Genomic DNA, 144,179 nt, shown 5'->3' with positions numbered 1-144,179 from the left:
CCAGCTGGTGGGACACCAAAGGCCTTTCCCGCCAGCTGGCGGGGCGGAAATCAGTCCGGCACAGGCCTAGTCCCTCAAGGTGAGGGCTCGGCCACTCAAGATGCAGAGGGTTCCGCACCTTTGGGGCGGCGCGATGCTGGACTGATTTGCGCCGTTTTTGGCGCCGGTCCGCGGACATCGCGCCGATTACGCAGAATTTCGCCCCAGGTGCGGACGGCGCCAGCGAGAACCTGTCGTGTTGGGCAGGCCGCTCGGCCCATTCGAGCTGGAGAATCGCCACTCGCCCGTTACCAACGGCCAGCGGTGATTCTCCCAGCGGCCAGCGGGGGTGGGAGAATCGCGTGCGGGCATCGGGGAGGCGTGGCGTGATTGCGTAGCGCCCGGGCAATTCTTCTACCAGGCGTGGGGGGGGAGAATTCCGCCCCCAATGCTTCCCAGGAGCATTATAAAATCAAGTTAGATGTTGAGCCACATAAAGTGTAATTCAGGCAAACAGCCAAAAGCTTGGTCAAAGGAGCTTCTTAAAGGAAGAAAGCAGAGAGATATATGGAGGGAATTCCAGAGCTTAGGGTCCTGGCAGCTGAAAGGCGCAGCCACCAATGGTGGAGCAATTAAAATCAGGGATGTGCAGGAGGGCAGAATTGGAGGAGTGGAGGTATCTTGGAGGGTTGTGGGACTGGAGGAGATTGCAGAGATAGGGAGGGGCGAGGCCATGGAATGATTTGAAAACCATTGTGAAGATTTTAAAATCAAAGCATAAAAATGTACAGCCTTGTTCCCTATTAAAATAGAAATTCCTATTCTCGTACAGGGTTCAGCTCAATTTCGTTATGGATTATGGAGTATTGTAAGGTTACAATAGAAACGCAAGGGCAGGAATTTCCAGCCATTCCTGTCAGTGGGATCTTCTAGCCCCGCTGACGATGAAACCCCGCCGCAGGTTTCCCAAAGGCAGGGGGTGGCCAATACAACAGAAAACACTATTGACTAGATCCTGCCACTGCAAAACTCACGCAGGGTGTGGATGATCCCACCATAGAATCATAGAATTCCTATGGTGCAGAAGGAGGCCATTCACCCCATCAGGTCTGCTCTGACTCTCTGAAAAAGCACCCATCTAGGCCCACTCCCCTGCCCTATCCCCGTAATCCCATAACCCCAGCTAACCGACACATCTTTGGACCCTAAGGGGCAATTTAGTGTGGCCAATTCACCTAAACTGCACTTCTTTGGACTGTGGGAGGAAACTGGAGCACCCAGAGTAAACCACGCAGACATGAGGGGCAAATGCAAACTCTACATAGACGGGTTAGCCCTGCTGCCTCACGGCGCCGAGATCCCAGGTTTGATCCCGGCTCTGGGTCACTGTCCGTGTGCAGTTTGCATATTCTCCACGTGTCTGCGTGGGTTTCACCCCCACAACCCAAAGATGTGCAGGCTAGGTGGATTGGCCACGCTAAATTGCCCCTTAATTGGAAAAATAGTGAATTGGGTACACTAAATTTATTTACAAAAAGCTCTACATAGACAGTTAACCAAAGCTGGAATCGAACCTGGGACTCTGTTGCTGTGAGGCAGCAGGGCTAACCACTGTGCGACCGTGCCACCCCCTAAGGTCAGCATCATCATTTGGCTATTTTTTTGTAGGTTTTGAGGCAATCCTGGTCTATTACTTAAAGGAACTGTAATTACTATATGACATTGCAGTTGTGAATAGGTGATCATCATTGACAAACATAAAAGCCAGGGGCGAAATTCTCCGGAAACGGCGCGATGTCTGCTGACTGGCGACCAAAACAGCGCAAATCAGACGGGCATCGCGCCGCCCCAAAGGTGCGGAATGCTCCGCATCTTTGGGGGCCGAGCCCCAACATTGAGGTGCTAGGCCGACGCCGGAGGGATTTCCGCCCCGCCAGCTGGCAGAAACGGCCTTTGTTGCCCCGCCAGCTGGCGCGGAAATGACATATCGGGGCGGCGCATGCGCAGGAGCATCAGCGGCCTCTGACAGTTTCCCGCGCATGCGCAGTGGAGGGAGTCTCTTCCGCCTCCGCCATGGTGGAGACCGTGGCGGAGGCGGAAGGGAAAGAGTGCTCCCACGGCACAGGCCCGCCCGCGGATCGGTGGGCCCCGATCGTGGGCCAGGCCACCGTGGGGACACCCCCCGGGGTCAGATCACCCCGCACCCCCCTCAGGACCCCGGAGCCCGCCCACGCCGCCTTGTCCCGCCGTTCAAAAGGTGGTTTAATGCACGCCGGCGGGACAGGCAATTTATCGGCGGGACTTCGGCCCATCCGGGCCGGCGAATCCAGCGGGGGGGCCCGCCAACCGGCGCAGCCCGATTCCCGCCCCCGCCGAATATCCGGTACCGGAGACTTCGGCAACCGGCGGGGGCGGGATTCACGGCAGCCCCTGGCGATTCTCCAACCCGGCGGGGGGTCGGAGAATGACGCCCCAGAGATGGGGGGTGGGATTCTCCGATATTGCCGCGATATCCGCCGATCGGCGCCAAAAACAGTGCGAATCAGTCCGGCATCGCGCCGCCCCAAAGGTGCGGAAGTCTCCGCATCTTGAGCAGCCGAGCCCTCACCTTGAGGAGCCAGGCCCGCGCCGGACTGATTTCCGCCCCGCCAGCTGGCAGGAAAGACCTTTGGTGCCCCGCCAGCTGGCGCGAAACTGACTTTGCCGGGCGGCGCATGCGCGGGAGCGTCAGTGGCCGCTCACGGCATCCCCGCGCATGCCAATGTACCACGCTTCGGGACATCCTTTCCTGCAGCGTACACGTGAGAACACCATTACACGTGAGAACACCACCCACCAGGTACGCGGTACATACTCGTGCGACTCGGCCAACGTTGTCTACCTCATACGATGCAGGAAAGGATGTCCCGAAGCGTGGTACATTGGCGAGACCATGCAGACGCTGCGACAACGAATGAACGGACATCGCGCGCCAATCACCAGGCAGGAATATTCCCTTCCAGTCGGGGAACACTTCAGCAGTCAAGGGCATTCAGCCTCTGATCTCCGTGTAAGCGTCCTCCAAGGCGGCATTCAGGACGCGCGACAACGCAGAATCGCCGAGCAGAAACTTATAGCCAAGTTCCGCACACATGAGTGCGGCCTCAACCGGGACCTGGGATTCATGTCACATTACATTCATCCCCCACCATCTGGCCTGCGAAATCCTACCAACTGTCCTGGCTTGACACAATTCACACCTCTTTAACCTGGGGTTACCCCATCTCTGGATCTGTAATGATTTAATCACCTGCTAATGCTCGCATTCCAAGCATTGTCTGGCATCTTTGAATTTGTCTATATATGTGTTTCTGGAACAGACCTCTTCATTCACCTGAGGAAGGAGCAGCGCTCCGAAAGCTAGTGATTCGAAACAAACCTGGTGTTGTAAGACTCCTTACTGTGCTCATCCCAGTCCAACGCCGGCATCTCCACATCAATGCACATGTTACCACTGCAAAATTTTTTAAACATAAATTTAGAGTACCCAATTTCTTTTTTCAATTAAGGGGCAATTTAGCGTGGCCAATCCACGGAGGCATCTTTGGGTTGTGGGGGTGAGATCCACGGAGGCATGGAGAGAATGTGCAAGCTCCACACGGACAGCGACCTGGGGCCAGGATCGAATCCGGGACCTTGGCGCCATGAGGTAGCAGTGCGAACCACTGCGTCACTCCCTCCACTGCAAACTTTTGCCAGTACGTTATAGCGAGGAAAAGAGACCCCATGAATTGTGACTCATTGACAAATTTGCACTACTTCACCGTTAGCTCCGATTTTGATTTGCACCATAGAACATAGAACATAGAAAACACAGCACAGAACAGGCCCTTCGGCCCACGATGTTGTGCCGAACCTTTGTCCTAGATTAATCATAGATTATCATTGAATCTACAGTGCAGAAGGAGGCCACCCGGCCCCCCGAGTCCGCACCAGCCCCCGGAAAGAGCACCCCACCCAAACCCAACACCTCCACCCAACACCAAGGGCAATTTGGACATTAAGGGCAATTTATCATTGGCCAATTCACCTAACCCGCACATCTTTGGACTGTGGGAGGAAACCGGAGCACCCGGAGGAAACCCACGCAGACACGGGGAGGACGTGCAGACTCCGCACAGACAATGACCCAAGCCGGAATCGAACCTGGGACCATGGATCTGTGAAGCAATTGTGCTATCCACAATGCTACCGTGCTGCCCTTAAGAACAAATAAATCTACAGTATATCATTTTCCCGTAATCCATGTACCTATCCAACAGCTGCTTGAAGGTCCCTAATGTTTCCGACTCAACTACTTCCACAGGCAGTGCATTCCATGCCCCCACTACTCTCTGGGTAAAGAACCTACCTCTGATATCCCTCCTATATCTTCCACCTTTCACCTTAAATTTATGTCCCCTTGTAATGGTGTGTTCCACCTGGGGAAAAAGTCTCTGACTGTCTACTCTATCTATTCCCCTGATCATCTTATAAACCTCTATCAAGTCGCCCCTCATCCTTCTCCGCTCTAATGAGAAAAGGCCTAGCACCCTCAAACTTTCCTCGTAAGACCTACTCTCCATTCCAGGCAACATCCTGGTAAATCTTCTTTGCACCTTTTCCAGAGCTTCCACATCCTTCCTAAAATGAGGCGACCAGAACTGTACACAGTACTCCAAATGTGGCCTTACCAAAGTTTTGTACAGCTGCATCATCACCTCACGGCTCTTAAATTCAATCCCTCTGTTAATGAACGCGAGCACACCGTAGGCCTTCTTCACAGCTCTATCCACTTGAGTGGCAACTTTCAAAGATGTATGAACATGGACCCCAAGGTCTCTCTGCTCCTCCACAATGCCAAGAACTCTACCGTTAACCCTGTATTCCGCATTCATATTTGTCCTTCCAAAATGGACAACCTCACACTTTTCAGGGTTAAACTCCATCTGCCACTTCTCAGCCCAGCTCTGCATCCTATCTATGTCTCTTTGCAGCCGACAACAGCCCTCCTTACTATCCACAACTCCACCAATCTTCGTATCGTCTGCAAATTTACTGACCCACCCTTCAACTCCCTCATCCAAGTCATTAATGAAAATCACAAACAGCAGAGGACCCAGAACTGATCCCTGCGGTACACCACTGGTAACGGGGATCCAGGCTGAATATTTGCCATCCACCACCACTCTCTGACTTCTATCGGTTAGCCAGTTCGTTATCCAACTGGCCAAATTTCCCACTATCCCATGCCTCCTTACTTTGTGCAGAAGCCTACCATGGGGAACTTTATCAAATGCCTTACTAAAATCCATGTACACTACATCCACTGCTTTACCTTCATCCACATGCTTGGTCACCTCCTCAAAGAATTCAATAAGATTTGTAAGGCAAAACCTACCCCTCACAAATCCGTGCTGACTATCCCGAATCAAGCAGTGTCTTTCCAGATGCTCAGAAATCCTATCCTTCAGTACCCTTTCCATTACTTTGCCTACCACCGAAGTAAGACTAACTGGCCTGTAATTCCCAGGGTTATCCCTAGTTCCTTTTTTGAACAGGGGCACGACATTCGCCACTCTCCAATCCCCTGGTACCACCCCTGTTGACAGTGAGGACGAAAAGATAATTGCCAACGGCTCTGCAATTTCATCTCTTGCTTCCCATAGAATCCTTGGATATATCCCGTCAGGCCCGGGGGACTTGTCTATCCTCAAGTTTTTCAAAATGCCCAACACATCTTCCTTCCTAACAAGTATTTCCTCAAGCTTACCAATCTGTTTCACACTGTCCTCTCCAACAATATCGCCCCTCTCATTTGTAAATACAGAAGAAAAGTATTCATTCAAGACCTCTCCTATCTCTTCAGACTCAATACACAATCTCCCGCTACTATCCTTGATCGGACCTACCCTCGCTCTAGTCATTCTCATATTTCTCACATATGTGTAAAAGGCCTTGGGGTTTTCCTTGATCCTACCCGCCAAAGATTGTTCATGCCCTCTCTTAGCTCTCCTAATCCCTTTCTTCAGTTCCCTCCTGGCTATCTTGTATCCCTCCAATGCCCTGTCTGAACCTTGTTTCTTCAGCCTTACATACGTCACCTTTTTTCTCTTAACAAGACATTCAACCTCTCTTGTCAACCATGGTTCCCTCACTCGACCATCTCTTCCCTGCCTGACAGGGACATACATATCAAGGACACGTAGCACCTGTTCCTTGAACAAGTTCCACATTTCACTTGTGTCCTTCCCTGCCAGCCTATGTTCCCAACTTATGGTGAAATTCTCCCAGCATGCCTGCAGCAGGTTAGTTGGTGGTAGGAAGCAGGGGTGAAATTCTCCCCCAATGGCGCGATGTCCGCCGACTGGCGCCAAAGACGGCGCCACTCAGACGGGCATCGCGCCGGCCCAAAGGTGCGGAATGCTCCGCATCTTTGGCGGCCTAGCCCCAACATTGAGGGGCTAGGCCGACGCCGGAGGGATTTCCGCCCCGCATGCGCGGAAGCGTCAGCGGCCGCTGAAAGTTTCCCGCGCATGCGCAGTGGGGAGAGTCTCTTCCGCCTCCGCCATGGTGGAGGCCGTAGCGGAGGCGGAAGGGAAAGAGTGCCCCCACGGCACAGGCCCGCCCGCGGATCGGTGGGCCCCGATCGTGGGCCAGGCCACCGTGGGGGCACCCCCCGAGGTCAGATCGCCCTGCACCCCCCCTCCAGGACCCCGGAGCCCGCCCCCGCCGCCTGGTCCCGCCGGTAAATACCAGGTTTGATTTACCCCGGCGGGACAGGCAATTTCTGGGCGGGACTTCGGCCCATCTGTGCCGGAGAATTGAACGGGGGGTCCCGCCAACCGGCGCGGCCCGATTCCCGCCCCCGCCCAATCTCCGGTACCGGAGACTTCGGCGGGGGCGGGATTCACGGCGGCCAACGGCCATTCTCCGACCCGGCGGGGGGTCGGAGAATGACGCCCCAGAGAACCCAGCAAGTCGGAAACGTGCAGGAATAAAAACTATTTGCAATTCTCCCAAAGGCAGGTTAATGGCTGTCTGATGGCATGAATACTATTGCACTTCATGAATGCTCATTAAAAGAGCTGATTGCTAAAATCTTGTCTGGTCTTCCAATCTTGTGCCACACTAGCAGGAAATCACCTTGGCACCATGCTCGTTTCAAGAAGTGTGATGTGCACAAGGTGGACCTTAATTCACTTGTGATTTTGATGTAAGTGTAACATACCAAGCCTACCAGCCATAGCAAAATGCCGCTCCTGTTGTGCTGTCTCACTCTGCTGGGGCAGATCGGTTTGTGTTCTCCAGCTTCATGCCAAACTGGTCTTTACAGACTACACTGTGCTGCAGGATTCATGAACCTTCCACTCCACTGGTCCAAAGATCAACTCTGGGTAGGTTGCCAGGTGAGTGGGGGTTGGGGAGTTGGGAGGGGTGGGGGGGGAGGGCGTGGGGGTGGAAGCTGACGAAGGCAAGAGGGCAATGTGGAAGGAGCTCTGTGTGGGGCATGGAAGGGTGAGCTGGCATGATGGCAGGCAGATGTGCAAGGAGGTGGTTGAGGATGATGAACAATGGAAGACAGAAGGAAGATCAAAAGGAGGGAAACTGGACACTGACAAAGCTGCTTGAAGCACTCACAAGCAATGGGTTCAAAGGGATGCCACATCATTTACAGGAAGGGAATGTCAGAAGACCTCAGATGGGGTGGGGAAAGGTCCACATGGGGCATGGGTACCTCGCAGGTGATGGGCCCGGAGGAAAGGTACAGACCTTTTGAGGCTGCCAGCCTTTTGCCTCTGGATTCGGGACATTCTGTCTGGTCTTGTGAGGACAGGTGGGCTGGAGAGAGTGATATGAGTGTGCTGGAATGGGATTTAATTAAGGCGTCACGATCTTTGAACCCACCAGTTGATACCAGGCAGACGGACCAGCTGCTGGCCCACCAAGTGATTCGGAGGCAAAGTCGCCTGTGTATAATTAATTACCTTACCTTCCAAGTGCAGAATCTGGCACAGGCTCCTGTCACTTTGGCCAGCAGGAAAGGTGCTGCTGGAGCTACCCACCACCCCACTTTAAAATAAAAATGGAGAATTCTCATTGTACTTGCATGCTGCTTATCCACTAAACTCATCACAGCTACGTAAGTCTAGTAATTAACAACGTATATATCCTTTCAACAATGTGATAATGGATAATAAATGTTAATCCATTTATCTTGCCCTGATAGCAAACAATTATAAGAGTAGTTTCATTCCTTCAGCTTTTGAATGGAATACTGGTGGTGAGAGACCAATCTAGGTTATTAAAAAAAAAATCCCTCATAATGTTTCTAAAAACTATCCAAAAAAATTGAAAGCTCTCTATAAAACCTATGGCAGAACCACTTTTATTAAAGCAAAAAGTGTTTGACGTAAGGGTACTGATGTGTTGGGTGTTCTGGATCACATACAGGTCACCAACACTTGAAGTAGTGCAACACTATTTTATTAAAAGGTTAACCATTTGAACAGACTTGAACTGTGGGTAAATACGATACCAGCTTTAACTAAAGACCTTTGCCTTGTCCTAACCAGTTGATGCACTCAGCACATGGTGAATGTCTGTGTTGCAGGCTGTGAGCTCTGTGCTCCTAGCTAGCTGCTACTCGAATGAGCGGGAACTCTGATGTCCTCTGTCTTTATAGTGCGTGTGCTCTCACTGGTGATTGGCTGCGGTGTTGTGTATGTTGATTGGTCCCACTGTGTGTCCATCAGTGTGTGTCTGCACCATGATATACTGGTGTATATTATGACAGGTACCATAAATAAAATTCAATTAGTGCAGGAAATTCAGTCAATGTTGCAAGGCAATCAAAAAACTAATAGATCGCTGAGGCAAATGGCCCAACCAGTGGAAAATCAGTCTGCAAATAATGCAAGAGACTTGCAATGCACGATTCCCAGAGTTGTTCAATCAATATTGTTGAGTAGCCACAAGTGTGGCAGTGGTGATATTTTTATAGCTTTATGAACAGAGACGATTTAAAAACCTGCGCCAGAATTTGTCCCATCCTGAATCGAAATTGAATGGAGGCAAGACTCAAGGTGACCAATAGGCGGCACGGTAGCACATGGGTGGCACGGTAGCACAATGGCTAGCACTGTTGCTTCACAGCTCCAGGGTCCCAGGTTTGATTCCCAGCTTGGGTCACTGTCTGTGTGGAGTCTTCACGTTCTCCCCGTGCCTGGGTGGGTTTCCTCCGGGTGCTCCGGTTTCCTCCCACAAGTCTCAAAAGACGTGCTGTTAGGTAATTTAGAGATTCTTAATTCTCCCTCTGTGTACCCAAACAAGCAGTGGAATGTGGCAACTAGGGGCTTTTCACAGTAACTTCATTGCAGTGTTAATGTAAGCCTACTTGTGACAATGAAGATCATTGTTATTATTATAACTGTCCCTCATTTTATTGTGCTGTTACATATCTGAGTCCGTTATCTTGTGACAAGCTGTGACTTAAGGGGCGCCATTCTCCGCCGGCGGGAGTCTCCGTTTTGCCGGCGCCCGGGGGTTTCCCGACGGCGTGGGGCTGCCCCACAATGGGAAACCCCATTGACCGGCCGGTGTTACGGAGACTCCCGCCGGCCGGTCGGGGCAGAAATGTGGCGGGGCGGGTAGGAGAATTTCGCCCAAGATATGCGCTACAAAGTTTTGGATGACCTCAAGTTTACCGAAGATAGGATATGGGAGACCAGCCAGGAGAGCATTGAGATAGTCAAGTCTAGAGCTAACAAAGGCACGGGTGAAGGTTTCAGTAGCAGATGAGTTGAGGCAGAGGTGGTGTCAAGCAATGTTATAGAGCTGAAAATAGGTCTTCATGATGGCAGGAAAATTAAGTCCTCAGCTCATCTCTGGATCTAATGTGACACTAAGGTTGTTAACAAACTGGCTTGAATTCAGACTGTTGCCAGAGTGAGAAATGGAGCAGGAAGCTGGGAATCAGAGTTTGGAGCAGTGGCTGAAAACAATGCTTTCCCGACATTTAATTGGGAGATGTAGATGTCAGATAGACAATCGAATAATTTAGCAATAAATTGGGGTTATGTGGTGCATTGTATAATATCGAACAACAATGTAAATTTCTGTATCAGAAATATTCTGCAAACCAGCCTTGCAACGTGACGTGACACATATGTAACACCTTCTGAATTAAATCAAATATTGCTTGTAAATTCATGCAGTATTCAGTTTACAATTTAAATTAATTGTTGAAGTGTCTATTTCAAGACTTTTTGCCGCATGAAACTAATGTGTAAATAGAAAGTTGACATTAGTGACACAGCTTACATGTGTACTGTACTGCTGCACCACTGTCTAAAGCATGAACATTTCATTATCCTATGATCTTGGAAATTGCTACCACCTTGTATATTTATAATCAAATAACATTTTATGCATTTTAAATCCTTGTAACAATGGACTAGATCATCCTGCACAGTACTGCAGGTGACTAATGGAAGAAAATCGCATGGTAAGGCCTATTATCCAATTCCTGCTCAGAAGCACATTTCCAGTAGCGTTTTACTTTTAGCTTCAGTGCCCACCTTATCACTTCCTTGCTGCAGGCAAATGATGGCAGTGGGTTCATTTGTAAAGAGCATTTCAGGAAACGTATTGTGCCAGCCCACAGGCACTTCACGGCTGAACATTTCAAAACACTGAGAACAACCATCATTACGTTTTCAGTATAATTTTAACTTTTTTTTTTAAAAAGTATATTTAAGTCTTATTTTCTGTTTCTGAAATTTTGTTTCATTCTTATTCTTTCATTCCAAAGAATAGTTAAGAGTTTTGAAAATATTTGAATGTATTTTAAAAATTGTTTTCACAATGTCACCCAAAATTTAAATTTTAAATTTGGGCCTGAGGAACTATTGACATTTCCTTTGGGTCTCCCCTGGTCATCTGCTTTGAGGAGGATAAAGAGAAGGACTAGAATGCCTACCACACAGATGCCAGACTGAATATTCACCTTACACATACTCTGTCTCTTACACACAGAACCTCTCTTCCCTCGCTGCAGATTGAGGTGGGATCACTTCAAGGTGCCCCGTCAACAATGCTTCAGAAAGAAATAACAGAGGTCTATCTGCAAGGAGCCACGGGCATAACAGTTCCCGAGGTAATTTTCATCTAAGGAGCAACCAGAATTTCTGTTAAGTGAATAATGACACTAGGATCTCCCTTTAGCAACAAACACAATGCATTTGTTTATTCATGAGCAGCTTTCCCCTACAAAGGGTTTGGAGACTATTCTGCTACTTTCTGATGCACATTATCACCCAAAATCATTCTGCAAATATCCTAACAGTGATATAAACAACGTCTCAGAAAAGGAATCTAACAAACTGCTTACAATTTAAGACCATTAAGGTTCAATTTGGTGCCTACTTCTTGTTTTACTTCAGACCCAATTTATTTGATTTTTTTCAGGTCACTGAGGCTTCAATTTTCAAGATAGCGAGTGATCGGATTAGATTGACGAACAGCTCACCAAGCCCAACGCTGGAATGGCCAGAAGGTACTGCATTGCCTTGCCTGAGACTAAGTCCTCGGACAGCATTTCAGGTAAGTACCAAGGGTCCCAGGGTGTGGAGGGTAGGAGATACCCTGAGATGTGGTGGAGAGGGGGTGGAGGTGGGGGCTTTCAAAATATACATCTATGTATACAATGGAGCGCAGACAGGCAGTGATTGACACCCAGGATGACCAGAAAGCACACACAACAGAGCAGCCAATCACCAGTCAGGGAACGACCACTATAAAGCCAGAGGGCACCAGTTTTCCCGCTCTCTCGGGATTCAGCCTCTGAGACAGTCAGAGTTAGTGAGCTGGCCAGTGCAAACACCATGTGGTAGCTAGTAAGTCTGGTTAGGCTAGTATCAGGCCTCCAGTCAAGTCAGCATAATGTCAACCCACAGTTGAACATGTATAATAGTTTAGATGTTAAATAAAATCGTGTTGTATCTTACGAAGTGTTGGAGGTCTGTCTCTCGCTACACTGCATCAAGTGCAGTCCACATCGACCCAGCCTACCCAACACATCAGGGGCGATCGCAGTGTCGGACGGTAGGCCAGGGAAAGGGAGGGCTAGAGTTCCCAGGTGCCTGGTGGTGCCCCCAGTCTGAAAGGGCCTTACAATTGTGGCAACCCCTCTTCTTCCCTGTGATCAAAGCACAAACTTTTTCAGTTTCCCACTTTTAGTCATCGGCATCCACCAACCTATAAATTGAAGCTGAGTTGGAACAGCCCCTTAAATAGGGGATGGATGGGCTTCCAGTCTGAAGCCCGATCCACCCCACTGTAAAATTGTACCTGGGTCAAGATGGGCTCCATCCTGGAAAAAATCGCCCCCACCTCACAACCCCCCCCTCCCCAGGAGGGGAAGACCTGGAAGGGTAGCGTACATTGTGTGGGGGCGAGTATGAAATTCTAGCCTAACAATCTGTGGAGAATGGAATTTGTATGAATATTGTCTATGTACACCTCCAAGAGCCTTTTGGTAAAATTTTGCACAATAAATAATAGTGACAATAAAAGCACATGGAGTTGGAAGCAACCTCATGACATGGGTTGGCAATTGGTTGGGAGCTGGAAGACAAAAAATAAGAATAAATGGAAAGTTTTCTGATCATGATAAATGATCGCTTGTGTTCCTAGATTATGCCCTCTATTTTTGAAAAAGTGATTTTTCAACTGACAGAAAATTTTGCAATTTAAACTGAGACACAGCAAACTGCTTAGTTTTAGCTGCTTAAAAATACAAAGCGACATTCCAAGGTTAAGGTAAGAAACAAGCAAATCGCCCTCAGGGGAGTGTGAAGTGAGAGATATTTCTTATAGTCCAGACACCCATCGCAACTTGTAGCTGTCTAAGTAAGAGGCTATAAAAAATGTAAAGTACTGGACATTAAAGCAGTGGCTGCCATGGACAGGTGCACCCAAAAACTCTTGGAACCTTTCAGTGGGTGAAGCGTTTCAAGGCAAAACTGCCCAACCACTGGACAGAGATTGCAGGTGGCACAGAATAGCCCGCAAAGTGGCTTCAGCAGAAGAAACAGGCTGAGGGCTCTCTCTCTCTCTCTCTTTATTTTGCAGTAAGCATGTCACCTGGCTCGTGAAACCTACCAGCTAACCAAGATATCATAATTATTGCAAAATCTTGTACATCTCACCACTCTCAAGAAACAAGCTTACTTAAATTGGCTATCGTGCTTAAAATCGATTCCTCTAGGGCAATCAACATACATTTAACAGTTATGTAATTTTACCTTTTTTCGTTCGACTTGAACTCCGCTTAGTTCAGATGTGCGTGTGTGTGTGTATGGGCCCAAATGATTGCATGAGAACTGAATGCTTGACATTGCAGTTTTACTACTTTTCTTGGGTTTAGTGGTTAATAAATGTGCTATTCCTTTGGTTGAAGAAAACCTTGTTTGATTGGCTCCTTTGCGGAACAGCTTAGAACATAGAACATAGAACAATACAGCGCAGTACAGGCCCTTCGGCCCACGATGTTGCACCGAAACAAAAGCCATCCAACCTACACTATGCCATTATCATCCATATGTTTATCCAATAAACTTTTAAATGCCCTCAATGTTGGCGAGTTCACCACTGTAGCAGGTAGGGCATTCCACGGCCTCACTACTCTTTGCGTAAAGAACCTACCTCTGACCTCTGTCCTATATCTATTACCCCTCAGTTTAAAGTTATGTCCCCTCGTGCCAGCCATATCCATCCGCGGGAGAAGGCTCTCACTGTCCACCCTATCCAACCCCCTGATCATTTTGTATGCCTCTATTAAGTCTCCTCTTAACCTTCTTCTCTCCAACGAAAACAACCTCAAGTCCATCAGCCTTTCCTCATAAGGTTTTCCCTCCATACCAGGCAACATCCTGGTAAATCTCCTCTGCACCCGCTCCAAAGCCTCCACGTCCTTCCTATAATGCGGTGACCAGAACTGTACGCAATACAAATAGCGTACAGCTTAAATAGTTTTACATTCCGATTTGGAAAAACCCTATCCTTCTGCATAAGGAACCTAAACCTTTGTGCTGACCAACCAAGGAGGTTGAATAGAGGAAAGCTAGTTTACCCTTTCTCACCTGGTTATAAGACCATTGGAGCATGCAATCCCCTCCACCGTGACAAAGTGACAATCCTTGAAAAGGTTCAAGAAGTATATATTAGCCTTGCAGGTTCACCAGAATGATATTGGGGCTTGAAAGCTGAATTATAAAGACATAACATTTTGTAGTCTTTTTCGTTCAGAAGATTCAGAGATTATCTGGTTGAAATATTTTCTATTGTGAAAGAATTCAATCGGGCAGGTAATCTATTTCCTCTGGTCATGAAATGCAGAACAAAAGGGTTAGGGTTAGGGTTAAAATGATCCAGGCCATTTAGGAGTAAAATTAGGAAGCACCTCGTCACACAATGGACAGAAATTCTCTCTGTCAAAAAACTCTGCTAGCCCAATTGAAATTTTCAAAAAAACATTCGCATTTTATTAGGAAAGCACACTAAAGGTATTTACCTATATATGGAGTTGAGCTAATAATTTGCGATTTGATTTTTGTATTTATTTATAGGCATGGCTGATAATGTGATGCCATTTGAATATTTTAAATCCTCTTCCATAATTATATTCTAATATAATTTCCAGTATTAAATATTCTAGATTCCTAATCCATTTTTTTCATGTAGCTAATTTTGTTTAACTTCACAATACTCAGCACATCATCCAGCAGTTGATCGTTGAAAAGAAAGGGCCTAGGTCTGAACTAAAAGTTGTGAAGGTGGAACAGCTTTACTGCTGCAGAAGGCTATATCCTCAGCATAGATTTGTGATTCTGATTCACTAGCATTAAATCGGAGCGAAAATGCATTTGGCAGTGCAGATTTGCTCTTTGTGCTGCCATTTCTTTTTAACACCAAAGGGCTTTGACTCATATTTAGAGTCATTATTAAGTAAGCAGATTAGCTGAAATGTCAACGATCATCAAGCCAGTGTGCTTTGCTTCGAATTTGGCAAATGCTTCACAGCTTAAAGCCTGCAGACAACAGCATGTTCCCTGGTGCCCTCATGGGAAGTTTGTTTGGTTTGCTCCCATTGAGCTGACCGACAAAGGTCATCTAGCTGCGGATAAGAATCCACCCTTCAGTACTCATTCAGCAGAAAATTGCCAAATGAAAGGTGAACAAAAGTATTTCAGTATTTACAGTAAAATATTTGAACTGGCTTGTCCCTTTGGTCAAAAGGGTCAGGAGTTAAGACATCTGTATCTTCTTTTAAAATACAATCATATTGTAAATTTGGTTTTGATTTCAATTCTGTATTCCTATTGCACAGCCTAACTTGTCTGACCCAGACACTGGGTGCTGGGTATGTACACCCTCCATTACGAATAGCTTGATTAGGCCACTAACATGTTTATCCTGGAAATCAGAAGCTGATTGTTGTCTGCTCTAAGCACCCCTTCTAATTGGCAAGATAAGAAAATAGGTTTTGTGCTCTCGCCTTGTCATCTAATGAGGTTTCAGTCATTCTTTTTTAAAGATTCATACTGGGACCAATTTAGAGTTTAAGGAATATAACTTGACAGTAGATATGCTGCTCAATGAATACCTGGAATAAAGAACAAGAACCGTCTAATTAGGATTTGAGTCAGCTTCCAAAAATAAGGGGCGGGATTCTCTGACCCTGAGGCTAAGTCTCGACGCCGTCGTAAACGCCATTGCGTTTTAGGACGGTGTCAACAGGCCCCGAGGAGCAGTGACCCTGCGCCGCACAGGGGGCCAGCACGGCACTGAAGTGCTTCACGCTGATCCAGCTGCTGATATCACCGTCAGAACGGGCAGCGCGGATCCACGCATGAGAGCTATGGCCGGCGAGAGTTTGCGCATGCGTGCTAGTTGCATTCTCCGCGCTGGCCCCAATGCAACATGGCGGAGAGCTACAGGGGCCCGGCGCGGAAACTGGGACCTCGGCTCTGTGAGACAGCAGTAGAATTCTTTTTCTGGAACTCCTTCGGAGAACGTATTGCATTACTTATTTTCTACTAGGGTTGTGGGCTGGGCTACCAGCCTCTTCTGGTGTGACCCATGTGGTGTAACATCTTGAGAAGAAAGAGAAAATGCTGGAAAATCTCAGCAAGACTGGCAGCATCTGTAGGGACAGAAAAGAGCGAACGTTTCGAGTCCGATGACTCTTTGTCAAAGCCTCATTGTCGGACTCGAAACGTTAGCTCTTTTCTCTCCCTACAGATGCTGCCAGACCTGCTGAGATTTTCCAGCATTTTCTCTTTAGTTTCAGATTCCAGCATCCGCTGTAATTTGCTTTTAACATCTTGAGAATGCTGGTTGTGTGAGCATCGCCTCTGAGCATAGAGGGAACTGAAGTGGTGTTTTCAGAACGTCAAACAGCCTTACCAATTGATGCTTTGAACATTTTCCAAACATGGATCACACAGATCCTTTCCATAGATTCGCTTGTTATTTTCCTACGCTTAATTATTCAACTGTGTAAGGAAACCATCACTAGCATTATGTTAATATCAGGCATCCAACCTACAGGTAAGAGAATTTTGAAGATCTTTTTCATTTACACCAGCATCGGCATTTATTCTGGAGTGTTTCTGGAGGTACTGTGGAACGTCGTTAGATTCACAGGGAATGTCATGGCACTCTTATAAGATGGGAGAGGATTTGGTGACTTGTTCACACACTCGCTGCAACAGATAAGAGTATGATAGTTGCTGTGGCCCTGGGTCAGTAACATGACAGGGAGTTGGAACAGAGGCTGGAGAGAGGGCAAACTCTATACAAAGTCCTCTGCCAACCTAGAGCTCCATCTTGGACATTGACAGGAGGCTGGCTGGCAAGGCAGCCAATGTTCCCAAAATCTTTGCATGCATGTCGATCAGTGCTTTCCTGAATACCACCAAATTGTTCTCCCGATATGAGGTGGCACATGAGCCATCCATTATCCTTCACCTTGAGAAAAAAATAAGTTGGAACCAGTTGGGAATATCGAGTGGTCAAGATAGATCTCTATTGAATTAACTGGTTTGAATGGGCAGTATTGCGAGTAACTGCAGATTAGAACTGGAAACCAGTTGATATTCCCAAATGGCCTAGCCCAGCGACAATAACTGCAGCCAATTGAGTCTCATTGAGATCAGTTGGCTTGTTTAGTGATTCAACTGCAAAAAAACGGAACAGCCAGCACTTCCGATGGGGATCAGTGTTGATTCCACCTGCTCAGCTAGCTGACTTCAACTGCAGCACTGAATTTTACTTGAACCAGTTAAATTCTGTTGGAACCAAGTTGGCAGGCAAACTAGCACAAGTTGGAATTAAGTAAAGCCAGTTGACATCTAGCTGCTTCAATGATTCTTTGAACTTGAAACCATGGGCGTCATTCTCCGACCCCCCAGAGGGTCGGAGAATGGCCGTTGGCCGCCGTGAATCCCGCCCCCGCCAGTTGCCGAAGTCTCCGAAGGGAGAAAAGTCGGCGGGGCGTTAATGTCGCCGCTGCCGTCGGAGAATGTCACGGGTCTGCGCAAGGCAGCCGATTTTCGGCCTGCCGATATTCTCCCTTCCGGATGGGCCGAAGTCCCGTCGACGTGATGACCGTTCACGTCGACGTAAATGCAACCTCCTTTTCATCGGCGTGACCCGGTGCTCCAGGCTCACGCGGGCCAGCGTGGAGGTGAGTGACGGCCTGGGGGGTTGGCTCTGGGCAGGCGATGGCGTGGCCGCAGTCTGAATGCGTGAGGAGAGGTGTGCCTCGGGTTGTGTGTGTGTGTGTGTGTGTGTGCGGCCGGGGGGGGGGGGGGGGTGGTTAGAGTAGGCTGGGCTCCGGGGGAGTGCCGGGAGGGGGTCCGTGCCGGGGTGGAGGTTGGGAAGGGTCCGTGCCGGGGTGGAGGTTGTGGGGGGGTCCGTGCCGGGGTGGAGGTTGGGGGGGGGTCCGTGCCAGGGTGGATGTTGGGGGGGGTCTGTGCCGGGGTGGAGGTTGGGGGGGGGGTCCGTGCCGGGGTGGAGGTTGGGGGGGGGTCCGTGCCGGGGTGGAGGTTGGGGGAGGGGGTCCGTGCCGGGGTGGAGGTTGGGGGGGGTACATGCCGGGGTGGAGGTTGGGGGGGGGGTCCGTGCCGGGGAGGGGGATGGGGGGTTCGTGCCGGGGTGGAGGTTGGGGGGGGGGTCCGTGCCGGGGTGGAGGTTGGGGGGGGTCCGTGCCGGGGTGGAGGGTGGGGGGGGTCCGTGCCGGGGTGGAGGTTGGGGGGGGTCCGTGCCGGAGTGGAGGTTGGGGGAGGGTCCGTGCCGGGGTGGATGTTGGGGGGGGGTCCGTGCCGGGGTGGAGTTTGGGGGGGGGGGGTCCGTGCCGGGGTGGAGGTTGGGGGGGTCCGTGCCGTGGTGGAGTTTGGGGGGGGTCCGTGCCGGGGTGGAGGTTGGGGGGGTCCGTGCCGGGGTGGGGGTTGGGGGGGGGTCCGTGCCGGGGTGGAGGTTGGGGGGGGTCCGTGCCGGGGTGGAGGTTGGGGGGGGTCCGTGCCGGGGTAGAGGTTGGGGGGGGGTTCCGTGCCGGGGTGGAGGTTGGGGGGGTTCCGTGCCGGGGTGGAGGTTGGGGGGGGGTCCGTGCCGGGGTGGAGGTTGGGGGGGTCCTTGCCGGGGTGGAGGTTGGGGGGGTGGTCCGTGCCGGGGAGGGGGATGGGTGGTCCGTGCCGGGGTGGAGGTTGGGGGGGGGGTCCGTGCCTTGGTGGAGGTTGGGGGGGGGTCCGTGCCGGGGTGGAGGTTGGGGGGGGGTCCGTGCCGGGGAGGGGGATGCGAGGGCAAGTGAGTTGGTCCACCTGGCCAGGTGACAGCCTCCAACAGTTGGACCCATGCGGTCCATGCCACCTGGCTGGGGGGAGGAGGGGATATGGGCAATGATGACATGTCGTCGTTCCCCTCCCCCCCCCACCAGGCCGTCATGTTTTCCGATCATCCAGCGATGTTGGCCGCCGTGGCGGCAGCCGCTCATGTCTATGTTGCCCTGGATGATGAGGAGGAGGAGCGTGCCAGAGAGGCGGAGCAGGCTGCCGCAGAGGGGCAGGCGGCAGCCGCACTGGCTGGAGGGCCACCTGACCGACAGGACGAGGAGGGGGAGGAGGTCGTCGCGGCCCCACGGCAACGGAGGCACCCGAGGGCACCCCGTGTGTACCGGCCCCGCCAGTCATACAGGACCTCACGGACCGGGAATGCAGGAGGAGACTCTGGATGAGGCGGGAAACCGTGGCACACATCTGCCACCTGCTGGCACACCTGTCACCGCGTGGCACTGGCGGGGCCCACCCTCTCCCCATGTCCGTCAAGGTTACGGTGGCCCTGAACTTTTATGCAACGGGGTCATTCCAGGCACCGAGTGGGGACCTGTCCGGCATATCGCAGACATCGGTGCATCGGTGCATCCGGGCAGTGACAGATGCCCTATATGCCATGGCGCACCGCTACATCTGCTTCCCCGTGGACCGGGCCAGCCAAGATGCCCGGGCCGTGGGCTTCTCTGCCGTGGCCGGGTTCCCCATGGTCCAGGGCGCGATCGATGGGATGCACGTCGCCGTGCGGCCACCTGCAGATAACAGGGCCGTGTTCACCAATAGGAAGGGGACCTATTCGATGAACATACAGGTGGTCTGCGACCACCGCATGATGATCCTGCACGTCTGCGCCCGTTACCCAGGCAGTGTACACGACTCATACGTGTTGTCGCGGTCATCCATCCCCGGCATGTACGAGGGACGCCATCCCCGGCTGAGGGGCTGGTTGCTGGGCGACTGGGGCTACCCATTGCGATCGTGGCTGATGACGCCTATACGGAGGCCACGCAATGAGGCGGAGAACCGCTACAATGATGCCCATGTAGCGACAAGGGGAGTGATAGAGAGGTGCTTTGGCGTGCTGAAGATGCGTTTCAGGTGCCTGGGCCTCTCTGGGGGTGCCCTCCAGTATCGGTCAGATAGGGTCTGCCGCATCATTGTGGTGTGCTGCGTCCTGCACAACGTAGCCCAGCAGAGGGGCGATGTGCCGCAGGCAGAGGAGGGCGGAGTGGAGGAGCAGCAGGAAGAGGCCCAGTCCTCCCCAGATGAGGGGGATGGGGGTAATGGTCAGGGCAGACGGGGTAGACACAGGCGGGTGGCTGTCCACCGTTACCGGCTGGCCCAGCGGGCACGGGACAGACTGATAGCCGCCCGCTTCACTGACTAGATGGGCGTGGGAATCGGGTAGTATGGCCACAGACCGCACACCATGGCAACAGCCGACCACCCACACCCCCCACCCATCCACCCACCCAGCACCCTCACCCCCCTCCCCAAGCCCACCCACCCCACCCGCATGCACACCACCCCCACCCCCATTGCCGATCCACCTGTGGCACAACGGGCCGGGCTCACACAGTTGCGGGTGGACGCGTGTCTATTACAGGCCATGGAGGATGATGACAACCCGCCCTGCGGTGAGCACCTGGCTCTACATCGTTGGACTATGTCTGACCCATGGCCACAGTACCACCATCCACCCGGACCATCCCTGCATGCGGCTGTGACACTGCAGCGCACGGTCCCGTCCTCTGCCCGGGGGATGTTGATGGCGGCCCAGGGGGAAGGGGGCAGACTCACCTGGGGCTGAGGTAAGACCACCCCTCACACACACACTTGCGCTCAACGTACATGACACCCCCGCACGCTTTGGACAGAGCACAAAGGCAGCTTCTGTAGGTGTAACATTGACTTTAATAACCAAAGGAGTTCATGCACGTGCCCTAGCCCCTAAAACTCATCTGTGCCCTGCACCCATACCAACTTACTCAGTGTCTAATTGTTTGGCCTTACGGGCCCTTTGACTACGTCTACGTGGTTCCCCAGACGGTACAGCAGAACTGGAGGTGGACTCCTGTGATTCCTGCCCTCTGACACGGGATCCCTTTGGCGGCCGTTTCCTGGGGCGTCCTGGCCTAAATGGGCCAGGCTGCGGCCCGGGCGACTGGGATGGCGAGCTGCCAGCCTGTCCTGCCCGTTGCCCACCCGATGCACCTGGGACGGAAGGGGGGGGGAGTCCGAGGTGTCGCGGTGTACCGGGACCTCCCCTACAGGTGGAGCCGGGACGGACCACATCACCTCCTCCTCCCTCGGGGTGCCCGATGGCCCCCAGGCCTCTACATGGGTGGGGGATGCGAACGGACTGGCCATCCGACGCCCCCTCGACATCTGGCGCTGCCAGTCCTGGAGGCCCGTGCTGGTATCGACAGGGGTCTGCAGGTTTGCAGCCATGGAGCCCAGGGGGTTGGCAAACCCTGTCTGTGACAGTGCGACGCTGGCTCGCACATGGCCACTGGTGCCGATGCCCTCAGCGATGGCCTGCAGAGACTGGGCCATGGCCTGCTGAGACTGGGCCATGGCCTGCTGAGACTGGGCCATGGCCTGCAGAGACTGGGCTATGGCGTTGAGCGCCTCTGCCATCTGGCGCTGGCACTGGCTCATGGCCTCCTGTGAGAGGGCAGCCATTTCCTGGGCCACAGACGCCGCCTGCACGGAAAGCCCCAGGCCTCGCAAACCGTTCCCCATGTCTGACACCGTCGCACCCATTGCCTCCACCGCGGACGCCACCCGTGCGGTGTCAGCTTGGGTGGCAGGCATGACCGGCACCACTCCCAGTTCCTGGACGCGGTTGGACTCCTCCACCTGCGACTGCAGCCGCCGCAAGCCGCCCGTCACCCTCTTCGCTAGTCTCCGGGTCGGTGGTCGCATCGGATCTGTGTGTGGGTGTGGTGACTCCAGGAACCCGGGATCCATCTGGGCGGCAGATGTTCGCTTGGGCTGGGCTGCCCTCCGACCGCCCGGCCCCTCTGCTGCTCCTACCTCCACCTGCTGTACCGGGACGGTTGTGTTGTGCGCACCAGTGAGTGTACCAGACGCCTCATCACTAAAGTGCCCAACCGAGGTGAGTGTTTCTGCGATGGTGGAGGGTGTTGGTGACAGCAGTGGCGTTGTGTCGTGCTCTTCGTCCCACTCTGAGTCCATGGCACTTTGGGGTGGGGGTTCGTCTCCACCCATCCACTCTGAGTCACTGTCCGGTATTTTGTCTTCCTGGGTAGTGCTGTCCCGGGTAGGGGTGTCCTGGGCAGTGCTGTGCCGGGTAGTGGTGTCCCGGGTAGTGGTGTCCTGGGTAGTGGTGTCCTGGGTAGTGGTGTCCTGGGTAGTGGTGTCCTGGGTCGTGGTGTCCTGGCTCGGATGTGACGGGGGCCTGTGGCTGCCCCCCTAGTCGCTGGGTGGTCACTCCCACACGTGACGGGGGTGTCGTCTCCCTGTTGCTCCAGGTCTCTCCGTCTCCCGTGGCCTCCGAGGGGCATCCTGCGGGCGTCGCATGCTGGAGGGTGCGGGTCTCTCCGTCTTACGTGGTGTGCGAGGGGCATCCTGCGGGCGTCGCAAGCTGGAGGGTGCGGGTCTCTCCGTCTCCCGTGGTGTGCGAGGGGCATCCTGCGGGCGTCGCGTGCTGGAGGGTGCGGGTCTCTCTGTCTCCCATGGTGTGCGAAGGGCATCCTGCGGGCGTCGCATGCTGGAGGGTCCGGGTCTCTCCGTCTCCCGTGGCCTCCGAGGGGCATCCTGCGGGCGTCACATGCTGGAGGGTCCGGGTCTCTCCGTCTCCCGTGGCCTCCGAGGGGCATCCTGCGGGCGTCGCATGCTGGAGGGTCCGGGTCTCTCCGTCTCCCGTGACCTCCGAGGGGCATCCTGCGGGCGTTGCATGCTGGAGGGTGCGGGTCTCTCCGTCTCCTGTGGTCTCCGAGGGGCATCCTGCGGGCGGTCTGCATCTGCGGGGATGGGTGCCTGGACGTTTGGTCCTGCGATACACAATAAAGCATGCATGGTTAGACATCAGGCAGTGATCAGGTGATACGGGGGAGGGGGATATAGGGGAGGGGGGATATGGGGACGGGCTGTCGGTTGCTCACTTGCTACTACGCCCCCGACCTCTGCATCAGCAACCTCCCGGTCGTCAGTTCCGCCAGCCAGTTCCAGGGCCCTTTCCTCGTGTTCGGTCAGTGGCCTCTCATCAGCGGGCCCTCCTCCAGTCCTCACATGCTCCCTATTGTTGTGTGCACGCTTATCCTGTGGGGGGGGGGTGGCAGGGGTAAAAGGCAACACTGTTAGGCAGGTATATGAATGCACGCCATCGGTTGCGCGTGCATTGCAGAGGTTAAGGTTAGGGCTGGATTCACTTGGGGATATGGGGGATATGGGGGAGGGGGGATATGGGGGAGGGGGGTATGGGGGGATATGGGGGAGGGGGATATGGGGGAGGGGGATATGGGGGAGGGGGATATGGGGAAGGGGGGATATGGGGGATGGGGGGATATGGGGGAACGGGGGATATGGGGGATATGGGGGAGGGGGGATATGGGGGATATGGGGGAGGGGGGATTATGGGGGATATGGGAGAGGGGGGATATGGGGAGGGGAGGATATGGGGAAGGGGGGATATGGGGAGGGGGGATATGGGGGATATGGGGAGGGGGGATATGGGGGAGGGGGGATATGGGGGAAGGGGATATGGGGGAGGGGGGATATGGGGGATATGGGGATGGGGGATATGGGGGAGGGGGGATATGGGGAGGGGGGATATGGGGAGGGGGGATATGGGGGAGGGGGGATATGGGGGATATGGGGGAGGAGGGTATGGGGGATATGTGGGAGGGGGGATATGAGGGAGGGGGGATATGGGGGAGGGGGGGATATGGGGAGGCTCACCCTGCCTGCTCTGACGTGGTCATTCACCTTCTTGTGGCACTGGGTGCCTGTCCGTGGTGTCAGGGCCACAGCGGTGACGGCCTCTGTCACTTCCCTCCACAGACGCCGGCTGTGGCGTGGGGCAACTCTGCGGCCGTGCCCGGGATACAGGGCGTCCCTCCTCTGCTCCACCGCGTCCAGGAGCGCCTCCACATCCTGTGACTCGAACCTCGGGGCTGAGCGGCGGCCAGCCATCCAGTCGGGTGTTGCGGTCGGGTGTTCCGGTCGGGTGGGGGGGAGCAGCGTGGCCTTATGAGCCGTCACGCCGTGCGGCACGTATGACGCTGCACGGCGTGAACCACGTGCGCAAGCGCGGATCCCGTTCTGTCGTTGCTCGCCCATTTCGGGCCGGAGACTTTCGACCCATTTTTCCGACGTGACGCAGGTCAGATTTGCGCCGTTTTTTGCGCCGATCGGCGGACTTTCCGCCGATAACGGTGAATTTTGCCCCATATATTTGAAGTCAAACTGTATAAAGGGGATAGGGTGGAGGTGTGGGGTTTAAGTGGGTGCTCTTTCCAAGAGCTGGTGCAGACTCGATGGGCTGAATGGCCTCCTTCTGCACTGTAAATTCTATGATTCTATGATTCTATGAACTGGATTAATTTAAGTCAAAAGACTCTTGAGTAAATGTGCAAGGCAAAAAGACATTGGTGTGTCAGTATCTTCACACCAAGTTTGCAATCTGTTACAAAGCACAATGATAGTAATCGCCTCATATCAGACTTATAAATGTTACCCACATACAAATGTATTCATGCTGGTTAATTCAACAGTTTGAAGTACTGTAGATTTTTATGATTTTGAGTACAGCCACACTCAATTAGGTTCAAATAATGACAAAATATAAATTGTTTTAATATTGGAAACCTCTCACTCGAGGAAAAAAATTCCAAGAATTTTTATTCTCTTCGAGAAAAATTAAAACGAAAACCATTTTTGGATTAACCAGAACAGAGTAACCTTTATTTACCATAATATATTGTCAGTCATATGTGGTAACACTCCTACCTTAGAGTGCTGATTGGTGACCCTTCAGTTTGATACAGAGCGATTTCCATGGAATATTAGTAAAAGAGGCTACCTGGAAAATCCCCTGAGGTGAGGGATAACAGGAACTGTGGTCTGGTCAGGGACAGAGACAACAGGGAAGGGGAGAAAGTCTAAGTGTTAAACTGAAAGACCGGATCAGATCAGAAACATCAGTACTGAGGAAAATAGTCACAGGAGATCCTTGTGTCACAGTCTGATTTTACTAACACTGAGCATCTCTCATGCGCACACTTCTGCTGCTTTGGCATTATGCCTATATTCCACCAACACATTCTGCTAAGCATTCCTCTCTAAATATAGCAAAAAGGTGAAATTATTTCCAAATTAAAACATATTCCAGGATGAACAGGACTCTTCTGGGACGTAACAGATTTAAACTAAAAAAGCTAAACAATTTCAAAGTAATTTGAGAATATTTTCTCAACTGCCTCCATCTTCTTTTCTGATTTCCTCTGCTACAGCTTCACATCTTTTTTAACAGTAGTCAGTTTCAGAGCAGTACCATGGGATTTGCTGGCATAGTCAACTGTACTGGTGTATGAGAACAAGCAACTCCTGAGTTTCCTTTCTGTTGATACCACCATCAACACAAAGAACCTAATCCTTGCCACACTCTGCAGGCTATCGCTGCCTCACGGGCTATCCTCACTACCTCCTCCGGCCGCTTCCCAACACTTGCCTCACTCGACATGGTACTGAGCACCTCTCTCCCATTCTCCGGTAATGACTGTCACCCTCCCTGAGATACCCTCAATTATGACTCAGGAGAGGAGTTCGATAATTCAAAGGCTTTAATAACCAGAAAACCAGACAGCTGCCGAGAAGTGTGCTCACTGCACGCTGCCTACTGAACGTAACCTTATATACAGCTTCCAGGGGGCGGAGCCGGAGGCGGAGTCACCCACGGTTCTAAACTCGATCTTAAAGGGGCCTACGCATTAAAGGTACATATGTATACAGATATCATTCATCACATTCACCCCCTGTTTAAAAAAAAAACACATAGTCCGTCGGGGGTGAAATGGAATTACAAGTTCAGTCTTTTGGGTGGTCTGATTGCCCGTGTCAACCTTCTCCGCTCTGGCGGTGGTGCGGCGGATACGGTCGTCCTCGGTGGTGGTATATCCAGGAGCACGGTTGTCTGAGCCTTTGCCTGCATTGGAGCAGGGGGGGTATCCGGGGTGACTAGGGAGACTGGTGCCGGCGCCGGCTGGGGGGAGGGGGGCGCTATGGGGGGGGGGGGGGGGGGGCGCTGTCGGAGTCGACAGCCGGTGTGGGAGGGGAGCGTCGGTGGAAGGGGTTGGCGTCAGTGGGCGAGCCAGCGGGTGCCAGGTCTCGCAGGGAAACGGTGTCCTGCCTTCTGTCGGGGTGCTCGACGTAGGCCTATTGAGGGTTTGCGTGTATATAGACTATTAATTTCATAGAATTTACAGTGCAGAAGGAGGCCATTTGGCCCATCGAGTCTGCACCAGCTCTTGGAAAGAGCACCATACCCAAGGTCAACACCTCCACCCTATCCCCATAACCCAGTAACCCCACCCAACACTAAGGGCAATTCTGGACACTAAGGGCAATCTATCATGGCCAATCCACCTAACCTGCACATCTTTGGGCTGTGGGAGGAAACCGGAGCACCCGGAGGAAACCCACGCACACACGGAGAGGATGTGCAGTCTCCGCACAGACAGTGACACAAGCCGGAATTGAACCTAGGACCATGGAGCTGTGAAGCAATTGTGCTATCCACAATGCTACCGTGCTGCCCTAAAATGAAAATCGCTTATTATCACAAGTAGGCTTCAAATGAAGTTACTGTGAAAAGCCCCTAGCTGCCACATTCTGGCACCTGTTCGGGGAGGCTGGTACGGGAATTGAACCATGCTGCTAGCCTGCCTTGGTCTGCTTTAAAAGCCAGCTCTTTAGCCCTGTGCTAAACCAGCCCCAGCCCCCTTCTCCGGCTTTAGACCGCTGTTCATCATGATGTAGTCTGGTTATTAAATTGAGATACCCTCAATTATGACTCAGGAGAGGAGTTTGATAATACAAAGGCTTTAATAACCAGAAAACAAGACAGCTGCCGAGAAGTGTGCCCACTGCACACTGCCTACTGAACGTAACCTTATATACAGCTTCCTGGGGGCGGAGCCGGAGGCGGAGTCCCCCAGGGTTCCAAACCCGGTCTTAAAGGGGCCTACGCATTACAGGTACATATGTTTACAGATATTATTTGACTGTCTACTTCCGAGACTTTGGAGCTATTTAAATCACACTTTTTAAATTCAAGACTCTGATAACATCTTTGTGAGACTATAAAACCTTCTGATGAAAGATCGCTCAACTTGAAATGTTTCTCTGCACAGATACTTCAACCGAGATTTTCCAGTATTTTGTACTTTTTATTTCAGATTTCCAGAACCAGCAGTATTTTGCTTCAGATTCCTTAAATGTCTGTCGAATTGTATGTGAATCAAAGAGGACACAAATAATTCCGAATACCCATCTTTGACACGTCTCGGTTTATTTGGGCTCCATCAAATGTCAAAATGGTGGGCCACATCGGGGAAATGGATTCCAAGGTCAACTCTGATTTTCATGCTCACAGGTAGATTTCAAAATTGTGAGGAAGCTTTTTACCAAAGGGAGCAAGAAAATGTTTGAATATTAGCACGTTGTCTTTTTTGAAAGAAAGTTTTTATTTGCCTGCAATAATGCCTTGAAAGACTTGGATAAGTAAATTTAAATGTAACATTGTTACATTGAATGTTTCTTGCTGCACTGACTCGGCTGAACGGATCAGAAGGAAGGTGTGGAATGGCTCAAGGTTCAGCGTGTCCAGGGTTGTGGACACCACTGTCCAGGACAATAGCAGAGATGCACTAGCCCCCTGGCAACCCTGCACAAATCTGGTGCTCTCAAGGATGCATACAGCCAGGATAAATATCTTCTCATTGATTTCCAATGCAAAATGGTTCATGAGGTCTCTGTCATAATATTCAGGTAAACATCATGGTGCAAACACACATACATACTGATGGACAGATCAACGGACCAATCAATACACACACAACCCCACAGCCAATCACAGGCAAGAGCATACACGCTATAAAACGGGAAACACGACACTTCCCGGGCATTCCAGCAGGAGACAGCTCAGGGCACAGAGCTCACAACAAGCCATTCAGACATTCACCATGTGCTGAGTGCCACTACAAGATGGTGTTAGGAATAGGTCCACAGATTCAAGGGTTATGATCGAACCACAATAACCAGTTTACCATTTTAGATATATGTTAGTAATAAAACTGAGTTGTACCATCCGCAACCGTGTTGATTTGTCTGTGTAGCAGAGCACCCAACACAACAGTCTCAAGTTGAAGATAAATGACTTAAAAAATATCTTCTCTGTGACAGTATTAAGAAGGAGTTTGCCGAAACAAAGGAGGTTGAAGAGCAACAATGACAGAGAGAATGGCGACAAGGGAAGATTTAATTAAGGACAATGCAGCCCCCCGGTCTAAAAGGAAGCAACTGGAGGATGTGGACCACAAGCTACAGGTGGAAATTGTGAAACTGTTAAAACTATGTGAGATACAACTGTTAAGTTAATGTTGCACAGTACTCCTCATTCTGTGGCTGATGCAGCTATGTCCAACCAGGAACAGAGGATAGAGCCAATTAGAGTTGCACAAATGGCCTCCCAACTCTAATATATGAATGATGCCAATTATTTTTGTGCAGGTAAGGTGAGATGATGTACCACCAGCTACATATAAGCAAAGCATGTTGAACATACCTGTCCCCCAGCACCACCCAATCGGAGTCAGCCAGTCATATGGAGCACAAAGAGACCACTGTGACGTTGTAAACTGCAATTGAATCAAGGTATTAATTCTAATAATTAATTTTCAAACATTTGATAATCAATGATCGTTTCAGCAAAAGGTCATGGTAGATGGTGTTAAACATGCTTCTATCATCAATGACTTGTCTTTCAATGAACTACCAAATAACCTTAGGTAGTTATTATCTTCTAATTATTATCCCTATTATCTTCTAATTTTGCATGAAGTATACTGAGTATGACCCTGATTGTACTTCCAAGTAAAACTGCTAGGTGCCATTGTGAAACCAGGGTGAGTGTGAAATAAAGTGCACTGCCAAAGAACAAATTCACGACTTGTCAATCCTTGGCTATCAGCATCTGGGGTCCAATGAGGTGAAGGGAAGGTTATTTTATTGCAGGTGGCACAGAGGATAAATCTTTTGCAACGGGAGGTCTGCTTGGAGGCTTCTTATCACCTGTTTTGAAAGTCCCTGACTAATTTAAATTTAAAATTGTCTCTTACCGGGTGGTGGTGTGCAGACCCTTTAAGGGGGAGGGTCTGGTGGACCATGTTGCCGACTCAGGGCCAATCGTGCAGGACCACACAAATCCAGGCTAATAGCGAGTTTGCGCAGGACCCCAGGAGCAGGAGCCTGGGCAGTGTGGACCCCAGAGCTAAAGAGACACGACTCATCCTATTGTGTTTTGTGCCTGCATATATACCAACCTTTGCCTTTCATTAATTAATCTCTTTGTTACTACTGGGAACCTCCAGAGTGTTTCTCGAGCCACCACGTTGACGACAATGTAAAAGGTTCGATTGCAGGGTGGAAGGAAGGAGAAATTGGGAAAAAGAAGAAGAATCAACAATAGTTGGGAATCATCAAAAGATGAGTGAAAATGCCAATTATCATTAAACCAGAGCTGTTTGACCAAGGGGCTGAAGATTGGAGCCAGTACATCGAACGGCTCCATTATTTCTTCACCACAAACGGATCACAGTGGAAAACAAGAAGAAGGTGATACTTCTGGCAATTTGTGGGCCCCAAGAAGGAACCTCACGTCCCTGGAGGTACCCAACTCAAAGACCTTTGATCGGACAGTCAAGTTGGTCAAAGAACACTGTGACCCTTGATTATCCTCCAAAGTTATAAGTTTAGCTCCATGGCTAGGGTCTTTGAAGAGTCCATCTCAGCCTTCATAGCCAGGCTTTGTCAGTTCACTGAGCACTGTGAGTTTGGGACCATGCTTGGTGATATGCTGTGTAGCCGATTGGATTGCGGAAGCCATAATCTCACTATCCAGAAGCAATCAAGGCAGCTCAGGAAACAGAGTGCACTGAAAAAGGGGCCACTGAGCTCCAAAGCATGGCTGAAAGGGAAGTTAATCAAATATGGGGTGGTGTGGCCGTGAGGTGCAAAGCAGGATCAACAGGCACAGCAGAGAACAGACACGGTCCTCAGAACTGGACCAGAGTCAAAGGACCTGGGAAAGAACAGGGCGTTGAATTAAGACAGAGGTGGATTGCTGACATTTTGAGGGGAACCTTCCTCAAGAGACCTGCCATTGTTGAGAGTTTGCATGTCCACAGTGCCACTGAACATAGTGCAAGTGCAGAGGAGCTCGCAAGAGGAGCATGCAATGTACCATTTGAATACAATCCAGTTGAACAAGCTGGCCTCAATTGAAATTATCCGAAAGGTGAATGGCAAACCTTTGAAAATAGAAGTCAACACTGGGACCTCAGAGACAGTTGTGGGGTAACAGACCTTCAAGTATATCCATGACGGAGCTCAAACATTAAATTTTAGCAGCACCACAGCCAAGCTTTCTACTTACACGAGAGAAGCCTTGAAAATCCTTGGGACCACCATCACAGGACATTTTTCACAGTGAACTAGGCCAGATTAAAGGCATCAACGCCCAAATCTATGTCAATTTGGATTCCATGGCAGGTTTTTTTTAGAGCCAGACCAGTTCCTTACAGTTCCTTATGTCCTGCAACAGATGGTTGATGCTGAGCTTAAGAGATGAGAAGAACAACCATAATATTGGAAAAAGCATTTAAGATAGCTCAAGGATGGAGTGTGGCAAAAAGGCATCACTGAGCTCCAAAGCATGGCTGAAGGGGAATTCAAAAGGCGGCACAGTGGCACAGTGGTCAGCACTGCTGATTCACAGTGGCAGCGTCCCGGGTTCGATTTTGGCCGAGGGTGACTGTGTGGAGCTTGCACGTTCTCCGCATGTCTGCATGGGTTTCCCTGGGAAACATCGTTTTCCCCCCCATAGCCCAAAGATGTGTAGGTTGGTGGATTGGCCATGCTAAATTGCCCCTTAGTGTTGAAAGATGTGCAGGTTAGATGAATTGGCCATGATCAATGCGCAGGGTTATGGGGATAGGGCAGGGCAATGGGCCTAGGTAGGGTGCTCTTTTGGAGGGCCGATGCACACCCGATGGGCCGAATGGCTTATGTACTGCAGGGATTCTGTTGCCGATTTCTCTTTACTTTGCTCTTTACTCCGGCTCTGTTCCAGATAGGGCAATCAGTGAATTTACCTTCTTTCTATATTAGCTATATCCGAATTCTTAGAGTCGCCAGGTATCGAATGATACCACCACAAGTTTCAACCGGCTATCGATCAAAGAGCCAAACACCAGTTAGTTAGTTCAAGGTCAAGGGTACTTTATTTCCATACAATCGATCATGCAACATAACCACTACTAGGTAACTACTCATATTACTAAAACAACCTGTACTTAACTTCAGGCACCCGGTTTAGGTCAGGAAACAGTGGCTGCTGTTCAATTCTGGATCTCTTGGGTTCGAAGGGGTAACTGCTGATCAGCTGGGCTCATCCGTCTTGTAGTGGGCATTGAACTCGAACTTGCTTCTGGTGTTGCTGCGATTGGCGATGACCGTGACCGGGGTACCAAGGCCAAAAGAGAGCGAGCATATGGCGAACTCTTCCTTTATACTTGGGGGGCTTTCGTGCTCTTTGGGGCATTCCTTCGATTTGGGCCTTACTAATTGGGTGATCCCTGATCACTCCGTTCGATTACTTAGCCAATAAGTGGGCGGGAATCTGGATGACTGGGCGTGTCTCAAGTGGTCATTGACCCCGTTTATTGTGTTTCCCTTGGACAGGGAGTGGCGCCGAAATGTCTGGGACTGTCCCGGTTGCTGGAGTACCAGTCCTTTGTGTTGGGGGAGATGGGCCATCACCTGCTAATCGGCCTGATTAACATGCTAATGGGACGGGGTTTTGATACCGTCTGGACTTTGCTGACAAATATGTATTTCAGGCTCAGAACCTGCCTGACTCTTGGCTTGTCCATTTTACCCATCAGTCTTTGCGAGTTGCTCTGTGCTTAGTTGGAAGTGGCCATCCCAGATGGCTGCACTCCGTCCTCTTGATCCACAACGCGAAGCGTGAAGGATCACAATACTGGGTCTTCTTTGTTCTCTTGGGATGCCGGGTACCCTTAACCAAGGACAGGTTCTACTCTACTCTGTCCTCAGGGTCCAAAAACATTTACCTAATTTCCCTAAACAACATATGTCTAAGAATCTCGAGGGGGCCACTTAGCATTCAGTAAAAGGGGAACCTCTAACTGTCTCTAACTAGACTCCACTCACGCTGCTATTTACAATCCAAAAACTTATGTTACAATACAAAAAAAAAATTTGATAGCAGCATCGCATTTCTTCCCATCACTGACACTTACATACACAGAAAAATAAACTTTATTAACAAAAACAACAATCGCGGAATTTATTAAAGAAAAGGTTCATAAAGAGTGTGGGGTCTGCTGGAGTCCGAGGAAAGGGGCTCTGAATGTATATACTGGGGGGCGGGAGGCTCGCCGTCTCCATTTCCGCAATCTGATTGTCTGGATGACACTGTACAATATGGTTATTACTAGTAAGGCTTACACTGTGTATGACAGGGAATACCACTTGATGAGGTTCGCACACCATGTGGGGGTATCGATGGCTGGGTCTATGTGGGATGTAGTGTCCGGACTGGGGGTGTTGTTTTGGGTAGTCGTTTTCAGGGCTTGTGTGGTGAGGGAGGTGGAGGTAGGCAATACGTGCAACTGGACTGTTCCAGCGACGATCATGATGCCAATCATCAGGGTTGTCTTTATCTTGTTCCGGTTTTCATTCGCCGTCAGGTATCTTCCTATCTTTCTAAGGGAACAAGCATAGTGACTGTTATCATCGTGTTGTTTAACATCTCGTACATCTGTCTGTTTCTCTTTATCGTCAATGTCCCATTAGAATCGTCACTATATGTGACTCACTCATTTTTATTTTTTAATTTGTAATTTTTTTAAACAGCCATTTGCGGAGACAAGACATCCGAGAAAAAAATGTCTGTGTCACAGTGCAAGCACTCTCACAGCCTGTGGTCGATGGGCTGAGTGGGCAGACAATTTCTCCGTCCTCTGCAAACTTGTTTTTCCAACCAAGTGATTCTGACATGTAATTAGTAGGTGGGGGATAGCAACCAAAGGGTTTCCGGAAAGAGCAAAAGTTGGGGCAAAAAGCATTCTTTAAACCACAGGACTGAAAAAGAACAACAAAACAGTTTCGAAAACAATTATCTGAATGGGGTGGTGCGTATGATCCGCGGCAGGGCAAGAATGGGTGGAATCCCCGGGTAGGGCGGTGTTCAGTGCCGTTGCTCGCCGGTGATCAGTGCCGTTGGCTGACCAAATGTATAGGGGGTCCTCAGGCAAGGCGGGGACAAGTGCCGTTACTCCACTGCCTGAGTGACCTTCCAAGAGCGGTAAGAATTTGTAAATATATGGGCTCGAACAAACTTGTTTCTTTAACTGCCATGTGGCATCAGAAGAGTAGTTATGACTGCATCAAGAACGTTGGTGTGAGACCAAAAGGAGAAACTGTATCAAGAAATTAAGTGAGATCGACACGAGTATTCGCACAAATAAACAAACAGTCAACATTTTAAAAAACTAATTAAAGAAGAAAAAGTGGGCAGGCTCCATCAGGATACAGGACACCGTAAATCTCCATCGGTTCCTGACTCTCATCATCTGGACACCTCAAGATTCGTGGGATTTCTGTTTGGGTCTTTCAGGGGCGTCAGTGGTGCTGTCGCTGTTGCTAGCAGCCGAATCAAGCATCAGGGTGAAATTTGATTCTGGGGGCGTGGTCAAGGTCGTGTCTGTGGACGTGCTGCTGCTGCTGGGGAGGGGGAACTTGGGTTGTCAGTGGGCGGGTCCTCATTGTCTGCCATCGCCAATGACAGATGGTGCGAGTGGCTGCACTGCGTTCCATAAACCTTAAGCTGATTTAGATGCAACCATCCTGATTTTCCATTTGGAAACGTGATTTTGTAAACCGAGGGGCTTGCCTTGTCTGAAATTGAAAAGGGTCCTGCAAATTAAGGGGAGAGGAACGAACTAGGGTTGTAGAAGGTGATCATTACCTGCTGTCTGACTGTATACTCTGTCGGTGTACTGTTTTGTCAAAGCAGGCCTTACTCTGCTTTCGTTTAGCGCCTAGTCGAACAGCTGCAGCGAGCTGTGCTGCTTTAATATTCTCTACCATATGCTGGACTGCTTTCTCATGGGTTAGGGCGGTGACTGCAGGGCTGGCAAAATCAAGTCCGAATAAGTATTTGGTACCCTTCATGGATCGTCCGGTCATGAGGGTATGGGGGTGTATATCCTGTAGAGCTCGACACTGTGTTCCTAATAAACATCAGTGCGAATGGGAGTACTGTGTCCCAAGTTGTATTGTATTGATCTGACTCAATGCTACGGGGGAGTCCCCATCTCGTAAAAATTTGTTCTGTTAAGACCTTTGCGGTAGCCTTGGCTATGTTTGTTCTCAATGGGAACGCTTTGACCCTTTTCGTAAATGTGTCTATCACCACTAACACATACTTGTTTACATTTCTGCAGGGGGGGAGGGGACCAATCTAATCCAATTGGAGGTTTGTCCACGGGCCATTTACAGGGTGGGTGTGTCGTAGCTGGGCTTTTATCGCATACCGGTCGGGGTTGTTTTGAGCACAAATTAAACAATTTTCAACATAATGGGACACGTCGGTTTCCAAATCAGGCCACCAGAAGAGGGGACTGAGGTGGGCAAGGGTGGATTCAATCCCTTGGTGTCCATGTCCGTCATGGAACTTACAAATGATCTCATTCCTGTCCCGGGTGGGGACTACGTAATGTCACGTCCCTGCAGGAGTAGGGTCCATCACGCTGCTCGAATTTGGCTTACTGTGCCGTCCTTTAATCTGCCGTCCAATAAAAGCTGTGTCTGGGTGTGCTCGGTCAAAATGGTTACTGGGTTGAGTCCGGTTATGTACGAGAAGTACTGTACCACCCAGAAAACTGCAAATAGGTGCTTCTCGCAGGCTGAAAATCCCTGTTCCACTGGATCTAAGACTCATGAGGCGCAGGCTGCGGGTTCCAGACAATCGTGCAACTTTAAAACAATTCCCTCATGGACCGTCAAAGAATTCTTAAACTTTTCGTAGGGAGTTGGGAAGTTTCCTTTCAACATTTCGCTAAATGTCTCGTCTTCCTTTTGTGTCTGGGCTAAGTCTTGGATGTTGGTCTGTGAGACTTGAACTGCATGACCTGGGGCAATCTCAGGGGGTTGCCAAAAGTGGCCATGTCATGGGCCTGCCTTCGCTAGGGCGTCAGCTTTCACGTTACCGGGTGGGGAGGAACGATGGTGACTTCTTAATTTGACTATGCCATATTTCCTGCCTTTAGCTGTCTGAAGGATATGTTTGAGCAGTGGGGCTGATGGTAGAGGTTTTCCGTCCGCGGAAATAAATCCTCTCGATTCCCACAGGGGTAGGAATTCTGTCAGGCTGTTGCAGACGTACAAACTGTCTGAACATATGTCTGCAGGGGTCGGGAATGAATCGGGGTGCTGGACAATGTCAGCAATGGCTGCTAACTCGGCTGCCTGCGAACCTAAGTGTCCAGGCAACTTTAAAGCTATCTCTTCTAAAGGGCGCCCTGCATGTCCTTTACATAAATACCACAGCCTGTTATCCTTTTTCCCTCAAGGACTGTGGAGGAGCCATCTACATAAATTCTCAGTGCTTTGTCTGTGGGCTGGGGTCCGATACCTGTCTTTCTTGGTACCAACTTGGGAACAACGAGCTTGTGCTGTGCTTGGGGGGCTATGAACATGCACTCATATGGGGTTCCTGCATCGTGCAAATTATCGGCCAGAAACGTGTGTGCTTTTGTCCATTTCACGGTAATGTCACGTCCCTGCAGGAGTAGGGTCCATCACGCTGCTCGAATTTGGCTTACTGTGCCGTCCTTTAATCTGCCGTCCAATAAAAGCTGTGTCTGGGTGTGCTCGGTCAAAATGGTTACTGGGTTGAGTCCGGTTATGTACGAGAAGTACTGTACCACCCAGAAAACTGCAAATAGGTGCTTCTCGCAGGCTGAAAATCCCTGTTCCACTGGATCTAAGACTCATGAGGCGCAGGCTGCGGGTTCCAGACAATCGTGCCTTTCCTGCAGGAGTACGGTCGAAAGGGTTCGGTCGGTGGTCGCTACCTCTATCGCGTACGGGGAGTGTGGATCTGGGGCTTGCAAAGCGGGGGCTATGCTTAGGGCGCGTTTCAATGCATCCACGGCATCCGTGTGCTGTGGAAACCATTTCCATTGTTCCTGTTTCTTTAGTAACTTGGAGAGTGGGGCTGCTTTTGAGGCGAATCCGTCGATATGGTTCCGACAATAGCCAACCAGTCCTAAAATTGGCAGGAGGGCTGTAACGTTCTGGGGCAAGGGCAAATTTACGATGGAATCAATCCGTTTGAGTTCTATTTCATGCTTCCCATGCGTGTGACTGTACCTAAATAAGTTACCTTTTCCTGAAGGATTTGGGCTTTCTTGGGGTTAATTTTGCATCCAATCATTGTAGGGAGTTCTAATAATTCAGAAAGAAGCGAGATATGCTCTTCCTTGGTGTCAGTCTGTAGGAGCAAGTCGTCCACATACTGAACAAGGCATTCAGGGCGGGAAAATTCAGATAATCCGTTTGCCAATTGTCTGTGAAAAATGGAGGTGGAGTTGTGGAAGCCTTGTTGAAGGCACGTCCACGTGTACTGCTCTCCCTGGAAAGTGAACGCAAATTTATACTGGCATGCTTTGTCCAGTGGTATGGACCAAAAGTCATTACTGATATCTAATACGGAAAAAAGGTTCGACTGGAGTCCCTGTCTCAACATGGTCTCGGGACTCGTGGCAACGGTGGGGGCTGCTAGGGGAGTTACTTTGTTCAATTCTCAGTCGTCGATGGTCAGTTGCCATGATCCATCGGGTTTTCTTACTGGCCAAATCGGGGCATTATTCGTCGATGCGACGGGTCGAATCACTGCTTGATTCAATAAGCTTGGCTATCTCTCCCTCGGCTTGCTGGGGGAAGCCGTACTTGTGACAATAAGCGATTTTCATTTCATTTACTGTTTCTGGGTCTTGGGATCGGGACCTGTAATGTTTACTACTCCTGGGATTTAGCCGCAGTCACGCTTGTGCTGGGCAAACGCTGTTTTATGTCTTTTCAAGACTTCTCTAACCGCTTTGTCTGTGGTAATGGTTTGTGGATCAAACCAGTACTCTCCTACTGAGCTGATTCTATGGGCATAATCTCCTACTGTGAGCATGGCGGGGGCTCGCGCTGCTCTAGCCATTTTCCATATGCATCGGTTGACTGGGTCGAATGAAAGATTGTGTGCACTCATGAAATCGATGCCCAGGATGTGTTCTGCTGCCTGGGGCAAATCTACTAAAACAACCGAGTGTTTTGTCTTGATATTACCGATAAATACTAATAAGGGCCTCTTTCAGTGCAGGAGGTTGCCATTTGGTATCACATCAGCCTGTGCTATTTTCCAGCGTATGATAGAAAACCTCCTTCAAGGATGTCCCAAGGCGATGGTCTACCCTGATGCGTTTTATTTACTGGCACCACCTTGCAGAGCACCATGCAGGAGACGTTAGAAGGTTTGGGATGCAGGGGTCTACCTCAAATGTGAAAAATATACATTCCAGATCTCAGAACTACCATATTTAGTTTTTTGCATAAATCCAACAAGATTACATCCTCTTGAGGAGAAGGTCAAGGCTATCCGTGAAATCCCAGCACCCAAGAATGTAAGTGCATTCAAATCCTTTCTCGGCATGGTAAATTATTATGGAACATTCATTTCATATTTAGACACAACATTAGCACTGGTACATCAGCTACTAAAGAAACATCAATGGTAGCAATGGAGTGAGCCTCCAGAAGCTTTTCGCTTGGTGCAGCAGGCTTTGCAATCCTCAAATCTTTTAGTTCATTTTGAGCCTGGGAAATCTACTGTGCTGACATGTGTTGTGAGATACAGGCAGTATTATCACACAAGGTGGGAGATGGTTCCGAGCAGCTCATCACCTTCACCTCCAGGGCACTTTCTGAAGCAGAGTGGAACTATGCTTAAATCGAGAAAGAGCGTTTTGCAGAAGTATATATATGGTGTGAAGAAATTCCACCAATATGTGTATGCACAGCGATTTGATATTGTCACCGAACATAAGCCATTACTGGGCCTCTTGAAGGAGGATGAAAAAGTACCACCAATATCCTCTGCAAGGATACAGCATTGGGCTTTGCTGCTGGTGTCCGACAACTATGCCTCCCAGCATTGGCCAGGCATGCAGATTACCAGGGCAGACACATTGGGCCAATCCCCCTGGCAAAACTGTACCACTTCCACCAGTGTCCCAGGAGATCATATTGGCTCTGCATCTCTTAGACACCTTGCCAGTGTCAACTGGCCATGTTTGTAACTGGACCCAGAAAGATTCCATATTATCGAAAGTAAACAGGATGATACAGACTGAGTAGTACAATGAGCAATCCAACACTTGAGATAAATATAAACCGCCAGGATGAACTGACCTGATCTTGTGGGGCTCACAAATCGCTGTTCCACCACCAGCCAGGGGAACTCTCTTACTGGAACTGATAGAGTTCACCCAGAGCAAACAAAGATGAAGATGTTGGCACGCAGCTATATATGGTGACCAGGAATTGATAAAGCCGTCGAACAAATGGTCCAACAATGTCACCCCTGTCAGACTCAAGAATCCGTGCCACCATCGGCTACATTGCACCCTTGGGAATGGCCAGGTCACCTGTGGACCCAGATCCAGGTTGACTACGTGGGCCCTTTCTTGGGCAGAATGTTTGTAGTTTTGGTGGATGGTGGATGCTCAGTCCAAGTGGCTGTTTATACAGAGGATGGGGACCACAACCTCAGTGGCCATGGTGGACACCTTGCACCAAGTATTCACAATACATGGACTGCCAGAATCCATTATATCTGACAGCGGCACCCCTTTTACAGGGGACAACTTCCAGTCTTTCATTCGAGCTAATGGCATACGGCACACTACGATAGTCCCTTACAATCCTGCGTCCAATGTATTGGCTGAAAGGGCCATTCAGACCTTTAAAAACGCCATGTGGGAACAGTCTGACAGCACACTGCGCCAAGGGCTTGTTAATTTTTTATTGTCGTACAATTCGACCGTCCACACCAACACAGGAATCACACCTACCCAGATGCTGATGGGACGTTGTCTCAAAACGCATTTGGATTTACTGTTTCCTAACTTGGCGAGGAGGTTAGAGGCATGTCAGGGCTCCCAGAGAAATCAATGGTTTATGCAGAGGAGCACGCATCATTCCCTGTTCGTAACTTGGGGACGCTATGGTTATCTGGACAGATTGTGCCCCAGCCTGGGTCTGTGTCATACTTTGTGAATATAAATGGGAGGACTGTCAAAAGGCACATTGACCGTTTAAGGAACATGGGGTGACTATCCCCAATTCAGAGCAAACAAGTCCCAATGTGTTGTCGACACTCCTGTGAATGTTCCTGAGCAGAGGAGCTGAAAACTCCTGAATCAACCCCGCCAGCTGTACCTTTGGAGGCCAGTGGGGTCAGTTATCCCCCTGTTGAGGTAGTGCCTGATGAGTTGTCACCGGCCACTGACAGCTTGACTACCTTGCAGGATGTTGTGGTGGCTCAAGAACTACATTGGAGGATTCCAGTAATAAATAAAGAGGTTTATTGATGAACGGCAAAAGCAGTTCGATAAAAGGCACAATTTGTACTTCAGCTCTCTCGTCCACACTGCCCGGGGTCCTGCTACTAGGGCCCTTTACAAAGTCCCCATTGGCCACAGACGTCGAGCCTGCACAGCCCCATGATTCGAAGAACCATGCTCCCTCGGGCTCCAGGAGATATCTTTGTCTCCCAATTGCTCTGCTCCAATCTTCTCTGAAATCCTGCCTTGCAAGAGAGTGTGTTTGATGTTGCTATTTCACTAAGGAGATCTTCGCTGAAACCTGTCACTTGCTGCAATCACAGCTGTAACCTCAGAGCAGGACTGTAGTGCCTCCATCTCTGAGGGTGATTGTGGCGATCAACTTTTATTCATCAGGCTTCTTCAAGGGTGCAGCAGGTGATATCTGAACAATCTCCCTGTTTTCCGTAGGGAAGATCACTGAGGCTCTGTATTCCAATAGAGCTAATATTATTTCATTCTCTCTCTTGCCAGAGAGAAACAGGTGGTGTGAGCATGTGGCTTTGCCAGGATATCAGGATTTCCCATAGTGTGGAGTGCGACTGACCGCATGTATGTCACTCTGTGGGTATTGCATGTCAACTCTCAGATTTACCAAACTGAAAGGGATCACGCCTCCCTCAGTGCACAGCTGGTGTGCGACCAGATGGAATGTATCATTCCAGTCAATGCCTAATATCCTGGCAGCAGTCATGATGCCTTCATTCTGCAGCATTCCTCAGTACAATTTGCATTTGAGCCACCAAGGCTACTGAGCTATAAGGATTAATGGTTGACAACATTATTTGTGAATTCCCTGCGCAACCCATAAACATGTGGGCAACATGAATACAATGAAAGTTATGCTGCACCAAAACGTGTTGTCGAGCAGGTCATTGGTGTGCTGAAACAAAACATTCATTGCCTCAACCACGCTGGGGGAACTCTGCAGTATTTCGCAGCGTGGTGTCGTGAATTTTGTTGATCTGCTACATGTGTGTGTGCAATATCAAAACATGAGAAACGCAGTTGAAGACATTTAAGGAGATTTTTCATAATGCTTAGCAAACATGCATTCCAGTGAGAAAAAAAGACTGCAGGAGAACAATGCATCCTTTGTTAACTTGGGCGGTTCAGGATAGTGGGTGAAATTCTCCGCCTTGGGCCGTCGATAGCGGAGTTCCCGATAAGGTGGAGAATCGAGTATATCAAGGAAATTGGGGCACCAATCCATTTCCGAGGCTCTGACCACCTGCTGTTGTCGGGATCGAGGTTCGCTCCCCGTGCCAGTGGGGGGATGCAAATGAATCATTAAGACTCATTTGCATCCATTTAGCAGAGCGAGCACCATATTCTCATGATTCTTCGGTTCTCTGGACTGGGAATTACATGGGAAAGAATCACTGCAGGTTTTGACACATGTGGTCATGACCCGGTAAGGCAAGGAGGAAAACCCTTTCAGGGAGTTTCCCCTAAAGTCCATCTGATGGCCACTTATTCCCCTCACAATGCAAGACCTCCCCAATCCATCCCCACCGGACCCCCTCCACTGCACTCCACAAGAAACTCCATAATTAAAGAAACCCCCACAGAGAATCCCTAAATAAGGAGACCCCTACTAACACCCCCCTAAATAAAGATGCCCCACAGAGACTCCCTAAGTAAACAGACCTCTCAAAAAGGTCCCTAAATAAGGAGACCCTCCCACAGACCCCCAGAAGAGAGGCCCCTGACAGGAAGCCCCCCAGAAAAGAGATCCCTGTTAGGAAGTGCCCCCCCCCCTCGCCCCCACTAGAAGAGAGACCCTCGTCTGGAATGAGGAGAGCAGTATAGACAGAGGAAGTGAAAAGGATTACTGCTTTAGTATTGTACAAAGTCTTACAACACCAGGTTAAAGTCCAACAGGTTTGTTTCGCTGTCACTAGCTTTCAGAGCGCTGCTCCTTCCTCAGGTGAATGAAGAGGTATGTTCCAGAAACACATATATAGACAAATTCAGCAGGTGAATACTTTAGTATTCACCTGCTGGCTCAGACACAGGAAGTAGTACCTGTCAATTTCTGGAAAGAGAAAACCAATCAGCTGTGTTTAAACTCCCTCAGATCTTTGATTTGCAAGCCATTCATTCAATTCTCTTTGATATTGATTTTAATAGGCTGTGATTGACAGCTTCCACACACACAGCTGTCAGCATTGCTCCATTCATCTCCCTTCACAGTTGTGTAACTGTAAAGTGCTCTAACCGCAATGTTATAAACATCAAACTGTGGTTGACAGCTGCTGGACCATTTTAAACAGAGTTCATAGAATCATAGACTTTACAGTGCAGAAGGAGGCCATTCGACCCATTGAGTTGCACCGGCTCTTGGAAAGCGCACCCTACCTAAGCCCACACCTCCACCCTATCCCCATAACCCAGTAACCCCACCTAATCTTTTTGGACACTAAGGGCAATTTATCATGGCCAATCCACCTAACCTGTACATCTTTGGACTATGGGAGGAAACCGGAGCACCCGGAGGAAACCCACGCACACACAGGGAGAATGTGCAGACTCCGCACAGACAGTGACCCAAGCAGGGAATTGAACCTGGGAACCTGGAGCTGTGAAGCAACTGTGCTAACCACCGTGATACCGTGCTATCAATTAAGTACTCTTGCCTTTTTTACCTACTGTACATATGGTAATCAATGAGGTTGCCCTTCTTTCTTTGGATATCTATATTATATTGCTCAGAGCACTAGGTATCAATTGATACCACCACAAGGTTCAACCGGGTATCGATCAAAGAGCCAAACACCAGTTAGTTAGTTCACGACCAAGGGTACTTTATTTACACACACATGCAACATAGACACTACTAGTTGAACTAACCTATCAACTATGACAACCTGTATTTTACTTCAGGCACCCGGCTTAGGTCAGAGGAACAGTGGCCGTTGTTCGGATCTGTATCTATCGGGTCTGTAGGAGTAACTTCTGCTCAGCTGGGCTCATCCGTCTGGTAGCGGGCGTTGAACTTGAACTTGCTTTTGGTGGTGCTGCACTTGGAAGTAGACGTTGCCGGAGCGCCAGGTCCAAGAGAGGCCGAGCACATGGTGGTCTCTCTTTTTATCCTTGGGGGTTATCACGCTCTTTTGGGCGGTCCTTCAGTTTGGACCCCACTAATTGGGTAATTCTTGATCACTGTGTTCGATTCGAACCAATAAAGTGGCAGGTGCCTTGATGGCTGAGCGTGACCTAAGCGGTCATTAACCCTGTTGTTTACGCTTCCCGAGTACAGGGAGTGGCACCAAAATGTCTGGGATTGTATCGGTCGCTCAAGTATCAGTCCTTTGTCTGGCGGAGATGGGCCATTTAAATGCTAATCGGCTGGGGGTTTCGATACCATCTGGATTCCTCACTCGCAAATATACATTCAGGCTCTAAGCCTGCCTGAATGTCGCATTTTCCATTTTTCCCATTATGCTTTGCGACCTTCCCTGTTCCTTATTATAAGTGGCCAACCCAGATGGCTACAGTACTATCAATTTACAGTTGTCTACTGTCATGATATCCAAGTACACATCACAGCACAGTACCCAACACTTCAGCTACTTCAAAATCACTCAAAGGAAAAAAGTAACTAAAACGAGTATTGGTCCTGGAGACAGCAAGTCAGGGGAATTAATAATGGCAAATAAAGAAATGCTGGATGAATTGAACAAATATTTTGTGTCTGTCTTTACTGTTGATGCAAATAACATTCGAGAAATAATTATAAACCAAGAGGTGAAAGGAAGGAATTTAAAACAATTACAATCACCATCTGGGAAAGGGTAATGAGAAAATTATTAGAACTAAAGACTGATAAGTTTTCAGGACTTGTCCAGGGAGCTTAAATTAAGTTTCTGCTAAAATAGGAGATGCATTGGTTTTCATTTTCCAAAATCCTTATTTACTGTAAAAGTCCCCCCAGATATGAAAAATGTTAAATATAACTCATCTATTATAGAAAGGAAGGGGACAGAGAATAGGAAACTACAGGCCAGTTAGCTTAACACCTGTTACAGGAAAAATGCTGGAACCTATTTTACGGAGGTCCAATCAGGGCACAAAAAAAATCTTAATGCAATCTGGCAGAGTCAACATGGTTTTGTTAAAGTAAAATCTTTGACTAATTTATTGGAATTCTTGGAACAATCAACATGGATAAAGGGGAACCTATAGATGTGGAATATTTGAATTTCCAGAAGGCATTTGGTAAAGTGCCAACATCAGAGATTACTACATAAAATAAGAGTTCATGGTGGAGGAGGTAACATAATAGAATGAATAGGGGATTGCTGGCTAACAGGAAGAAGAGAGCAGGGTTAAATGAGGCACCTTTGGGTTGACAAGGTGCAACCAGTGGGATGATATAGGAATGGGTGCTGGGGCGGGACGTCAACTATTTACAATCTATATCTGTGACTTAGATGAAGTGACCGAATGTATGGTTGCTAAATGTATGGAATGATCGTCTGGATCGTATGCAGAACAATACTTTACATTGTACGTCGGTACACGTGTCAATAAACCCAAATCCAAATCCTAAATGTGCTGACGGCATACAGATAGGTAGGTAGGAGAATAATTTGGGAAGAGGACTTGGGATTCTGCATAGTGGTAGAGATAGATTAAGTGAGTAGGCAAAAATTTGGAAGAGTGGAAAAGCGGCATATTATTTAAATGGAGAGAGAATTGCAGAACTCTGCATTGCAGAGGAATCTGGGTGTCCTGGGTCATGAATCACAAAAGGTTAATATGCAAGTTCAAGAGATGAGGAAGACAAAAATTAAGGGGACTGGAATATAAAAGTAGGAATATTTTGCTTTTGTTCTAGGGGCGGGATTCTCCCCTACCCGGCGGGGCTGGGGGTCCTGGTGCCGAGGAGTGGCATGAACCACTCCGGCGTCAGGCCACCCCAAAGGTGCGGAATCCTCCGCACCTTCAGGGGCTAGGCCCGCCCCGGAGTGGTTTGCGCCGGCCGGCCGGCGGGGAAGGGGCTTGGCGCCACGCCAACCGGCGCCAAAGAGCCTCCACCGTCCGGCGCAAATTGGCGCATGCACGGGAGCGCCAGTGTGTGCTGGCGTCATTCCCGTGCATGCGCAGAGGGCTTTGCTTCCGCACCGGCAATGGCGGACCACTACAGCCGCCGGTGCGGAAGAATAGAGTTCCCCCATGGCACAAGGCCGGCCGCGGATCGGTGGGCCCCGTTCGCGGGCCAGGCCACTGTGGGGGAACCTCCCAGGGCCAGATCCCCCCCCGCGTCCCCCCCCCAAGAACCCCGGAGGCTGCTCGTACCACCAGGTCCCGCTGGTAAGGACCTACTCCAATTTACACCGGCGGGACTGGCAAAAAAATGGGCGGCCACTCAGCCCATCATGGACCGGAGAATCGCCGGGGGGGTGGGGCTGCTGCCAGCGGCCGCCGATCGGTGCGGCGCAATTCCCATCCCCGCCAAATTCTCGGCGCCGGCGAAGTTGGCAGCCGGTGGGGGCGGGATTCACACCGCCCCCCGGCCATTCTCTGACCCGAAGGGGGGTCACAGAATCCCGCCCCACATCTTTGTCAGCATCACTAATTGACCCAGCATTTATTTCCCCTAATTCCCCCTTCAACTGAGTAGTTTGCTAGGCAGTTAAAATTCAACCACATTGCTGTGGACCTGGAGATGAATGTAGGCTGAGACCCGGTGTGGATGGCAGATCTCCTCCGCTAAAGGACAATTAACAATGGATTAATGGTCAGCATTAAACTTTTAATTCCAGATTTTATTGAATTTACATTTCACCGTCTGCCATGATGGGGTTTGATCCCATGTCCCCAGAGCATTCTCTATCATTGTGTTGTAATTCCCCGACTGACCACTAGGACTCTCACTAGTATATAAGTGAATGTTAAGCGGAACCCCTCAGACTGGCTAGAGGAAGTCAAAGAGAGAGGCTGCTTATGCATGAGTTTACTGTTTGTTCATTTGTTCTCTTGTATGTAATTTACTCACACTTAATGTTAATAATTTGTTTATAGCTTTAACTAGAAATGTTCTTGTAATAAATAAGGCCATCCGACAAGAACATTACATGGTGCCAGAGCTGTAGGTATGAAACACTGAGAAAAAACTATCAGCTTGCCAGAGATTTGAAGATTTTTCAGCTTGCAAGAATGTCATAACATGGAGTTGTTGAAGCCACCAAAGAGTCTCAGCTTTCATGGTAATGTGGACAGCAACTAGCAAGTGTTTAAACAACAATTTAATCTTGTTTCTTTTTGCAGTAAATTTAAAATATCATCAGATTCATGTAAGGCAGCAATGCTCCTAACAGCGACAGGGCCAGAAGCAATTGCTGTGTTTAATCCACCTAAATTTTCAAACAATGAAGATAGTAAACATTTTGTCAAAGTAATTTGAAGATTTGGTGCCCATTGCAGAACCAGAAATAATGAAATTTGTGAACGCTATGTGTTTCAATCATGTTTACAGAAGGCAGGAGAGTCCACACATCAGTTCATCCCTGATGCAAAGTTAAAATCTAAGACCGGTAATTTTTCTGCGGTGAAACCTTCCATGATTCAGGACAAGATTGTGTTTGGTGTGAATGAAAATAAGCTGAGGGAACAGATGCTGAGGGAATTGGAGCTGTGTAGCAGCACAGCATTCTGAAACGTTTCTCAGTAATGGTGGTGTCTTCTTGGAGGAGAAAACTACAGTTGCCGCCCTTTTTCCAATAAGGCAGGAAACTTTTTTTTTTTAAGCGGGAAAGTTCTTGCAGCTCCGTGCACACCAACAAACAGGTTGAAGATCAGGATGAAGTATTTCTGTGTAAAAGATATGGTCAAAGGCATACATTAAGGCAGTGTCCAGCGTTTGGCACGTTTTGTTTCAGATGCAAAGGAAAAAAATCACTTTGCTCAGAATTGTTACTCTAAGCTCAACCCCAGACCAGTCAGCACAGTGGAAGGCACAGTCTCCACTAATGAAACAGCATTGTTTGTTGGAGTAATAGCGCAGAAGAATAATTTTTTGGCGACATCAAAAAATTCTCCCGCACTTAAAAAAATGCAAACTGATACTCCATTTAAAATAAAGGAGGTTGATGAGGACAAATGGCTGCTACGACTTGAAGTAATGAAGATATAGCAATGAAGATTGTCAGAGAGTACATATAGTGATGAGAATTGTCAGAGACTACAATAGTGATGAAGATTGTCAGAGAATACAATAGTGATGAAGATTGTCAAGGAATCCAACAGGATTATAGATAGGCTGCAAAATTGGGCAGAGAAATGGCAGAAGGAATTTAACCAGGACAAATGCGAGGTGATGCATTTTGGTAGATCCAATTCAGGTGGGAACTATAGAATAAATGGCAGAACCATCAGGAGCATCGAGACACAGAGAGATCTGGGTGTGCAGGTCCACAGATCCTTAAAAGTGGCAGCACAGGTGGAAATGATCGTACAGAAAGCATATGGCATGCTTGCCTTCATAGGACGAGGTATCGAGTATGAAAGCTCAAAAATTATGTGACAGTTATATAGAACGTTGGTTGGCCACATTTGGAATACCGTATCCAATTCTGGTCACTGCACTACCAGAAGGATGTGGAGGCGTTGGAGAGAGTACAGAAAAGGCTTATCCAGATAATGCCTGGTATGGAGGGTATTAGCTATGAGGAGAGGTTGAATCAACTGGGATTGTTCTCCCTAGAGAGACAGACGTTGAGGGGCGAGCTTACAGAAGTTTATAAAATTATTAGGGATATCGATAGGGTGACCAGTTGGAGGCTTTTTCCCAGGGCGGAAATGACAATTACAAGGGGGTACATTTTCAAGGTGAGGGGAGAACGGTTCATTGGAGATGTGCGGGGGAAGTTTTTTACACAGAGGGTGGTGGTGGCGTGCAATTTTCTGCCAAGTGAGGTGTTTGAGGCAGATACATTAGTGACCTTTAAGACTTATCTGGATAGGCACATGAACAGATGGGGTATCGAAGGATACAGGTGGTTGGTCTAGATAGGACACGTGATCGGCTCAGGCTTGGAGGGCCGAAGGGCCTGTTCCTGTGCTGTATTGTTCTTTATTTTTTGTTCTTTGTTCTTTGAATGGTACAGTGGTCTGATTGAAGTTAGACACTGGTGCCAAAGCCAATTTAATCAGCATTTCTGATTTTAAAAATCTAAAAATTCAGCCGATTAGAAGAAATCACAAAATATCTCTGAAAGATTATCATGGTTCAGGCATCAAATGTTATGGTGCTTGTGACCTGAGCCTGAGTGTGGTGGTGAAGAACACAGTTTATTCCATCCCATTTCATATTGTATCCAAGGGCTTGGATTCATTATTAACTGATCAGTCCTGTGAAGAATTGGTCTGGTGCAGTTGGTATATAGCATCCACAAAGGATTGGATCAACACTCCAATGATTCTGAGAACTTTATCAGCAAATTTAGTGATGTGTTCACAGGATTTAGTACACTACCATTCACCTGCAAGATACAACTCCAAGAAGCGTACCTGCACCTCTTTGGGATCACCTCAAAACGAGCTGGACAGAATGACAAAATTAAAAGTACTCAGAAAAATAGAAGAACCAACAGACTGGATAAACCCCATGGTTTGTGGAAGGAAAAAGAATGGCGATATTCGCATATGCATGGGTCCTAAAGATCTTCACAAGAATATCAAAAGAAAACATTCTCAAATGTCAAAGCATGAGGAAATCACATCTGAGATGGTGAGTGCACAATTCTTTATGAAACTTTACGCATCTCAAGGTTTCTGGCAACTAAAGCTAGAGGAACAAAGTACAAAATACTGCATTTTCAGTACACCATTTGGATAAGACTGCTTTCTGAGACTGCCATTTGACATAATTGCAGCATCAGAAAATGTTCATCATACCATGGAGCACATAATCAAAGGCATTGAAGGTGTACATGTCTATGTGGATGATATCATGATTTGGGGCTCGAGGTTGCTTAAAGTTCTAACGAGCGTCAGGAGAAATGGGTTGAAGCTCAACAAGCAAAAGTGCCAATTTGGAGTAATTCTGAATTCACATTCCTAGGTGACAAGCTCTCATTACATGGCATTGAACCTGACATCACAAAATCCAAGCAATTCTCAATATGCCAAAACCACACAAGAAAGCCATCTTAAGAGTGATGGATATGATCAATTTTATAGGGAAATTCATTCCAAACCTGTCAGCAAAAACAACACATCTACGTGATCGCCTGCACAAGACAACGGATTTCACTTGGACTGAGCAACACGAGGAAGAGTGGCAGAAACTCAAGATTTCACTAACCACATCGCCAGTTCTCATATTTTTTGACCAATCGAAGCAGATTAAAACAGATTGGTAAAGAGAAATGTAGGCCCCCTACAGACAGAAACAGGGGAATACATAATAAGGGACAAAGAAATGGCTGAGCAATTGAATACATACTTTGGTTCTGTCTTCGCAAAAGAGGACACAAATCAGATACCAGAAATGTTGGAGAATGGAAGGTTTAGTGAGAGGGAAGAACTGAGGGAGATCAAGATTAGTAGAGAAGTGGTGCTTTGAAAATTGATCAGGTTGAAGGTGGATAAACCCCCAGGGCCTGAGAATCTGCATCTCAGAGTGCTTAAGGAGGTGGCTCTGGAAATAGTGGATGCATTGTAGTCATCTTCCACGATTCTATGGACTCTGGGACAGTCTCTGTAGATTGGAGGGTAGCTGATGTCCCTCCAATATTAAAAAAGGGAGATAGAGAGAAAGCAGGGAATTATAGACCAGTAGGCCTAACATCGGTAGTGGGGAAAATTCTTGAATCTATTATCAAGGACTTTACAGCGGAACATTTAGAAAGCAGTGGCAGGATCAGTCAGAGTCAGCATGGATTTATGAATGGGAAATCATGTTTGACAAATCTGTTGGAATTCTTTGAAGATGTAACCAGTACAGTTGACGTTACAGTCGATGTGGTATATTCGGACATACAGAAGGCGTTTGACAAAGTCTTGCATAAGAGATTATTGTGCAAAATTAAAGCGCATGGGATTGGGGGAAGTGTATTGAGGTGGATAGAAAACTGGTTGGCAGAGAGAAAACAAAGAGTAGGGATTAATGGGCCCTTTTCAAATTGGCAGACTAGTGAGAAGGTCACAGGGATCGGTGCTGGGACTCTAGCTATTCACAATATATATTAATGATTTGGATGAGGGAACAAAATGTAACATCTCAAAGTTTGCAGATGATACCAAGTTGGGTGGGAGGGTGAACTGTGACGAGGATGCAGGGATCCGACAGCATGATCTGGACAGGTTGGGCGAGTGGGCAAATCAATGGCAGATGCAGTATAATTTGGATAAGTATGAGGTTATTCATTTTGGAAGCAAAAGCAGGAAGACAGATTTCTACCTGAATGGTTGTAAATTGCAGAGGGGGGTGTGCAGCAGTACCTGGGTTTCCTTGTGCACCAGTCGCTGAAGGCAAGCATGCAGGTGCAGCAGGTGGTAATGAAGGCTAATGGTATGTTGGCCTTCATTGCGAGAGGTTTCGAGTTCAGAAGCAGGGATGTGTTGCTGCAATTATCCAGGGCCTTGGTGAGTCCACACCAAGAATATTGTGTGCAATTTTGGTCTCCTTTTCTGAGGAAGGATGTTCTTGCACTCGAGGGAGTGCAGCGAAGGTTTACCAGACTGATTCCAGGGATGGCAAGACTGTCATATGAGGAGAGATTGACTAGGTTAGGACTGTTCTCGCTAGAGTGCAGAAGAATGACGGGGGATCTCATAGAGACTTATAAAATTCTAACAGGACCAGAAAGGGTAGATGCAGGGAAGATGTTCCCAATAATGGGTGTGTCTAGAACCAGGGGTCACAGTCTGAAGATTCAGGGTGAACCATTTCGGATGAGGATGAGGAGACATTTATTAGCCCAAAGAGTGGTGAGCCTGTGGAATTTATTACCACAGGAAATAGTTGATGCTAAAACATTGAATATATTCAAGATGTGGCTAGATATAGCACTTGGGGAGAATTGGATCAAAGGCTATGGGGAGAAAGCAGGATTAGGCTATTGAGTTGGATAATCAGCCATGATTGTGATAAATGGTGGAGCAGGCTCGAAGGGCCAAAAGGCCTCCTCCTACTCATATCTTCTATGTATCTATGTATGATCCATGATGACAACAGGGCAGAGATACACTCAAATAGACAAAGAATTCCTGGATTTAGTTGTAGGTTTGGAGAATTTCCACGAATACATCTATGGGCTTCCAACTTTCACAGTTGAGATAGATCATCATCCTTTGATTAACATCATCAAAAATATCTCAACCAGATGACTCCACGCATTCAGAGGTTGATGATGAAGTTAGAACGCTATGACTTCAATCTCATATACACAGCAGGCAAATATTTGTTCTTAGCAGATGCATTATCGAGAGTGCCGATGCAAACCATTGGTGTTGAGATTACTGAGGATGTAGATCTGCATGTTAATCTTATTTCCACACTTCTACCAGTATCAGATGTGAAATTACATGAGATCCATGAAGAGATCAGGAAGGGTCAAACTCTTCAAGAGGTTATGACGAACATCAACTCACACTAACCCAGAGATCAATGTATGAAGTTCTACTGTATGAAGATCTGAACTCAGTATCATTAATGGTGTGATACTTCGTTTGAACGCTATAGTCATACCTCAATCTCTTCAAAAGAATGTACTGAAGAGGATACACGAAGGACACCTTGGGATTGAAAAATGTAAACGGAGAGCTCGTGGCTCTGTTTACTGGCCAGATATAAATCAAGATATTGAAAGGATGGTCAGTTGTTGTGACACATGCCAGACACATGCCAACAAGAGAACCTCTGCAAATATCTTATTTACCTATGGCACCATGGCAGAAAGTAGCTATTAATTTCTTTCACCTACGAGGGAAAGATCATTTAATGATTGTAGACTATTTTTGAACCTATCCCGAAATGGCTCTGCTGTCAAGCATAACAGCAAGCAGTGTAACACTGAAAACCAAGTCAATTTTTGTGAGACACTGAATTCCGCAAATCGTCGTGAGTGACAACGTTCCTTGTTTTAGCTGTGAAGAGTGGCAACACGTTGCAGTCACGTATAACTTCAATCACGTCATGTTGAGTCCATTGTACTCTCAAGCCAATGGAAAAGCTGAAAAAGGTGTCCATATTGTTAAACAATTGGTGAAGAAAGCAATGGACAGTCAATCTGATCCATATCTTGCACTATTGAGTTACAGAGCGTCACCATTGTCACATGGTAGATGACCAGCAGAGTTACTCATGAATAGAAGGTTGCATACCACACACCCATATTTGGAAAAGAAGGAGGAGAATGCAGTGGTACTGCAGGAAATGCAAAACATTAAAGATAAACAAAAGCAGTTATATGATAGAGTATCAAGCACTTTACTACTTCTGAGCAGTGATGACATTGTGAGAGAAGATTCAGGTAATTGGTTGAAAAAGCCATTGTACTTGAAGAAGTAGCACCTCAATCCTACAATGTACAGACATGGGACGGGTTGGTATTAAGAAGCAATTGTCACGCACACGAGAGAAGGTTTTCACACAACGTGATGGATGAGGAATCTACATCAGAATCAACGCAAGCTGTAGTGTCAGATAGCTCAGCAATTCCTGAGCATGAGAAAGTCATGGAGAACACTGAATCTCCAAGTTCTGAGCAGCAAGGTCAAACTTTGAGAAGATTAAACAGTCGGAAGAAAACCTGATCGACTCAACTTGTAGATTTGGACTATTTGTACACACTATGCTTGTTGTTCTTGTGTAATATATAGATATGATAATGTATTAATTTATTCTTTCAAAGGAAAGGGGATGTAGTGATATCATGGTTGTGTTGTAATTCACCGGCTGACCACTAGGAGTCTCACTAGTATATGAGTGAATGTTAAAGTCAACTAACCCCTCAGACTGGCTAGAGGAAGTCAAAGAGAGAGGCTGCTTATGCATGATTTTATTCTTTTTTCATCTTTTCTCTTGTATATAGTTTACCCACACTTAAAGTTAATAAATCATTTATAGCTTTGACTACAAATGTTCTTGTAATGAATAAGGCCATCCGACAAGAACATTACATTCTCCTTGGTCTCTGGATTACTAATCCAGTGACCACACCACTGCATCACTGCCTCCGCACTTTTGACTAATGCATTGGAGTACTGTGTCCAGTTTTGGTCTTCTTATGTATGTTAGTATATAATTGCATTTGGAATTGTGCTGAGAAGGTTCATTCCATTGATTCTCAGGATGAAGGGGTTGTTTTATGAAGAATAGTTGGACAGTTCAGTCTGTAAATATTGGAATTCAGAATAATGAGGTGATTTTCTTGAAATATATAATATCCTGAGGGGACTTGACAAGATGGATGAGAAAAGGATGTTTGCCCTTGTGGGAGAGCCTAGAACTAGGGCACACAGTTTAAAAATAAGAGGTCTCCCATTTAAGATGCAGATGAAGAGAATTCCTTTCTCTCAGAGGGTCATTAGTCTGAGGAATTCTCTTCCGTGGAGAGCTGTAGAGGCTGTATCATTGAATTTTTAAGGCTGAATTAGATAGATCCTTCATTGCCAAGGGAGTCAAAAGATATAATTGGTATCACAGAATTGTTAAGCGGGTAGAAGGAGGCATTTGGTCCATTGTGTCTGCACCAGCTCTCTCAATGAGAAATTCCCTTAGTGCCAATTTCCTGCACTCTCCCCGTGACACTGCAAATTCTTCCTTTTTTAGATAAGAGTCTAATTACTTTTTGACTGTTTCGATTGAATCTGTCTCCACAACACTCTCCGGCATTGCATTCCAAACCTTAACCACTCGCCGCATGGATAAAGTGTTTTTCTCATATCGCTTTTGCTTCTTTTGCCAATTACTTTAAATCTCTGTCTTCTCATCATCGATACTTTGACAAGTGGTAACAGTTTTTTCCTATCTACTCTGTCCACAGCCTCATGATTTTAAATTCCTGTATCAAATCTCATCTCAACCTTCTTTTCACCAAGGAACACAGTCCTAACTTCTCCAATCCATCTATCAGAAGTTCCTCGTCCTTGGAACTATTCTCATCAATTTTTTGTGCACTCCCTGCTGCCTTCACATCCTTCCTAAAGTGCGGTGACCAGAACTGGACGCAATCATTTAGTTAAAGCTAAACTTGTGTCTTATACAAGTTCAACATAACCTCTTTACTCTGGGGTGGCATGGTGGCACAGTGATGAGCACTGATGCCTCACAGCTCCAGGGTCCCGGGTTCAATTCAGGCCTCGGGTGACTGTCTGTGTGGAGTTTGCACTTTCTTCCCGTGTCTGTGCGTGTTTTCTCCCACAGTCCAAAGATGTACAGGTTAGGTGAATTGGCCATGCTGAGTGGCCCCTTGGTGTCCAAAAAGTTTAGGTAGGGTTAGTGGGTTACGGGGATAGCTTGGAGTTGTAGGCTTGGGTGGGGTGCTCTTTCCAAGGGCCGCTGCAGATGTGATGGGCTGAATGGCCTCCTTAGGGGCGGCATGATAGCACAGTGGTTAGCACAGTTGCTCCACAGCTCCAGGGTCCCAGGTTCGATTCCGGCTTCGGTCATTGTCTGTGTGGAGCCTGCGTGTTCTCCCTGTGCCTGAGTGGGTTTCCTCCGGGTGCTCCGTATATTCGTATATTCTATGGCCCTATTAATACACCCCTGGATACTGTATGCCTTTCACTGATTATTATGGCATGGCAGATTTTATATTAAAGTGAAACATTTATTCAACTAAAAAAGTAAAAAGTACACTTAAGTGCAAGAATACCTTGACATAATTAACAGGACTTTTAATTCTCACTGAACAAATCTTGGCTTAAATAACTCCCTTTGAATGACAACAGTCCTTATGGATTTTCTAATCTATGTAGCCCAGCAACGTTCCCACACAATGTCTGGGGTTCTAAGGGAGTTCTCTGAGGGTGACAGAAAAGGGACAGCACGGTAGCATTGTGGATAGCACAATTGCTTCACAGCTCCAGGGTCCCAGGTTCGATTCCCGCTTGGGTCACTGTGTGTGTGGAGTCTGCACATCCTTCCTGTGTGTGCGTGGGTTTCCTCCGGGTGCTCCGGTTTCCTCCCACAGTCCAAAGATGTGCAGGTTAGGTGGATTGGCCATGATAAATTGCCCTTAGTGTCCAAAATTGTCCTTATTGTTGGGTGGGGTTACTGGGTTATGGGGATAGGGTGGAGGTGTTGACCTTGGGTAGGGTGCTCTTTCCAAGAGCCGGTGCAGACTCGATGGGCCGAATGGCCTCCTTTTGCACTGCAAATTCTATGATAATCTATGAAAACTGCCTTGTTCACATGCCTTGTTTGAGTTCTTACCAGCTACCACCACTCACTCAATCTTTTAATGTATTCTTAAATCAATTTTCCTCCTTTGATCTTACTCCCCATTCTTTCCTCTAATCTCTTAGAAATTCCTTTTTCCCAGAATTGAATAACCCTTTTCACTTATGGCTGCTATGTTTTAAAAGTAAAACTTTGCTATTTTTTCTCATCTATTTACAATCTTCCAACTTTATGTTCCTTTTTGAAATAAAATAGCCAACTTCAAACCATTTTCTCATCTTTGCCGTATGTAAATTCTTATGTAAATATTCCTGACAGCCTCAGTTCATCAACAAAGCAAACCACGTGCTTTCACATCTTTCAGTTTGATGTTTGCCCTTTGCCGACTTTCTGGCTCTAATCCCATTAGACCAGTCACACCCCACAACCTTTTTTTCCAGTATATACAATATGACAGTGGTATTGCAAAAACAAGAAATTTTACAACTCCTTTTTTTCCTTACACTGACTCAGTATCTTCCAGCCCAAAAAGCATTCAGTAATCACTCGTCTTTGGTTCTTTTCACTCAGCTAATTTCCAATCTAGGTTGATACTGTCCATTTTGTTCCATGAGCTATAACTTTTCTCACAAGTCTGTTGTGCGACACTGCAACAAATGCCTTTTGGAAATTCATATATGCCACAACAACAGAATTATCCTCATCAGTCGCCTCTGTTACCTCTTCAAAAATCTGCAGCAAGTTAGTTAAACGTGGACTGCAATTCTCTGGCCATTGGGATTCCCTGTTCCCGCTGCAGCACACTCCTGCTTGCGGGTTTCCCGGCAGCATGGTGGGGCTTCAGTGGGAAATCCCATTGACAAGTAGCGGGAGTACAGAATCCCACCGCCAGCGAACGTTGCGCTGCCAAGAAACACACGGCCGGGGGACCAGAGAATCCAGCCCATGATTTTCCCTTATGAAATAAGTCTGAGGCATGGTGGCACAGTGGTTAGTGCTGCTACCTCACAGCGCCAGGGTCCTCGGTTTGATTCTGACCTTGAGTGGCTGTGTGCAGTTTGCATGTTCTCCCCATGTCTGCTTGGGTTTCCTCCAGGTGCTACCATATCCTCCCACATTCCAAAGATTTGCAGGTTAGGGGGATTGGCCAAACTAAAATTTCCCCTTCATGTCCAAAGGTTGGGTGGGGTTACAACGATAGGGTAGAGATAGGGTGCTCTTTCAAAAGGTTGGTGTAGACTCGATGGGCCAAATGGCCTCCTTCTGCACTGTAGGGATTTGATGATTCTACAAAATCAATGTAGGTAGACAGGAATGTAGAGGTGAGGGCACACTCAAATCAACCATGATCTTGTCAAAAAGCAGAGCAGGCTTGAGCGATCAAATTGGTGACTTCTGCTCCTGAATCCAATGGCTGGAATTCTCTGCCGTTGGGATTCTCTGTTCCTGGTGGTAGCACCACCTGCCCTCGGGTTTCCTGGCTGCATGGGGTGGCTACAATGGGGAATCCCATTGACAAGTGGCAGTAACAGAGAGTCCCACTGCTGGTGAACAGCGCGCCACCGAGAAATACGTTGCTGGGGGAATGCGAGAATCCAACCCTACGTATATATCACTATGGATATGGTCCTTGACACCCTCTATACGATGATCATCTCCGAAGAGCACAGGGAGAGTCTTACAACACCAGGTTAAAGTCCAACAGGATTGTTTCAATCACTAGCTTTCAGAGCGCAGCTCCACCTCAGGAGGAAAAGCAAAAGGAAGGAAGAGGCAGCACAGATAACCCTTTTCTGGCCAGAGTGTTCATGAAGAACTCATTTGATCTATAGAGCAACAAACACAATGCAAATTCCGCATTTCTCACTAAACCCATTCCTTTGATCCTCTCTGTCACTGGCCATCACAGTGGGCGAGATCTTCTGGCTGTTCACACCAGTGAGATCTTCTGGTCCCGCTGACGGGTTTCCTGGCAGTGAGGGGTGGATTCATTGGAAAATCCCATTGACAGCGGGCCACCTTCTGTCGCCGAGAAACACACTGCAGGGAGGTCAGAGAATTTTGCTCAGTGTCTATGTGATCTCTGTATATGTAAATACATGATTAGTTAATGTGCAGTCAGTACAGTCAGATGATCACTAGATGGCAACAGTAACAGGGACTATATAAGCAAGCTCAAGCAGTTTTCACGCTCTCCTTCGTCTCTTCGTGTGTGTTGTAGCTAGAGGATAGAAGTGTGATCAGCTCAGAGTGTAGTGTATTATATTCATTGTTAATTGTATTCAATCTTAGTTAATTCTACTGCTGGTCAAAGTATTAAAGTAAAGAACTAACAAGTATATTATTTTGTTACTCAATAAATAATTTGTCATCAACTGGAAGACTTCAACTGTTTATCGTCAAGTTAAGTATAACTCGGCAAGACAAATGAGTAGCATATATATTACACCTCAATAATATAACAGTGTCTACTTGGTCACAATATAAGATGAAAATCTAGAATGAACATTCCAAATCAAATTGATAAATTAAATCATTCCGTATTGTTTATCAACATGGAATATTCTGCATTCCCTCAGTTCCAGTTTTCTGTTTACCTCCATCGCTACCTAGTGTCCTAAGCAGTCTTATCCAATGATTACATCATGACTGATGGAAGGCAGCTGCATTTCAATGGGGGTAACTACAGATGGGCTGCAGGATGTCTCAGTTCTAGTCCTAGAAGCCCAGTTATAGACAGCATCATCTCGGCATGGGCTGCAGCAGTCTGGACTGATTTATCTGACGTGAGGAGACCACAACATGTCCATGTATGGAGTCACTCCCACTCTCCCCAAGCCACGTGTCTGCAATCCCAACACTCTATTGTAGAACAGACTGCTGGATTGCTGTGAGAACCTATCACTGGTACTTGCAGCCACAAACACAGAAATCTCAGTTTCAATGGTAGCAAGCTGATTTTTGGATTCTGGATGTCTGAAGTCCACTGCAGCACACAGGGCCTCAGCAGTGTAAGCTGGGACATTAACCATCAAACGTTCTTCACATTTGCAAACACCAGTAAGCTAATGTAGTTGGCCATCACTTCCATGTTGAAAAGTGTAGTGATCTCTGTATATGTAAATACATGATTGGTTAATGTGCAGTCAGTACAGTCAGATGATCAATAGAGGGCAACACTAACAGGATATATATAAGCAAGCTGAAGCAGTTTTCCCGCTCTCTTTGTGTGTGTTGTAACTAGAGAACAGAAGTGTAGCAAGCTGAGAGTGTAGAGTATTATATTCATTATTAATTTAATTCAATCTTAGTTAATTTGACTACAAATAAAAGTATTCAAGAAAAGAACTCACAAGTATATTCATTTGTTACTCAACACATAATATGTCATCACTGGAAGACTTTGAGTGTTAATCATCAAAGTTAAGTTTAACTCGCATAACAAATGAGTAACATATATTACTCCCAAGTAATGTAACAAAAAGGATGGACTCCAAGCACTGCACAAAACCCTGTGCCAGGTTAGTGTTGAACTTATTCGTGATCCTTAACATTGCATGCAACTTTCTTGCAGGCCTGACAATATATCAAGCACTTTTCTAGCTATGCAAACCCATCAATCTCCTTCTGCAGCTTGCAAAAAGTGAAGTGTTCATCTTAGTCCTCTACAGCAGAAATTGTATATGGCCTTGCCCCCTGGTTAGCTGGCAGCTTTGTCACCCTTGTCCCTTGTCTGGCTGTAGGCAACTCATGGTGATGCATGGTGACTCACTGTGTGCAGATATCACCCCTCAGCATTCTTTTAAATTGAGATGGTGGCAGAAAGTGAGAGTGAATGATGGCATTTCTTCCACAATATTGTCAACCTGCACATCCACCACTGTCTGACCAGGTTGTACTTCTTGGCTATCTGCAAGGAGGAGACCAACAAGGTGGGGTTGCTGAGGTGTTTGAAAATGCAGCTTGTAAATCAAAAGAGATTTGTAGGACAAAGGAAGAAGTGGGATGTGAGAAGGACAATTAGGTCTGAGGATACCACCATATTCTATGGTTTCAGCCCAACCACTGGCTACAGCCTCATTGATGGCTGTCCCAATGATGACAACTTTTGTCTCCTACAGTGGAATGAAGACATACAAGCATGCCTGTAGCCAAACAAGTCATTCCTGCTTACTTTGGTTATGTGCCACCTTGTTTTGTAAGAGAGAGCAAAGTTTGTGAGTCAGTGTGAGGCAATTTGTTTGGTTGATGTGCTTGGCATGGTAGAATAGCTGACCGTTTATGCAAACTGTGAGATGAGGCTTGCAGTCAAGCTAAACAAATGAGAATGAGGTGAAGCTATGAATGTTCAGCATGTGTTGTGATTGACAGAGATTATTGGAAGCTGCTAGATAAGAGTGTGGTTTATTGAGAAGTGTCTAAGGCGGTGGGAATTGGCATTTGAAGATGCATTCACTGACTTGTGCACTTACTTGGGTTCATTGAACCTTTTGTAGCATTGCACAAAGTTGTCAGGGCTTCACTCCTGCATTGTCCTCCATGGTTATCTGGTCCCACTGCCTTTGCAAACTTTGTCTGGTCCCTGTGAATAGCAGAGCTCTCTCCAGTCCACCTCCTGCACCAAGGTATTTTGCATGGGCATCGGAGAACCATGGAAGACCCAGTCTCACCTATTGCAGCATAATTCACTCTTCTGTCTGCTCAGACTCACACAGAGCTTCATCAGAACTTTTTCAGTCAGAATACATCTCTCCCTTAACAGGTGCAGACTGGCTTTTGGTAGTGTAGGGTGGTTTTGAGTGGGACACATGCCTGAGTCATCCACTGAGGTGTGCAACCACTCAACAGCACATTTAGCTTTGGCTGCACCCAGCAATCATGCAAATTAGAAGGTGGCACAAAGTATGCATGCTCCCTGCATCAGAAACAACAAGCACGGTTTATTCATTCATCATGGTCCGCACGCATGATTTTGATGGCCATCGAATTTTTCAGCCTTTGTTCTTGCAATTCATAGTCTCTTGTGATTTTAGTAGATTATTTGTTCGTAATCTGGCAGAAGGTTAATGTTGAGGATAAATGCTCCTTTGTGTGCCTATGTGTGGGAGTGTGTTGTTCTATATTTACAATATTTGCAGTCCATGCCTAAATATCCATACAAGTATACAAACACGCTCTTTCAATTTATGCAGGTATGAGAAGCAAAGCACTGGTCAGCATCTGAAAAACTAGCAATGGAATGAGAACAGTGTCATCCCTTACAACAATTAATGTGTGTAAACGACTGAGACTGGATTTAAACAAGGTATTTGGAATAAGCAAAACACAAATGAACAGTAGATCTGAAGACAAGTCTTTGAGCTGAAATGCCAACAGTTTATCTCTTCACTGATGTCGCCAGACCTGCTGTGTATTTCCATAATTTTCTGTTATTGCAAATTGACTGTATTGACTTATTTCATTTTGTTAATACTTACAAATAGTTACTTGACTCACTGAAACTTGGTTTGGTGAAGAAAAAAAGTAATGCAGCTGCCTGCAGGGTGCCAGGCATCTATATTTTCTTTGGTTGTGTTACGATGGGAAGAAATCTCCTTCAGATGGGCAGGTGGAACATGCATTATAACATATTTTATGAAATCCAGAAATAGCTCTGGATTTCACAGATACCTTCCTCTCTCTGCTGACAATCGTTATAATAGGTCCCTTGGCGTTTTTGCATGAGTGGGTAAAATAAATAATAAATAACGAGTGAATTGTGTGGGAGACTTTGTAAGTGCATTGTCAGAGCAGGAATGACATAGATTTCTTTTTCGGATGGAAATTCAGGTGAAAGCCATAATCACTGCTTGCGTGCCGTTATAATTCTTCACCTGAGTTTTTGATACTTCCTGTGATCCACCTAGTGGATCTCCATTGGCCTTGTTTTCCCACTGGAGTGGCCTTAACTGGGGGCCGCACTTTGGGAAAGATGTTAAGGTTCAGGAGAGGGTACAGAAAGATTTAGGCGAATGATTCCAGGGATGCCAGATGGTCTGGAGAAGTGGGCAGTATTATAATAATAATTGCTCATTGGCACAAGTAGGCTTCAATGAAGTTACTGTGAAAAGTCCCGAGTCGCCACATTCCCGCGCCTGTTCAGGGAGGCCAGTATGGGAATTGAACCCGCGCTGCTGGCATTGTTCTGCATTACAAGCCAGCTGTTTAGCCCACAGTGCTGAACCAGCCCCTTCCAGAGTGTTGCCCCTGGAGAGGAGAAAGCTGAGAAGTGTGCACATTTGTGCATGATCCGGAGGCAGTGGTCGCACATGAGTTGAACACTCAGGCGGTGGAACCCCTTTCTGTTAATGAAGGCCACTCCCCGATGCTCCGGTGGGCACACGGCGACATGCATGCCATCTATTGCTGCCAGAACCTGGGGCATCATGGCAATGGTGCCCGGACATTTTGCTGGGCCTGGTCCAGCTCAAAGCTGATAAAGTCTGATGCCTGGGCAAGCAGGACATCCGTGACCTTAAGGATGCATTTATAGATTGTAGTTTGGGAAATGGCGCACAAGTCCCCGTTCGATCCCTGGAATGAACTGGTTGCATAGAAAGTCAGGGCTTCGGTGACATTCATGGCTACTTGGAGCAGGTGCCTCCTCCTCCATGGGGTGCCAAGACCATGAAGACATGGCACAAGTGGTGCACTGTCTCTTTGTTGAGATGGAGTTTCCTGTGGCACATGCGGTCTGTCATCTCGAAAGATCAACGATGCTTGTACACCTTGGACTGTCGCTGGCATCCCCTTTTGGTTCCTCCTTGGCCCGATGGGTGGCCAGGTCTTCAAGGGGTGCGACAGCCCCCCTCCAACTTGCATCAACACTGCTGCCACCTTCTCCGGCATCTGCCTGCCTCACCTGTTTCGGCTGCCACCAGTACCGTGACGGCAGCCTCTGAAGGACCAACATAACCAACCATATTGTTAAATCTCAGAGAATCATAGAATTTACAGTGCAGAAGGAGGCCATTCGACCCATTGAGTCCGCACCAGTCCCTGGAAAGAGCACCCCACCCTATCCCGGTTACCCAGTAACCCCACCTAACCTTTTTCGGAGACTAAGGGCAATTTATCATGGCCAATCCACCTAATCTGCACATGTTAGGATTGTGGGAGGAAATTGGAGCACCCAAAGGAAACCCACGCAGACACAGAGAGAACATGCAGAGTCCGCACAGACAGTGATCCAAGCCGGGAATCGAACTTGGGACCCTGGAGATGTGAAGCAACTGTGCTAAACCCTGGGCTATCGTGCTGCCCCAAATCTGTAAGGAATTGGAGAAGGAAAGAGACTGACAATAACCTAGGGCTTCCACCCTGGGACTCCCATATCCCCCAAGACTCCGTACCTTTGCGTGTTACACCTGTGGTGATGTGCATCAATGTAAATGCATGTAGGCTAGCTAGACACTAGAGGGAGCACCAGAAACATCACACACACACACACTCAACCAATAGATCAGTTAGATAGGACGCGACCAATGGACATTCACGATGGACACGGAGGTGACACGACCAAGTGGGGCATTACACCAACCCACATATAAAGGACACCACACACATGATCTGCCTCTTTCCAGTGGAGACAGTCAGTGAATATAGACACAGTGTTGATTCAATATCACTCCCACCACGTGGATTGCAGCAACTGGTTAGTCAGTCTGGGTATCTATAGTAGGATTAGCAGTAGTGTCGAACCCGAGTAATAGAAGTGTAAATAGTTTAATAAACGTGTTGAAGTTATCTCCACGTCTGAACCTTCCTTTGTCATGTGCACCACAAGGAAGCTGCTTATGTTACACCTACAACATAACAAATCATGATACCAGGACTGAACTGTTTCAATCCACATAGCCATACCTCAGCGTACAGTGACAATCAGCAACGGTACCCAGGCAAGATGATCGAGATCCGGGTTCCGCAGCAGCTCCAGTGCCACGGCGATCTCCGCGAAAACTGGCGGGTATTCCGGCAAATGTTTGAAATCTTCCTGGTGGCAGCCGAGCTAGAAGATCTGGCCGATGCTGAAAGGACAGAGCTTCTCCTCACCATCGCCAGTGCCAGAGCAGAAGAAATCTTTTAAAAATTCAAGTTCTCCAAGGGGCAAAACAGGAGCGACTTCCAGACAGTCCTGGACAAATTCGGCAAATACTGTGAGGAAAACACACTCCAACAAGCAAGAAAAGGTAAGAGAAGTGCCAGTACTCACCACAAGGCTGAGATCCCGGATCAGAGAACAATTTTGATCGGCGGCCATATTTCTAAAGGGACTGCACTTGCGCAGTTGCGCCAGAAGCGCACAGAACGGGAAAGACCGTTTGCGCATGCAGATATGACATCCCAACTCATTAGTGCAGGATGATGCTGCAGCCTGACACCAAGAGACAGAAAGCGGTACAATCCCACAGAGAGCGGCCTGCTGCCACACAAAGCGTGGTCCACGCACCGTTCAGGGTTCCCGACTCTGCGAAAGAAGACACGCAAGACTCCACACCGCAGTCCTTGCATGAACAAGAAGTGACTCCAGTGTCACAAGCCTCCACAGCGAGCTTGTGGACAGACTCCACAATTGCAGAAACGTCAGACTCCAGAGCACAGTCCTTGCACGAACAAGAAGTGACTCCAGTGTCACAAGCCTCCACAGCGATCTCGTGGACAGACTCCATGATAGAAACAACGCAAGACTCCGACGCGCAGTCTTTGCAGGAACAAGACCATGAGGGTCCAGCAACCTCCTCTGACCAACTAGCAGCAGACGATGCAAGTCTGCCAATCTCAAGTAAACAGCAAGAAGACTATGACAGTTTACCACGCTCCAGTGCACAGCAGGACGACCATGACGGTCTGTCATGCTACAGTGAAGAACAAAGCGACGATGACAGTCCAAGCCCAAATGAAGGACAACAGCAAGACAATGACAGTCCACCCACATTGCTTGCGCCACCAGATGAAGACTCTGACAATTTGCCCAACCCAAGTGAACAACAAGCAGCTACTAAGGCTCCACCCACGGTATGTGAGATGAGTGACGACAGCATCCCACTTCCAATGCAAGATGTGCAAAGTGATAGACCTCAGCTAATGTGTACAGAGACACTCGACGATCACTGTGAAACCACTGGTGACTCCAGTGACACCATGATACTTCCACCCTCATTCGCTTGAATCTCTCCACAAGTTAATACATTCCTGCATGTACCGACTCCAGACGTGCAGCTTCAAGAAATCTCAGCTGACTCCAGTGAACCTGCTAAGACTCCAGACGGGGAGCATCAACAAACCAACACTGACTCAGTTAAAACAGACCAGACTCCAGCTGGGGAGCAACCAAACGCCGACTCTGATTCATGTAAGCCGGACTTTACTCCAGACAGGGAGTGCCGCAACCTCAGTGATGGCACGCTCAGGGTGACAGCAGATGCCACAACGACAGGAGATGGATCACTTAACAATTACACTGGGTCAGTAATAACAAGCAGCGGCTACAGTCCAAGAGGAATACACAAATATTCACCACAGCTATATCCACACATTTTTCCACACCAGCAGTGCAGCCAATGACAGCTCATGCTGGACAAACCCAGGATTCAGGCATGCAGCAGCCAGCAGTCTATGCAGCATATTCTCAAACAGGCCAGCACTACAGACTGCCCACTAATGGAATCAAGACCCAAGGAGGACTACTGCAAGCGCAATCTGCACTACAGACTGGATGCCTTAGTTACAGCCCAGGCTTTGCTGCACCCCAGCCTGGCCAGATGGCATATTCCTGTCAGATGCAAGGTTCTAGTTTCACACCATCTCCAGGTATTTATGCGAGCAGCAATTCTGTTTCCAATTCGACAAACTTCAATGGTTCTCAGCAGGATCACCCTTCCTGCACAGCACGTGGCCAGAACCAGTATGTACAGTCTTATCCAACTTCAACATATGGCACATCCATGACCTTGAATGATACTGTTGATGGTACCTCTTCAACGTCAACACCTTATCAGCTACAAGATGCCATCCGACAGCACCATCACAAAAATCGAAAAAAGAAAGCGACTCCAAATCAGACAGCAAAGTGATTTGACCACTTTTTGGTTCCTGTGGCACAGGGACGTTGATGGCGTTCATGACCAAGAGAGACATTTGACCATGAAGATTGATGGTTTTTGGACTCACAAAAATGATTTGGACTTATTGTTTAATCACTGTTCCCATGGCTTGTATACCTTATCTTATCTACCTGTTCTTTGTCAATTTTCTCAAAGTGTGCAGAAAATATGTAACATATGAAAAAAGGGGGATGTGGTGATGTGCATCAATGTAAATGCATGTACGCTAGCTAGACACTAGAGGGAGCACCAGAAACATCACACACACACACTCAACCAATAGATCAGATAGATAGGACGTGACCAATGGACGTTCACGATGCACACGGAGGTGACACGACCACGGGGGGCATTACACCAACCCATGTATAAAGGACACCACACACATGATCTGCCTCTTTCCAGTGGAGACAGTCAGTGAGTATAGACACAGTGTTGATTCAATATCACACCCACCACGTGGATTGCAGCAACTGGTTAGTCAGTCTGGGTAGCTATGGTAGGATTAGCAGTAGTGTCGAACCCGAGTAATAGAAGTGTAAATAGTTTAATAAACGTGTTGAAGTTATCTCCACGTCTGAACCTTCCTTTGTCAAGTGCACCACAAGGAAGCCGCTTATGCTACACCTAAAACATAACAAATCACCACCTTCTATCAGAGTGCCATTGACTGAGCCAGTTATGCTGAAAAGCCTCACACTGCACACACTCCCAGTCACAGCAGGAACCCCTGACCCCAGACCCCTTCTGGGAACATTAGGGAGACCGTGCTTTGGTGCCCTCCCCTGATCTACACACTTACCCTATGCTTATGAGGATATCCCCAGTGCTGAACCCCAGCCCTTAAGTGTTTAATTGTTGGCTGCTGCCTCTATGGTGCTGATACTTCTAGATTTCAGGCAAACTGTTCGGCTTCAAAGTGTGATTGAAATGCAATGCAATATTCATTGTCTGAGACACCGTACGTGTGCCCACGAGAAGCCACTGGAAAATATCTTGTTTATTAAATGCTCAACAATGCCTTTATACAAAAAAAATGAAAACAAATGACTGAACAGTCTATATATCACATTAATCAGTAACCAACAAGGGAAAGGCACCATGTCTTACACACACAAGCACCTTTTCAGTACAGACTTGGTACAAACATAAATCTACAACAATGCATTTATACGAAGAAAACCAAACACACTTTAAACATTGAACAATCAACAGTGCAATAATATCAATCAGGGCAGCACGGTAGCATTGTGGATAGCACACTTGCTTCACAGCTCCAGGGTCCCAGGTTCGATTCCGGCTTGGGTCACTGTCTGTGCGGAGTCTGCACATCCTCCCCGTGTGTGCGTGGGTTTCCTCCGGGTGCTCCAGTTTCCTCCCACAGTCCAAAGATGTGCAGGTTAGGTGGATTGGCCATGATAAATTGCCCTTAGTGTCCAAAATTGCCCTTAGTGTTGGGTGGGGTTACTGGGTTATAGGGATAGGGTGGTGGTGTTGACCTTGGGTAGGGTGCCCTTTCCAAGAGCCAGTGCAGACTCGACGGGCCGGATGGCCTCCTTCTGCACTGTAAATTCTATGATAATCACCAAAAATCTGCAAAACCATTTCTTCAACACCTTCATCAAGTTGCTCATTTGGATCACTCCTCCTCTCTCTCCCCCTCTCGCAGTTCCCAACAGTAGACTCTCAACAGTGGAAAGTCACATTGGAAAGTCACACCAATGCAGAGCATGCCAGGGAGAGAAAGAGCACTACCATCCCCTTCTCCAGCACTGGTAGCAGGTCATCTGACATCCTTCCTTTCCTCATTTCAGGCCACAGGAGCAAACGAGATGGCAGCAAACAAATACACTGCCCCCAGTCATTCGATATTAAATCGTCAACAATACAATAAAGTCACCAGCAATCTGCAAAACATTTAAAACACCTTCATCAATTTACTCATTTGGACCATTCCACATCTCTCTTCCTCTTCTGCAGCTCCAACAGTAGATCCTCAAAAGTAGAAAATCACACCGGAATGTCACACCGATGCATAACACACCAGAAGAGAGAATGATCACCAATTTCCCTTCTCCAGTGCAGATAGCAGGTCATCTTCCATTCTACCTTTCCTTGCTCCAGGCCACAGAAACAAAAGAGGTGACCGCAAACAAACACACGGCCTCCAGGCAATAAATAGTAAACAGTCAACAATACATTAATGTCATCAGTAACCTGCAAAAGCATTTCTTCAACACTTCCATCAAGTTGCTCAGTCCGCCTCTCTCTCCCCCTCCCACAGCTCCTAGCAGAAGACTCGCAATGGTGGAAAGTCACACTGGAAAGTCACACTGATGCAGAGCACACCAGAAGAGAGAAAGAACACCCCTTCTTCAGCGCTCGTAATAGGTCATCGTACAACCTCCCTTTCCTTACTCTGGGTCACAGAAACAAAAGAGGTGACAGCAAACAAACACACAGTCTCCCGGCAGCTGTAGCTGCATTTGGATCAATCCACCTCTCTCTCCCCCACCCGCAGCTCCCAGCAGGAGACTCTCAACAGTAGAAAATCACACCGGAAAGACTCACCGACGCAGAGCATGCAGGAGATAGAGCACCCCTTCACCTTCTCCAGCGCTTGGCTGCAGGGCAGCTCACATCCTCCCTTTCCTTACTAGGGCACATCCCACCCTGGTAGTGATTTTACACTGGGGTGGGCAAGGCCTTAGGGAGAAGCCTGCCCTTGCTCCAATTGAGTCCCATAAATGGCCACTTTATGACCAATATAAACTCAATGTATACCCATGAACATACAAATGATCTGGCCCAGGAAACCACATGTAAATCTCTCTGCAGGCCCGAGTGGTGTAAATCACTTCAATCACATTCTAAACCAGCAGATATTTAATGCAGCTAATTGTAAGAATGAAAGACAAACAGTTGACATAGCAAACAACGTTTGCGACAACCAAACAAATGTCATAGTTAAATGTTCAGTCAATTGATTGAATTTGTTATTTTTCTAAAAGCACAAGAAATCAACTGTTCACTGCAGCCAGCGTCACAGATGGCTATCGCTTGAAAATTTGTCAAGCAATTAAAAAAAATATTTATCACATTGTAATTTAAGAATCTTGGAATAAGGTTATAATTTATTGTTTTATATCCGGGACTAATAAAAATTGTATCACAAAAAAATTCAGGCAGTTTAATAGTTATATCCTTCAGAGTTATCAAGTTGATTTCAATAATGTAGTCCCCACATGGTTGTAAATGACTTGGCCTCTGCTCTCACTACTTATTCAATCTGTGGGAAGTCTTTATTGCTTCATAATCTTAGCAGAAACACATATGGAGTGACTCTGGTATCTTTCACGTAGACAATTCAATCATGATAAAGTGTGAATGTATTTCTTTCGATATTTTGTTACCTAAACGTTTGTTTATTGAAAACAAAGTCAGATTTTCTTACCTTCGATTTTTTTGTAATTTGTGCTTAAATATTTTTGTGTAAAAAACTTATGAACCTGAAACTGAAAGTGAGGAGTTCCAGCCACAGAAGAGGCTGTGAATTTTACATTTAGAAACCGTCGTCTATGCTCTGTCACTTTCAGATGCAACTATTCCAATGCTCCCCTGGCCGGCCTCGATCTTCCACTCTTCATAAACTTCAGACGTCATAGTCCACTCACCCCCCTTCCTACTGCTTGCCTCATCGCTTTAGCTTCTGGTTTCCCCACAAAGGCCTCCAATTTAAAATTCTCATCCTCATAATTAAATTCTTCCTGGTCTCCATATCTTAATAACCTTTTCCAGCCCTACAAACTTTGTTCCGCCAACTCTAGCCTCATGTAATTCCCCACTCCATTCACCTTACCATTGAAGGCCAAGCATTCAACAGTCTTCGTCCTGAACTTTGAAATTCTCTCCTTGAAACCTGCTGCCTCTCCATCATGCTGCTCCCTGAGCCTCCATCTTCTTTATGACTCATCTTAAAGCCCACCTCCATGTACATTTTTAGTCACCCTTCATCCCATCTTTGACTGAATGTCAATTTTTGCTTCATTACACGCCTATGAAGTGCTTGAAATTTTATTTCTGCAAATTGTTATTGTTGTTATTATTGAGAAGATAATTGGACTGGGTTTGCACACAATGACAATGAAATCTAATTGGGGATAACGAGACATCAGTTACAATGGGAATGGCAACATTTAATTAAATTGTCCTAAGGTATTCATTAGAAGAGATTGACCAGATCTCTTGTAATAAATTTAAGAGAAATGGTTGAGAAATGGCTCTTTCAATGCTTGCACTTGGGATGCATTGAGCCTCAGAGAATCATCCTTACTCGCCTTAACGGCAAGCTATGGCTGAAGTTAAATAAGTTGAAGACATTGGAGTAAATTTTCCGGTCCCATCAGCCACATGAATTGTCACGAACGCATTGGACATTTTGACGGACCATTGATAGGTCTGTTGACCTCGGGAGGAAAGTTCATTTCTCAGGGCGTGTAGGAAACTCATGCCCAGTTAGATTAAGATAAAGTATATAATAAAAACCGTGACATTACATGGAAGTTCCAGCAAGGCATCTCAAATAGGTAGATTTCGATCACATTTGGTTTGGAATTCAATTACTTCGCAAACCATCTCTTGATTATTTACTGGCTCAGTAGTCTGTTGACCAGGGATGTACTTCTGAGACTGTATAAGGCTCTGGTCAGACCCCATTTGGAGCATTGTGAGCGGTTTTGGGCCCCGTATTTAAGGAAGGATGTGTTGGCCTTGGAAAGGGTCCAGAGGTGGTTCACAAGAATGATCCCTGGAATGAAGAACTTGTCGTATGAAGAATGTTTGAGGACTCTGAGTCTGTACTCATTGGAGTTTAGAAGGATGAGAGGGGATTTTATTGAAATGTACAAGATACTGCGAGGCCTGGATAGAGTGGACGTGGAGAGGATGTTTCCACTTGTAGGAAAAACTGGAACCATCTCAGATTAATGGAACGATCCTTTAAAACAGAGATGAGGAGGAATTTTTTCAGCCAGAGGGTGATGAATCTGTGGAACTCTTTGCCGCAGAAGGCTGTGGAGGCCAATTCACTGAGTGTCTTTAAGACAGAGATAGATAGGTTCTTGATTTATAAGGGAATCAGGGGTTGTGGGGAGAAGGCAGAAGAATGGGGATGAGAAAATATCAGCCATGATTGAATGGCAGAGCAGACTCGATGGGCCAAGTGGTCAAATTCTGCTCCTATGTCTCATGGACTTATGGTCTACTTTTCAGAGATGGTTTTGTTCATCTTAGCACTGTTTTATTTCCTGTAATTTCTCACTCCAGTCAACTCTAGGTATGTGGCTGCTTGTTTTCAGGTTTATCAGTTAAATATCTGCAGCATTGTTAAACCTGTTGGAATTTCTTTCAGCAACCAAAGTATTTCTACAGCCTGTTATGATTCTTAATTAATTCTCCGTGTTGAAGGGCAAGCTCATTTGGAAATGTTTATATTATATTTATGTTTGTACCCCCATGGTAGCATAGTGGTTAGCACCATGGCTTCACAGCACGAGGGTCCCAGGTTCGATTCCGGGTTTGGGTCACTGTCGGTGCGGAGTCTGCACGTTCTCCCGGTGTCTGCGTGGGTTTCCTCCGGGTGCTCCGGTTTCCTCCCATAAGTCCCGAAAGACGTGCTATTAGGTAATTTGGACATTCTGCATTTTCCCGCTATGTACCCAAACAGGAGCCGGAATGTGCCGACTAGGGGCTTTTCACAGTAACTTCATTGCAGTGTTAATGTAAGCCTACTTGTGACAATACAGATGAAGATTATAACTAGTCTTCTTAAGGATGTTATTTGCTTGTTATCTACTGATCTAAGATGCTGTAACTCTCCTTTGCAACACTTGTTTATTCATTTCACCTTTGCTTTTCAGTTGATACAAGTCATCTAATTTCTCTGAATGTGGGAATCCTTTTGCAGATCCCTCAGCATGAATTATGAATCCAAATTTGGCACCTGGAAGCTCTTGAGAACGAAGTGACAGCCTCTTAAACAAAACTATGATTGGGAAAAAAACAGCGACTCCTCTGAGTTAATGGATCCCTGCAGAGCTATATAAGTAAACAATCTTAAACCTCTCTTTGAAACTGCCCAGACCTGTCAATCATAAAGCTTATAAAATGTAATAGCCCCTGTTATTGAATATAAACAATGCAGTTCAAAACTTTTAAGCTTCTGAGCTTGTAGAGAGGCTTCAATGCTTTAAAGGACAATGGAATTGACTGCAAAAAGGCCAGTTCAAAGGATTCCGTCACATCAAAGAGTATACTTCGAGATCTTTGAACTTGGCATACCGACAGACTGTTTAAAGGGTTGAGGGGTACAGATGGGAACATTCCCACTTTATTGTCACAGAGTTGTATTTTTGATATACTGATAGGCTTTTAAAAAGATTTCAAGGCTGCAGGTGATAAGAGCTAAATGACCCCCAATCAAAGGAACCCTTTGTGAGCCCTTCCAACCCAAGACAAGCCTCCCTGACCCCACGTCCCATGAAGGACACCTTTTGGCACCCTGGAGGCAATTGTGGGGAGGGTACACACCTTGTTGCTGTCACAATATGTGGAGATTGTAAAGCACATAAAGGGTTAATTTGATGTTACTACCCTGGGATTGTGCTGTAGAGCAACCATCTCAATATCACGGGCTGGATTCTCCGCCCCGTCGCGCCACATTTCCGCCCCGACCCGCCGTCGGGAAACCCCCGGGCACCGGCAAAACGGAGAATCCGCTGGCGGCGAATCCCATACCACATGCTTCCTTGACTTCTGGGAAATGGATGGAGAGAGTGGAAGAGAGCAAGACACGGTAGTTGTGAGATAGTTGAACTAATAGTATAATTAATAGTGTAGATGTGTAACGTAATCTTCACTTAACTAATTCCTTAGTAATATGTTCCAATCTAATTCAGTGCTGTGTAATAAATCAGCTTTGTTTATTAGACACAGCTTGCTGTTTTTTGTTAGCACTACAACCTTCAACATCCTGAAAGAACTAAACAAAGAACTGACATAGATACCTAGATACATAGAAGATAGGAGCAGGAGGAGGCCTTTTAGTCATTCGAGCCTGCTCCGCCATTCATCACGATCATGGCTGATCATCCAACTCAATAGCCTAATCCTGCATTCTCCCCGTAGCCTTTGATCCCATTCTCCCCAAGTGCTTTATCCAGCCGCCTCTTGAATATATTCAAAGTTTTAGCATCAACTACTTCCTGTGGTAATGAATTCCACAGGCTCACCACTCTTTGTGTGAAGAAATGTCTCCTTATCTCTGTCCGAAATGGTTTACCTGAATCCTCAGGCTGTGACCCCTGGCCCTGGACACACCTAGAATTTTATAAGTCTCCATGAGAACCCCCTCATTCTTCTGAACTCCAGCGAGAACAATCTCAACCTAATCAATCTCTCCTCATATGACAGCCCCGGCATCCCTGGAATCAGTCTGGTAAACCTTCGCTGCACTTCCTCGAGAGCAAGAATATCCTTCCTCAGAGAAGGAGACCAAAACTGGGGCTGGTGTAGCACAGGGTTAAATCGCTGGCTTTGAAAGCAGACCAAGGCAGGCCAGCAGCACAGTTCAATTCCCGTACCAGCCTCCCCGAACAGGCACCGGAATGTGGCGACTGGGGGCTTTTCACAGTAACTTCAGTTGAAGCCGACTTGTGACAATAAGCGATTTTCATTTCATTTCATTTCATTTCAACTGCACACAATACTCCAAGTGTGGCCTCACCAAGGCCCTGTACAATTGCAGCAACATATCCCTGCTACTATACTCGAAACCTCTTGCAATGAAGCCAACATACCATTAGCCTTCTTTACCGCCTGCTGCACCTGCATGCTTACCTGGTGCACAAGGACACCCAGGTCCCGCTGCACACTCCCCTCTCCCAATTTACAACCATTCAGCTCACATTCTGAGCATTGTCTGGCATCTTTGCATTTGTCTACATATATGTTTCTGGAACATACCTCTTCATTCACCTGAGGAAGGAGCAGTGCTCCGAAAGATAGTGTTTGAAACAAACCTGTTGGACTTTAACCTGGTGTTTAAGACTTCTTACTGTGCTCACCCCAGTCCAATGCCGGCATCTCCACATCATACAACCATTCAGGTAGTAATCTGCCTTCCTGTTTTTGCTTCCAAAATGACTAACTTCACACTTATCCAAATTATACTGCATCTGCCATTGGTTTGCCCAGGCGCCCAACCTGTCCAGATCTTGCTGTAGGATCCCTGCATCCTCATCACAATTCACCTCCCACCTAATTTGGTATCATCTGCAAACTTTGAGATGTTACATTTTGTTCCCTCATCCAAATCATTTATATATTGTGATTAGCTGGGTTCCCAGCACTGATCCTTGCGGTACCCCACTGGTTACTGTCTGTCAATTTGAAAAGGACCCATTAATCCCTGCTCTTTTTTTCCTCTCTGCCAACCAGTTTTCTATCCACCTTAATACATTTCCCCCAATCCCATGCGCTTTAATCTTTGCACAATAATCTCTTATGCAGGACTTTGTCAAACGCCTTCTGAAAGTCCAAATATACCACATCAACTGGCTCCCCCTTGTCGACTGTACTGGTTATCTCTTCAGAGAATTCCAACATATTTGGCAAGCATGATTTTCCCTTCATAAATCCATGCTGACTCTGACTGATCCTGCCATTGCTTTCTAAATGTTCCGCTATAAAGTCCTTCATAATGGATTCAAGCATTTTCCTCACTACCGATGTTAGGCTTACTGGTCTATAATTCCCTGCTTTCTCTCTACCTCCCTTTTTGAAAATCGGAGTGACGTGAGCTACCCTCCAATCTGCAGGGACAGTTCCAGAGTCTATAGAATCCCGGAAGATGACCACCAATGCATCCACTATTTCCAGAGCCACCTCCTTAAGCACTCTGGGATGCAGATTCTCAGTCTCTGGGGATTTATCCACCTTCAATCCCATCAGTTTTTCCAGTATCATTTTTCTACTAATGTTGATCCCCCTCAGTTCTTCCCTCTCGCTAAACCTTTCATTCTCCAACATTTTTGGAATCTGATTTGCATCCTCGTTTGTGAAGACAGAACCAAAGTATGTATTTAATTGCTCAGCCATTTCTTTGTCCCTTATTATGCATTCCCCTGTTTCTGTCTGTCGTGGGCCTACATTTCTCTTTACCAATCTCTTTCTCTTCACATATCTGTAGAAACTCTTAGTGTCAGTCTTTATGTTCCCTGTAAGCTTCCTTTCGTACTGTACTTTCCCCTTTTTAATCAATCCCTTGTCCTTCTTTGCTGAATTCTAAACTGCTCCCAATCCTCAGACCTATTATTTTTCTTGGCCAATCTGTATGATTCCTCCTTATATTGGATACTATTTCTAATTTCCTTGGTAAGCCATGAATTGGCCCTCTTACCCTCTTTGCTTTTGTGCCAGACAGGAATGAACAGTTGCTGTAGTTCCTCCATGCATTCCTTGAATGTTTGCCATTGTCTATCCATTGTCATCCCTTTAAGTAATTCTCCCCAATCTATCAAGGCCAACTCACGCCTCATATCCTCAGGTTCCCTTTATTAAGATTCAGCACCCTAGTCTCTGAATCAACTACTTCACTCTCCACCTTGATAAAAAATTCCATCATGTTATGGTCGCTCATCCCCAAGCCAGATTGGCAATGATTCCCTTCTCACTACACAGTACCCAGTCTAAGATGGCCTGCTCTCTACTTGGTTCCTCCACATATTGGTCAAGAAAACCTTCCCGTATACACTCCAGGAATTCCTCAACTTCGGCATTGTGGCTAATTTGATTTGCCCAATCTATGTGAAGATTAAATCACCCATGATCACCGATATTCCTTTATTACATGCTTCTCTAATTTCTTGTTTAATGCCATTCCCAACCTCACCACTGCAGTTTGGCGGTCGAAATATGACACCCACTCATGTTTTTGTCCGTTGGTATTTCTCAACTCTACCCATACAGATTCCACGTTGTCAGAGTTAATATCCCTTCTCACTATTGTGTTAATTTCCTCTTTAACCAGTAGTGCCACGCCACCACCTTTTCATTTATGCCTGTCCTTCCTAAATACTGAGAACCCTGGGACATTCAGTTCCCATCCCTGTTCACCCTGCAGCCATGTCTCCGTAATCCCAATTATATCATACCCATTTATGTCTATCTGTGCGATTAGTTCATCCACTTTACACAACAGTTGTCAATCCTCAGACTGCAAGTTGCCAGTTTGGCACTGCCAAGGGGCGGAACATGAAGGGGGAAACCAGGTGGGGGGGGCTTAAGGGAAATGGTGGGGGGGGGGGGGGGGGGATTATGGGAGGAACTGAGGGAGGAGGCCCTTGCCAGCAATCTGGCACGGGGGGTGACTGCAGCAGCATTCTGAGATCAGGCTGCTCTTGAAAATGTGTGCCCAGTCTCTGAGGAGCAGGACCTGTCAGAGACATTAGAATTTACCCCTCTCAGTTCCAACGAGAACCCCAGCGCTGGATTCTCCGGTCCTGCGGCTAAGTGCCGGTGCCAGAGTGGGACCCATGCAGTTTCCCAACGGTTAAATTGGTGTGAACCACTCATCGATTCCGATACCAGTCAGGGACTAGCACCGGCACCACGTGAAACACCCATGGATACACGGAGAATGGCTGGAGAATCGCCGGGTCCCTGGCAGTGCATGCGCAGGGCTGAGAGCATCAGCCATGCATTACTACACCCCCATCGGTCGCCCCAGAAAGCATGGCGCTGGCGGTGCTGGACCGCGTACCCTCACACCCGACCCTACAGAACCCCCAGCCCGAGTAGAAGCCCCACCCCCCAGCCAGCGGCATGGATCCCGGATGAGTGTGGCAGCGCTAGACAATGTCCACAGCCAGAACACCAGGTTCCCGAACGCTGGGACCCACGTGACCTGCTCCATCGGGAAACCGGCCCATTGGGGGTGGAGTATCATGGGTGGGCCAGCTGATGACGTGCCAATGGGGTTGCAACTGTGCCCTGCGTGCATCCCGATGATGCCCATTTGGAAGGGGCGGAGACAAGACCAAAACTGTAGGACCATTAGCATACTAATGGCCCATCTCTGGGAACAAAAGAGTAACATTTGAGTAACCGATACTAAGGCAGACACCCCGGCGCCAGAGGAGACCGAAACAAAGCAGGCCAACGGCCACCTAGGACACGCCCAGCCATCAGGCACCCACCCATTTATTGGATGAAATCAATAGGAATGATCAAGAAATGGCCCAATTGATTGGGGCCAAGTTCAAGGCCCGCCCAAAAGAGCTCGAAGCCCCTTTGGGTAAAAGAAGGAGCCCCCAAGAGAGAATCGTTCTCTTGGACCTGGCTCTCACAGTGGAGAGACCCGTCCACCAGTTGCACCAGAAGCAAGTAAGTCCAAGGTCAACGCTCGCTCCCAGACGGTCGACCTTAGCTGTTTCCCCTCTACCACTTCGACCCCAGCATCCTCAGATCTGAACAACGGCCATTGTTCCTCTGACTGAGAGGGCGCCAGAAGCTCAGTATAGGCTTTAGCAGTAGTGATAATTTAGTCTGTAGAGTTTCGTGCATGAGTATATTTAACTGTGTGTGTAAATAAATAAGCATTGACTTTGAAGTAACTAACTGGTGTATCGAGTCTTTGATCAGTATTCGGGTTTGAAACTTGTGGCGGTATCAAAAGATACCTGGCGACTCTAGAGCAAACATAATTAGGATTAAGGAAGGTAACCATATTGACCGCCATATTCAGAGCCAACCAAAGAGAGCAACATTTAATGGCGACCTCTGACGAGACTCGACCTAGAAGTGGCCTAATCACTCCGAGAGAACCCAAATTGGAATTGGAATTCAATTGGAAACAGAAAAACCACAAGTGTGAGAACAATACTGATTAAACCTCCGAGATTTGGAAGTGTGTTAATGCATGCGTACTAACAGGGATATCAAATAAACCTGAGAGATTTTGTTGCGTAAAACTGTCGGGAGTTTTGTAGGCCGGAAAATAGCGTCAGCCGTACCCGTGTTTACATCACGACTTTATCACCCCCTGTTCCAAATTCAGTAGAGAACCCAGAGATAGAAAGAAAATGGCAATGAAGGTAATGGAACGCCTTATGAACCCCCAAGAATTCAAGGTCGCAGCGACCAGTAGAGTAGGACAGTGTCCCGTATGGTAAGAAGAGATCTGCGCCAATGACGAAACAGGTCCCGGGAGTATAGGATATACTTGGTGGGAGAACCTGTCAGAGATTCATAAGAAGAGCTTGGGGAAAGCTCGCAAGCCGATGGCAATCGTGTCCTGCTTGGCACAATTGCGAGGCACAGAGGTGGTCGTTAGGCCTCTCCGTAGAGTGATTAAGGAGAGAGACAGAAATAATGAGGGAGATGTGAGCGAATTTGAGAAGGAAATAAGGAGTTAAGAGAACAGTTAGCAGCGAGGGACAGAGAGGTGAATGATGCCAAGAGAGCACACCAATCTTGTCTCATCCATTTGAGTAGTTTTCAGACCCAGTACGATAAGGCCTACCAGGACACGCAACGCGTGATCTTGGTAAGACAAGAAACCGAGCAACAGGTAGAGCAATTGCAGAAACAGTGCAATGATTTAAAAGCAGCCCTACGAGTGCTCCACACTTCCACGACGGAACAAAGGCCGAGCTCCGTAGATCACGCAAAGTGCCGGAAGCAAATTGCAGAATTGCAATCTCTGCTTTCTGTCCAGAATGGGTTTCAAAGTACGTTTGGACCCCAGTTAGACCAGGAAAACGGCCCCAATTGGCAGGAGTTAAATGAAACTGCCCACAGATACGTACATGGGACATGTATGCAAGAAAAACCCCAGAAAAGGATAGCACCCCAACCCCCAACTGAACAGGAAGAACACACCCCCATGTACCCTGTAACCACACACAGGGTGGAAGGAAACACAGATTTCCTACATACAGCCCCATTAACCGTGACCCAATTACGGGACGCGTGTGGAAAAATTACACAGTTCCTTCCCACATCAGACCCCCCCAGTTCTTCGCTTGAGTTAAACAGCAGGCTACCATGTATGGCCTGGACAAAAAGGAGCAAGTGAAGCTCACAGTTTTAACCCTCGACCCTTCAGTCGTGGCAGCCCTTCCTGACCCACAGAATGTAGGAGGAGGCACACTCCATGAAATGCGCACAAACCGATCCTGGATGCAATTGGCTATAACAGAGGAGACCCCGTAGAAGGCCTAAACAAGTGTAGGCAAAAGAAAACAGAGCGCCCCACAGCGTTTGCTGGATGCTTGTGGATACATTTCACAGCAGTATTTGGAGAGTTAGCCCGCGCCCATTTGTCCGTGGATAATATGGCCAAATGGACTCGAATCCTAGTCTCTCATGCGACAGAGGCAGGACAGAGAGCTTGCGCAAATTACGACACCTCAGACGAGGCCCACAACGAGAAATGGGTTTTTAAATGATTGTCCCGCTCTTGGGAACAATCCGTCCAAGGCAAAACTGCATTTGCAAAACTCGAGGAAGAGCAGGCAGACATGCATCCAGTTAGAACGCACCAGAACCCCGCATGGGTAAATGAGTGCAGGAACAGCCCACCGCAGCCTAAATCCCAGGAATGCTACAATTGTGGACAATTAGGACACTATGCACGAGAGTGCAACGCGCCCCCAAAGCAGCAGAGAAACCAACAGACAGGCACCCTAAATAAGAATAGGGCAAAGCCAATCCATTGTGTTAGCACCCGTTCAGAGAACGCAGACATGAACGGCACTGACTGACGGTGTTCGGGCTCCCCAACTTGGGTCTGCGACACCCTTTGGGACAAGTCCGGTAGACCGGTAGTAGCAGGCAAAGTCCGGGGACACCCCGTAAAATTTCTTTGGGACACAGGAGGTCCCGCACCACGCTCAATTCCTCCATGATGTTTCAACGAGACACGTGGCCCACAACAGACACCATCACACTCAGCGGCTTTACAGGTCATTTACAACAAGGACACATCACAGCCCCTGGAGCGATACAAATAGGGAACATTACGACTAAACACCCTGTAGTTTTGGTCGATCTACCCCAGACAGCTGAACACATCCTAGGAATCGACTTTATGAGCTCACACAACCTCTCATTTGATCCGGTAAATAAATGTGTATGGAGAATGGCGAAGGCAGCACGAGCCCCTGCCACGCTCACAGTTGGAGAGTATGCAAACAGAATCAGCGCAGTAGGAGACTTTTGGTTCGACCCTCGAGCCATTAGGACAAACAGGTTAGGGAAGTCCTACAGCAACACAAAGCACCATTTGTATAGCACAAGCACGACTTTGGCAAGATCGCTGGCTGAGTGAACATTAAAGGTCCCGACCCCAGACCCCAAAAGCAGTACGGTTTTCCCCAAGATGCAGAGGGAGAGATCTCTATGGTAATACAGAGTCTGCTTGATCAAGGCGTACTCCGATCAGTAGCCTCCACAAACAACGCACCAATTTGGCCCGTCAGGAAACCCGATGGATCATGGTGACTGACCATTGATTACCGGGAACTGAACAAAGTAACCCCAGTAGCAGCCCTCACCATAGCCACGAGTCCCGAGACCATGCTCAAACAGGAACTCCAGTCAAAATGTTTTCGGTTTTGGACATTAGCAACGGCTTTTGGTCCATTCCATTGGATAAAGTGTGCCTGTACAAATTTGCCTTTACATTCCAGGGACAACAATATATGTGGATGTGCCTTCCACAAGGCTTTCACAACTCCCCCTCCATTTTCCACCGACAGCTGGCAAATGGATTAGCAAAATTTTCCCGACCCGATTGTCTGGTCCAGTATGTAGATGACTTGCTACTACAGACAGACACAAAGGGAGAGCACATTTCAATTCTCGCCGAACTCCCAGGACTCCTAAAACAGATTGGATGTAAAGTCAACCCCAAGAAGGCCCAGATTTTGCAGGAAAAAGTGATTGACTTGGGTACAGTAATCACTCATGATAAACACGAGATCGAGCATAAGAGAATTGACTCGATCATCAAATTGCCCCTTCCCCATAACGTAACAGCCCTCCGGTCATTTCTAGGACTGGTTGGCTACTGCCGAAACCATATCGACAGTTTCGCCCCAAAAGCAGCGCCCCTATCCGACCTTCTCAAGAAACAGGCACCTTGGGAATGGCTTCCACAGCACACAGATGCCGTGGATGCTTTAAAGAGAGCCCTCAGCACAGCCCCTGCATTACAGGTCCCAGATCCACTTTCCCCGTACGCAATCGAAGTAGCAAGCACAGACCAAACCCTTTCAGCCGTGCTCCTCCAAGAATGCCATGGTCGATTAGGCCCCGTGGCATACGCCTCACGCGTGTTAGATCCTGTCGAGCAATGATTTTCTGCCTGCGATAGACACCTGCTCGCAGTTTGTTGGGCAGTACAGTACTTCGCCCACATTACAGGACTCAACCTCATCACCATTCTCACTGAACACACCCCAACACAGCTATTATTAGATGGTCGACTTAAAGATGGCACAGTCAGCTAAATCCGCGCAGCCCGTTGGACCCTTCTTTTACAGGGATGGGACATTACAGTTAAAAGAACCAAGACCCACACTTTCCTCGCCGACAATTTGCAATTTGCATGTACCCCACATGAGTGTGAGATCACCACCACAAACCATAATTCAGGCCCATTTATACCTAAGTTAGCTCCCAGGAAAGCAGGTGATACATCCCAGAGACCCCAGCCCACAGACACGTGCGCACCCCTGAAAATTTATGTGGATGACTCCTCCACAGTTTTGAATGGAAAGAGAATCACCGGTTGCGGCATTTTTGTAGAGGACGCGCAGGGACGTGCCGTTGAAGAGATTTCATTAAAGTTGCCAGGACATCTAGGCTCACAGGCAGCAGAACTGGCAGCCATAGCTTACATTGTAGACCACCCTGACTCGTTTCCGACCCCAGCAGACATATATTCGGACAGTTTATATGTCTGTAACAGTTTAACAGAATTCCTACCCCTGTGGGAAACTAGAGGATTCGTTTCCGCAGAAGGAAAGCCCCTACCCTCAGCCCCATTACTCCGGCATATCCTAGAGACAGCTAAAAATAGGAAATAAGGGATCATTAAAGTTCACAGTCATCACCGTTCTTCCCCCCCTGGTAACGTTAAAGCAGACGCCTAGCAAAGGCAGGCTCCAGACATTGTTACTTTTGGAACCCCCCCCCGAGAGCACCCCAGTACACGCGGTTCAGGTCTCACAGACCAACATTCAGGATCTAGCGAAAGCCCAAAAGGAAGATGAAAAGCTCAGGGAAGTTTTAAAAGGAACCTTCCCAGCCCAGTACGATAAGTTTAAGAACGCAATAACCACAGATGACAGTGTGATTTTGAAAGACGGCATTTATGTTGATCACAGCCAGGACAGGAACAGATTATTTGTCTGTTCCATGACAATCATGGACACCAAGGCATTGAACCCACCCTAACCCACCTCAGACCTCTCTGCTGGTGGCCTGATTTAAAAGCCGATGTAACCCATTACATTGAAAATTGCTCGATCTGTGCTGAGAAGAATCCGGACAGATATAGAAGAAAGGCTCAGCTTAGTCACACTTGCCCCGTTAATGGCCCGTGGACGAATTTGCAGATAGATTACATAGGGCCCCTGCCCCCCTGCAGAAATGGTTTTAAGTATGTGTTGGTGGTCATCAACACCTTCACAAAATGGGTGGAAGCTTTTCCATCCAGAACGAACACGGCCAAAACAGCTAAAATCCTAACACAGCACATCTTTACAAGATGGGGCCTCCCACGTAGTATAGAGTCTGATCAAGGCTCCCATTTTACAGGACGAGTAATGAAGAACGTCCTCACAATTTTCAGAATTAGGCAGAAGTTTCACACAGCATACCACCCCCAGTCAAGCGGCATTGTAGAGAGGATGAACAGGACTTTAAAAGCCACTCTCAGGAAAATGGTGCAACAGAACAACAGCACCTGGTATTCAGTTCTCCCATTTGCTTTAATGTTCTTACGAAACCCGGTATCCACGCCCACAGGATACACCCCTTCACACCCTCATGACCGGGCGCCCCATGAAAGGGACAGAGTATTTCTTAGGACTGGATTTGGCCAGCCCCGCAGTCACCGCCCTCATGCATGAAAATGCTGTACAGCAGCTTATTGAGAATATAAAGGCAGCCCAGCTCGCAGCAGCTGTGAGACTTGGGACCAGGAGGAAACAAAGCAAAGCTTGTTTCGATAAAACGGTACACGCCACCGAGTTTGTAGTAGGGCAGCAAATAATGCTTTCCCTATACAACCCCAGTTCATTCCTTCCCCCAAATTTTCCGGACCGCACTCCATTTCGGACAAAGTCAGCCCCTCGGTATACAAGATCACATATCCCAACGGCAAGTCTGCGTGGTTTCACATAAACCAGCTTTAGGCTTATGGCTCGCAGAACAGCCGTGCACACCACATCTCGCTCTCAGCAGCAAACGAGCACGCCCCGCCCACAGATGACGCATTCCTACCCTCCCCCAGCCAGTCCAGCCAGTCCTCAGACACATCTTCAACTCCACTCCCAGACGCACGACTCCGCCTCTCCCTTCCTTCAAACAGCAGCGACAGCGACAGTGATAGCGACAGCAATGACGACAGCCACAGCACACCCCGTTATGATTACACCTCTGCACCAGGCCCCACTCCCAGCGAATCCAAGCATGATTCCAGTGACCCCTTCAAAATCACGTACATGAAAGCCCCTGACCCATATCCACCGCCCGACGATTACAGATTAAAATCTAGTGGCTCCAACCTCAACACACGATTCTGGCACCGAGACAATTTGTTCAGGCTCATTCGGAATGATGAGATGGACCCCAATTCGCCCCAAGCAGCTTTAGCCAAACTACTCCAGTCAAGAGTATGGCAGCCGGGAGAAGATGATGACATAGAGTCTGACTCCCACCAAACGAAACCCTTTGCGACTCTGTTCACTACTGAGCAATGAGGTGTCCACATGATGGAAAAAAAAGGAACCGATGGAGAGATACGGTGTCCTTTCTGATGGAACCTGCATCATGTTTGTCGTATGTTTGTTCGTTTAATGTACATGTTAAATGTTGTTTGTAAATTTAAAAGTTTTCATGGCCCCACGCCACCACTCTTTTAATGACCACTGGCAGTTAATGGAACAAGTTTGTCGGCAGACAACCAATCATAAATACTCTCCTGATTTGAAAGTAATCACAAGCAGCCCCCACGACGATCACATTCTTACCCGTTCTTGCCGGTCGCTCAGGCAGTGGAGAAACGGCACTGGTTCCCGCCCTGTCTGGGTACCCCCCCTCTGGTCCGCTACGCTCGGGTAGAGCACATACGCACTGGTCACCGTCCTACCCGGGGAATCCACCCATTTCTTACGCACCCTATTTTGGCACTTTTCGTTCAAAATTCTTTTGTTTGTTTCTGGCGACCCTTAGGTTGCTTCCGTATGCTATTTATAGCCTCAAACACTAGGATGGTAGATCACACAGGCTGGAGACACCCCAACCTGGTGTGACAAGTTTATCACCTGATATTCACTATCTTACATCGTAGAAGCACTCTTAGTACTGACGATACTCTGCAGTGTCGTGCAGACACTTAGACTCAGAAAATGGCGGAGGAGAGCCTCCCGCAACCGCACTCCGGTATACACATTTAGATCCCCTATCTTCCGACTCCAACAAGCCCCCCAACTCCTTTAAGTGAATTAAAGTGCATCCGTTTTTGTGTGTGTTTTGTTCGTCTAATAAAGAAATGTAAACGTCTGTGCTTGACTGCCAAGCCAGAGAGACTTGTGTTGCTGCTATTTGTACAGAATAAAATGTTGTAGATTATTTTTGATCGTTTAAGTGAGGATAGTTTATTTAGGATAGTTAGAGGTTCCAGTTTTTAAATTTTGTAATGCATGCCTGAATGTTATAGCGCCCCGTAGAATTTTATAATGATGTATGTATATAAAATAACTTAGGTAAAATTGCAATTCATATTACAGCGCAGTGTAGAGCCTGTGAAATGCTTATGGGTGTCCAGCTTGGTCAGAGAATGAAGATGACACGGTAATGTGATCCTTCAAGCTTCGCGTTGAGGATCACAAGGAGGGAGTGTAGCCATCTGGGATGGCCACGTCCCGATTACAAAATGGACACTTGGCACAGATTGCAGGGGAAATAGACAATACTGAGAAAACCAGCAGGTTCAGAGCTTGTCTGTATATTGGAGCCGCAGCTCCCAGCCAAGACCAAAATGGTCGGCCCATTAGCATACAAATGGCCCATCTCCAGGAACAAAAGAGTAACATTTGAGTAACCGATACTAAGGTAGACACCCCGGCACCAGAGGAGACTGAAACAAAGCAGGCCAACGGCCACCTAGGACACGCCCAGCTATCAGGGTACCCACCCCTTTATTGGATGAAATCAATAGAAATGATCAAGAAACGGCACAATTAATTGGGGCCAAGTTCAAGGCCTGCCCAAAAGAGCGCGAAGCCCCTTTGCGTGTAAGAAGGAGCCCCCAAGAGAGAATCGCTCTCTTGGACTTGGCTCTCACAGCGGAGAGACCCGTCCACCAGCTGCACCAGAAGCAAGTAAGTCCAAGGTCAACGCTCGTTACCAGATGGATGACCTTAGCTGTTCCCCTTCACCACTTCGACCCCAGCAGCCTCAGATCCGAACAACGGCCATTGTTCCTCTGACTGAGTGGGCGCCCGAAGCTAAGTATAGGCTTTAGCAGTAGTGATAGTTTAGTCTGTAGAGTTTCGTGCATGAGTATATTTAACTGTGTGTAAATAAATAAGCATTGACTTTGAACTAACTAACTGGTGTATCGAGTCTTTGATCAGTATTCGGGTTTGAAACTTGTGGCGGTATCGAAAGATACTTGGCGACTCGAGAGCAAACATAATTAGAATTAAGGAAGGCGACAATATTGACCGCCGTATTCAGAGCCAACCAAAGAGAGCAACATACCTGAGCGGGTTTGGGCTTCTCACGAATCATTACCTTTCCACCTAAAAAAATAGCATAGACCAGTTTTCAGCCAACTGTGTCTTAAGCGCTTTATATACAATGGATTATTATCAAGTTATTATTTTTAAATAGATAAATACAACAGCCATTATGCATACAGAATGAACAGTTAATCTGTTCATGGTCCTCTAGGTTAAAGGACAAATTTGACAAGTACACTGGGGTAAACCTCTTCTCTTCAAAATTGTGCCTTGACATTTCGAGTAACAGACTAAACAATGGGACTGCAGGCAATGCCCTTGGTGTGACATGTTATTCAAAGGATGGCAACTGCTACGATCATTTTAGGGAAGAAGAAATCTGAACACCTAACCCTAATCCTAACCCTCATTATTAACTGACAGAACTACACTACAAGGTTTCACATTTTTAAACAAAACAAACTTTGCGATATATAAAGTGAAATTAAGCAAAACAAACATCTCTAACTTTACACTATAGCTAATCAGGACTTCTGATATTAACTTAGTTCTAGTTTTAACTTCCACACAGGAGTTCCCTTATCTTACAAAGTCTTGACAGTTCATTCATTTCTTGAGCCACTGCATAACGGATGCCACAGCCCTCTGGAAGTTACTCTGATTTCTCTTCAAGGTTTCAGCTTTTCACTGAGATAAGGTTCTACGGGAGTCCTTCCAATAGCCTTTTGGCTACACGATCCTCCACTTTTTCTTTACAGACCTCATGACACTAGAAATCTCAGCTCCTTGTTCTAATTGTTGACAGATCCCCAGCTGCCTTTCCATAACTTTCTCAGCTAACTCTGCTGACTGTTTTCTACCACAAGGCTCTGTAAGGACGAATGTAGATTTTGTCCACTAACAGCAAGCTAGCGCAAATCTTCCAGCTGTTTTTCTCTCACAGAATCCAAACTGTAATAGAAACCCATCCACATTCCACATGTTGGATGATAAAGTTTGTATTTTCTCTGCTTGAAGTGCAGGTCTAACTGACTAACAATTATTTTCTTTGGCTCTCCCAACACAGTGAGTTAAAGCCCACACAGTAACAAATCTGCAACAGTCTCTGTCCTCAAATGGAACTGCCTGTTTTGGTCAGCAAATACACACCGAAAATTTTAAAAAAAAACATTTTAACCCAGTGTTTTTCAACGTTTTTTTCCCCCCAGGACTTACTTTTGCCAAGAAGCTGATCACTTGCAACCCACACAGTCGATCTTTACAGTATACTATTTTTGCTTACATTTAATGCGACAGGTGAGCCTTCTTGGCCCTCATGATCTCACTTGCTTAGTCATTCAATGTTACACTTCTGCCAAGGGCTTCAGCTGATCATTTAAGTTCTCACTGCATCCTTCCAAAAAAAAATCAAGAGGTTTGTCCTCAAATCCACCATGCCTTCAAATGCCTTTGAGGTTTTTAGGGTTTAAAATTTTTATTTGCCAGTACCTCCCTGCATATAACACACATCCATACATGGGCTTTGCATTCTGATTTGCTTTGGCACAGTGAACAAAGCTATACCTCATGAAAGCATCTTACACTGTTTTGTTTCTGATTTCAGTTTCATCTTAGTAGACTGTTCACCAGAGGCCCTGGAGCTCTGTATACAGTTCACACCAACACTGCTTTGTCCTGCCATGGGCTCTCCTGAATAGCTCTGTCCAACAGATTCAGCTGCTAGTTTCTGGCCTGTTTGTGTCTCTGGCCCTCTCTTTCTCATAACAAAATGATCCATCTTCAGTTCTTTGCAGTCCTGTTGCCTTGCTTGTTTGCAGCTAGAAAATGGAGGAATCTCTCCTCCATGACTCACAACAAAAGCACGATGCACAGGGTCAGTATATTTGCTGGGTGCATGACCTGCTGGCCTTAGCTTCTGGGCAAAAGGCTGCATAATTCCATTCAAAAACCGATTGTGGCGGACATTCTCAATTTAAAAGCCCGCTGCAGCCTTCGGGCACTTCTCCCACTATCAGGAATGCTGTAACCGACCGCTCCGCGACCCTCCTGACACCCACCCACGACCCACTTTTGCAGAATTGCTTTTAGCTTATTTTACGTTGAGAATGATAGGCTCCCTAGATCTACCAAGTGATCCAAAAGTGTGTCACCCATTATTTAAGTTTTATTTTCACTATCAACTCTGACCTAATAAGTACAGGTTAATTACATCTGGACTCATTTGATTGGACTCGATATGAGTGTTGTTTATCATTTTTAACCAGACTTTTTCCATTTATGTTATCTCGAACACTTTAGTTTCCAACCTAAAGGTTATATTCCTAAAACATATTTATATTCTAAAATATAAATTATGAACTAGATTTTTGCAACACAGCACCAAAAATAGAATATCCCCTGAACAGTGTAGTACCGTCCCAGCTTTCATTACGTGTCATGTAATATGTAACCTTCTGACACAGTTAGTCACCTGAGGTAAATAAATGGAGATTTTCGAGTCTCAAAAGCTCAGTCCCATCCCTTACTATATCCTTATGAGGAACTCTCTTTCTGTCCAAATTGTGTTGCAGCAAGTACCATGGGTTGGATTCTCCGTTTCGGAGATAATGGGCTGGATTTTCTGTCGGCGGGATCCTCCGCTTCGCCAGCAGTGCATTCACACCCGTGGATTTCCTGACGGCGTGAGGGTGCCCACAATGTGAAACTCCATTGGCCAACTGGTGGGACGGAGGATCCCGCTGCCTGTGGGGGTGCCGCCACACCAGTAAAAGGGGGCAGCGGGACGGAGAATCCCACCCTATGTTCTCCCTTCAGAGCTGAATTGCATTAATTTTACGATCCCCTACTGGTCATAAAGCAGGATGCAATTCTGTATTCCTTGCCATACAGAACTATGCATGGCGTGGAATACGTGGGGGATTTCTGTGGGAGTCCCGATATCGGGCCATCACCTTGAGCAGGGGGCCCAGTAGTGGAATCCTGCGGCAGGCAACCACCCCACCCCTTTCGACCATGACCCCCTAGCACCCCACTTTAGCCACGAGCATCGCCCCCCCCCCCTCCTCCTGACCCTCCCTGCACCAGGGATTGGTCACGACACCCCCTTGCACCACATGGCAGCCCCCCCTCCGCCTCCGGATAGCCTGGGTGCCCCCACAACCCCCAAGTACAGGGGTGACCCGGCCCACCCACCCCCAGTGGACCTCTGTAATAGTGGGACTGCCCCAGGGGCCCTGTAATAGGGGGAACCCCCAAAGGGACACCCTGCTTAATGGAACCCCCTCTACAGACTCCTCCTCCCACACATACAGATGCCCCACATGCAGTGGATTGGAACGCAGTTAGTACAACTTATATCTCCTTGATAAAAGAATTACTGCGGATGCTGGAATCTGAAACTCAAGAGAAAATGCTGGAAAATCTCAGCAGGTCTGGCAGCATCTGTAGGGAGAGAAAAGAGCTAACGTTTCGAGTCCAGATGACTCTTTTTCAAAGCTGGAAAGCCATGGCTGGATTACAGACAGTGAATCATTGGGAACTAGACTCAGGCTGAACTGCTCACTTCGGAAGAATGAGGGGCTGGTTTAGCACACTGGGCTAAATCGCTGGCTTTTAAAGACAACCAAGGCAGGCCAGCAACACGGTTCGATTCCCGTACCAGCCTTCCCGAACAGGCGCCGGAATGTGGCGACTAGGGACTTTTCACAGTAACTTCATTGAAGCCTACTTGTGACAATAAGCGATTTTCATTTCATTTCATTTCACAAGAAGCTGTAAGGTAAGTAGTACAGCCATAATGTCTCGTGCAGCCTCCCTCTAGATGGCTCTCCGGCTTCCAGACAGGGGTCTCTATTTTGGGATTGGCTTTATGGGAAGGTCTGTGTGTGTTGTGGGGGGGGGGTGTCTGTGTGTGCTGGGGGCGTCTGTGTGTGTGGGGGGGTCTGAATGTGGGGGATCTGTATTTGTGGAGTCTGTAGAGGGGGCACTTTTAGGCAGGGGGTCTCTGTGGCGGTCACCCTATTACAGGGGTCCCTTTAGGGGCCCCCTATTACAGGTGTTGATGGGGGGGTCTCCCTATTACAGGGGTCCCTATGGGGGTCATAGAATCATAGAATTTACAGTGCAGAAGGAGGCTATTCGGTCCATTGAGTCTGCACCGGCTCCTGGAAAGAGCACCCTACCCAAGCCCACACCTCCATCCTATCCCCATAACCCAGTAACCCCACCCAACATTAAGGGCAATTTTGGACACTAAGGGCAATTTAGCATGGCCAATCCACCTAGCCTGCACATCTTTGGACTGTGGGAGGAAACTGGAACACCAGGAGGAAACCCACGCAGACACGGGGAGAAAGTGCAGTCTCCGCACAGACAGTGACCCAAGCCGGGAATCAAACCTGGGATCTTGGAGCTATGAAGCAATTGTGCTAACCACTATGCTACCATGCTGCCCTCTTACAGGTCCCCCTATTACAGGAATCCCTGTGGGTAGTGGTTTGGGTCACTCCCAACTTGTAGGTGGGGGGGGCGCTAATGTAATCCGAGGCTTAGGGGCCGCTATGCCGTGTTGAAGGGGGGGCAGATGGGGTGGCCTTGGATGGTCTCTACAATCGTGGCATTGGCGCGGTGGACCTCAGAGCCCACTGCGAGGACTACCGCATAGGGTTCACGAATGGAGAGACCACTAGTAAACCTCACCCATGTGATTCCCGGCCGCAGGGACTAGATAACCACGGGAGGATGTGGATCATTCTGACCCATTTGCATTTATTTCCATGCTCCCGCTGGCATGCAGCATGAACGAGTTCCAGTGAGGGATCAGAGCATGACACTCGGGTTGACGCCCATTGCTAATCCCGATTTTTCCCCAACACCTGGGGCTGGATTCTCCGCAGATCAACGGCGTAATCGCGGCTGGTGCCAGGGCGGAGAATCCACTTTGGCACCATAATCGGGCCTGGTGGCGGTCCGGCGATTCTCCGGGCATTGAAAATCGGTGTCACCGTGGAGTACGCCGTGCCGCCGGGAGCCCATTGCCACAGGCCCGCTCAGCAATCCTTACAGGATGTCTACTGGATGATAAGGCATAATTGAGAACATAGCTTCTGACACCATTTCGGGGGACCGGCAGTGAAGCATATGAGCGAAACAACCGTGCACAGAAAGCAACTTGCCAGATGATGGAGAGGACAATAGGACTTTTAAAGTCACCTTTCCATTGCCTGGACAGGTCAGAGAGAACATTACAGCAGCCCTTCGGGACCCTCGCAGACCTTCGGGACCCAGGCCACCGACCTTCGTGACAAACGCCGGCTGACCTATGTGCCACACTCCACATCCGTTTACCTTTAATGCGAAAGGGGAGCCTGATTGGCCCTCATGATCTCACTTTCAAGTTCAAAGAAAGAGAGGCCAATGCACGTATCAGGTGCAGACTTAAGCCAGTTCCTTTGTGCATCTTCATCTTTGTGAGAACAGAAAATCCAACCTTGCACATGTAGGTTATCATGAAGGGCAATAGCAAAAAACTGCTTGTTTTACTCAGTACTGGATACTCCTTGGACATGCTACTCCAGAAAGCTGACAGCCTCATAGCTTTTGGTATGTTTTTAATGTGCTATCACAGGTCAGGTACAGTAGCGTTGTCTTTTAATTTGGAGTCAGCCCTAAGTTGATCACTGACTCTGGGGTCTCAACCTCAAAAATAATTTTTCATCCACCACTTCGCTTTCAAAATATGAAACTCATTTGCCAGTGCTTCCCTGCATATAACACACATGGGCTTTGCATCCTTATTTGCATTGGCTCAATTGACAAAGCCATACCTCTGGAAATCATCTTTGTACTGCTTCATTCCCGAGTTAAGTTTCTTCATTGTAGGCTGTTAATCAGAAGCTATGGAGCTCTGTACAGAGCTCACACTAATACTGCTCTGTCTTGCACTCCCCCAAGCAGCTCACTTCAGAAAATTGAGAGAACCTGGCCAATAGGTACACTGCCTATTTGTGCCTCTGGCCATCCCTTACTTCTGAGACAATGATTCATCTTCATAATCCCCTTGCCCTGCTACCAGTAGCTGGAAAATGAAAGAAACTCTCCTCCCTGATTTGACACTAAAAACATGATCTGTTCACTGCTGCTGCTTCTGGCTGGAAGACTGCATACAGCCTAATTTCCTTCTTATTCAAAAGGTGGCAGAGGCCTTCATTCTGAATAAAAATGCCTGTCGTGGTTGTTGGGCACTTCTCCCGTGATTGGGACCACTGTGGGAATGCCGCGACACCCTCCCGCAGTCCACACTTTGAAAAAATCAGCACTACTCACCTGTGATAGTCTTAAGGATTGCAGTGGTATGTTGTGCATTACACAACTCTGCACTCCAGCAAGGACTGACCCTTCGCCCTGAAGATGATTTAATGCCAAAATGGAAGAACTGGAGGAGCGCAATATGGAGCCAGGTGCAGACATGTTCCCTGGAGCGTTTGAGGAGGTTCAAGCTCCAGCCACTGCAGCATTCCCATCAGAAACTGTCTCTGCACTGGCCAGCTCCTGACCAGAAGGTGCAGGCACTGCAGCATTCACAGCACCATCTCTCTCTGCACTGGGCACCTCCTGACCAGAAGATGCAGCTGTAGATGGTTCCATTCTCCCAAGAATTTCTAGAAGAAAGTCATTATTCTGTCTCATAAGCTCGTTGTGTTCCTGAAAAATCTGCATATGCTGAGTATGGACCTCAGTTAGATGCTAGCTAACATCTGTCTTTATATCATTTAAGGCTCTGTAAGCTAGTGATTTGAAACAAACCTGTGGGACTTTAACCTGGTGTAAGACTTCTTACTGTGCTCACCCCAGTCCAATGCCGGCATCTCCATATCATTTAAGGCTGGTATTGAAGCTGTGAATTGGCCTCACAACATTCACCCCTCAGTGCCAGATCCTGATACAAGCAGCCAAGGGTTAACTCAGCATCTTAATGACCACATACTTGGCCGCAAATTGCCTGTGTGGCTGTGAAGGTGACAGGGCTTTTGCCGCCATTGCCACTGCTTCTCACCTCCTGAAGGTTCTGAGTGCCCTCTCTCGACACAGCAGCCATATCCTCACAGGCCTCTAGCGCTATTAAGTTTAACATTACCACTGGATTTTCATCAGCATCACCTTCAAGGTTTGAATTCTCAGCATCCTCTGCTGCAGCTACAGTAATGCACTGCCACAACGAACGCTCCTCCATTACACCCTGGCTCTTTCAGGTGGTTCTGCCGCTGCAACAAACTCAATTCGTCGCTGTGTCATCTGTGAAAGTAAAAAAAAAGCACAATTTCTTTTTGTACCGAATTAACTGTCACCTTGACAGTGTGAGCACCCAGCTTTTTTTGCATCTCCTTTGCTCATCCCCACACCGAATACATCACTGTCTATAATGGAGTTGGAGGGACTCATCAACCTCCATACGTGCTCCTCCTGTTCTGTCAGGTCCTTAATGTACGTCAGCCCCCCTCCAGTCAGTGAGCACTCCCGGGAATTGTGGACCAACCCTGTCTAAAAAAAGAAATGCAAATTTGAAAAAATAATCTGGTTTTCCTGTCCTGTGACAGATTTTAAGACTTCTGGAGACAGCTGAAAGATTGTACCCTTGGGGACCTTTTTTTCCATGTTAACATTTATGACAATGTCAGATCCATCTCCAAGGCAACCGCATTTTATGACACCTCAGAATGTTAGCAATGAACCTTGCTCTATTGTCCAACCAAGATTGGCTGAAACTAATTTGGAACAATCTCCAAGGCAAATGTTTTTTTCACACTTTAGAAACTTAGAACAAAATTTCATCTTTCTGAATGTTTAAAGTCAGAAAATAGGATTGTACGTTTCAGAAATTACATCATGTGTTCAGATAAACGGTGTGTGTGGAGTTTGCACATTCTCCCCGTGTCTGCGTGTGTTCCCTCCGGGTGCTCCAGTTTCCTCCAACAGTCCAAAGATATGCAGGTTAGGTGGAATGGCCATGCTAAATTGCCCCTTTGTGTCCAAAAAGGTTAGGCGAGGTTACGGGGATAGATTGGGGATGTGGGCCTCGGCGGGGTGCTGTTTCAGAGGGTCAGTGCAGACTAGTTGGGCCAAATGGCCTCCTTCTGCACTATAGGGATTCTCTGATATATATGTACTCTGGCAGAATGTATTAAATCATGGAGTTTCTTATGGCACTGATCCACTATCCTAAGCATAATGCTGTTCAGTACCTCTGCAACCTGTTTACAAGCCTTGGTCTGAAGTTTACCTCTCCCTCAGATATAGATGTGCCTTTCTTCCAACTTGTTTAACAGAATATTCAGTTTCTCATCCGAGAAATTTGAATTCTCTTCTTTACCACATTCTTCCACAGACGAAAATATAAGTACTTTAGTACTTTTCAAGACATGACACTGAAAGTCACATAATAACATTACAAATTTCAAACAAATAAGAGAAACTAAGTTCACTTATATTTGGTCATTAAAAGAAATACAACAAAAGTAAACTTAGAATGAGTCAAGAACAAGAGCATAAACATTTTTTTAAAAGCTGTGGGGTGCGATTCAGCAGAAAAATGTTGAAGTGTTATTTTGGGCGAGTTTGGATGGGCGCTTTTCATCAGTCGCATTGGCAAGGTCGCGGCCTGCATTCAACCGCACTCAGGCCCAAAAATGAGCCTCCATGTGAATCTCAACATGCCTGGCTCCCTCGCCAACTGATTTGCCTGACTTGCGCCTCAGCTGCTCGCCACTACCAAGGAGGAGCTGCTTTTAAACGGTCCCTCACCACTCACGGCCAGTCAAAAAATGAGATGGCAGCGTGGAGACCTGCTACACGCTTTGGGGATGCCAACCTGGTCAGGCTTCCCGCTGCAGTGCATGAGAGATAGAACACCCTGTTCCCCTGAAGGGGATGGAGAATCAGCAGCAGAATGAGCAATGCCACCTGACAGGCAGTGGCACCTGCAGTGAGTGGGTCAGCATGACCAGGAGAACCACCGTCCAATGTCAGAAGAAGACAAATGGCCTCCAACGAGCTGCAAGGGTAAGTTGCCACTGCTCTCCTCCTGGCATGAGTTCCGCCTGCCACAACTCAATTTCCCAGCAGCACCCCCCCCCCCCAATCCATTGGCTGATGCCTCGCACCGCCCCAACATCCGATCTGCAAGCTTGTTCCTCGAACCCCCTGGACCCCATCTGATGAGGTTGGGCCATCCAGAATTGTACCCCCTCCTTGCTACTCAAGAGAGCTGCGAAGCAAACTCCGACGGTGTGTCACAGCTAACACCCACACCGACCCACATCTCGGTGGGTGACATTAGTGCACAGGCTTCTGGTAAGCACTACACAGTTGCTGATGGACGTCAGGGTGGAGGCAGGAACATCCAAGGGAGGCAGCATTCAGAGGTCTGCTGGATCCCAGGACACAGCTCGGTTGCAGTCAGATGTCAAGCCTCTGGACAAGGTCAGATACATGAGATTCAGGAGGGGGTGACAGTGATATTCAAGGAACAAAGGGCAGCATGCAGAACAGGGTGGCACGGTAACACCTGTGGCACTGGTAAGTTGGCCGGAGCACTCCGACTCTAGAGGACATCTGCCAAGGGCATCAAAGGCCACAGGGTGTGGAAGGCAGCAGATTGTCTTTGCAGGGGCAGGCCAGTCGATTTCGGCGGGAGAATCAGCTGGTGAGTCAGTTTCAGCGGGAGCATTGCAAAAGGAGGTTGCTGGGAGGTAAGTCAACCTTTAAAAGCACTTGTCTTTGCAGGGGCAGGCCAGTCGATTTCGGCGGGAGAATCAGCTGGTGAGTCAGTTTCAGCGGGAGCATTGCGGAAGTGACTCCTGGGAGGTAAGTCAACCTTTAAAAGCACTTGTCTTTGCAGGGGCAGGCCAGTCGATTTCGGCGGGAGTGGAGCTGGCTGGTTAGTCAATTTCAGCAGGAGCTGAGAATTTTTCTTTTTTTTTAAATTAGTTTTTTAGGCGGGAACAGGAAGTCGACCCGCGGACGTCTGGGAAGACCCTCACCAATAAATTCTGGTGGAGAGGAAACCCGAGACACTACACGTGTAGTGTCTCCCACCCGCCCTCCTCCTCTAACCTAATAATAAAACCCATTGGTCTGAGGTAAGTACCATATTTTATTATATTATTATTATTTTTTATAAAAATTTAATTTAGTTGTTAGCCAGATCTTGGTAGAAAGTTAGAGGAATGGCAGGGAAGGGAGTGCAATGTTCCTCCTGCAGGATGTTTGAGGTGAGGGATGCAGTTAGTGTCCCTGCTGATTTTACCTGCAGGAAGTGCTGCCATCTCCAGCTCCTCCAAGACCGAGTTAGTGAACTGGAGCTGGAGTTGGAAGAACTTCGGATCATTCGGGAGGCAGAAGGGGTCATAGATAGCAGCTTCAGGGAATTAGTTACACCAAAGATTGGAGATAGGTGGGTAACTGTAAGAGGGACTGGGAAAAAGCAGTCAGTGCAGGGATCCCCTGCGGTCGTTCCCCTGAGAAACAAGTATACCGCTTTGGATACTTGTGGGGGGGGGGACTTACCAGGGGTAAGCCATGGGGTACGGGCCTCTGGCACGGAGTCGGTCCCTGTTGCTCAGAAGGGAAGGGGGGAGAGGAGCAGAGCATTAGTAATTGGGAACTCTATAGTCAGGGGCACAGATAGGAGATTTTGTGGGAGCGTGAGAGACTCACGTTTGGTATGTTGCCTCCCAGGTGCAAGGGTATGTGATGTCTCGGATCGTGTTTTCCGGGTCCTTAGGGGGGAGGGGGAGCAGCCCCAAGTCGTGGTCCACATTGGCACTAACGACATAGGTAGGAAAGGGGACAAGGATGTCAGGCAGGCTTTCAGGGAGCTAGGATGGAAGCTCAGAACTAGAACAAACAGAGTTGTTATCTCTGGCTTGTTGCCCGTGCCACGTGATAGTGAGATGAGGAATAGGGAGAGAGAGCATTTAAACACGTGGCTACAGGGATGGTGCAGGCGGGAGGGATTCAGATTTTTGGATAACTGGGGCTCTTTCTGGGGAAGGTGGGACCTCTACAGACAGGATGGTCTACATCTGAACCTGAGGGGCAAAAATATCCTGGGGGGGAGATTTGTTAGTGCTCTTTGGGGGGTTTAAACTAATGCAGCAGGGGCATGGGAACCTGGATTGTAGTTTTAGGGTAAGTGAGAATGAGAGTATAGAGGTCAGGAGCACAGATTTGACGTCGCAGGAGGGGGCCAGTGTTCAGGTAGGTGGTTTGAAGTGTGTCTACTTCAATGCCAGGAGTATACGAAACAAGGTAGGGGAACTGGCAGCATGGGTTGGTACCTGGGACTTCGATGTTGTGGCCATTTCGGAGACATGGATAGAGCAGGGACAGGAATGGATGTTGCAGGTTCCGGGGTTTAGGTGTTTTAGTAAGCTCAGAGAAGGAGGCAAAAGAGGGGAGGTGTGGCGCTGCTAGTCAAGAGCAGTATTACGGTGGCGGAGAGGATGCTAGATGGGGACTCTTCTTCCGAGGTAGTATGGGCTGAAGTTAGAAACAGGAAAGGAGAGGTCACCCTGTTGGGAGTTTTTTATAGGCCTCCTAATAGTTCTAGGGATGTAGAGGAAAGGATGGCGAAGATGATTCTGGATATGAGCGAAAGTAACAGGGTAGTTATTATGGGAGACTTTAACTTTCCAAATATTGACTGGAAAAGATATATTCGAGTACAATAGATGGGTCGTTTTTTGTACAGTGTGTGCAGGAGGGTTTCCGGAAACAATATGTTGGCAGGCCAACAAGAGGCGAGGCCACGTTGGATTTGGTTTTGGGTAATGAACCAGGCCAGGTGTTGGATTTGGAGGTAGGAGAGCACTTTGGGGACAGTGACCATAATTCGGTGACGTTTACGTTAATGATGGAAAGGGATAAGTGTACACCGCAGGGCAAGAGTTATAGCTGGGGGAAGGGCAATTATGATGCCATTAGACGTGACTTGGGGGGGATAAGGTGGAGAAGTAGGCTGCAAGTGTTGGGCACACTGGATAAGTGGGGCTTGTTCAAGGATCAGCTACTGCGTGTTCTTGATAAGTATGTACCGGTCAGACAGGGAGGAAGGCGTCGAGCGAGGGAACCGTGGTTTACCAAGGAAGTGGAATCTCTTGTTAAGAGGAAGAAGGAGGCCTATGTGAAGATGAAGTGTGAAGTTTCGGTTGGGGCGATGGATAGTTACAAGGTAGCGAGGAAGGATCTAAAGAGAGAGCTAAGACGAGCAAGGAGGGGACATGAGAAGTATTTGGCAGGAAGGATCAAGGAAAACCCAAAAGCTTTCTAGTGGTATGTCAGGAATGAGCGAAAGACTAGGGAAAGAGTAGGACCAGACAAGGACAGGGATGGGAAATTGTGTGTGGAGTCTGAAGAGATAGGCGAGATACTAAATGAATATTTTTCGTCAGCATTCACTCAGGAAAAAGATAATGTTGTGGAGGAGAATGCTGAGACCCAGGCTAATAGAATAGATGGCATTGAGGTACGGAGGGAAGAGGTGTGGGCAATTCTGGACAGGCTGAAAATAGATAAGTCCCTGGGACCTGATGGGATTTATCCTAGGATTCTCTGGGAGGCCAGGGAAGAGATTGCTGGACCTTTGGCTTTGATTTTTATGTCATCATTGGCTACAGGAATAGTGCCAGAGGACTGGAGGACAGCAAATGTGGTCCCTTTGTTCAAAAAGGGGAGCAGAGACAACCCCGGCAACTATAGACCGGTGAGCCTCACGTCTGTAGTGGGTAAAGTCTTGGAGGGGATTATAAGAGACAAGATTTATAATCATCTAGATAGGAATAATATGATCAGGGATAGTCAGCATGGCTTTGTGAAGGGTAGGTCATGCCTCACAAACCTTATTGAGTTCTTTGAGAAGGTGACTGAACAGGTAGGCAAGGGTAGAGCAGTTGATGTGGTGTATATGGATTTCAGCAAAGCATTTGATAAGGTTCCCCACGGTAGGCTATTGCAAAAAATACGGAGGCTGCGGATTGAGGGTGATTTAGAGATGTGGATCAGAAATTGGCTAGCTGAAAGAAGACAGAGGGTGGTGGTTGATGGGAAATGGTCAGAATGGAGTACAGTCACAAATGGAGTACCACAAGGATCTGTTCTGGGGCCGTTGCTGTTTGTCATTTTTATCAATGACCTAGAGGAAGGCGCAGAAGGGTGGGTGAGTAAATTTGCAGACGATACTAAAGTCGGTGGTGTTGTCGATAGTGTGGAAGGATGCAGCAGGTTACAGAGGGATATAGATAAGCTGCAGAGCTGGGCTGAGAGGTGGCAAATGGAGTTTAATGTAGAGAAGCGTGAGGTGATTCACTTTGGAAGGAATAACAGGAATGCGGAATATTTGGCTAATGGTAAAGTTCTTGAAAGTGTGGATGAGCAGAGGGATCTAGGTGTCCATGTACATAGATCCCTGAAAGTTGCCACCCAGGTTGATAGGGTTGTGAAGAAGGCCTATGGAGTGTTGGCCTTTATTGGTAGAGGGATTGAGTTCCGGAGTCGGGAGGTCATGTTGCAGCTGTACAGAACTCTGGTACGGCCGCATTTGGAATATTGCGTACAGTTCTGGCCACCGCATTATAGGAAGGACGTGGAGGCTTTGGAGCGGGTGCAGAGGAGATTTACCAGGATGTTGCCTGGTATGGAGGGAAAATCTTATGAGGAAAGGCTGATGGACTTGAGGTTGTTTTCGTTGGAGAGAAGAAGGTTAAGAGGAGACTTAATAGAGGCATACAAAATGATCAGGGGGTTGGATAGGGTGGACAGTGAGAGCCTTCTCCCGCGGATGGATATGGCTGGCACGAGGGGACATAACTTTAAACTGAGGGGTAATAGATATAGGACAGAGGTCAGAGGTAGGTTCTTTACGCAAAGAGTAGTGAGGCCGTGGAATGCCCTACCTGCTACAGTAGTGAACTCGCCAACATTGAGGGCATTTAAAAGTTTATTAGATAAACATATGGATGATAATGGCATAGTGTAGGTTCGATGGTTTTTGTTTCGGTGCAACATCGTGGGCCGAAGGGCCTGTACTGCGCTGTATTGTTCTATGTTCTATGTTCTATTGCCTTTAGCTGTGATGTGAATACTGGGGACACATCTAGAATAACAGTAGACCATGTAAGATCAAGAAGAGTGAGGGAACTGAGTGGGCACTGGTGAGGCCCTTACCATGGCTATACCGCCGCCTTTCAGAATGCCATCCAGTGAGCCAGTTGTGCTGGCTATCCACGGTCTGTACACTCACACCCAGCCTGATTAGGAGCTCCGAGACCCCTGATCTTTGCCAGCAACATTGGAGAGGTCGTGCTCAGCTGACCTCTGCTCATTCAGACACTTAGCCTTTGGCCGTGAGAGGATCCTCAGTGGTGAAGCCCTGCTCTTCAGTATTTAATTGTTGACAGCTGCCCCTATGGTACTGACGCTCATCGTGTCCAGGAACACTGTGCAGGCATCAAGGCTTGCTGGCCATGCAGTGCACCCAATCATCTTCTGAGACATGGCACCTGTGCCTTCAGGGAGGCACTTGATAGTTCAAGAACGTGAAGTGCTCTCTCAACCAACAAGGCTAATTTCTCATTTGAAATAAGATTCAACTGCTGTGAAGCTAGGGACTGCTCACAGTCAAAGGGAATGAAACTGACTTTTATGAGTTAAGCTTCAGCGTGTCTCTGGCCTGGAAGAATATAGTAGGACAGACAGGCTGCAGCTGTGATTGCCCCTTTAGTGTCTCTGTGATATTTAAAGATGGCTTCAAGGCCTTACATGCAAAGCCCTTCAACACACCCCCCCCCGCCCCTGCAGACCAGGGACGGTCCCGACTTGGAATGCTTCAGTCCCCCGACCAAGCCCAGCCCCCCTGAGGGGCTCCTACATCCCCAGAGTACTGGGGCAGCAGTTCCCTTGAGCTGCATGCCAGAAATTTTGCAAGGACTACTCACCTCAGTAGCCATTGCAGCAGCTTTGTTGCTTTGTCAAGGAGTACTGAACGACGGCCACATGATTTCTCAGTGGGGATGCTGCTGTTTTCGACTTCAATCTCGTTAATGAGATTGAAAAGATTGCAAATTAGACTTCATGATATTATTGCCATTTTTGGGCGTGACCCAGAAGTTGCCATCCAGTGTGGCCTGGATGAACTGCAAAATGATTCACGCCCGGCAGAATTGGGTGACCAAAATGTTTGATTTGAAAAGCTTGAAATCTGAAGAAGGAAGAAACACTTTTGGCAGGTCAGAAGTTCTATCATTCCGATGTTTGTATGAGGTGCCGCTCACAAATGGATAAAACAAAGCAGTTTACTGAGAACACAAGTAAAGGCAATCAGTCAGCACAACAGGCCACGTGTCTTGAAGAAATCAAACACAACCGTGCACATAATTAAGTCTCGAAGACTCCACTGTAACAGGCAAAGAAATCAAACACAAAGATATTGAGCATCATCAGTCTTTTTTGTTGTTGCCCAACTTCATTTCAAGTGCATCAGAAACCCATTTTGTCGGTGTAAACATGATTTCCACGGTAACATTATGGCAGTGCAATGGCAGAAGGATTGGCAGCAACTGAACGACTGAGGAAATTCAGAGCCATGATTCAGTTTCAGGCATTGAAACAGATAGATCTGGAGTTGAGCTTCTGAGCTCATGTCATTATCAACACTTCTGTACACTGCTGTAACATCACCCTTGCTGCAATAGCCCCAGAGGCAATCAAAACCCCCATCAACGTTTTTGTTATGCCAGCACTTGCCTAATCAAATGCTCTCCCGACCAATCTTCCACCCTCCCTAAATATCAGCTCATTCAAAATTCAAAGCTGTCCATATCCTGAACTGCACCAAGTCCTGTAGGCATACATTGGCTCCCGATTACTCATCCTCATTTTCAAATCTTTTCTTATCCTTCTCTAACTCTGAATTCTCCACGAACTTGGCATGCCACTAACCCCTGCCACTCCATCAGTCTATTTGCTGCTTTGTTAGGCAACAGCCCAGACTGATGCTGCCCTTGCTAAGATGGTGCAGTTAGAGATTGGGTAGTCTCGGCTCAGAGCTGCTGGAGACTGTCCACGAAGCCCACCTGAAGTCTCCTCAAGTGAACGACTCCCATGAACCATTGCAAAGCATCTCATAGAAGCACTTGGAAAGACAAAGATACGTCAACAAAGGAAAAAGACGACAAATGTATTCTTGTATGAGCTATACCATACTTAGGAATATATGAATTTGGACTGGAATATGAATTTTGCGTTGATTTTTATTTTTGTATTGTGACAAAGAGGACAATATGATGGTCAGTGGAAAGGGAAGGAGTGCTACTGTTGGTAAATGGAGAATTTTCATTAAGGCATTGTTAGTGAATTATTTAATTCTGCAGAGATGCTCCTCAACTTCTCATCTAATAAGTGTGACAAAGATTCTTCCCTCACAATGGAGAGGTCATACAACACATCACCAGAAATCTTGATACCCACTCAGCAGTGTATCACCAGATTCCTCCAGAATGGGGAAAGCAGCAAAGCATTGCTTTAAAATGACAATGTGCTCTACAACATTCCTTGTGCAGACATGACTTTCCCCATCTACACATATATATTGGGTCCTGGACTGGAATTGTACACCATGTCATAAGTGGTCGGTTGGATAGATGAGGTTTGTATCCGCTGGAGTTTAGAAGAATAAGAGGAGACTTGATATAAGTTCCTGAGTGGTCATGACAGTGTGGATGTGGAGGGGGTTTGCGAGAATCCCTCCTGTGGGAGAACGTAGAACTAGAAGTCACTCTTTAAAAGTAAGGGATTGCACATTTAAAAGAGAAATGAGGCGAAACTCTATTGCAAAGGATCATGAGTCTTTGGAACTCTCTTCCTGAAAAGGTGGTGGAAACAAAGTCCTTGCAAAAGTTTAAGGCAGAGGTGGAACGGTTCTTAGTAAACAAGGGGATGATAGGTCATCGAGGATAGGCAGGATGCAGATTTGAGGTTGCTTAAAATGCTGGCAGTGGGCACCAGAGCAGGTTAAGGAAGGAAGAAATTCTAGATGCGAATCTATTAGGGAAATGTTAAAATTTATGCAAACTCTGGGGTTACTGGGTTGCGGGGTTAGGATGGAGGTATGGGGTTAAATAGGGTGCTCTTTCCAAGGGCTGGTGAAGACTCGATGGGTCAAACAAAGCTTTCGGTGCTCCCGGAGTCCAGCAGGCGCGAGGTTGCGTGGCCATTGATTTTCACCGTCATTGACGCGGTGGCCAGGTTGTGAGGGCGAGATTGGTCCAGCGTCATCGAAGCGAGGGGCGGGTAGCTGTCGGATGCTTCGGGTGGCGACGTGTGCGGTTCCGATGTTGGGATGTCCGGAGACCCTGTGGGGGACAAGATGGCGGATCCCATTGGGCACACATTGCGGGGTCAGGACAAGATGGCGGCACCAATGGGGCGCATGTGGCCGAAGGGGGATAAGATGGCGGCGCCCATTGGTCGCACATGGCCCCGGGAGGAGAAGATGGCGGCTCCCATTGTGCGTCTGGCATGGGGGAGGGGCGATCACAGCGACTGCCCGGGCCTGGCACACAGCCGCAAAGTGGCCCTTTTTACTGCAGGCTTTACAAACGGCAATGCGGGCCGGGCAGTTTTGGCGGGGGTGCCGCTGCTGACCGCAGAAGTAGCAGCGGGGTCCCCCGGGGTGCGCGGATCGGCGTGTGGTGCAGGCGTATTGCGAAGGCAGGGCCCTGGCTGAGGAGGTCGGCGGCGGGGTCCAGGAGGGGTAGGAAGGGGTAGAAGGGTGGGCAGCACGGCGGGAGGGGTACGATTGCACATTACGGGATGCGACCGTCATGGAGAGTGCCAAGGTTTTCATCTCCGCCAGTTCGAGAGTGGCCCCTTCCAGTAATCGTTCTTGGATGCGGTCCGACACAATCCCCGTCACGAAAGCATCGTGCATGAGGAGGTTCGCGTGTTCACCGGCCGTAACTGCCTGACAGTCACAGTCCCGGATGAGTGGAATTAGGGCCCGCCAGAAGTCTTCGATGGAATCACCAGATAGTTGCGAGCGGGTGGCGAGTACATGCCTGGCGAAGAGCGTGTTCGCCTTCTGCGCGTAGTGTTCCTGAAGGAGTTCCATTGCTTTTGTGTAATTCGTGGCGTCTTGGATCAACAGGAACATGCTGGAGCTCAGTCTGGAGTACAGGACGTTTATCTTCTGAGCCTCCATTGGCGTGGGGTCCGCAGCATTGATGTAGGCCTCAAGGCAGGGAGGAAGGCGTCGAGCGAGGGAACCGTGGTTTACCAAGGAAGTGGAATCTCTTGTTAAGAGGAAGAAGGAGGCCTATGTGAAGATGAGGTGTGAAGTTTCAGTTGGGGCGATGGATAGTTACAAGGTAGCGAGGAAGGATCTAAAGAGAGAGCTAAGACGAGCAAGGAGGGGACATGAGAAGTATTTGGCAGGTAGGATCAAGGAAAACCCAAAAGCTTTCTCTAGGTATGTCAGGAATAAGCGAATGACTAGGGAAAGAGTAGGACCAGTCAAGGACAGGGATGGGAAGTTGTGTGTGGAGTCTGAAGAGATAGGCGAGATACTAAATGAATATTTTTCGTCAGTATTCACTCAGGAAAAAGATAATGTTGTGGAGGAGAATGCTGAGACCCAGGCTAATAGAATAGATGGCATTGAAGTACGTAGGGAAGAGGTGTTGGCAATTCTGGACAGGCTGAAAATAGATAAGTCCCCGGGTCCTGATGGGATTTATCCTAGGATTCTCTGGGAGGCCAGGGAAGAGATTGCTCGACCTTTGGCTTTGATTTTTATGTCATCATTGGCTACAGGAATAGTGCCAGAGGACTGGAGGATAGCAAATGTGGTCCCTTTGTTCAAAAATGGGGAGCAGAGACAACCCCGGCAATTATAGACCAGTGAGCCTCACGTCTGTAGTGGGTAAAGTCTTGGAGGGGATTATAAGAGACAAGATTTATAATCATCTAGATAGGAATAATATGATCAGGGATAGTCAGCATGGCTTTGTGAAGGGTAGGTCATGCCTCACAAACCTTATCGAGTTCTTTGAGAAGATGACTGAACAAGGAGACGAGGGTAGAGCAGTTGATGTGGTGTATATGGATTTCAGCAAAGCGTTTGATAAGGTTCCCCACGGTAGGCTATTGCAGAAAATACGGAGGCTGGGGATTGAGGGTGATTTAGAGATGTGGATCAGAAATTGGCTAGCTGAAAGAAGACAGAGGGTGGTAGTTGATGGGAAATGTTCAGAATGGAGTTCAGTTACAAGTGGAGTACCACAAGGATCTGTTCTGGGGCCGTTGCTGTTTATCATTTTTATCAATGAACTAGAGGAAGGCGCAGAAGGGTGGGTGAGTAAATTTGCAGACGATACTAAAGTCGGTGGTGTTGTCGATAGTGTGGAAGAATGTAGCAGGTTACAGAGGGATATAGATAAGCTGCAGAGCTGGGCTGAGAGGTGGCAAATGGAGTTTAATGTAGAGAAGTGTGAGGTGATTCACTTTGGAAGGAAAAACAGGAATGCGGAATATTTGGCTAATGGTAAAGTTCTTGGAAGTGTGGATGAGCAGAGGGATCTAGGTGTCCATGTACATAGATCCCTGAAAGTTGCCACCCAGGTTGATAGGGTTGTGAAGAAGGCCTATGGAGTGTTGGCCTTTATTGGTAGAGGGATTGAGTTCCGGAGTCAGGAGGTCATGTTGCAGCTGTACAGGACTCTGGTACGGCCGCATTTGGAGTATTGCGTGCAGTTCTGGTCACTGCATTATAGGAAGGACGTGGAGGCTTTGGAGCGGGTGCAGAGGAGATTTACCAGGATGTTGCCTGGTATGGAGGGAAAATCTTATGAGGAAAGGCTGATGGACTTGAGGTTGTTTTCGTTGGAGAGAAGGAGGTTAAGAGGAGACTTAATAGAGGCATACAAAATGATCAGGGGGTTGGATAGGGTGGACAGTGAGAGCCTTTTCCCGCGGATGGAAATGGCTGGCACGAGGGGACATAGCTTTAAACTGAGGGGTAATAGATATAGGACAGAGGTCAGAAGTAGGTTCTTTACGCAAAGAGTAGTGAGGCCGTGGAATGCCCTACCTGCTACAGTAGTGAACTCGCCAACATTGAGGGCATTTAAAAGTTTATTGGATAAACATATGGATGATAATGGCATAGTGTAGGTTAGATGGCTTTTGTTTCGGTGCAACATCGTGGGCCGAAGGGCCTGTACTGCGCGGTATCGTTCTATGTTCTATGTTCTAACACATGCTAGCCAGTGAGTAAAGTCTTTTCTGGCGTCGGGCGAGTGCGGATCCAGCTGCAGGCGATAGTGTTTAATTCTGATATGCATTCTGTGGAAAACCTGACTAATAAATTGATGCACGATCAATTGCACAAAGACTAAAGTTGGGTACAACTGTGGCTTTATTACAGTCAGATGCATGGCCTCCTGCTGCAGCTGGCAAAATGGCAGGGCACTGGAGGTTATGCATATTTATACAGTTCTCAGTGGGCGGAGCCAGCCGGCAGGAGCTACCGGCGAACCTGTAGTGCAGGTCCTACCTTACATCCCCTCATACGGTGGTTCACCACAATAAGTTAATAAGTAAGTTTTCAAATGGAATTGTTTCAGTGAAAATGATTCCTAAATTACCTATTGGAGGAATAGATTTCAATTTCATCAATGATTTTGCTTATGGCAACAGTAATGTGATGACAACAGGCAGTTGATCATAGTGATCTCAACAAACTTTTGAGAACTAATGTTGAGAAAAAGTAGACACTTATTGCAGATAACAAGCAATTGAAGGAAAACCTGATTAACGCAGGAAATCAACTTTCATGTATGAAAGAGGACTTTGCAAATAAAAAAGAGAACTGATGAGAACAACTGAGAATCAATCAGGAAAAGTGAAACATTTGACTGAGGACTTGAACTGTCTAAAGGATAAACTTGAGAAAGTAAACTTAGCAAAGGTTGATCTTCCGTTAAAATGTGGTGAACTTTAAGCATCGGAAGTATTAATGAAATATTGTGGAAGATGCCTTGAACAAAAAAAGAAGGTTCTGGTCAATCAGAATAAGTGGTTGAATGCAGAATTATAAAGCAAATTAACAAACTGTTAGAACTTCATTGCTAGAAGAGTAATGATATTTGTGAATGTCAATGCAAAATGGAGGACATGAAGAAGAACGTGGATGGTATGGAGAGCCCCGATTCAAAAGTTGTTCCTTTGCATAAAAGCTCCTTGTGGAATACTGATGCAGTGGAGCAAAGAACTGATCCAAGTAATATTTCTGATGTATTCAAAGCCAGTAATGGACAATAAGGAAACAAGTGAAGTACTTGGAAAATTGGAAATTATGAATCGTCAACCAGAAGTACTGAAGTTGCAAAGTGATCTTACTGAGTCAGTGACCAGTGACTCTGATTTAAAATGCTTGACGATGATACTGCAAAAGATGTATTAGTTGGGAGAAAAGCAAGTGAACAGTTTGCTAAAGACCATTCAAACTCAACTGAGAACTGGACTGAGATAGTTCAGAACTTGTGTCAAAAAAGGTGGAAGGGTTAGAATGAACGATGAAACTTCAGAAAGAGGAAGTGATTGACATGGCTCAAATTGAATTGATAAGAACTATTGCAACATCAACTGGATTGTAACATCACCATCAATATTCATAATCTACTATTTGTGGATGACTGCAGTGTTTGTTGCCCACACTGCACTAGGTTTGCAAACAACTCTTGATCTTTTAAATTTTGCATCCAAGAAACTTCGCCTGTCCTTGAATGTTGCCAAAAAAACTTCAAGCATCAACTGACACCTGGGGCGGGATTGTCCCCTACCCGGCGGGGCGGGGGGTTCCAGCGTAATGGAGTGGCGGGAACCACTCCGGCATCGGGCCGTCCCAAAGGTGCGGAAGTCTCCGCACCTTTAGGGGCCAAGCCCTCACCTTGAGGGGCTAGGCCCGTGCCGGAGTGGTTTCCGCTCCGCCGACAGCCGGGAAAGTCCTTTGGCGCCACGCCAGCCGGCGCCGAAAGGTCTTCGCTGGGCGACGCATGTGCGGGAGCGTCAGCGGCTGCTGACGTCATCCCCGCGCATGCGCAGTGGAGGGGGTCTCTTCCGCCTCCGCCATAGTAAAGACCATGGCGAAGGCGGAAGAAAAAGAGTGCCATCACGGCACAGGCCCACCCACGGATCGGTGGGCCCCGATCGCGGACCAAGCAACCGTGGGGGCACCCCCCGGGGCCAGATCGCCCCGCACCCCCCTCCCCAGGACGCCGGAGCCCGCCCGCGCCGCCTTGTCCCGCCGTTCAAAATGTGTTTTAATCCACGCCGGCGGGAGAGGGCCGGAGAACCGCCGGGGGTGGGCCCACCGGCTGGCGCGGTGCGATTCCCGCCCCCGCCGAATCTCTGGTGGCGGAGAATTCAGGACACGGCGGGGGCGGGATTCACACCAGCCCCCGGCGATTCTCCGACCCGATGGGGGGTCGGAGAATCGCGCCCCTGGTCAGGCAAATGTCCTACCTCGTATATATGCTGAAGGACAAACTCTGGAATATGTTGAGCTCATCTCATATCCTGGCAGCCATCTCTCAGAAAAGGTCACCATTGACAAGAGGGTCCAACATTGGATCAGCTGCACTCGATCAACCTTTGATAAACTATTGTAGTTGAACAACAAAGAGCTCCTCAAGTCAAAAATCCGAGGGCACGATCCAACAGAAATCTTTCTAAGTGTGGTAGCACACGAGAATTGCCATCTACTTCCCAACAGCTGACCTGGAGAGATCGCCACTGGTATCTAATGCCAGCTGACTTGGCATCCACCAGCACTCTCCACCCATTCCCAGCAGCATCCACCGTCATAAACCACCCCACCCACTATGCATGAAGCGTAGGGTTCACAATACCCTCTCTCCGTTCCCGTAGGAGAAATTGGCCCATAACAGATGGGAAAGGGCTCAGACATTCGCCGAGGCATCAGAATCCTCACCCTCTAGGAGGAACAGGCCCTGGAGGTTGAGGGGGTGGCGACAGACAGAGAGGTCATTGACGTCGAGTTTGACCTGCGCTACAAAGCTGAGTATCCACTGACTCCCATCTAGATGACCTGATATACGTGAGTTGTTCATGCCAGACATAATGATCCTTCCCTCTCACTAACCACATGTCCATTCTCCCACAGGATCTCCATCTGATGGTGCCGGCCCATCGGGGATGACCCCGCCCTGCCTTCCAAGGGAACACCTCAGAGGAGAGCCCTGTGGATGCCACCATTAAGGTGTCACAGCTGATCCCCATGCTCCACCAGCACAGACATACATCTTGGTGGGCGATATTAGTGGACAGGCCCCTGGGACGCAATCTGGTGAGCACCACACAGTTGCTGCTGCACATCAGGTGGAGGCAGGAACAGTCAAGAGAGACAGCAGTCGCAGATCTGCTGGATTCTGGAACATAGCAGGATCCCAGTCAGATGCTGAGCCTCTGGATCTGGCTATCCCGGATGCATCCCGGGTGAGTCCGTGAGTTTCAGAGGTGATGTCAGTGGCACTCAAGCGGGTCTGCAGCTGATTGGAAGAGTCCCAAAGGCTACGGGCACAGTAGATGATGCTGGAAATGCATGACCAAGGCCAACACTGCTAGTGTGGTGACCGCAGTAGAAAACCTGGAGCATGATGTCAACACCATGAGTGGTGTTGTACAAGGCATTCCTCAGTCAGTGACAGCCATGGCTGAGCATCTTGTCCTGGTCACATCAGAACATGTCCCTGATGCAGGTGGACCCTGCCGAGGCACTGCGGAGCATATCCAAGTCTCAGGTGGAACTTGCCGAGGCGCTGCGTAGCATGTCCAATCTCAAGTGGGCATTGCCAAGGTACTCCAGAGTATTTCCCAGTCGCTGAGGAATGTGTCTCAGATGCAGGTGGCCTGCAGAGCATGGCTCGGTTACAGAGGGGCATCGCTGAGGGCGTCGACACCATAGTGCAGGCGATAGGGAGCTGCTAGGGCTCGCAGAGCCAGATGATGCAAGGGCCTCTGGAGCTCACTTCAGCCACCCCTCCATCCCCAGGGCCGCCGGAGGAAGCCTGCCAGGGGCATGAAAGACCACAGGGAATGGCAAGCAGAAGGCTACACCAACCTCTGATATGCATCCTGAGGACACACCTAGACATAGCAGCAGAGCACTGAGGGATAAGCTGTTTGAGGATCACTGGGAGGACATTAGGGCAAGGGATGCAGCACCATTGGTAGCTAGGGACAGCTAGGGTCATGATTGTACACTATAAAAACACATTACACCCGAGACATATAAAGACTCTGCCACGTTATTCTGTACTGTGGATGGCCTGCAACCCCCTCTCCCAGTTGTCCTCCCTCAGCAACAGCCCACCGGGAACTGTGGTCCTAGATCTTCCCCCCTCTCCTGAGGCATAACACATGCAGGTGTTGGGTTTGAGTGTGCTGTCAGTGGACAGACAGGAGTCAGACTACGGCTTAGATTGAGGAGCACCAGAGCTCACGTCAAAGCAGATTAGCATCACCCTCCTGCCTTGTATATTGACCCGTTGACACATGCCCATCACCCTAGAGTGATGTTACACAGACACTGGGAGGATGGAACAGGGTGACTGGGAGGCAGGGTGTGAATGGGGAATGGTTGGGTCGGTGGTGGAACGGTTAGGGGAGAGGTGAGGGAGAGACGGATTGGGGGAGTGGATGGAGGTATGGGTGGGGCGGGACAGTTGGTGTGAAGGCGGGAGATGAGTCAAAGCCATGTCCATGAGAAGCGGGTGAGGATGAGGGCTTTCCTGGTCCTCCAGGCATGCTAGGCCCTTGCCACCTGTCCCCCGTCCTCTGGCTGCTCTTGCAGGTCCTCCACAGGCATGTCCTGATGCCCCTCCTGGTCCGGTCCTCCTCACCTTCCTCCTCAGTGAAGGCCGCATGTTCCTCCTGCTCCAGCACATCGACCCGCTGCTGGGCCAGGTTGTGGACGGCTTTATAAAGTGTGCGATGCATCGGAACCGCTCAATGGCAGCCCAGGTAGCCACATGGGCCTCGTTGTATCGGGCCTCCACATCGCTCTCTGGCCTCCGTACTGGCATCCTTAGGCGCCTATCTCCGCCACTCCGGATTTGGGGATTTGAACCCCACTCCCTTATCCCACAAGGATGAGCCGGTCATCCTGAGGTATCCCTCGCAGACACTGAGGATGGCCATATGCCACAGGATGTTGCTGTCATGCACACTCCCGGGGAAACGTGCACGTAGTGCATGATCTTGAAGTGGGTGTCGCCCACAAGTTGAACGTTCAAGTAGTGGAGTCCCTTCCTATTAATGAAGGGCGTTCCTGGATCACTCTGTGCACGCAAGGTGACATCCGTGACATTGATTATTCCATGGACCTGGGGCATCCCGGTGATGGCAGAGAATCCTGCTGCCCAGGCACCTTGACGGGCCTTGTCCAGGTCAAAGTTTATATAGTCTGATGCCTGGGCAAACAGGGTATCCGTGACTTCACAGATGCACTTGTGGGCTGTTGGTTGGGATATGCCACACAAGTCCCTGCTCGAGCCCTGGAATGAACCAGAGGCGTAAACGTTCAGTGCTGCGGTGACCTTGCCAGCCACCAGGAGCGAGTATCCTCCTCCTCCATGTGGTAACATGTTTGCAAGGACATCCCACAGGTGCCACAATGTCCCCTTGTTGAAGTGGAGCCTCTGCAGCTCATGCTGTCCGACATCTCCTCAAATGTACACAGTGCGCCATCACCAGCCTCCCCCTCTGGGCCCCTCCCTGGCCTGATGGATGGCCGGGTCCTCAGGGTGTAGGAGGATCCACACATGGGCTGTCACCTCAAGCTTCAGTCGATGTTGCTCCCACCGCCTTTTACGGTGTCTGGCCTGTCACTAGCACCGCAAGGGTAGCTGCTGCGGGATCCACAATATCATCCATCATGTGATATCTGTAAGGAATTGGAGAGGGTGAGAGACTGACAATCAGTTATGGCCTTTACCCCGGGGATCCTTGAGCCCCCAAGCCTCCCCAACCCTTACATGCCCCGCCTTCTCCCAGGGTGCCATGCAACAAGCCGGTTGTGCAGGAGGACCACGCACTGCACACACACTGCCCGGCCACAGCAGGGGCCCCTAGGCACTGGACCCTAGGCCCCGCCAGAAACATTACTTGCACCAGGCATAGGTTTCCTCCCTGATCCACACACCTACCCTTTGGTTGCGGGGATGTCTTCAATGCTGAGGCCCAAGTCTTGGGTGTTTGATTGTTGGCTGCTGCTTCTGTGGTGTTGATGCCTCCAGTGTTCAGGCAGAGTGCCCAGGCCTCACAGTCTGATTGGTATGTGAGGCAAAAAAACACTTGCCTGCGACGTGGCCCGTCTACCTACGGGAATCCATTTGGGAATTTTTTATTTTTAAATTTTTTTATTCATGTACGGGATGTGGGCATCGCTGGTTAGGGCAGCATTTATTGCCCATCCCTAGTTGCCCAACAGAAGGTGGTGGTGAGTTGTCTTCTTGAACCGCTGCAGTCCTTGAGTGTAGGGACACCCACAGTGCTGTCAACGAAGGAGTTCCAGGATTTTGCCCCAGCAACACTGAAGAAACGGTGATATATTTCCAAGTCAGAATGGTGAGTGACTTGGAGGGTAACCTCCAGGTGGTGGGGTTCCCAGGTATCTGCTGCTCTTGTCCTTCCAGGTGGTAGTGGTCTTGGGTTTGGAAGGTGTTGTCTAAGGAACCTTGGTGAGTTACAGCAGTGCATCTTGTAGATGGTACACACAACGGCCAATGTTCGTCGGTGGTGGAGGGTTTGAATGTTTGTGGTAGGAGGAGCAATCAAGTGGGCTGCTTTGTCCTGGATGGTGTCAGGCTTCTTGAGTGTTGTTGGAGCTGCACTCATCCAGGCAAGTGGAGAAACTCCTGACTTAAGCCTTGTAGATGGTGGACAGGCTTTCGGGGGGGGTAAGGAGGTGAGTTACTCGCTGTAGAATTCCTAGTCTTTGACCTGCCCTGGTAGCCACAGTATTAATGTGGCTAGTCCAATTCAGTTTCTGATCAATGGTAACCCCCAGGATGTTGATTGTGGGGGATTCAGTGATGGTAATGCCATTGGCTGCCAAGGGACGATGGTTACTGTTAACAGCCCCCAAGCAGTAAACCGCAAACAAACAACAATATCTTGATACAAAAGGATAAAAACAAACAACTTAACAGTCCACATGTCACATTAACCATGAACCGACAAGGAAAACGCCACTCTGCCATACACACTGGCACCTTTTTACTACAAAATATCAGTACAAACAAAACGTCACAACAGTGTGGTTACACAAAGAAATCAAATACATATTCGGTATGAAATAATCAACAGTACAAAGAAATTACCTGTATTCAAAACTTTCCGCCACTCCCTCGCCCTCCTGCAGCTCCCAGCAACAGACTAACCAGAAAGTCAGCGGCTGCATCAGACAAAACAAGGCCTCCAGATGGTGGCACAGTGGTTAGCACTGCTCCCTCGCAGCTCCAGGGTCCCGGGTTCAATTCCGGCTTTGGGGGACTGTGTGGTTCAGTAAATTGGCCCTGCTAAATTGCCCCTTAGTGTCCAAAAAAGGTTGGGGGGTGTTGCGGGGATAGGTTGGAGGCATGGGCTTAAGTAGTGTGCTCTTCCCAAGGGCCGGTGCAGACTCGATGGGCCGAATAGCCTCCTTCCGTACTGTAAAGTCTATGATTTTATGAACAAACAGGCAATGGTACAAAGAAGTGAAGCATCCAAATCAATCCGCCGCCCTCTCCCCCTCCCACAGCTCCCAGCAGCAGACTCACATCCATCGAAAATTGCTTGGGTGGTAGCAGTAAAGGAGGAGATAGCAAGAAAACACACTTCTAAACATGAAGCAGTCAGCAGTACCATAATAGCACAAGCAAGCTGCAAGAGCAAGCCATCATTCCTTCAGCATGTTGCACAATCAAATTGAGCCAACCAACCCTCCACTCCTGTTGTACCGACATCAGGGGCGAAATTCTCCGGTATCGGCGCGATGTCCGCCGACTGGCGCCCAAAACGGCGCAAATCAGACAGGCATCGCGCCGCCCCAAAGGTGCGGAATGCTCCGCATCTTTGGGGGCCGAGCCCCAACCTTGAGGGGCTAGGTCGGCACCGGACGAATTTCCGCCCCGCTAGCTGGCGGAAAAGGCCTTTGGTGCCCCGCCAGCTGGCGCGGAAATGACATCCCCAGGCGACGCATGCGCGGGAGTGTCAGCGGCCGCTGACAGCTTCCCACGCATGCGCAGTGGAGGGAGTCTCTTCCGCCTCCGCCATGGTGGAGACCGTGGCGGAGGCGGAAGGGAAAGAGTGCCCCGCGGCACAGGCCCGCCCGCGGATCGGTGGGCCCCGATCGTGGGCCAGGCCACCGTGGGGGCACCCCCCAGGGCCAGATCGCCCCGCGCCTCCCCCAGGACCCCGGAGCCCGCCCGCACCGCCGTGTCCCGCTGGTAAGGTAGGTGGTTTAATTTACGCCGGCGGGACAGGCATTTTAGCAGCGGGACTTCGGCCCATCCGGGCCGGAGAATCGAGCGGGGGGGCCCGCCAACCGGCGCGGTGCAATTCCCGCCCCCGCCGAACCTCCGGTGCCGGAGACTTCGGCAACCGGCGGGGGCAGGATTCACTCCAGCCCCCGGCTATTCTCCGACCCGGCGGGGGGTCGGAGAATCTCGACCCTGGTCACCAACTCCACACAGTCCTTGGTACAGGCCACAGAAGTAAAAAAGGTGGTAGCAAGCGACCACATGGGTTCCAGACATGAAACGTTGAACAGTCAGCAGTCCAATAAAAGCACCAGCAAGCTGCAAAGCAGTTCTGTATACCTTCAGAAAGCTGCTCCCGTGCATCAGCCACCACCCTTCCCCTTCGTCGGCACTGGCAACAGCTGCATCTCACTCTCCCCCTTCCTCACTCCAGGCAACAGAAGCAAAAGACTCGGCAGCAACCAGATTCTCAGCTTCCAACTGGCAGCAACAGCAGTCGGGTCACTCCTCCTCTCTCTCCCCCTCTGGCAGCTTCCAGCAGCAGATTCTCAAGGCAGGAACAATCATTACCTGAAAGCCACAGCAACACAACGCATAGCAGAAGAGTTGGAACAGCAACCCTTCCCCTTCTGTAGACTAGTAGTAGACCTGCTTATAGCCTCCCCTGCCTTATTGCAGGTCACAGAAACAGAAGAGGCAGCAGCAAACAGACACTAGGCCTGCGGGCAGTTTGCAGCCAAAAGCAGAAGCACACAGAAAACATCACCTACAGCCACTTGGGAATATTTTGTTTATTAAACGGTAAACATTACAATTGAACAAAACCAAACGGTACAAGCACAAAACCGCAACAATGCAGTGACACAAAAAAAACCAAATAGGCATTGGACAGTAAACAAACAGCAACAACACAAGGGCAATAGCAGGCCGCAACAACATGGATGCAATATCCTCATCAAGGTGTCCATTCAGGCCAATCAGACTCGTTCTCCTCCCCTCCCGTGGAAAAGAAACCACCCACCGGATAGTCACACGCTGCAGGGTACGCTGGAGGAGAGACAGGATACCCTGTCCTCTGTGCCAATGTCATTACACAGAAAGACATCGCACACCCTCCCTTTCCTCACTCCAGGACAGAACCATTGGAGGTGGCAACAAACAAACCCTCGACCTCCAGGCCGAAGACATCGGACAGGCAACAGTACAATAAGGACAACAGCACTCGGCAAAACTACTTCTCCAACGTCCCGCAGCCGGGTCAGTCCGCCCCATTACCGACATCAGGTCAGTCCACCCAGACACGACCCTCACTACAGATCACAGCAAAAGATCGAGTGACAGCAAACACACACAAATCCTACAGGTGCTGATGGCCACCATCAGGGGTGAGCAGCAATCACCACTCACAGCTATCATCAAATGTATAAGAAGGTCACCAAGCAACTGTAAAGAAAGAAAATGAGGAGCCAAGCAAAAAGAGGGTGGGGGGCCCTAATAGGGACTACCTAAACCTTCTATGGAAGCACAAAAAAAACCTCAAATTATAATGTGGCACATTCCCAGAGTCCCCCAGAGGGGATGAAGGATGACACAGTGTCGGGCAATGGTGAGCCCTGCATCCCACAGCAGAGAGCCTCAAATGCACCCTCTCTGCCCGCCACTGAGCAGTTGATTTCCTCCGCTCAGTCACCTTTCTGGCCAGAGTCCTCCGCATAGACGGCACAGGCCCACCAACTAGCCCTGGGCCTGCTGTGATCCCACCACCAGGATCATCGTCAGGCAGGTTCCTCTCAAGTTCCTCTCATCGGGTCTCCGGACCAGAGGGAGACAGTGACGTAGATTCCTGCTCAGTCCTCAACACTCGGTCACCGGAAGGTCACAAAAACAGCTCTGGAAACAGCTCTAGGATGGTAGCTGTGGCACCTGAAGACAGCGGTTAGGCCAGAGGGTGAAGGGGGCCTCCCCAAACACTACCTGCCAGAACCCACGAAACAAGGAGCTGCCGTTGCCACTCCAACATTGAAAAATTGAACGGGTCCAGGGTGCTAAATTACACTGGGAGGAATGAGCCCCCTGGGGTCCTGTCTGGCCTGGCCTTAAGCACCCTGCTCAGAGGGCGGTGACAGCATTGGGATTTTCCTTGCTGTTCCCTTGCCTCTTTACCTTTGGGTGCTGGGCATGGGAAATGAATCGGGGCATCACCCACATCTCACCCGGGGTGGGCAAAAAAACAGTTCCTCACACCCGCCCTTCCATCGAGTGATGGCGTTTACAGGGGGAGAGGGTCACGCAATGAGGAGACCTCTGGCTCTGGAAGCTCCCATAGGCTGTCTCCTCGTCCCTCGACACTCCGAATTTGTGGCTGGGGCAAAGCACCCTCTGATTCGAGGCCTTGCACCTCACCACCGTCACCCTCAGGGGCCCAGGCAGAAATGGCGCCAGGCCCGACATCCGATGACGGAACATCGACGGACTGGGGGTTTTATTGGATTGCGGTGGGGCGAGGCGTAACGGCAGCACCCAAGCCGGTATTCAGGTGCACTGGGTCCTTCAAGCTCACTGGGCAGGGGTATCTGAACCTGACCGCCCATTGTGTGTCATCCTCTGTGCTTTCCGGCCTGCGTGCGCTCCCTCACCTCCACGCCGGCAGCCGTGGTGTTGGTAGGTGCTGACATCCCCCCCCCCCGCCACCCCCCCCCCCCCACCCACCCCCCCCCCCCCCCCCCCCCCCCCCCCCAACCCCTCACCTGAAGGGGGTCAGTTGCAGTCCCGGTGGAAGGAAAGGCAGTGATGCCACCAGCTGCGGCTGCCTTGGTGGTTGCGGCAGCCTTAGGAGTGGGACAATTTTTCCTAACATGCCCCACCTTCTTGCAGACGTGGCATCGCATGCCATCCGCGGACCAGAAGACGTGGTAGGTTTCACCTCCGAAGGGGTGCCTCTCAAAGCCCTCCACTAGGACCACCTCCCAGGTGAACAAAGACCTGGCACTGGAAGAAGAAGATATATTTGAGGGGGGCGTCACTGAGGCCGAGAGGGAGCTGCACCACCCTGGGATTGTACCTTCCCCAGTAGATGGAGGTGGAGGAGGACGAGATCGTTGGGTATGAGGTGCTGGACATTGGAGAGGATAACTCTGTCGGCGGTGGCCTCTAGTGGGTCCACCGCCAGGTAGGTGTCGCCCACCTTGATCCCTTTTCCTGGGCGATATGGACCGCTGCTCGGCTCTCAGGAAGAGAACGGCTTTGCCGTGTATCTTCAAGGCTGCTATAATGGCTGAAGGCCTGAGTATTTTGGCTATTGCACTGATGTAGGCCTCAACCATTGGGGGTTTTGGAGGCCACCACCCCCACATAGATGCTATAGAGAGCCCTGCCACCAGCGTAGGCAGTGTTGCCGCCATCGTGGTCAGTACTACCTGCACGGATTTGGGTGATTGGTGGACTAGAGCGAGGGATCAGTGGAGCTCCCCCCCCCCTCGTGGTAAGCATGCAGAGGGTGTAGGGAAAAAGGGGGAGGGAGAGAGCAACTGAGTGAGGAGAGTGGTGGAAGGCACAGAAGGGTGGGGCACAAGAGGATGGGCCGGCACCCCAAGTACAACAAAGAAAAGGCTCGCGGGCTGGCATCCCAAAAGTTCTTCTGTTCAGCAGAGGTGGATGAGGGACTTGGGGCGGGATTCTCCGACCCCCCGCCACGTCGGAGAATTGCTGGGGGGCGTCGTGAATCCCGCCCCCGCCAGCTGCTGAATTCTCCGGCGCCGGGGATTTGGCGGGGACGGAAATCGCGGTGCGCCGGTCGCCGGCCGCTGGCAGCAGCCCCCCCGGCGATTCTCCGGCCCGCAATGGGCCGTGTGGCCGTCCATTTTCGGCCGCTCCCGCCAGCGTAAATTACAACAGGTACTTACCGGCGGGCAGCCTTGGGGGGGGGGGGGGGGGGGGGGCGGGGGGGGGGGGGGGATCTGGCCCCCATGGTGGCCTGGTCCATGATCGGAGCCCACCGATCCACGGGCGGGTTCCTCCATGCCGGACAGTGTAATGGTCTGCGATGGCCGGCGCGGAGATGAACCCCCCCTGCGTATATGCTGGGATGACGCCAGCACACGCTGGTGCTCCCACACATGTGCCAACTCACGGGGGCTGGCGGAGGCCCTTCGGTGCCGGTTGGCGTGGCGCCAAGCTCTTTCCGCGCTGGCCCAGTGCGGCGCATACCACTCTGGTGCCAGCCTAGCCCCTGAAGGTGCATAGGATTCCGCACCTTCGGGGCAGCCCGACACTGGAGTGGTTCACACCACTCTTTCGCATGGGAGTTGCCCGCCCCGCCGGTTTCCGAAGAATCCCGCCCAGAGTCTCCAGCCCGACAGGGGACCATCAAAACAGTCCACAGATGTTATTGTGTCACACTCCCTCTCTGTTTTAACACAACAACCACTCCTTTCATGGGTGAGAGGACAAGGTCTCCAGCCCAGCAGGGGCCCAGTAAAGGAGTCACTCAATCGGGTGTGTCACATTCCCACACGTCTCAGCACAATTGGCAGATGAAAAAGGAAAAGTCCAAATGCACCAACCTTTCTCTCCTCTTCCTCCCCTTCCGGGTAATAACAATAATCTTTATTAGTGTCACAAGCAATGTCGTTACTGTGAAAATCCCCAAGTCGCCACACTCCGGCGCCTCTTCGGGTACACTGAGGGAGTATTCAGAATGTCCAATTCACCTAACAGCACTTCTTTTGGGATTTGTGGGATGAAACCTGAGCTCCGGGTGGAAACCCACGCAGTCAAGGGAGAACATAGAACATAGAGCAGTACAGCACAGAACAGGCCCTTCGGCCCTCGATGTTGTGCCGAGCATTGTCCGAAACCAAGATCAAGCTATCCCACTCCCTGTCATTCTGGTGTGCTCCCTGTGCCTAGCCAATAACTGCTTGAAAGTTTCTAAAGTGTCCGACTCCACTATCACAGCAGGCAGTCCATTCCACACCCTAACCACTCTCTGAGTAAAGAACCTACCTCGGACATCCCTCCTATATCTCCCACCTTGAATCTTATAGTTATGCCACCTTGTAACAGCTACATCCACCCGAGGAGAACTCCATACAGACAGTGCCCCAAGTCGGGAATCCAACCGGAATCCCTGGAGCTGGGAAGCTTGTTTTCCCTCTGTAGATGGCTGGGAGACCTCAGACCCGAGGGCCCTGCAGGTGAACAAGCAGCGAAAATCCCAGCCCATCCTCTCCTCCCTCTTTCCAGGCAGGGAGGCAGGGAGGCAGTTTTAAATACCAGTCCCAGGTCGGTGCATCGTCCAGGCCCTTACCTGCGGAACTTCCTCTTCCTCTCTCTCTCGCAGCTTCCTGTAGTAAGCACTCAGCTTCAAAAATCAGGCAGCAGCAAATACCTTCTTCCTTCCTATCTGTTTTCCAGGCTGTTGAAAACGGCAGCCTGTAAAGTTTGTAATCCTCAGACAGAAGCTCACACATCCTACACAGCCACTTGGGAGCTCTGAAGTGCTTGCATAACCAACATTGGCAATTCTCTATTAGCAATAGCCTTCAACTGTCCCTCCGACCAGACCCCTACCCCCGGCAATCAGTGCACCCGGGCTGATTGCCCATTTTGAAGATGGCCACTCACCTCCTCCGATCCCCAAATCAGCCACTGCGCGAGGATCACGTTTTTAAATAGGTGTGCCAAAGGGCGCCCACGTGACCACTCGCTGGGGAGATGGTTGGACACGGGAGGCCGTTAGATAGAGGGTCCATCAACGAGATGGAGGTTGGCCTTAATTGGTGATTATTGACTTCACACAATGCCGCAGTGGAACCCAGATCCCGCAAATGGAAGTGGGCCAGTTAGATCGGAAACCAGTCGATGTCCGGCACAGTTCCTGATTTCGGCCTCTCCTGTGATCTAACCGGCTCTTTCAGATTCGCGCCCTGTACGACATGGCCATTACATCGTGCCCCAAGTCGACAGAGCAGTTGTCATCACCACGTGCCTGTATTGCTGTGAGACCTGGTCTGCGTATTAGCAACACATAAGAACAAAAGAGAAATTCCATCAGCAATGCCTCCTCTGCATCCTTGTGATTCAATGGGTGGACCATTGAACAAACAGTAACGTCCTTCCTGAAGCCAATTCCAGAGGCCTCAATACACCCCAAAATTGGAACAAATACAGAGTGCAGTCGTCCGCTTCAAATTTCTCTCTAATTACTTCAACAAGTGTTTGAACATACTCTTCAGCACCTGTGATCCATAACACCAAACTGCATATCATATCGCTATTAACCTTTTATAATTACACACACAGATTCACAAGTAGCTGTTCCTATTTTGCTTTAACATTGTGCAATGGCCTATGGTCCCGAACAGAACAGTTTGATCATTATGTAAGGAACATCAATCAAGTACAAAGCACTTCCCCTGCTGTTTTTTCTGAGGCACATCAAATGCTCGAGGTTCACAGCTATTGCAGTCCATGTTCTATTCAGACCATCTCTGTTATTAGGCACTTCAGCTTCAAAGCTGCAATTAGTGGGAGTGATGGTTTGATTGGGGTCTTCCAACTCCAAAAGTTAAAACAGCAGAGAAGGGAATTTTAGCTCCACTGACCATTTAAGTCGAAACAAACAGCTTCCCTGCTAGTTCACAGTCAGGAACCTCTCATTGTTCAGACAGCTTTGAGATGTTTTGAAGGGTTTAGCAGGTAGCCTCCTGCTTTCTGCTCAGGAAATCGTTCAGGTGATTTATTTTCTTTAAAAAAAATAAAAATTTTGTGTACCCAATTCATTTTTTCCAATTAAGGGGCAATTTAGCGTGGCCAATCCACCTAGCCTGCACATCTTTGGGTTGTGGGGGCGAAACCCACGCAAACACTGGGGGGAATGGGCAAACTCCACACGGACAGTGACCCAGAGCCGGGATTAAACCTGAGACCTCGGCGCCAGTGAGGCTCCAGGGCTAACCCACTGCACCACCGTGCTGCCCTGTTCAGGTGATTTATGAGAGGTGCAAGGCTGTAATCAAAAGGCAGACCTTTCTTTCGTGTCAGATTCTGAAGTTTCCAGAATTTCCTGAGTGGGTTTCTAGAGTTTTCTTTTAATGGAGTGAAATTGACATGACTGTTAGCCAATGAACTGCAGGCGGGATGATTTAATTTTACAGAGTGGAGCAGTGTTTTTCAAACTTTTTAGCCTGGGACCCATTTTTACCAACCGGCCATCCTTCGTGACTAACGGCGGCTGCCCTTCGCGCCCCACCATTTTCTCTTACCTTCATGAGAGAGGTGAGCCTGGACTTATATTCTATAGTTTAGAGTAGCGATGATGAGAAGTGACCTCATTGAAACAAACATTATTCTCTCAGAACTCTACAGAGCAGATGCAGAATGTAAGTTTTCCTCAGATGGGTGGTTTACAGCCTGGGGATATAGGCTGGGATTCTCCGACACTGCGCCGGGTCGGAGAATCCCTGGGGGAGGCGCGAATCCCACCCCAACGCCAGCTGCCCTATTCTCCGGTGCCGTTTTTTGGGGGCTGGTGGGATTCCCGCCACACCATTCGGGTGCCGTTAACAGCGGCCCCTCAGGCGATTCTCTGGGCCGAGTGGCCGTCAAGTTTTGCCCAGTCCCGCCGGCGTGGATTACTCACCTCACACACGGCAGGATTTGGCAGGTAAGTGTGCGGGGGAGTCCGGGGGGGTGGGAGGTATCCGATCCCCGGGAGGGCCCCCACGATGGCCTGGCCCGCGATCATGGCCTACCGATCTGCGGGTAGGCGAGTTCCGTGGGGGCCTTCTTTCCTCCGTGCCGGGCCCCTGTAGGGCTCCACCATATTGCCCGGGGACCGGAGCGGAGAAGGGAACCCCCGCGTATGTGCAGATATACACCGGGCGTTCCGCACATGCGCGAACTCGCGCCGGCCCTTCAGCGGCGGCTGGAGTTGCGGGAACCACTCCGGCATCAACCTAGCCCCCGAGAAAGTGGAGAATTCCTCACTTTCGGGAGCCGTTGACGTCGGAGTGGTTGGCGCCGGTTTTCACGCCGGCATGGGGACATAGCCCCATTATTGCAGAAACCCGCCCTAAAAGTCTGCAAATTACAATGCGATGATTAGATGAGGAGGAATTACCTAACTCAAAGTATTGTGAATCTTTTTAATCTCTAAAATTCACTATCAAAGAGAGTTCTGCAGGCTCAGCCATTGAGCATATTCAAGATAGATGCAGGAAGGCTGAAATTATTTTTTTTTAAAATCTTCTCCTGGGTCAGCGCGTTGACATCAGGATAAGGTGGTGTTTCTCTCTGGTCTCCAGGCCTGTCCACTGATGAGCAGGCATGCATGCGCAAGCACGCCTGCATTTTTAAAGCCGCTCACAGCCGGCATTTTTAAAAGATGGCTGCTGCAGCTGTTGCACCTCAATTCATGCAATCGGGAATGTCGCGATGGATGGTTCCCTGACCCTCCCGACACTTGTCGCGACCCCCACTTTGAAAATGCCTGGAGCGGAGGATGATTACATCATACAAACTGGGCGAATTGCAGTGAGCGAAGAGTAGTCACAATATACAGAGTTTGTGAATAAAATCAATCTTAATTATTTGCAGCAGTGCAACTCCATGGGTAGAATTTTACATGTTCTGGGTGGGTGTGCCCCTGACCCAGAAGAGTGTAAAAGAGTGCACGATGACAACGATGGAGCTAATTGAAAGGACTATCTGCCCCATTTACCAGACTATTATATTGCCCATGTGATTATGAGGTCACAAAACGGGCATGCAGGAAATCCGTTTTTCCACTTTTCTCAATCACGGATGGGAAGGTGGGGGAGACGCCTCAATACTTGACATTTGGGGTGATCTCTCCTCAGGACCTGGGATTTCCAACCCTCCCCCCCCCCCCCATGCCAGTCTCCCCCCCGATGCTCCGGTCATCCCCAATCCAACCATTCTGCCCATAGGCCCCCCGGGACCTACCTTGGCAATGGTCCCAGACTTAGTTCCAGGCAAAGTGCTGCAGTACCTCTTCTGACCACTGTAGCACTGTGCTTAGAGGAGTTGGAAAACTATTGGCAAATCAGATTGGCTGACAGCTCTCCAAGGCGGGACTTGTTTCCACAAGCAGACGAAAGTCCCACCCACTGCCAGTCAATGCTCAACTGAGTGTTAAGTGGCAATGGGCTTCTGCAAGTCAGCATTTGCCATCCTAAGAAGTCCACCATTTGTAATTGACCTAATCATTTCCATTCTACTCAGGATTCTATGTCACTATATGTAGCCATTAATTTCAATGTTGCAGGTTGGGTAAATGTCATCTGCAGATTGGACTTGACTTAATTTGGATCATTTTGCAACTCCTTTCATTAAGACTTTCCAGTCTTGCGGTGGGCGTGAGCAGAAAATCCAACCAATGGGGCTCCATTTCTTTTTGCCTTGAGAATTCTTCCACACTGCAAAGCACGTCCTTGAACATTTTTGCTTTGTAGGTTGTTGTTCGATTTGTTAGTGCAAATGGACAGCACGGTAGCACAGTGGTTAGCACTGTTGCTTCACAGCGCCAGGGTCTCAGTTTCGATTCCCGTCTTGGGTCACTGTCTGTGCGGAGTCTGCACGTTCTCCCTCTCTCTGCGTGGGTTTCTTCCGGGTGCTACGGTTTCCTCCCACAAGTCCCGAAATATGTGCTGTGCGGTGAATTGGACATTCTGAATTCTTCCTTCGTGTACCCGAACAGGCGCCTAAATGTGGCGACTCGGGGATTTTCGCAGTAACTTCATTGCAGTGTTAATACAAGCCTACTAGTGACAATAAAGATTATAATTATCAACTAAATTCTCAGACAGGAAATCTGGACCTAACTGTTCAGGAAGATGGACAATACGCTTGCATCAGTTTATACCCTCGATCAGACAGGGACATCTTAAAATATTCAAATCACTCACGCAATCAACACTTAAATGATCAAAAATGTGAACTATTACCAGTAATTAGCTATTAATCAGATATAGATGATCCCCAATACACTTCTACTGCTAAGCTGCCAAAACACAAGGATGTGTACCAACAAATATGTTTGTTAGGTAGTTTAATACACACTACCAGGAAGTGAATATTAGTTGCCTGTTCATGATCAATGCAAGTATTTAAATTGGCTGCCACTATTTTCTATGAACAAATTCTATAGTTGCGATTTGGTCCTCTGCAGCCATATTAATTTAGCTTATCACTACTCAATTCATTTATCACTGAAGCAAGCAGCCTTGTTTCATTATTTTAAGTGGAGTCCAACTTCATGTTAACACAATTACATTTTTATTTTGCCCTTTTTCTTGAGTAGATTTTTAATCTTGTTCAAATTAAACCATTATAGAAGAGTAATTATATCATACTTAATGAATGTTGCACTTTTCAATTATGTTGTCTCTGCAATAGTAGGCTTTCCTTTTTCCCTTCAAGCTATAAGCCCCTGGCGACAGGCCAGGACCCGTTCCGGGATAATTAGCTACAGAAATAGACGAAAGGTGCACCGCCAGGTTGCAGAAAGGTGGAGAAAGAAAGAGAGGCTTTCCTTTGATAAGATTTCAGGGCTGATCTTGAATAAATGTGTCTCTTCTAGCTCCACACAATAATCAGTATTCTTTTATGTTCAGCTTTTGATATCAACAATGCCATAATCTTCCCTCTCTAGTAAAAAAGCCTATAGAGGTCATAATCTATTGCAATGATGTTGGAACTTCTAGATTACCACTCATGCTTTCAGGTATTTATTTTACCCACTTCCTTGACTGATATTTTGTCATCATTTTCTTAAGCGGTTATATTCTTGTATTATGCTTTTTATCTGCTTTAGCGAGGTTTGCACTTGAACAAAAGAAATAGCATAGAACAGCAGTGCAAGGATTTGACAGTAGTATTAGGACAAGTCATTTTCAAGCCCATTAAGGAGAGTTTTGACACTTTTGCATGTGATTCTGAACTATCATCTCCAAGCCCTCATCACAACTATAAAGTTTACCTTGTCTAATTATATTACCACCATCACTCTTCTTTCTTTCTAGATCAGCTTAACTCCTCCTTCTGCCTCAAAAAAAAACCTCTCCACAAGAACTTTGGGACCTGATGATTCGAGTCACGTGGGGCTGGTTTTACACTTCCTGACTAGCAAGTCTGGAGGGGGTGGGGCTTGTGAAATTCAACAGCAACTGGCCACTATTGACACACTTGCCCCCAAACTATCTGAGATTTTATGGGGGATGGGGCGCCATGCAACCCAGCCTCCCTTAAACCCTATTGAGGGCCAATTAAAGTCCACTTAAGGACCTCATGCCACACTGACAGCATTTTACCCATGACAGGGGGAGGCCGAGACCATATGGGAAGCCTGTCAGTTTTAGTTGCACACGCTTCTGTCGGGCATGGGGGTGGGTGGGGTGGGGGAGGGCAGGAGGGCACTGCCAATCCACCTATCAGGTCATACCTCCCCCTTTTAATGTTGCCCACTAGCCACTTGAACCAGAGCTCCACACTTCACTGACCCTCACTGAGACTTCCGACCCTGAATTGATCTTCTTGGCATAACAAAACTGCCTATATTCCCAGCAGTGGTCACCTTGTCTGTCTGGTGCTGCTAGGATTACAGAGCTGCAGGCCATTCGATTAGCTGGTCGCTCTCAAAGCTGGAACCTTCTCCCAAGATAGGGGTGGAAGTCTTGCTTTAGAGCAATTCATGTCACTCCCCAGCATTAAATTGCTGTGGGGAAGCCATCAGAATCATGGGTGGGCTCCCCACTTCCTCCCTCCCTGCATTTTAGCTGGAATGGGGGGGGGGGGGTTACCACAGTGCCCCATTAAGTTCAACCAATGATGGCATGTCTAACCAGATTCTCTTTAATTTGTCTCGTACATAATAGGTATAATCCTCAAATTATTACCCTTGTGGTCTTGCATTTCAATCTCGGGCCTAACTCAACAAAATCCCCCTCCAATACCTCATTTTGACTCTTACATATTGTACATCACAGGTTCTAATGTGAACCATGAGTTGTGGATTCGGAAGTCTTGCCATCTGCTCCATTATGCCCCTTATTTTTGTTCTAATCAGGGAAAATACTCTTTTCTGTGTGAGTCATGACAGTAAGCAAGTCCCAGAAGTAGGTTGGAGGCAATTTTAGTAATCTTGTCACTTGAACAGGATAGGATGATATGACCATTGAAACACACTGACACAGACAATTCAATCCAACCAGTACCTAACCACCTATTCCTTTCTTCCTCATATGCTTGGTCTACTTTGCTCTTAAAACATCTATACTATTCAGTTCAAACACTCCCTCTGGTAGTGAGTCCCACATTCCCACCTCTCTTTGGGTGCAGACACTTCTTCTGAATCATCTATTGGATTTCTTGGTAACTATCTTACATTGCTGGCGTCAAACCCACAGGAGGAAACATCTTTACTCGTTCTTCGTAGTTGGTTGATTAACTCAGGGCATTGATATCAAATGTAGGATAGCTTCATGATCCAGGGGCTGGATTTTCCATGTGGGACACTATGTTCTCCCACCGGAGATGAGTCACCATTTATCACCTCGCGCTGGGAGCGAGAATCGAGAGGCGATTCATGATCCCTTGCCATGCAAATTTATGCATGCCAGGGTTTGCGAGGGATTCCCTGGGGAATCCCACTATTGGGCCCCCATTTTGAGCAGATAGCCCGATAGTGGGGTTGGGCGGAAGGCTCCCTCCTCCCCCACAATGCAATTCCACCCCTCCACCATGGAATTTGCTGGATTACACACACACTCCCGCACATATTATGGGGGTGAACCAACCCTCTCCATCAGACCTTCACCAGAGACCCCCATAAGAAAGACCCCCCCACACACATTACTGAGACCCTCACCAAATTGAAACGAAATGGAACAATTCAGACAGTTGGTTGTGAGCAAGCTGTCAATCACAGCTTAGTGCAAGCAATTTTCCATTGATATGAATAAAAACCTTGCAGGTCAAAGACCTGAGGAGCTTTAAGCCCACCTGGTGTGCTTTTCGCTTTCTATAAATGTACAACAGCTGCTCCCCCTGCCTGAGCCAGCAGGTATAGGGCTCAGGTGAGTTTTAAAGCAGTGATTTTTTTTTCATTGTCTCTGTCTGGACTGCTCACTAGCTTCCAGGCAGGGGTCTCTGTAATGGGAAGGGGGATGGTCTCTCGTGTGGGTCCTCTGGTGGGGGACGCTCTTATTGATGGGTGGGGGTCTCTGGTGGTGAGTCTGGTGGAAGGGGTGGCTGGGCTGTATTTGCATTGTGCAGGGGAGGGTGCCCTCCAATTGCCTTTAGGGAGCAAGTCACTTAAAGGGGTAACTCCTTGGCCCACTGTGCCAGGGCCACACTGGCAAATACCTGCACCAATTCTCGCCCCCATGAATCCCGACCCAGAGGATAGGAGATTCAGGCAGGCTTGGAGAATCCAGTGCCCAGCCTGATAATAGGCGACAAATGGGTAATTTTTACTCATTTTTATCCTCCTGCTGGCGCGGTGAACCTCGATACTGCCACCAGCGGGGAACGGGAGCATCCGTTTTTTTGAGAATGCTGGATTCTCTGCCACATCGAGAACTCCCCTACTGGAGAATGCAGCCATGGTTTAGGTTAGCTGACACAGCACACAGCTAGAACATAATGTATGGCTCTGTTACTCTCTGTATAAACTCATTGAACTTTCAGGGCAACTTCACATAATTTTAAAGTTAATTAGCAGTTTCTGTGATTTTTGAATTATTATGGTCTTCTAATTATTAAATAAAACATTGGGCTGGATTCTCCTTTTGGGAGACTCAAGGCTGGGGGAAGTGTCTGATTTTACAGCGAAAAAGTTGGCGCCGCCCCCGCACCGATGGCCCGACTGATGAGGGTCTAGCAGCCATGCCATGTAAAATACACGGCCTTCCCGATATAAACGCCTGGAGAATTGCCAGGTCCATAGCCACACTGCGCACGGCGACGACCTGCAGCGGTCGCATCATACAACATGGCGCCAACCGCTTGCGGACCCGACCTCCCAGATACTGCCCCCCCTGAACACACCTTCGCCACCCCCGGGCCAACCCCCACCAGTCCCCCCAGCCCTCGCCGAAGCCCGCCAGCCAGTAGCTTGGCTCCCCCCGACTGTTGTGGTGCTGGGCACAGTCCGCAGCTGCCATGCTGGGTTCCTGAAAACTGAGAGCACACGTCCCCCGTGCCATTGGAAACTCGACCCATTGGTGCCAGAGCATCGGGGGGGGGGGGGGGGGGGGGGGGCGGTGCTTCAGGCAACATCCTTAGGCCGTCCTAACGGCATGTGGCGTACTCCTCGATGATGCCATTTTGGAGGGGGTGGAGCACCTGAAAACAGGCACTGCCCCCGATTCGGTTGTAAACAGGAATTCTTCGCCCAATCGCCGATTACGATATCAGTGTTGGGCAATGGAGAGGTGGCAGTCAGCTCAGGCAGTGTGAGCAGGAGGACTGACCTCCAGTGTCCGAAGAAGGTCAACGACCTACACCGGGCAGGACGAGTGAGTGAGCAGGCACCAACATCCCATCCCCCCCTCCAATGGTCCATCCCCCAGGCGACCACTAACCCTCCCTCCATCCCCCTCCCCCTTCAGCAATCCCCCCACCCCAACACTCCCTTCACACCCTCCCCCACACCTGTGAACCGCGTGTGTGACTAACTATGCCCTCTCTGTGTCTTCTCAGGAAAAGTCCTCCCACAATCGGCGGGAGGTGGTGGTGGAGTGCCGGACTTGAGAATCCTCACCTCCTTTGAGGAGCGAGCCCTGGATGTGACTGGTGTGGCCGAGGACAGACCGGTCAACAACACAGAGGCTGGCGGACACAGCAGAGGTGAGGGACCACCGGGCTCCACTCAAAGGACCTGTAAAATGTGAGTAGTGATTGTCTTACTGACTGACCATTCCCTCCCACTTGACCGCATGTCCATTCTCCTTCAGTTCCAACAGCTAACGGCGCCGGCCCATCCCAGGGTATGATCCACAGCAGGTGGAGGCAGGGACCTCCCAGGGATCCAGCACTCAAAAGGATTTCAGAGCCCAGGAAACTGCTGAGCCCTTGGCCATTAATGTGTCCCTGTGTTCGGTAGTCCTGAGCTGATGGAACTGGAACGGCAGTGTCACAAGAATCAGGAAGGAGTGACAGCATGCCTTCTCGAACTGAAAGACTGACTCGAGGAATCCAATCGCCTTCTGCCAAGGAGATGGTGCTGTCACTCCAACCCATCAAAACTTACATTGCAAGGGTAGTGGAACCCTTAATGGAGGATGTGCATTCCATGGTGGAGAACGTCCGCTCCATGGTTCAGCTCATGAGCTCCATGGCTGAGAGCTTCACTTGCATGGTGCAGGTGCTGATGGGAATCCACAAGTGTTGGCACCAGAGGACAACGGGGCTTCTGGATCTCATTCCAGCCGCTCCTCTCTCCAATGGAGGAGCACAGGGGCCTCAAGGCACTCATACGGAAGAGGGTCGGCAGGAGTGCTGCCCGGGACCCTCCACCGAGAGGATCCCAGGGATGTCCAGCCCATCTGACAACTCCCCCCATCCTATGACTTACATACCTCCAGCTCCGCACACTGAGGAGAGCAGCACTACAACACCCGTGCTGCTCGAGAGTATGCCAGGACCCTCAAGGTCCAGGCCCCCCAGTGGACGCCCGCCAAAGTCATCTCAGGCAACTACGTGTGGAAGGCAGAAAACTGCTTCAACCGCAGCTGTGTATCCTGGGAATTGATGTATTGTGACGGTGAGGAAGAGTAGGAGACTGTAGGCACCTACTGGGCACGGGTAAACATAAACACTAGTTAAGATAGCTCACCACTGTAAATAGGTACTTGTAAATTAACATCACTTTGTTCACCACCAGACCTTCCACCCTGTCATTTCATAGCACCATGCTCTGCAAGCCCCACCCATTATCCTTGTGCAATGTGAGAGTGGCAGCGTTGTGTCTCTAACAGCTCCTCCAAAATGATAACTCAGTGAAGATGCATTGCTATAAACAATGCCCCCCAGCCCCCGCCACCATCAACCCTCAGGTGCCTAATTGCAGACACTCCTCCAGTGATAAGGATACCAGGGAGAAGCAGTGCTCCGAAAGCTAATGATTAGAAACAAACCTGTTGGACTTTAACCTGGTGTTTTTCGACTTCTTATTGGGCTCACCCCAGTCCAACACCAGCATCTCCACATTATTCCTGAGAGACAAGGGGCTGGATTCTCCGCAGCCCTATGCCGAAATCGTGGCCGGCGCCGCGGCGGAGAATCCAGTTTGACACCGTAATCCGGCCCGGTCCTGTGGTTAGTTCATAAAAATCCACCACAACAGTATCAGAGCAAACACTGCCTGAATTGGCATAGCAAGTTAGATGTAAAATAATATCACCTGTTTTTTCCCAATATGCCTCAGACAACCCTCAGAGGAGTATCCGCTATGATAAATGTACTACATGGGTTTCAGCACATAATGAAACTATACCCAGCCTCAGTCACCAGCTTCAGGAGAGAAAGGCTGAAAAAAAAGTCCATAATTTTCTGAGTATTTTAAGTCTGTCCATTTTAAATTTTTGTAAAAAATAGAATTGTTGAGTATAAGAATCATTTTTGTTGCGATAGCAAACTAATGCAAGCTCTCATTTTCTTGCAAACATTATAGATAGATAAATAGGGATTTCCAATAATTGTACCCATTTAAGCCCTTTAAGAAATCCCTTAAAATTAAAATTTGTCTTTTTAGATGAAGACACTGCAGTAATGGAAATATTTTAATGTGTGTTAAAAAAATTTAAATTTACTAATAAAATAACTACTGTACCCAATTCAGAGATGGCTCTTTGTATTTTAAATTACTCTGCGTGGGTTTCTTCTGGGTGCTCCGGTTTCCTCCCACAGTCCAAAGATGTGCAGGTTAGGTGGATTGGCCATGATAAATTGCCCTTAGTTTCCAAAATTGCCCTTAGTGTTGGGTGGGGTTACTGGATTATGGGGATATGGTCGAGGTGCGGACCTAGGGTAGGGTGCTCTTTCCAAGAGCCGGTGCAGACTCGATGGGCCGAATGGCCTCCTTCTGCACTGTAAATTCTATGAAAAGTATTGTTGAGTTATTTAAAAATCACATTATCAACCCCTGGCAGACTAGACACTGATTAAAAATGCATATTTTTGTGATAAACCCATTTTCAGCTGTGTTGTTAAAATCACTCTTAAATATATTGAGGTATATATGGAAAATCCTTTGAGCAGAAACTTGAGCAAAATAATCGCTTCATAAAACCAATGCCATTTTAAGTTCAATTTGCACCCAGGTGACTGACTGTGCCTAAAGGAGAAACCCTCTGCCATGAGTAGCCCATAAGTCAAGACCGGCTCTTTTTGTTCATTCACAAACATGAACCCAACAGAAAAGATGTTTACTTGGAGGATACTGGAAGGACACCAAGCGGGAAGTGAAATTCAGAAGATTTAAAGCACATTTCTTGGTGCAAATGTCAGAATAAAATGTCAGAATTTAAAGGATTGTGATATGGATGGATTTGAGCAGCACGCTGTGAATCTAATTCTGCTGTCTGGATTGAATTACAGTCATGCAAGGTTTGAGAGATGAATACAGTTTTATCTGCTGAGTAATAAAAAAAAGCAGTAACCATATTTGTCCGAGGATTATGAAGGAGCTTCCTGCTGCAAATTAAATTCTGGAAGTAAATAGTGGAAGTTGCATCTAAAAACCGAATAAAAAGTTCAGCTATTCAGAAGCTGTGACTGCTCCATGACTACCCATTCTTGCACCACTTCATTCGGTGCACTCTGATGCAAGGTACATATTGTATTGATGTACAATTGGTGACAGTTAGTAGATGGGCAAATGCTTTGATTAATTAGGCAACAACTGTGCTGGGAAACAGTGCACCCTATAATCAGATTGTTCAATGTGCAGCCAAGGATTATGATGATCTATTGGTCCTTGTTATATTGTGGAAACAAAGTCAATACTGCAAGGAGGTCATAAAAGTTATTGCTTCACAAACTATTACATGTAATGTAGGCTGATTTTTCGTTCAGTACGAGGAAAATGCTGTACGCCAAAGGTATTGATGTAGACTTTCTCTTCACATTTCTGACTCTCACTTAGGCACAACAGATTCATTTCATTGAAATCAATAATCTGTACAAACTGGGTGATCCACTGCAGCAGATTATTCTCCTGGCAATAAAGAGGAAAATTTACCCCACCAATTTCCAGAGATGTTCAAAAATATTCAGCCTCATTTGGTAATTTGGATGAAGGCGAATGAAAACTTCAAGCAACTCTCAATGCACTACCTGTAGACTGAGTGGTCACATAACAATGTGATGATGCATCTACTAAAAGAGCCACATGTCAGGAGCGTGAGAGTTCTCCCCAGAGCATGGACAGAGAATAAGCATAGAGTAGCTACTCAGCTGGTAAATAAAGTATTGTTTGTTAAAAGTCCTGGGTTTCAGTGCTTTGGGAACCCAGCACTTCTACATAGTGTCAGGAGTTGGTAGTATGGCACAAGGACTTCGCCAAATTGGCCAGTTTGTTCTCGACGAAAAAATTCACAGACAATTGAGAAACGTTTGCGAAGGAGTGGCATATTTACTGCAGTGCTGCATTATCTGACAAATCAATAAAGGTATAAGCTCCCACTCTACTAAACGTAGCGGGCCCTGAGACCCTCGAGACATTTGAGCCATTTTTTTCCCAAATGGTTGAGGAGAAAGAGGACCGGAGGATAATTCGAACAAAGTTTGAGAACATTTGCCTTCTGGTAAAAAGTATAATACTCAACTTGCATGCGTTTAATTACAAACCAAGGAGCAGATGAATAAATACAACCTTAAATGGCAACCTTGAAAATGTGGCATCCTTACAGATGAGTTAGTCAAGGATAATAATGTCAGCGGGGTCCACAGTGATCTTGTCTACAAACAGCTGCTGTGAGAAAAAAAATGTAACACTACTGTTGTGTCTTGCCACACAGTGTGTTTTTAACCCTTATACGGTGGACAAAGAACTGTGAGTCAACTTCTTACTAATACAATCATGTTTATTCAGTCAAACAATTAATATTAGTTCTTGTAGTTACTTTTACAGAACGATTAAGATTCAAACTTAACACTGGACTTTGACTTAACTTTGAGTGACTGACAAGTACCCAAGCAGATATTGGCTTGCAGCCATGTGTTAGTCTCTGCAGTCTCCTTGGTATGGTTTGTCTTTTGGCCTGGTCTCATCCTCTTCTTCTGGATCTGGTCTGTTCTTCCTTCTTCTCCTCTGGATGGTCCAAGGCCGTCCTTCATGGTGGTTGGTCTCCAGAGTCGCCACTGCTGGTGTGCCTTGGGTGCCTGTTTTTATCCCTTCTCCCTTTTGCAATTTCCCCTGACCTCCTGTCAATGGAGTCTCAGAAAGTGGTCACAGCACCCAATGGTCTGATTGATGACTTGTTGACAGGGCACCTGGGCTCACCCCAGGATCGGGATTCTCCCCTACCCGGCGGGAAGGGAGGTCCCGGCGGGATGGAGTGGCGTGAAACACTCCGGCGTCGGGCCGCCCCTTTCTCTGCATCTTTCGGGGTCTAGCCCTCACCTTTAGGGGCTAGGCCCGCGGCGGAGTGGTTGCCGGCCTAGGACCTCCGCCGGCCGGCAGAAGTTCGCGCATGCGCGGGAGCGTCAGCGGCTGCTGACGTCATCCCCGCGCATGCGCCGGGGGGTCACCTCCATGTCGGCCATCGCGGAGGCTATGTCCGACGTGGCGGGAAAAGAGTGCCCCCATGGCACAGGCCCGCCCACGGAGCGGTGGACCCCGATCGCGGGACAGGCCAACGTGGGGGCACCCCCCGGGGCCAGATCGCCCCACGCCCCCCCCCCCCCAGGACCCCGGAGCCCACTCGCGCCACCTGGTTCCGCCGGTAAGGGAGGTGGTTTGATTCACGCCAGCGGGACAGGCATTAAGCAGCGGGACTTCAGCCCATGGCGAGCCAGAGAATCGCCGGGTGGGGCCCGCTGACCGACGTGGCGCGATTCCCGCCCCTGACGAATCTCTGGTGCCAGAGAATTTGGCGGCCGGTGGGGGCGGGATACACGCCAGCCCCGGAAATTCTCCGACCCGGCGGGGGGGTCGGAGAATCCCATCCCCGGTTTTCATTGCTGGTGGTGTGGTCTGCGCATAAGCTGTTGACATATAAGGTAACTCAGTGACCGAAGGTCTGGCCCGACCAGGGCTTTTGACAATGGGCTTGTGCATCTGCTGTCTCAAACTGGCTTTCTACTTTTAAACTGCTCTCAGCAAAGCCAGCCAGGCACTTTTCAAACTTCAAAACTTGCAGCTCTCTGGAAACACACAGACACACACACACTGCTTTTTAAACTGAAAATAAAAACCTGCAAAATGGCTGACCTAAAGCACAGCTCCACCCACTCTCTGACGTCACTGTTTTCTTAAAGGTACATTGCGTAAACATCCCTGTCTTAAAGGTACCCTCACATGGCAGTATGGTAAATGCTGCAATAAATGGGAAGTGGAATCATTTTGCAAAATGCTGCAGATTGAAACCACAGCGGCCTTCATTTGCCACCAGCTGTACTTCAGCCAGTCAGTCCTCTAAGGTTAGCAACATCAACAAGGCGACAGCAGACATGTCAAATGCTTAGGATTTCAGCATGCTGGATGCAAAATACGGGGCGCGATTCTCCGACCCCCCACCAGGTCGGAGAATCGCCGGGGGCTGGCGTGAATCTCGCCCCCACCGTGTCCCGAATTCTCCGCCACCAGAGATTCGGCGGGGGCGGGAATCGCGCCACGCCGGTCGGCGGGAATCGCGCTGGTCGGTGGGCCCACCCCCAGCGATTCTCCGGCCCGCGATGGGCCGAAGTCCTGCCGCTGTCAACCCTCGCCCGCCGGCGTGGATTAAACCTCGTTTTGAACGGCGGGACAAGGCGGCGCGCGCTGGCTCCGGGGTCCTGGGGGGAGCCGCGGGGCGATCTGGCCCCGGGGGATGCCCCCACGGTGGCCTGGCCCACGATCGGGGCCCACCGATCCGCGGGCGGGCCTGTGCTGTGGGGGCACTCTTTTTCTTCCACTTTCACCATCATCTTCACTATGTGGATGGGATGGGAGACCCCCTCTCCTGCGCATGCGCAGGGATGCCGTGAGCGCCCGCTGCTGCTCCCGCGCATGCGTCGCCCGGCGAAGACCTTTCGGCGCCGGCTGGCGTGGCGCCAAAGGCCTTTCCCGCCAGCCGGCGAAGCGGAAACCACTCCGGCGCGGGCCTAGCCCCTCAAGGTGAGGGCTTGGCCCCTAAAGGTGCGGAGACTTCCGCACCTTTGCCGTGGCCCGATGCTGGAATGGTTCCCGCCACTCCATTACGCCGGAACCCCCCGCCCCGCAGGTAGCGGAGAATCCCGCCCATGGTTTCTGATATGGCGGGATGGAGAATCACATCCAGGATGCTATAGCTGCAATGTAATAACCTCAGTAATGTCTACAAACATGGCATGAAGCTAAACATGGCCATAGCCTCTCCTTTCTACCCACTACAGACCAGGAGATCATGAGGAAGAATAGACATTATGACAATAGAGGGGCTGTTGTCTTGCAGAATCAAGGAACTCAAAGATGCCTTATAGGTGGACATTTATTGCAGGCAACTGCATAATATCACCATGAGGGGCTGGCCAGAGTCCTCAAGCGAGATTCACCACAAGTCCTGCTCATTCTACGCCATGAGAGATGAATTAACTGGACAGGATGGACTGATACTGTGAGGCCAGCGATTCATCATCCCTACTTCTCTCCAGAGGTACTACACCCAACAACTTCATCAGGGGCACCCTGGGTTGGAATCAACCCAAGGAATTACTGTGCTGGGATGCCACGGTAGCACAGTGGGTAGCACTGTTGCTTCAGAGTGCCAGGGTCCCAGGTTCGATTCTCGGCTTGAATCACTGTCTATGTGGAGTCTGCACATTCTCCCTGTGTCTGCGTGAGTTTCCTCCTGGTGCTCCGGTTTCCTCCCACAAGTCCCGAAAGACTGCTGTAAGGTGAATTGGACCTTCTGAATTCTCCCTCAGTGTACCCAAAAACAGGCACTGGCGTGTGGCAACTCGGGAATTTTCACAGTAACTCCATTGAATTGTTGATGTAAGCCGACTTGTGACACTAATAAGATTATTATTACTATTATTATTACTGTGACTCCAGGTGCACAGGCATGGAAGGGAAATCTCAAGCTGTACACCATGCAATGCACTCAAACCGTATCAAACAAAGGGACCACTGCACTTACACAAGATCTTGGACCTCCCATTCTCATTCTCAACAGCTAACACATTCAGATGGAATGGCAAACAACACTTCAATTTTGTCAACTTTTATTCCGGGTTGTTTGAATTCAATTACCTGCCAAACAGAGTAACAGTCACCATCAAGCCCAGGAGACGCTGTTCCAGACAAGGCAGCCTGCAGCGACTCGTGAGAGATAACGGGCGGGATTCTCCGACCGCCCGCCGGGTCGGAGAATCGCAGGGGGGCAGCCTGTCCTCATCAGCAAAGCAACTATTTTCCAGGCACACCATGGCCATGATTCCAACTGTTGAGGCTCTGCTGCACCCTAAACATGAAAGCAATGTGAATGATAACTTCATGGAATGCCGACTGAGAAGTAAAATGCACTACGATTGAAATTCCCACAGATTCAGCCCTCTAACACCTGGTCAAATGGGTAGGTTTCAGACCGCACAAGGCCATTACCAGTTGGTGATGGTACACAGTTGTACCCTACAATCGAACAGTTACATGGTAGCCTCAGATGGTGCCCACTATGGATGCAAATGCATCAGCTGCTACAGATATCGGAACCAGAGCAACAGATGTCACAGCACCCGTTATATGGCCTACAACACAGGCCCCCACACCACTGGTAATGGAGACTTCTCCAGAGGCCTATGCAGAAAGCCCTGTATCCATTGAATACACTGATGGAATGTCCTAGTCATTCATATCGAGGACATCAGCCTGATAAAAGTTACAGCACAGCCAACTGGCATAACCACATGCTCAGGGCGTCTGATCAAACCAAACACCTGGGGCGAAATTCTCCTACCCGCCCCGCCACATTTCTGCCCCGACCGGCCGGCGGGAGTCTCCGTAACACCGGCCGGTCAATGGGGTTTCCCATTGTGGGGCAGCCCCACGCCGTCGGGAAACCCCCCGGCGCCGGCAAAACGGAGACTCCCGCCGGTGGAGAGTGACGCCCAAGATCCCAGGACTGTGTCATCACCTAGTCAAGAACTGACCTTGATAACTCATTTTTATACATTGAAAAAGCGGGGGTGTAGGGGTGTGGGGTGGGAGGAAATGTGATGGGCTATGCACCAGCTACAACAGCTTAATCCGTGTCTCACTATGTAAATAGTTATGTATTGTGAGCCTATTCAATTTGTATGTTATAAAAGTGTTCACACACAGTTACTGTTTGCACACACTGTTATATCTGAATACCATTGGTTGTCCCAAATTAAATGGGGAAGATGTAGACTGCGTGGGTGCGTGATGACACGATGATGCAGCTACTGAATAGATCACGTGTTGGGAGTGCAGGAGTTCTCCCAAGAGTGCGGGCAGAGTACAAGCATTGTTAAAATACTGGACAAGACCCCAAAATTTGTTATGCTACCGGACAAGACCCCCAAAGAAGTTTTTTTAAATCTATAAAACCATGAGGAAAGCATACTTCACCTCAGGAATGATGACTCTGACCAATAACGTGAAGCGCCCGAGGTAGCGGCCGTTGATCGGCCTCCGATACGCGGGTTGCATCATTGACGCGACGCCGCGACAGCTGATAAGCATTCTCCTCCCCCACACACAGCCATCGCAGGCAAGATGGCCACCAGGCGAGCAGCCCCGTGATTCAGGAATGGTGAGTTGGACATCCTCCTGGATGCTGTGGAAGACAGGAGGCTGGTATTATACCCCAGGCCAGGCTGCAGGACAGCAGGCGCCATCGTTCGGCGGGCGTAGGCGGAGGTGGCAGATGCCGTCAGCACTGTCGGGCAGGTGGCCAGGACGCAGACCAGTGCCGGAAGAAGCTGCACGACCTCGGGGCAGCCAGGGTGTGTACCCAGCACTGTGCCCTTGGCACTAACCCCCCTTAATCCCCACACACATGTGCCCCCCTCCCCCCCCCCCCCCCCCCCCCCCCCGCCGGAATGGTCCTATCCCTGCCCTGACCCACATGGCTGCACCCACCAGCCGCAATGGCCAGGTGCCCTGTGAACCGATGCCATCAGAGATCCAACCCCTGGGCTGTATGCATCGGACCGTCTAACATTGTTGCTGTTTGTGTTTGCCCCCACCCCCCCAGGAGAAGTCCGCCCATAACCGCCGGGAGTGGGAGAAGACCGGAGGGAGACAAGCATCCCCTCAGCAGGCCAAGCTTGAGAGTATTGGCGTCATTGACCAGGTGCTGGCCGGTGTCGCACAAACCCAGAGGGAGGTGGCACAGTCCCAGAGGAAGGTGGCACAGTCCCAGAGGAAGGTGTCACAATCCCAGTCAGGGATGGCCCAATCCCTGTGCTCCATGGCTGCGAATGTTCAGTCCCTGATCGATACCAGGCCTCCAAGACTGGCAGTGCCAGGTGCCGGGGGGAGCCTCCGGGGATGGCTCCGCTCGCACGCACATCCCATAGAGAAGCCCAGGAGCCACAGGGCACCCCGAGGGAGGAGGAGATGCTGGGGCCCGTGCCGGTGACTCTTGTAGGGGAGGTGTCAGAAGACCGCAGCACCTAGGACTCCCCCCCCTCCCCCCCCACTGGTGTATCTGGTGGGCAGCGGGCAGGACAGGGCGGCACCACGCCAGCCAGGATGCCCGAGGAGCAGTCTGGTCCATCCAGGCCAGGCCTCCCCAGGAAACGTGTGCCGACGGGAACCCTAGTCACAGGGCAGGGGTCACAGTAGTCCTGCTGTGTAGTGTTAGGACCCTTTATGTCAGAAAGATAGACACCAATTAAGTAAGCACGGGTGCAGGGCACAGTTTAGTTATAGGGTCTAGGGCACATACTGTACATACCTCTTCACATTAAACACATGTTATCACCGATGAAACCTTCCTCTGTGCTCTGTCTGATGGGTGCGGGGGTGGGACGGGAAGTAAGCGCCACTGTGGGTGAGAGGTGATGGAAGACTGAGCCTTGGTGGGTGCGCCGTTCAGCCCCCCCAAGCCACCCCCCCCCCCCACCCCCCCCCCACCCCCCCTCCGCCGAACGTCTCCATCACCCCGTCTCCAGTGATATGACAGGCCCGTGTGATGGGCTGGCCAGCTCGCATTCAGGGACCACCCAGGTGGAAGGTGCTACTGTGGGCATGAGTCCGACATTGTCTAACGATGTGGAGCTCGGAGCTCATCGCGGAGCGGGCTGTCATCTTCCTCCACCCCATGGACCAGACCCGCTGTGACTGCAAACCCAGTGCCCCCAGCTCGTAGTGCCACAGCTGGATGTATAATGGAGAGGTGGTGCATGCGGGTGGTTCGCTGGTGGGGGAGATGAGTGTGTTCGGTGGTGAGGGAGGTGAGGATGGTCGGTGGTGGGGGAGCGAGTGTGTTCAGTGGTGGGGAGTGTGAGTTTCTTTGCTGTTGTGGGAGGTGAGGTGGGCAGTGGTGAGGCGGTGCGGTATTTGTGATGTCCGTGCCCCTGCCCAGCAACCCCCCTTCCCCACTAGTTGGTGAAACGTGCGACGATCAAAGCATCCCGTGCTCGCTCTCTCTGCCGGTGGTGCAGTGCAGCCTCCCGTCAATGTCCAACCCCCATGTCCCGCACATTGTCCCTCTGTCCCTCCTCCTCCTCATCTGGAGAGGCCTGCCCTTGCTCCTCATCCTCCTCCAGCACATCGCCCCTCTGCTGGGCTACATTGTGGAGGACGCAGCAGACCACAACGATGCAGCTAACCCTCCTTGACTCATACTGGAGGGCCTATCCAGAGTGGTCCAGGCACCTGAAGAGCATCTTCAGGACCCCAAAGCACCTTTCCACCACACCCCTGGTCGCACAAAGGGCATCATTGTAGCGGGTCTACGTGTCGCTGTGTGGCCTCCATATAGGCATCATCAGCCACGACCGCAACAGGTTACCCCTGTCGCCCAGCAACCAGCCCCGCAGCCAGAGGGCACGTCCTTCGAACATGCAGGGGATGAATGATTGCGTCAGGATAAACGAATCATGTGCACTGCCCGGGTACCGGGCGTAGATATGCAGGATCTTCATCTGGTGGTCACAGACCACCTGAACGTTCATGGAGTGATACCCCTTCCTGTTCGTAAACATCGGCCTGTTATCCGCCGGTGCTCATAGGGGGACGTGCACCCCATCGATGACCCCCTGGACCATGGGCATCCCGGTGGGCGCGATCCACAGGGAACTGTATGTGCCAGTCCACAAGGGCTTAGAGTCTCAGTGTTGGCACGGATGCACCGGTGCACCAATGCCTGCGAGTTGCCGGACAGGTCCCCACTCTGCGACTGGAGCGACCCCGTGGCGTGGAAGTTGAGGGCGACTGTCACCTTGACAGCCACCGATAGTGGGTGTCTGCCCCCAGTCGCAAGCGGTGCCAGGTGTGCCATCATGTGGCAGATTGCACCCCATCGATGATCCCCCTGGATCATGGGCATCCCGGCGATGGTTTGTCGGCTCATCTGCAGTCTCCTCCTGCATGCCCAGTCTGGGAGTTCCTCAAAGGACATGCGGCGCTGGTACACGTGTGGCCTCAACAGGCGCCTCCTTGGCACCACCACCACCTCTCCCTTCTCGTCCTCCCCCTCCTCCTCCTCATATTGTTCCTCCTCCTCGTCTTGTTCCTCCTCCTCGGTCTGTCGGGTTGGCAGCCCTCCAGCCTGAGCAGCTAGCACATGCCCCTCTGCTGCCCGCTCCTTTGCTGCAGCCTCCGCCTCCTCTCTGAGCAGTCTGCGCTCATGCTGCCACAGGGCCCCATGCAGTCCAACGGCCCCCACCACGGCGGCCAACATCACTGGGTGGTGCCCAAACATTATGATCTGCAAGGGGTGAGGGGACACAATGTTAACATGGCGCATGCACCCGTACACAACCAGGTGCCATGGGCTACATGGTCGTCCCGGTTGGCGCCGCCCACCCCAGCCATGCATGCCCCCCACCCCTGCCCCATCGGTGCCTCCGCTCCTGGCGCCCGTCCCTGCTGCCATGGCCACTGTTTAATGGCACCGCCCTCACTGGGGGCTGCCGTGGGTGTGGCCCTGGGTCTCCCCCCTGGTGGGTGTCGGCAGTTGGGTGGGGTGGCCGTGGAGGGGGCCAGCACTCACCCCTACGGCCATTAACCCTGCGTTCACCCACTGCCCAGGGTGGATGAGCAACAAGATGGCCACTGTAATGGCGCCCATTGTGTGGGCACCGCCCTGTCATGGCAGGGGCTCCCCGACAGCTCGGTCTTCCCCCCCCTTCCCCTCCCCCGGCCCTGATAGCCCCCCCCCCGCAGCAGCCACGGCCGGTGTCAGTTACGGGAGCCCGCAGTCCCTCCATGTCAACTCCTACCTCCTCCCGCCATCACATCAGCCAGCATGCCAGCTTCACGATTTTTTTCTGTGGTTAGAACCAGGCCGGCGGGACTTCGGCCCAACTGGGCTGCAGAATTGCTCAGGCCCCGAAGAATTGGTCATCGAGGCGTCTAATGCAATTCTCCGGGCCGCGTGTTGGGCGCTGCAATTCTGTTGTGTTGGGGGGTCTGGAGAATTGGAAATCAGCGCGAAACCGCCATCAAAGCCAATTTTGTCGTCGGAGCCGATTCTCTGGCCGATCGCGTTTCGCGATTTCGGCACGGAGCTGCGGAGTATCCAGCCCATGTCTATACCTGCTACTATCTCCAATTAAGCAAACCAATACAGTTCAAATGCCACTTGTAAATAAAGTTAAATAACAGATTACTTGATTAGTTGTGTGGAGACTTTTGGAGAGAGCAACCTTTTCAAGAGCAGAACCAGTACGCTTCTGCTCAATCTAGCAGCATTTGGCAAAACTTCTAGTCCACTTAAAATCCTTGTCAGACTCAATCCTATGGCAAACTGCAAAACTACAGACAGATCTGGCTTCTCCCATTAATTACATCATCTGTATCCCACTAAGTTCCATGACCTGCTTAGCTAGAACGAAAGGCAACTCCCCCATAAATTATTTATTTTCCAGGGAATCTCCAGCAATCATAATAGTGTTCCATTGCCCTCTGTATGAAAACAAGTAAATGGTTAGAAACAATCATGACCTCACCTTTATAACTCCTTAATTACAGCTTTCGCAGACATACCGCCTACATGTATTTTAAACCAGTTATTTTAATAATATTACAGCCACAAATCTGAAATATAATGAGCAGGATTCTCCATTCTGCTGACAGCCCACGCACACCGGCGGGAGTCCTGGTGGCATGGGGTGGCTACAATGGGAAATCCAATTGGCAGGTGGCGGGAAAGGAGAATCCCGCTGTCGGCGAGGGCAGGTTGCCAAGGAACACGTGACTGGTGGCCGGAGAATCCCACCCAATATGCATCATTTTTTACATTCACCATAGCATCGAATAGCTGCTCATTGAATAAATAAAGTATTGTTTGTTTCAAGTCCTTCGTTGTCAGTAGTTGGGAACCTGGCACTTGTACATTGCTCAAAATTATTTCCTCAATAGATACTATCAAAAATTGTAAACTGCCTATTAATCTAACTTTTGTGTAGGTGCAATACGGCTGCACAGTGGTTAGCACTGCTGCCTTACGCCGCCAAGGTCCCAGGTTCGATCCTGGCTCTGGTTCACTGTCCATGTGCAGTTTGCACATTCTCCCCATGTTTGTGCGGGCTTCGCCCCCACAACCCAAAAGATGTGCAGGGTAGGTGAACTGGCCACCCTAAATTGCCTCTTAATTGGAAAAAATGAATTGTATACTTTAAAGTTATTTTTAAAAATCTAACTTTTGTGAGGCCTTTCTATGTGAATATTTTCTGTCAGATTTGTATGACTGATGGACAGCATCGTGGTGCAGCGGTTAGCACTGCTGTCTCACGGCACCGAGGTCCCAGGTTCGATCCCGATTCTGGATCACTGTCCGTGTGGAGTTTGCACAGTCTCCCTGTCTTTGCGTGGGTTTCGTCCCCACAACCCAAAGATGTGCAGGGTAGATGGATTGGCCACGCTAAATTGCCCCTTAATTGGAAAAAAAATGAATTGCGTACTCTCAATTTCTGTTGAAAAAAACATTGCATGACTGCATTTGAAAAGTAAATCATTTAATGTCCTTATCCTGAGGACATGATAAAGCGATACATTTTCTTTGTGATTGTCATTCATTCCTTCTTCGCTTGTTTCATTCTTTACTTCAGCCTTTTCCTCCATGTATCAAAAATACATTGAAAGCAATCTAGTTTTGCATGGCACATTATCTCGGTTCAAAATACAATTAAACTGAATGATCGAAAATTCTGTTCAGTTAACAGGTATTGGTCCTCCTGGAGTTTATACTCTCCAACACTAACTTTGCAGAACTTATGCTCATGCAATGAAGTTGTGACTTGGACTTCAGGCACTGTATCATGGTTGAGGCCACAAAAATGTAAACCGAGTCGGTCACCACTTTCATGCTGGAAACTATAGTCAGGTTTCTTAGACTTCAGGTCTGCTCGGTGTGAATGTACAGGGTTCACCTTATCCAAAGATATCAACAAGAAAACAGGCTGAGTGATCGTGTTTTGGGAAATGGGGAGAGAGAATAGCTACGGAGAGAGAAAGAGGTGAAATTTGCACATGGTTATTTTAACAGTTAGATGTGCCTTTTGAGCTACTGATACTTTAAAAAATTAAAGTTGGCTTAATCAATAACCAGAGTATAAGTAGTTGGCACAGCAAATAACTGGCAGCTAACCTCTCTCTTCAGTAAGTCGTGAGAAGCAGAACACTGATACTTTTTTTAACCTACCGCTGATTAAATTTAAAGTGCTAATTGCATTATGCTTCTATCATTATAAAACAGCACAACCTCTGACTTTACCATAATTAATGGCACTGAAAATCCACTAGATATTACAAATGCCTCAAGACAGAGT

At 48.8% G+C, this 144,179-nt stretch overlaps 1 long non-coding RNA gene across 1 annotated transcript; it reads right to left on the bottom strand.

The window, feature by feature from the left end:
• Positions 1-31,410: 31,410 nt before the first annotated feature.
• On the bottom strand, positions 31,411-123,023 carry LOC140409554 (uncharacterized). Its single transcript, XR_011940393.1, has 3 exons — positions 122,976-123,023; positions 92,572-92,706; positions 31,411-32,924 (listed from the first exon to the last, which is right to left on the bottom strand). It is a non-coding gene; the product is annotated as an uncharacterized lncRNA (long non-coding RNA).
• Positions 123,024-144,179: the final 21,156 nt, after the last annotated feature.

The sequence above is a fragment of the Scyliorhinus torazame genome, chromosome 3 (genome assembly GCF_047496885.1).
Source record: "Scyliorhinus torazame isolate Kashiwa2021f chromosome 3, sScyTor2.1, whole genome shotgun sequence".
In the NCBI taxonomy this organism is placed as follows: Eukaryota; Metazoa; Chordata; class Chondrichthyes; order Carcharhiniformes; family Scyliorhinidae; genus Scyliorhinus; species Scyliorhinus torazame.
This window is presented reverse-complemented; position numbering and strand designations above follow the sequence as displayed.